The sequence below is a fragment of the Indicator indicator genome, chromosome 14 (genome assembly GCF_027791375.1).
Source record: "Indicator indicator isolate 239-I01 chromosome 14, UM_Iind_1.1, whole genome shotgun sequence".
Classification (NCBI taxonomy): domain Eukaryota; kingdom Metazoa; phylum Chordata; class Aves; order Piciformes; family Indicatoridae; genus Indicator; species Indicator indicator.
In genome coordinates this window covers 3,970,119-4,092,014 of record NC_072023.1, presented here as the reverse complement: position 1 = coordinate 4,092,014, position 121,896 = coordinate 3,970,119, and the positions used below count along the sequence as shown (strand labels likewise).

The 121,896-nt window shown below is 40.6% G+C and overlaps 4 protein-coding genes and 4 non-coding genes across 19 annotated transcripts; 2 read left to right on the top strand and 6 right to left on the bottom strand.

Annotated features, from left to right (window-relative positions):
- Window positions 1–747: 747 nt before the first annotated feature.
- APAF1 (apoptotic peptidase activating factor 1) lies at window positions 748–29,884 on the bottom strand. 5 transcript variants are annotated; one of them, XM_054386790.1, is made up of 26 exons: window positions 29,747–29,884; window positions 28,854–29,043; window positions 27,438–27,635; window positions 25,679–25,862; window positions 24,462–24,574; window positions 23,814–23,945; window positions 23,212–23,450; window positions 22,285–22,452; window positions 20,834–20,965; window positions 19,368–19,481; window positions 18,610–18,788; window positions 18,005–18,131; window positions 15,225–15,350; window positions 14,500–14,628; window positions 12,051–12,176; window positions 10,837–10,998; window positions 10,438–10,566; window positions 8,860–8,985; window positions 7,787–7,906; window positions 6,844–6,969; window positions 6,386–6,511; window positions 4,170–4,289; window positions 3,749–3,874; window positions 2,804–2,929; window positions 1,537–1,683; window positions 748–1,035 (listed from the first exon to the last, which is right to left on the bottom strand). In XM_054386790.1, the coding sequence occupies exons 1-26, from the start codon at window positions 29,882–29,884 to the stop codon at window positions 892–894; spliced, it is 3,747 nt and encodes a 1,248-aa protein (XP_054242765.1). In that variant the 3' UTR covers window positions 748–891. The 5 variants fall into 5 exon arrangements, with proteins under 5 accessions (XP_054242765.1, XP_054242767.1, XP_054242768.1 ...); XM_054386792.1 differs by having other exon boundaries at window positions 28,893–29,043; XM_054386793.1 differs by lacking the exon at window positions 10,438–10,566.
- A 1,961-nt stretch (window positions 29,885–31,845) lies between these two features.
- IKBIP (IKBKB interacting protein) lies at window positions 31,846–38,144 on the top strand. Of its 2 annotated transcripts, none has more exons than XM_054386876.1 (3): window positions 31,846–32,039; window positions 32,804–32,921; window positions 34,036–34,863. In XM_054386876.1, the coding sequence occupies exons 1-3, from the start codon at window positions 31,846–31,848 to the stop codon at window positions 34,861–34,863; spliced, it is 1,140 nt and encodes a 379-aa protein (XP_054242851.1). The 2 variants fall into 2 exon arrangements, with proteins under 2 accessions (XP_054242851.1, XP_054242852.1); XM_054386877.1 differs by lacking the exon at window positions 34,036–34,863 and adding an exon at window positions 37,380–38,144 and having other exon boundaries at window positions 31,996–32,039.
- Window positions 38,145–39,512: 1,368 nt separating this feature from the next.
- On the bottom strand, window positions 39,513–51,921 carry SLC25A3 (solute carrier family 25 member 3). 2 transcript variants are annotated; one of them, XM_054386495.1, is made up of 8 exons: window positions 51,867–51,921; window positions 51,562–51,715; window positions 47,869–47,990; window positions 44,882–45,061; window positions 44,590–44,771; window positions 43,119–43,291; window positions 42,487–42,597; window positions 39,513–42,361 (listed from the first exon to the last, which is right to left on the bottom strand). In XM_054386495.1, the coding sequence occupies exons 2-8, from the start codon at window positions 51,707–51,709 to the stop codon at window positions 42,201–42,203; spliced, it is 1,077 nt and encodes a 358-aa protein (XP_054242470.1). In that variant the 5' UTR covers window positions 51,710–51,715; window positions 51,867–51,921; the 3' UTR covers window positions 39,513–42,200. The 2 variants fall into 2 exon arrangements, with proteins under 2 accessions (XP_054242470.1, XP_054242471.1); XM_054386496.1 differs by lacking the exon at window positions 47,869–47,990 and adding an exon at window positions 47,583–47,704.
- LOC128971561 (small nucleolar RNA SNORA53) lies at window positions 44,185–44,419 on the bottom strand. Its single transcript, XR_008489242.1, has one exon. It is a non-coding gene; the product is annotated as a small nucleolar RNA SNORA53 (small nucleolar RNA).
- Window positions 51,922–57,018: 5,097 nt separating the features above from the next.
- On the bottom strand, window positions 57,019–78,546 carry TMPO (thymopoietin). 6 transcript variants are annotated; one of them, XM_054387144.1, is made up of 11 exons: window positions 78,297–78,546; window positions 77,844–77,875; window positions 75,153–75,168; window positions 70,231–70,357; window positions 68,270–68,428; window positions 66,611–66,711; window positions 61,802–61,921; window positions 61,604–61,699; window positions 60,945–61,055; window positions 59,597–59,688; window positions 57,019–58,729 (listed from the first exon to the last, which is right to left on the bottom strand). In XM_054387144.1, the coding sequence occupies exons 1-11, from the start codon at window positions 78,504–78,506 to the stop codon at window positions 58,438–58,440; spliced, it is 1,356 nt and encodes a 451-aa protein (XP_054243119.1). In that variant the 5' UTR covers window positions 78,507–78,546; the 3' UTR covers window positions 57,019–58,437. The 6 variants fall into 6 exon arrangements, with proteins under 6 accessions (XP_054243119.1, XP_054243120.1, XP_054243118.1 ...); XM_054387145.1 differs by lacking the exon at window positions 61,802–61,921; XM_054387143.1 differs by lacking the exons at window positions 75,153–75,168; window positions 77,844–77,875 and having other exon boundaries at window positions 78,267–78,546.
- Window positions 78,547–84,777: 6,231 nt separating this feature from the next.
- On the bottom strand, window positions 84,778–84,849 carry TRNAW-CCA (transfer RNA tryptophan (anticodon CCA)). The gene has a single exon. It is a non-coding gene; the product is annotated as a tRNA-Trp (tRNA).
- Window positions 84,850–85,304: 455 nt separating this feature from the next.
- TRNAD-GUC (transfer RNA aspartic acid (anticodon GUC)) lies at window positions 85,305–85,376 on the top strand. The gene has a single exon. It is a non-coding gene; the product is annotated as a tRNA-Asp (tRNA).
- Window positions 85,377–85,506: 130 nt separating this feature from the next.
- Window positions 85,507–85,578, bottom strand: TRNAD-GUC (transfer RNA aspartic acid (anticodon GUC)). Its single transcript has one exon. It is a non-coding gene; the product is annotated as a tRNA-Asp (tRNA).
- Between the last annotated feature and the right edge of the window lie 36,318 nt (window positions 85,579–121,896).

Here is a 121,896-nt window from a genome sequence, read left to right as displayed (position 1 = left end):
AGTAACTAAAATTCTCCTCTCCTATATATTTTTCAATATATACCTTTGAAAACATCTCCCTTCTCACTTTAGCTGCTTAGCTGCATTCATCCTTTGACTGGAAATGTGGCACAAGCTCTTCCAATTCCCTAGCAGTATCCTTTGGGATGTTGCCTTGAGAAAACAAAGACTCAAGGTGTTCCCATCAATAGGCACAGCTTGTGTGTTACAGTGCATTTCATCTCCACAAGGTTAGAAGCATAAAGGTTCTTACCACTGCTGCTGTAAACTGAATAGCTACTTGATTTGTTTTGAGTATCAAGCACCAAGATAGTTTTATTTTTCAAATCATAGAATGGCTTAGATTTGAAGGGACCTTAGAGATCATCTACTCCAACCTCCCTGCCAGGGGCTGGGACACTTCTTAACTAGACTTTATTGCTCAGGGCCTCCTGATTCTTGGTTGCTCAAGGGTGTCCCTGATTCTTTCCATTCTGTAAGAAAATGAATCACAGTTAAAATTTTTTTTTTTTTTTTGCATCTCAGTTGTGTTTAGGGCTAGAGAGCATTTAGCCATTAGCCTTTGCAATTTCCAACTATTATATTCCTATTATTTCTTTACTGCTATCAATATTAATTTCAACTAATTTAAACAAATCTTAATGTAATTTCCTTACAAAATCAGAAGCCATTTAAGATGCAAATCAAGACTTAAAGTTTATAATAATGCTTATTATAAACAAGTTCAAGTAGGAAACCATGCACAAATGTACACAAACATACAAAAAACCATCATGAATAAAACAATGAAATAAAATTCACAGCTTCGTGAGTGTCAGACAAAGGTTGAGCAGAATTTTGTTTCCAGCTTAAAAACAGAATGAATTCTCTTTGCAGCGTTCAGCACCTTAATCACAAGTGCTGCAACACATAAAGAATACCAAGATTATCAACAGTCACATACACTTCAAAATCAGGCGACACATGGATTGACTTGAGGTTTGTGCCATTGGTGTAGAAGGTTTGTAAGGATTCTCCAGTAGTTACATTCCACCACTGTGGAAAAAAATAACGTTTTCTGTTAGCTGGCTTAGCAGACCAAGGGCAGGTGACTGCTTTTCCTGAAGAATCATAGAATGGTTTGGGTTGGAAGAGATCTTAAACGATCATCCACATTACAACCTCCCCACCATGGGCAGGGAGACCTTCCGCTAGCCCAGCTTGCTCAAGGCCTCACGCAACCTGCTCCTGAACACCTCCTAAGGAGCAATTCCAAGGAGGAATTTCTTCCTAATACCCAGTTTAAATCTCTCTTCCAGCTTCAATCCATTCCCTTTCATCCTATCTCCACAAGCCCTTGTAAAAAGTCTCCCCCCAGCTTTCTTGTAGGCTCCCTTCAGGTACTCTTCCATCTTTGTTGGTGGATAAATGATCCAGAGCAGGGCCAGTGGGTACCATTCACACAGGAAGTTCAACAGTACGTAGCTGGAAGCACCTCCTCAGAGTATTGCCATTTGATTAGGTATGTGAAGGATACTTTATAATTTCAAGGCTTACCTTAAGATAGCCTCCAGCTGACACAAGCATGTTACTGTCAGGAGAAAATGAGAGGTCTGTTACCCAACCACCATGTGTTGGTTCTCCTTCATCGCCAGTAACTGGAGAGCAGAAGTGAAGTAGTGCACCTGTTTGAATGTCCCAAATCTGAAAGAGAGGAAAGATTATGTATGTAAGTTCTCTCAAGTAAGGGAAGCTGAAATTTTGGGGTTTTTTCTAGATTAAAGAAAACAAAAACCTTGTAAATAAGCATTCTGACACTTCAAGTAGAATAACCTTAACAATAAATTCTCCTCTTAGAGCTCTATCATATATGGAGGACTTAACACATGCACTTCACTACAGAATTATGAGCAAATCAAGTGAAGCAGTTCCTCAGCACTCATGAAACATAAACCCATCAATATGGTTACAAACTGCTGTCTCATGTGGCTAACTGCAGCTCCTCAATGTTCACCACAATGCTAACAAATTAAGACAAGAAGAACACAAACTGTGAGAATTCTTCTTCACCAGTACAGGTTAGGGGGTGAGCTGCTGGAAAGCAGCTTCATGGAGAATTACCTTCGAGTCCTGGTGGACAGTAAGTTAACCATGGCACAGCAATGTGCCCTTGTGGCCAGAAAGGCCAATGGTATCCTGGGGTGCATTAAGAAGAATGTGGCCAGCAGGTCAAGGGAAGTTCTCCCCCAGCACATTCTGCTGTAGTGAGGCCACAGCTGGAGTATTGTGTCCAGTTCTGGGTGTCCCAGTCCAAGAAGGACCAGGAATATGCTTGAAAGCATCCAACAGAGGGCTACAAGGATGATGAAGGGACTGGAACCTCTGTCTTACAAGGAAAGGCTGAGAGACCTGTGGCTGTTTAGCCTGGAGAGGACTGAGAAGAGATCTTATTAATGTTCGTAAGTATCCGAGGGATGGGTGTCAAGAAGAATGGGCCAGACTCTTTTCCATGTCCTGTGATAGGACAGGGGGCAACAAATACAAACTGGAACACATGAAGTTCTGCCTCAACATGAGGAGAAACTTCTTTCCTGTGAGGGTACTGGAGCAGGCTGCCCAGAGAGGTTGTGGAGTCTCCTTCTCTAGAGACTTTAAGACCCAGCTGGCTGTATTCCTGTGTGACCTGCCCTGGGTGATCCTGCTTTGGCAGGAGGGTTAGACTTAATGATCTCCAAAGGTCCCTTTCAACCCCTCCCATTCTATGATTCTGTCTTAAACTACTGTCAAGTGAGTTACAAAACCAACAGCAAGCTTAAAGCAGTACCCTTATTTCTCCTTTGTCATCTCCAGTGGCCATTAATTTGTTATTAGGAGAGAAAGCACAGCACCGCACACAGGCTTCATGTCCTTTCAGCTCATGAAGAACAGAAGAGCTTTCAAAGCTCCAGATCTAAATGGGAAAACATCACAGAAGAGTGAAAAAGGCAAGTTCAAAACCAATGATGACTTCTTTCTAAAAAGGAATTAACATTCAAATGTACCTAAGCCTTTTGATATATATGCATACCTGTGTGTACATTTAGGTATTATAGCCTGGTTTTCTTTTTAGTATCTTAAGACAAACAGCATCCTGGCCAGGATCAAAAAGCGTCCAGCAGGAGTAGCAAAGTGATGGTGCCCCTGCACCAGCTTGAGTACAGTGTTCAGTTTTGGGCACCTCACTATAGGAAAGACATTGAGGTGCTGGAGCATGTCCAGAAAAGAGCAATGAAGCTGGTGAGGGGTTCAGAATGCATCATATGAGGAGTGGCTGAGGCAGCTGGAGTTGTTTAGTCAAGGCTGAGGGGAAATCTTATTGCTCTCTACAACTCTGTGAAAGGAGGTTATAATGAGGCTGGTGTTGGTGTCTTCTCCCAAGTGACAGGACAAGAGGAAATGGACTTAAATTGTGCAGGGAAGGTTTAGATTGGACATTAGGAAAAATTTTTTTTACTGATAGAGTGGTCAGGCATTGGAACAGGCTGCTCAGGGAGGTGGTGGAGTGACCACCCCTGGAGATGTTCAAGAAACGTGTAGATGTGGCACTTCAGGATATAGTTTAGTGGTCATGGTATTGGGTTAGGGTTGGACTCAGTGATCTTAAAGGTCTTTTCCAACCTTAATGATTCTATGATTATGTGATCACTAGTTACCCCAGAATTTAAAAAACAAACAAAAAAAAACTCCTCCATATTTCAGGACAAATATCTTTGTACAGAAACTAACCAACCTTTGCAGTTTTGTCAGCAGAAGTAGATGAAAATTTACTACCATCAGGTGAAACAGCACAGGAAAGAACAGCACCTCCATGGCAAGCAAAATCTTTTTCTGTGTTTCCAGTAGTGATATTCCAAACCTACCAAGCAGACAGGAAAAGCGATTTATTTTTGCAGCTCTGTAAAAACTTTAACCACAATATATAACAGATAAAACATGGCCAACGTTTTGTTATGCTTACTGGGGTAGACAAAATACAACAAAAATGCAAATCTTGCAAAACTTGCAAAAATGCAAAATTGTGTCTTAAAAGTCAGCTTATGCCTTAAGATCAATAAAATAAGGGTCAAGAGCAAGTGCAGGGAATACAAAGTGTTAGAAGAGAGAATAAAATGTATTGTAAGTGATTTGTCAGTTCACAGCCTTTTATTTACCTTAACAGTTCCATCAAATGACCAGGAAAGAAGTTTTGAATTTTCCAGAAGTCTAAAATCCTTGATTGCTTCTTTGTGTCCTCTTAGAAACACACATTCATTAGACTGCCAATTCCATACCTAATAAAAAGATGGAATATGTTTATAATTACTTTTATTTTTCCATTAAAAAAGACCTGCTTCATTTTTTTTAAACCACAGGAACAATAAGAAGTTCTTCATGAGATGACAACTAATTATATTGAATATATTCCTAGCAGAGAGAGAATACTTAGGATGTTGTAGTATTTAACAGTCAATCTATGAGAACTCTCAAAGTGAATCCGATGATTAAAATTCACTGATAATTTAAAAAGAAAAAAAGCAAAACTATGATAATTTTTTAGTCACCTCAGAAGTTTTGGGGTTTAAAGCTTTGATTATTCCAGCAAATCGACTTCCATTATGTCTTTAATAGAGAAATGAAACTTTCTTTCCTGTGTTTAAAGTGTATTTTTAATGAAGTGCCATTTTGCTTTCTATTTCTTATAACAAAATGACACTTCTGTTTTTCATTCCACTATTCACTGAGAACTGAAGAAGTGTTGTTTTATTTTACAGAAGCCATCAAGTACCGATTTAATTGAAATGACAACGATTTCATAGTTTTCAAGCTAATAGCTTTTCAGCAGCAAGGAAAACAGAAAGCAGAGGTGTTCAGATGACAATCCTGGCACTGTCCACTAGAGGGAGCTGAGGACGCAGAAGAAAAGCTGGACCTGACAGATGAATCCGAGAGCCCTCATAAACTGGTGAGGGTCTGTGTACTGCTTCACAAAGTGAAGCCGTGGCACACAAAGTACCTTCAGATCTAAACAGACAGCAAGGTGGGATGCTGCATAGGTTACATCTATATCAGAAAACGGATGCTGGAAAAGATCTGTTGAGCAAAACAGTGCTGAGGACCAGCACTCAGAGGTGCTTTGGAGGTTTGACATCAAATCAGCTCAAGTTTAGTTGTGTGGACTGAACGCTCACCAATAGCTGGAACACGGAGGTAGTTGAGGCCCAATTCTTGGACATGTTCAGAGCCTTGTCGAGCATGACCCTGAATAACATTATCTAGGGGAGGATGGCCCTGCTCACTGCAGTGGGGGGGTGGACTAGATGACCTTTGGAACTCTCTTCCAACCGAAACCATTCTATGATCCTATGCTGTATGCCTCCAACTGCTCTGCACTGCAAACGAAAGCACAGTGAACACCAATGACCAGGACTTTCACTTCAAAAGTGCATCCCTGAGGTGAGCTAGAATTCCAACACAGGCACACCAGAACACTTCTCCAGAGCCAATCTACCCTGCAGAGAGACAGAGCTTATTAATCTGAAACTACAGTACTGGAACCATTCTGTTTCTATCTAGTATCTGTATTCAGCACGCTACTAGGTGGACAACAGCCCCTCTGTTCAGGCTGAAGAAGAGAAGGCTCCAAGGAGACCTTATAGCAGCCTTCCAGTACCTGAAGAGGCCTTCAGGAAAGCTGGGAAGGGACTTTTAAAAGGGCATGTGGTGATTGGACAAGGGACAATGGTACTAAACTAGAGCAGGGCAGATTTAGATCAGACATTAGGAAGAGTTCTTTGTTATGAGGATAGTGAGACACTGGAATGGGCTGCACAGAGAAGTTGTGGCTACCTCATCCCTGGAAGTGTTTAAGACCAGGCTGGATGAGGCTTTGAGAAACTTGCTCTAGTGGAAGGTGTCCCTGTCCATGTCAGGGGAATTGAAACTAGATGATCTTTCAGGTCCCTTCCAACTCAGGCCATTCTCTGATTCAATGACACACCAGTCCACTCAAGAGACAGGTCTCATTCCTTCAGACAGCTTAAGCATGCCCACTGGCAGTCCTACCATACATAGCCAGTTCTGGATTGCATCCCAAACCTTTCACATAGGGAACCAAAACTGCTGAGTTACCTTGTCTGAAAAGTGATGTTCCCTTCAGTCATCTTAAAGGAGCTAGTGCCTCCTATCATCAACAGCACTAAACCCAGAAATTGTATAATATTTGTTACCACTTAAGGTATAAATTGAGGCTACAGTTTCTACAGTGCCTTGCCCCCAGAAGGAGCAATACAGAATAGTCATTTACTGAGTTTGTATTATCAGTTTTGTAAATCATCTTTTTAAATACATTTTAAGCAAGTTACAAATCTTTTTAAAATATCATCCAAACCTGCATAACTGAGTCATGGGCACTTGAAATGAGAGTCTGGCAATCAGGTGTAAATTGACAATGCTGCACAGATATCCTGTAGGCCTCCTGGGACTTCAGAACTCTCCCATCCACCAACTGTAATACCTTTACAATAAAGAATGCAATGATTATACTTATTTTACAGGACTTGAGGAAAAGGAAGAAAAGAAGATGCAAGCTCTTCTTAATATCAGACCATAACAACCGAAAATTCATATTAGCTTAGTCCTTGGTAAAATGAAGTTCAGAACTACATTATTAGCACTACCTTTAAATTCTTCTCATTTAGGCATCACTTAGAAATGTAAAAGTAAAAACTTTAAAAGTATTATATTGAAGAATATTATTGTACAAAGTCACTCAAATGATATTGCTTCAGCAAGGACCAAGAAGGGTGCTTTCCTATTACTTTTAAAACCAAATTTAGGATTTAATACCTTTATTGTTCCATTTTCTTGTCCAAAAGCTGCAAATTTAAGATCCTCACTTAAGCAACAGCAGGAAATGGGGGATTCTTGAGCTGATGTCTGCATGATTACACTGTCTGTATTTCCATTGATAAGCTGCAAGGCAGGAAGTTAATTACATTTTTGCAATATTTTTAAATGTTAACTTCAGTTTCAAACTTTGAATTATCAATTACTTCCATAAACCTTTGAGGGCTTGAGGATCAGTGTAAGTGTCTTCATAGAATGGTCTCTGAAGAGGGCAAGTTTGCAGAAGAAAACTCATCTTTGTATCAAAAGGCTTTTAAAGTTTGACTACAGAAAACAGTAACTCAAAATGCTACTCCCAGATTTCAAAAGCCATTTAAGTGAGCAATTTACCTTGTCAGACAGATTACACATCTCATGCCAAATGGAGCATAAAATACTTTAAGTACATGCTGTAAGTATGACTTCCACCCCCTAAGACTGATTCTCTGAAATCTCTGTACAATGTTGCCCTCATATCAATTATCCAGGGAATAAAAGAAAATAATAATAATAATTTAAAAAAAAATCTTTAGAATATGATGATTTACAAGCAAAGTTTAAGTTTTGAAAGTTACCAGTGTGAAGTGTTTAAAAAACAGGCTGCAGATCAAAAGGTGACAAGGACCCCACTTCTGAGAGAGTCATGAGGAGAAAACAGTTTTGTTCCTCCACATCCAGATCAGTGTGGAAATTTCCCCTCAAACTTGACATTTTTTACTTCCTAAACTAGACAGAGTTTCTAGAGATAAAAATGTTATCATACATTTTTACATACATACATATATATATATCTGCTGCTACAGATTCAACTGCTGAAAGCCAGAAACAAGCAGGTTTTTTAGTGCTTTCTCCTACTGACATCTGCAGGTAACATTCAACTGCACTGATGACAAATGCAGCTTACTTGTAAATGCTTCTGGTTGTAAATTGCTAAAATCATCACTTCATCATTGTGAAACACAACATCCAGTTCACTTTTTAGCACAGCATCAGAAGACTTGCACACCTTCTTTGTTTCCCAAATCTGTTGAAGAACAGAGTATTGCATTAGTTTTATTAAAGGACAAAATATAAAGCTTCTTAAGAGAGCAAAGCCTTATAAACTTGCAAGTAACACTGGTTTAAAAAAAAAAAAACAAACAAACTATCAAATTATGCTTCTGCTATTTTTATTTACTGGGGAATTTGTTACTGTAAGTGATTCCAACAGATGAAACAGAACTCCATTTTTTCAGGCTGATCAGTAGACTCCCCTGTGTTTAGAGTCATAGCTATAAAGCCCACAATTTTCTAATCTGAAAAAGGAGTGTTTCAATCCAGTTACCAAAAAAAAAAAAAACAACCAAGGACAGATTTCTATACTTCAAATATATATATATCTATACACACAAATAAATACACACACACGCATATAGATAGATAGATATACACACACACACACACACACACATTGTCTGTACATTTAAAATTTCAAGAATATAAATGCTAATTTGGGAGGATAGAAAAAGTTTCTTTGGTAAACTGTAGTTGTACTTTCACAGGGTTTAATGAGGCATTAATTTAATACTAGTATTATTATAGAAATCTGTCCTAAATATTAACATGCAAAAAATAGCTGACAAAATAATATCAAGTCTGCTATGATCCTCAAAAATCTTCACAATTCCTGATTCAGCTAAAATCTAAAGCAGAAACAAAGTTAGAATTACTCTTGAAAGCCAACTGGACTTCAAGAAGTCATCTTGATATACAGTAAATTTAGATTAGCAATAAGCAAAAAGTTTAAAAGCCAGCTCATTTTACTGTGTAACTAAGTTATTTTATAACAAATATTTATTGGCTATAACAGATGGAAATACTACATAAAAATTTTTGATATGTATTTAATTTTATAAGAAACAATTGCTTAAGTTAATATTTTAATAATAAATTCATGCAAATCCATGCTTTTCAAAGAAAAAAAAGATGTCATCTTACACGTATTGTCTGATCATCAGAAGATGTCAGAAATAAAGATCCATCCAGGGAAAATGTTACACAATGAACCCAGCTCATGTGTCCTCTGCAGTATGCCACTTTTGATAGAGATTTAATATTCCATAGCTGCCAAAAAAATGTGAAATAAGAACTCAGATGGATTTAGATTGCATTTACAGGCAAAACAAGAAGCAGTATACTTAATATTTATTTCTTCTAGTATTTTCTTGCTTCCCATTCCCAAATCAGATGTAACAGGTATGCCAGATGATCACATTCTGATGGTCAGGGAAATTGATTCAGCAGCTCTTTGACTGCTATAATTTTAGAAGAAGTAATTTTTTAAAAATGGAAAATAAAACAAAAATCACAATACAAAAAAAAAAAATCCAAGTTCAACTTCACCACACAGATTGCAAAACCAAGATCTGAAGCAACAACAAAGGCCAAGCCTGATATTTGTATATGGCCATGCTAGTCCCAAAGTTACTCCGTTTCATTCCTTTTTATTTTCCTTCCTTTTTCCACATTCTGTAGCATCACAGAATTTTAGAATGGCTTAGGTTGGAAGGGACCTCAGATATCATCTAGTCCAACCTCCCTGCTATGGGAAGGGACACCTCTCAACTAGACTGGGTTGCTCAAGGCCTCATCCATCCTGACCTGGAACACCCCAAGGGAGGAGGCATCCACAGCCTCCCTGGGCAGCCTATTCCAGAGTCTCACCACTCATACTGAAAAACTCCTTCCTCAGATCCAGTCTAAGCCTACTCTCCCTCAGCTTCAAACCATTCCCCCTTGTCCTATTGCTAGACACCCTTATGAAAAGTCCCTCTCCACCTTTCTTGTAGGATGCCTTCAGGTTTTGGAAGGCAACTAGAAGGTCCCCCTGGAGCTTCCTCTAGGCTGAGGAGGATAGAGGATTTGCTGTCCTTTGAGTTAAGCAGTACTCCTGAGAGCAACAACAGTAACTTTCAATAAATAGAGTAGACCAGGCTTTTTATATAAATGGGAATTCTGTTGTCCAAAATGAACATAGCTTTAACATTCTATTTCCCAGTTTGCATTTTACATTTGAGAAGGGAATGCAAATTTAAAATGAAGAGGCATATTGAAAGTCTGTTAAAGTAGCTACATTTGTTTTGCAACTGCATACAAGAAACTATTAGAAAGGAAGGCTCCAGAGAGTCCTTACAGTGGCCTTCAAGAAGGGGCCTACAAGGAAGCCACGAAGGGACTTTTTGCAGGGGCTTGTAGTGATAGGATGAAAGGGAATGGATTGGAGATCGAGGAGGGTAGATTCTGACTGGAGATTAGGAAGAAATTCTTTACATGAGGGTGATGAGACACTGGAACAGGTTGCCCAGGAAGCTTGTGGATGCCTCCTCCCTGGAGGTGTTCAAGACCAGGTTGGATGAGCCCTTGAGCAACTTGGGCTAGTGGGAGGTGTCCCTGCCCATGGCAGGGGGGTTAGAACTGGATGATCTTTAAAGTCCCTTCCAACCCAAACCATTCTATGAATCAAAGAATATTTAAGTAGTCTTTCCCAGTATACTGCTGGCAAAGTGGATCACTTACCTCAACAGAACAGTGAGACAAAGCAACTGCTACTAACTCATCACCAGGACAGAAGTCACAGTATTGGATTGTGCTGTGGTGGTTTGCAATGACTTGTGACAACAAATCACATGTTTTAACATCAAAAAGCTGTGAATACAGAATTACAACAGTTAGCATCCAGACTGAATGACTTCAGTATAGACAAACAGGTTCTATGCTCAACAGCATTCTTGAATTAGGAAGGTTTTTCTCTCAGTACTTAAGTTTGGTGCTCACATATTTTTACTTTACACACACTTGAAACCATGCACTTTACATCTGAAACATCTTAGTGGCCTGGAATTTTGTCTTGAATCATCATTTCTACCTACATTGTAATATACCACCCCCAGAAAATTATTTAAGTGAGGTACTTACCAAAAGCTTATTTTTGGCTGCCACCAAAATCACATCACCATTTCTTGACCAAGAGCAACATTTTACTAAAACCTCCACATCATCTGGTTGCTCATCTGCATTTTTGAAGAAATCTTTTACCTCAATACTCTTCTGTTCGTTTCCCGAGCGAGTGTCCCAGACCTGCAATAAAACAGTGGAAATACACAAAACCTCCTTTTACCACTGTGGATACAGAATACAATAGGGGAGAGCTAACTCCCAGGCTTCTTTCTTTCCCACTTCTAGGAAAGAAGAGTGGCATGAGGTAGAACAGAAAAAAGCCTTTGCTGCTTTCCCTGATCAAGCTTTAAAATATTTCCAAGCCTGGGTGGCTTAGACAAAAAGCAAAAACCAAAACCAAACAGACAAACAATAAGCCTCACAGAAAAAAAAAAAAAAAAAAAAAAGATTATACTGTAGCAGAACCCTCTCCCTGGACTTTCCTCTCATATCATTCCACCTCAAATTGCTTTCTTAACTTTTACTTAACAAAAAAATACAAACAAAAATAGTACCTGCACTGCAACTCTATTAGAAGTCCATGCTCCATGAGAAATGTGGTATGCATCTAGCTGTACACCTTAATTTCACTGAGGGATATACTAAAAATCATGGAATCAGAGAATGGGCTGGGTTGGAAGGGACCTCCAAAGGTCAGCTAGTCCAAACCCCCTGCAGTCAGTAGGGACATCCTCCACTAGATCTACTGATGATTCATTTTCAGAGATGACAGAACTTTCAATTAACCTAAAGCCTTATTACTTTAAAAAACAAAACCCCTCCCAAACAAATAAGAAACCAAAACAAGCAAAACCCCCAAACAAACAAAAAAAGCACAATAAGAAACCCAACCCCACCAAAAAAAAAAAAAAAACCACAAAACCCAACTTCCCCCAAATTGGATTCCCCTTCATGTTTTCTTAACAGGTACATAAGATGGTGACAATCAAAGGATTCAAAAGGAGAGCTGCAAGGATTTCTTTACAACTACAGACACCCAACCTTTATTTTTTTCCTGGCACTGGATAAGCCACTTCAAAACCTTGCATTAAAAATGGGTCCAATAATGAACTATTTGAGGATTGAATTCATTAAAGGCGATCACAAAGGCACAAAGTTTTCTTCTGTATAATTTGCATTTAGTACAAGAAAGCCATCATCAAAACAAGCAATTAAAGACAGACATGGTGTACCTTCACTGTTCCATCTGTCGAGCAGCTAGCAACATATTCATCATTTGGTGAAAATCTGCAGTGATTGACAGAATTTTGATGCCCTATCATTGTGTTTCTGCAACGGTTTTCGTTCAAAACCCAAAGCTGCATGAGAAATAAACAAAGATATTGTCATGCTCATTAATTACTCAGACAGACAGTACAATCTCTTTTCCAAAATCACACACTAGCAACCAAAACCTCTATTTATTTTTTTTTTCTTAGTTTTACCCACATGCTCACAGTCTTGATGCCATGCCCTGGGCTACCCCACAATATCTCTGTCTGCTAATGCACATGAAAATTGATAACATCATTCTGTACAGTGCAGACAAGGCCCTTGAACAGGACCCCCTCACCTCAGACTGAGGAAGAAGCTTCCTCTTGCCTCTTTCCCTTTCCCTTAGAATTTTGTAGTTCACACATAATTAGAGAATCTCTCAGCTTAGTCTTGGACAGCCTGAATATCATCTTGCCACATCCATCCAAACAAAGTTAAAAGAACATTCCATATGTTTTTTTGTTTACTCCTCTCCATCCCTCTCACACACAGAGTTTTCCAAGCCTATAGCCCACACTCCATTTTCAAATCTCTTCCCTTTCTCCTATAGAAAAATAAAATAAAAATCATGTATTTGAATATTGAAGTAAGAGCTCCAAACAGAGCAGTCACTTGTAGGGTGTTCCTTGTAAAAAACCAGGCCCTTGCAAGTATTGTGCATGCTTCAGTTCAGCTATTCATTACTCATGGAAGTGTCTAACACTGTTTAAAATATTAACAGCACTTACAGTATAAACAATTTAAACAAGTCCCTTCTAAATCTACCTGTTCCAAGGTGTCGGTCTCAGACAGCAAATGGATCTCCTGAGACATCCAGAAGGTCAGCAAGAAAGCCTCTTGTTCCCACCTTGACACCAGATCATAATTGCATCCTACCTCCAGTTTACACAAAGAACTCTTCAGATGAGACTCTGCATTACAATTAAAACACCTCACATCCTGCTAGCTACAGCTACAAGTGACAGATGTCCCCCTCCACTAACAATCTCACTCTTTGCTCTCTACTTCCAACAGCTCTCTTGCACTGGAGCTGGGCAATTGAGCCCTACAGGGAACCAAATGAGCAGAAAATCTATGCCACCAAGCAAGTTTTGCTGAGTTGGCTCCTTGCAGAATACCACTGCAGTGTAAGATCAGCATATGCACTGCAACAGGGGCAGGAATATCCAGCCAGGGCATCTCCAGTGCCAGTTAACTGTATGATTTGCTTACTTGTCCTGTGAAATTGCACTCCTAATTGCCACAGTCTAGGTCTTACTGGATTCTTCTGGTTTCCCCCTTCCCTCAGATGCAGACTTCAGTTACCTGGTTTCTGTTCTTTCTGCCTGTACCTACTGCCTCCCAAGACAAACCTCTTACTGTGATTATTGCTATTTTATTTGCTCTTATTTATTTTATTCACATTTCTATACTATGCTCAATTTAGTAAAACATAATGCTGCCTTTTTTTCCTTCATATTTTCAGCATCCAGGTTTTTTACAGTATTAATGTTTTCAATCAAATTTTTGCCTTCATTTGTCTTATGCTGTTTTTAACCAGGTATTTCACTGCAATACTCTCTCATTCCCATAACAAGCCAGTCTTGTGAAAGCCCTCACCTTCATGCCCTACACCAGTAGGGGACATGAACATTTTTCACTGAGCATGAACACTTCTGTTCTGCCTTGCTGTAATCTGATTACAGAGTTGTAGTTAGCACTCTTAATCTGTTGCCATCTCTCATTAAAAAAAAAACCAAACACTTTAATTTAAAGTATTTAAAGATCACAGAATCACAGAATGCACTGGGCTGGAAGGAGCCCTCAATGGTCATCCAAACCCCATTCACTGAGCAGGGAATATCTCCAACTAGATCATAGAATCAACCAGGTTGGAAGAGACCTCCAAGATCACCCAGTCCAATCCATCACCCAGTCCTATCCAATCAACCAGACCATGGCACTAAGTGCCCCATCCAGGCTTCTCTTGAACATCTCCAGGGTCGGCAACTCCACCACCTCCCTGGGCAGCACATCCCAACGGGCAATCACCCTCTCTGTGAAGAACTTCCTCCTAACATCCAGCCTGTACCTCCCCTGGCACAGCTTGAGACTGTGTCCTCTTCTTCTGCTGCTGGTTGCCTGGGAGAAGAGACCACCCCCCACCTGGCTACAACCTCCCCTCAGGTAGTTGTACACAGCAATGAGGTCAGGCTGTTCAGGGCCACATTAAGTTTGATCTTGAATGTCTCCAGGGATGGGGCCTCAACTACATCTTTGTACAACCTGTTCCAGTATTTCACCACTCTCATTGTAAAGAGCTGCGATACTTATACATCAATAATCCCATTATGCATGAGAATAATCCTAATTTTTTTTTCCACTTACTTTGATGAAAGTGTCATTTGAGCAGGTGGCTAAAAGATACTGACCACTTCTGTTATTGAACTGGCAGCAATTCACCTGCTCCACATGTTCATACACACTTCTGCACTGGCCTGTTCTTGAATTCCAGATCTAGAAAGAATTGAAGAATGAAAAAGACTTTAAAGTACTTTATTTAAAAAAAAAAAAAATCTGTAAACTGTGCTGAAATATAAAGCCCTAAAGCAATTCTTAACACCTCAGAAACGTTTTGAAGATAAATTAGAAGTAAGATTTTCTGAGGGGCAAGGTCATAATTCAGATCAGAATACAATAAATATTAGAATTTCACTAAAGTTTTGCTACAATAGTGAGGAATTGAAAATTCCAAATAATTCACATGTAACAACAACAAGAAAGCTAAATTCATCTGATGCTATGGATAGGATCAGATTTACACATGATGTCCTAATAAAAGCAATCACCTGAAAATACAAGTAAAATCATTGGTAATTCTGTAAGCATGTTGTTAAATGTAAGCATCTTTTCTGTAACTTAACAAGTGGGGCTTTTCTGTCTGTCTGTTTCTTAAATATTGAATTATCCACATAAATAAGACAGCTGAAAAACCATTTAGGCTTAAGAATCTGCTCTGTCCAAGCTGGTTAAAGCTGAAATTGAAAGCATTCTTTTGCAACACTAAAATTAAAAAAAAAAAAAAAATAATTGCCTGCTCTGCATTTCCTTACCTTCACTTTTTTATCAGCTGAACAAGTTGCTACAAGCTCACCATCTGCAGAGAAAGAGCAACAAAGTATTTCATCATCATGGGCACTTATCTCCAGCAGTCTCTCTCCACTTTCTGCTTTAAACACCTAAAACAATAAACAATAAAAGCTTTTAATTCTCCTACAATTTAAAAATACACAATATAAGTCTGTTTTCTCTATAAAATCTCTCTTGATGTAATCTTTATGTAAAAGAGGTTGACTTTTGAAAGCATTTGTTATGTCAGGGAAATTAACTGAGTAATTTTAAGAAATATTCAACTGAAGCTTCCATTTTGGAAGGATGATAGAAAGTGTCAGGGAGGGAGAGAAACAGTGAAAACTGCTTTTAAAAAGAGATTTCTGTATGCAGTGTGTGTTTCATTGATGATTTGGTTTTGCACCTTTAAGTCTAAATCCACGTCCTTTTTCAGGAGCTTTTAATAATAACTGCAAAATACTGCACCTGTTAACCAAGTCTGAACTATTCTTAAAACTACAAATTCCACACCTATATATAAATATATATTTATAGATATATATTATATATAAACATTTATTACACGTTTATATATTTTATATATATGACATCTTTCTGTGGAAACTAAGATTTTGAGCAGCAATTGATAATTTGGGGAACAAAGAAGGAAAAAGAATTAGTGAAAAGCCATGCAGGATGACAAGTCTCAGTCTTGAGCTTGTCATAGGCAATAAAAGGAGAGCTGGGGGAAAAGGGTCACATATTTAATCAATTTCCCCAAATTCTGAGATTTAACTTTACAATGAGGGAGGAAGAATCAAGTTTCCCTTTACTCCCTAGGTTATATACTCTTACTTATTAAAGCAAAACACAAAGCATTCTTCACACCAGGATACTGCAGTTGTGAATTCTCCATTTTTTAACGTTTTCATTGAATGGGAATATTAATAACAATGAAGTGATTGGTATTTGTTCAAGTAAGAATGTAAACTGAAGTAACAGGAAATCTGTATTTACAATAAATTCTGCAGAATGTCTGTTCTTAATCTAGTAATCGTCATTTATTTTATTTTACAGAAACAGTGGAAGTAGCTTTGAGAAGTTAAAAGCTCAAGCCACTGTTAAAAAATAATATGATTAAGTTCAAAGTTAATGACAAGACAATAACAGCTAATTTTCCTATTACTTCTTCAGTGAGAGTTTAGTTCAAATGCAATTGCAATCCACAGATTTTGCTTTTTTGGGTAGAAAATGAAGAGAAAAATAAGCAATCAGCACTCTCAATAATGAGGCCATTAAAGTACAGAAGCCCAGCACAGTAGCTTAGCACAGCAAGAGTCCATCCACCAGGCATCTCCTTCAGTGGATGCCATGATCATCATATTGGAGAAGCCAGCAAATAAAATAAAAATAAACCAAAACCACAGTAACACATTAAGTAGCCAGATGAACAGCAACTAAGCATCACTAATGTTATTACTTTAGTACTCGACTTATCAAGCATCCAAAACAATACCAGAGGCTTGCAGAAAAGTTGTTCCTTTCCCTTACCTTTGGCTGTCTGGAATATGGATACTGGATACTTTACCAGGTTACTGGCTGGCTGATTGCTAGTTTTCTTGAGAGCTGGCTGGCTCCCCTCCAGGCAGACTGCTGGCAGATTTATGTTAGTCACTTCCCTCTCTGTCTCCCTGAGTCCACTTCCTAAGAATTTTGAGCCCAGTCTGGTCCTCAGTGTCAGGGGTTCATTTTTTTCTCCCCAGATTCATTCCTTTTGCACAAGACAATTTACTAACTAAGCACCAAAGTAACATCATGTCCATTACCATCCCACAGAAATAGTAAAGCTGTAACTAAACCATGTCACTTACTCTATGACTGGAAATAACTTTTTTCAAGCAAATACTGAATATGCTTGGGTGAATTACTGTGGCTGTAAGCTTTTCATTATCATTGAAAGGTATCTTTAGGCTGGACATCAGAATGAAGTTCTTTACAAAGAGAGTGGTAAAATACTGGAACAGGTCACCCACGAATGTGGTTGAGGCCCCATCTCTGGAAACATTCAAGATCAGACTCAATGTGGCCCTGGGCAGTCTGGTCTGGTTAGAGGTGTCCCTGCTCACTGCAGGGGGGTTGGCCAAGATGACCTTTGAGGGTTCCTTCCAAGCCAATGCAATAATCTGTGAATCATGTTCAAATTTGTGTTTTATTAACGACTTCCACCTTCACTCTTTAAATCCACGTCCTTTCTCAGTACTTTTTAATAGGAACTGCAAAACACTCTATTAACCCTATCTAAACTATTCTTAAAACTACAAATTCCACATTTACATATACATACATAGGATATCCTTCTGTGGAACATAAGAACTTGAGCAGTAGCGAGAGCATAACCCTGAAGTCACACAGTTTATCTTTCAAACCAGAAGATAACAATTAGCAATTCTAAGCATGCAACTTGACGTTTGTGTAATCACAGGATAGTAGGAGTTGGAAAGGACCTCAAAAGATCATCTAGTCCAACTCCCTTGCCAGAGCAGAACCACCTAGAGTAGGACACACAGGAACACATGCAGGTAGATTTTGATTGTCTCCAGAGAAGGAGACTCCACAACCTCTCTGAGCAAATAACAATACATTCTCTTCAATCATTTGTCTCCAACTTGTTCTAAATGCTTAATATCTCCACATAACAGCAATAGAAATGTGATGGGACTGTTAGCAAATGTTATCAAGCTGGCACACAGCACCTCTCTTCACTCATGCATAGGTACCTTACCTGAAGTGTTTTGTCAGCTCCACAGGATGCTATTCTTTGTCTGTCTTTAGAAAAGCAGGCATGGTAAACTGCGTCTCTGTGTGGACGAACAACCAGCCGGTAGAGGTTCTTCAAGGACTTTTTATTTCTACAGGGTAACACAGTTGATTGGAGGTGAGTAGGATTTCTTAGTGCCTTTTTATTGTTAAAAATTCTCTATTAAAAGATAACTTGTTTTTTTACACTTCCTGAACTGAATTTTTTCCCAATGTTGAAGTAGAACTTTCTATGTTCCAGTTTGTACCCATTGCCCCTTGTCCTGTCACAGGACACCACTGAAAAGAGACTGGCCCCTTCCTCTTGACACCCACCTTTTCAGATGTTTGTAAATATTAATAAGCCATAATAATTGAGAATACTTTATTTATTTCTATCTAATTATTTCTAAATTGTGGTCTTATATATCCAAGAGCTCCTTCCCATGAGTACTTGAAAATTGTTTCACTTTCTTCCTCCGGCAAAACAGAAGAGTTCTTGAAAAGGTCCCTTGTACCAGCCACACATTGTATTTAGTTGTACAGTATCTCCAGGTTCAAGGGATCAACAGCCTGACTGCAGCTACTTACATCCACTCCAAATAAAACGTTCCTGTTTCTCTTTGAGCATGGAGCTTGGCTTGTTGATACACCTCTGATGTCTCTGGTTGGCAAAGACCCAGCTGTATAATGTCAGGAAATGGCTCCCGTCCAAGCAGGTGCCCATTTAAAGACAGGAACTCCTGGAAGTTCTCACGTACTGTGCTATCCTATGTACAGAGCAGAAAGGATCTGATAACAAAATAGATTTATTTCCTATGTGCCCTTTGCTGTTTTAGTTTTCCATACAGCTAATATTTGCACGGAAGCACTTGGTTCTATTTTTCTGTGTTGTTTCATTAGCAAGTACATACAATAGACTGAAATGTTTCATTTTCCTAATCAGGAAGGCATATTATCCTTATTTTTCAAATAAAGGGTATTGGCAACAGTGCTTTACTCAATAAGCAGTCACTGAAATACTGCAAGGCTACTCCAAGTGGCCAACAAATTTCTACACCTCCTCAAAAGCGGAGTACAATATTTACACACCATTAGGTATTGAGTTCCTTAGCCATTGAGTTCCATGATCAATTGCTTGGCATACACTGAATTTACAACCAACACTGAAAACAGTTTCTTTCATTTTTTTCACTTTTCTCCAAGATAATTATTAACTTAGCACTGGTTTTATGTTTCAGTTTTTTAAGCTTTCTATCTATCTCCCATACATACATCTAACAAAACACAATTACAAAGTAGAAAAGCTTATTTGGAACAGATTGATCATTTACCTGTTAGTATCATACCTTTTGATCCAGGATTGAACTATATTCTACATATTCATGAATCAGATGAGCAGGCCCTACCAGTTCTGTTTTAGCTTTAATCCAGTCTAAAGAAAACATAAGATCACGGAGTTCCTACAAGAAATACAAATTTAAGTTCAAAGAGTTAAGTTTCATAACAGAACCTACCTGAAGGGCAAAAAAGTAAAGCACAGGAAATACCTCAGGTGTTTTACATGCTTTGGTATAATTGTCTCTGGTTAAAAACTTAGGCAATTTGCTGTTTCCAGCATTTTACTTGGTCAGGTGTGAAAATTCAGAGTATGGAAAGCTAAGCTTGTGATTTAAATGCAAAAGATTGCTCTTTGATACAGCCACTCAGAGAAGGGATGGTGGTACAAAGTACATCTTGACTTTTGTAACCTGCTTTAAGATACATCTATAAAAGGTTCTTCTAGTCCAGCCTTGCAAAGATCACTCTGCTAATAGTGATCAGTTGTTCTTCCTAGCAGATGCTGAATTTGAATGAAAGAATCATAGAATGGTTTGGGTTGGAAGGGACCTCCAACAGTCACCTAGTCCAACCCCCCTAGGTGCATTTCACTTAAAAATTAAAGTTATTTTAAATACACTGAAATTAAAGAGACTGAGATAATAAGTACAATACAAACCCCACCCCAGATTTGCATTCCACAGTAATTATGAAAGTTCCTAAGCACACAAAAGTGTATTTTATATCATGAGTCAGCCAAATGAATCATCTCAAAAGAGGTTTTGAGTTCATGTGAAATAAAGCAATTAGCAACCAGGACTAAATGCAATTCAAGGCAAGAACTCTTAACACACTGAAGTGAAACTGCTGAAGCATTCATTTTCCTGCATGGTTTGCATTTTATTCTATCTCAGTACCTAAAGAACAGTAGGTGACAAAAATGACAGCAAGTTTTCAAAGGTGCCAAGGCAATCTTGGGAACAAGAGATTGCTCATCTAACTTTTGATGGATTTTTTTTTTTGTGGCTGTTGAACTCTAGTGATGCAGACTATGAACTTTTAATCACAAATAAGTATGACATAAGAAAAAAAACTCTAACAATACCTCTGCAGAAAAAAAAAATAATCAAATTCTCTGAAGAAAACAATTTAATTGTATTATCATGCAATAAAGCAAGCCTGGGGCTTCATAAAGTTTAGAGATGATTTCTTCTCAAAGCTTCTTAAAAAGGAAAACAAAACAAAAAAAACCCAAACCACACAAGTTATTATGATACAAAAATAAGACATCTTCTCAAGAACAGCCAAGACATAAAGGGTACAAATAAAGTCATTTTCAGAACAGGCAGTGATTATCAGTAGAGCCCCAAAGGACTCTATGTTGAGTGTTTATCCATCTACACAAAGGTCTGGGAGGAAAGTGAGAAAAGTCAGGAGAAAGGCAAGGGTAAAGGTGGCTCAAGAAAAGAGAGAGAGGACATCAATCAGAACTCACCTTCTGCATATTGGCACCAGCCATGTGATAGGCTAGAAAGTTGTACCAGTACATGCAATCCTCTTGAGATGGAACAGGTGTATTAAGTTTGTAGTATTTCTTGTACTGATTTACTATGTTTTTATGTAGCTCCTGGAAAGGGGAACAAAACACACTTTCAGGTAATATGCCAAGGTATGGAGTAGTGTCAGTATCAAGGAATTGTAATTACTGTTAAGATTATAGTGTATATATACATTATTATTTCTCAATCACAATACAGCAATAACTGAAATGAAAAAAGCTTACCTTCCAAAACTGTACACTTAACCTAATTTATTGCTTAAGACTTCTCCAGAAACATTTTCTGGATATTAAGAACAGAAAAGCAAGCTGTCAGCTTTCCTTCTTAGGTAGAAAAGAGCTATCAAATCACTCTTCACATTAAATATGGATAGCCAACAACAAAAATAAAAAAAAAAAAAGATGCTGACATATGTAGATCTACAGACAGTCTAAAAACTTGTCTTTTCTTCATGTCTACTTTTTGTCCTGTCCTTCATAACTGAATAATTTATTGGGCCAAACTCCTAGGTCTTCTCCCTGTAAGTACTACCTTAGACTGAAAAGCAAAAGAAAGGAGTTAAAAGTACTTCCTCGATCAAAGAGGAAACTTCCTATTCCAGTAGGATCTTGATGCCTTTGACCTCATAAGTGGAACATTCCATCTCGTGCTGGAGACATCTTTGATAAAGAAACAATGGATATGAAGTCTACTCTCAGATTAGCTCCAAACTGTGCTCCCAATTACTCCACATTGGGCTTCCCAAATCCAGAGACAGGGATCTACTGAAGAGACCCCAATAGAGAGCTACAAGGATGATTAAGAGACTTGAGCATCTCTCCCATGAAGAATGACTGAGGCTGTTTAGTCTGGAGAGAACGCTGAGAGGGGATCTTATTAATGTCTATAAATATCTGATGGGTGGGTGTCAAGATGAAGGTGCCAGGCTCTTCTTAGTGCCCACAGATAAGACAAGGAACAACTGGTATAAGCTGGATCACAGGAGGTTCCACTTCAACATGAGGAGAAGCTTCTTTCCTGTGAGGGTGCTGGAACGCTGGAACAGGCTGCCCAAGAAGGTCGAGGAGTCTCCTTCTCTGGAGACTTTCCAAATCTGTCTGGACACATTCCTGTGTGGCCTGCCCTAGGTGATCCTGCTTTGGCAGGGGGGTTGGTGTAGATGATCTCTAGAGGTCCCTTCCAACCCCTATTATTCTGTGATTCTATCATGGAATCATGCCACAGCTTCAAGTTGAAAATGTTTTTAATCAGTCAGCATAAAGTTTACCTGCATTGTGGACCTACTCTATGAAACATCTTTGATACCATTTAACAGAGGAACATTTTCTGAAGAATGCCCAGCTTGGGAGAGTCAAGTTAAAATCAAGTCAATTAGTCCATAGCCTACCTGAAGCTGGTTGCAATTCTTCTCGGTAAGGAAGTCAAGCTGAAGATCATGTAAATAATAATGGAATGACTTCCCATTACGATCACAGAACAACAGTGACTTGTTAACAAATTCCTGCAGGATATCTTCAACTTCTTCAGTTTCCATATCCCAAAGAATACAGAGAACCTAAGAAAGTACATTAAGACAGGAAAGAATCAGAATTAAGAGGTACTGACTTGTATAAATATCATAAAGGCTACTAAATGGGGGACAACAAAACACATGCTAACAAATACTGACATATTACAAATGGTAATAAGCCCATTAAGTTCTCAGTTCTTCCATGACAAACTACAGACAAGACAAACAAGACATCTCATCTTTTGCCTATCTGTGCTGATTTATGGTGAGCAAGTCTTTTTCTTAAAGGAGACAAATTTCACCTAACAGTTTGCAAGCCTTCAGAGAGCTCAATTACAATCTAATTAAAGAGATATATAAGAAGTGTACATTAAGCTTAAACATTATTAGGTTGGACGTAAGGAGAACATTCTTCACAATGAGGATGGTGACATACTGAAACAGGTTGCCCAGAGATGTAGTTGAGGCCCCAACCCTGGAGACATTCAAGGTCAAACTTGATGGGGCCTCGAGCAACCTGGTCTAGTTGGAGATGCTCCTGCTTTCTGCAGGGGGGTTGGACAAGATGACCATTGAGGGTCCCTTCCAACCCAAAGTATTCTGTGATCATGACTATATTTTTTTCACTTAGTTTTTTTAGTTTCCCTAGTGACAATAAAAGTCATGAGACAATAAGGGGTCCAACAGCATAAGTAATACAAAACAATTACACAGTTCATGAATTCTTTTGTTTGTATGAGATTTGCAAGGTAACAATTGTTAGTGTTTTTATCTCACTAAAATCTGCAAGAGTTCTGTTATTACCTTAGTAGGTACTTTAACATCTTTTGGGAGGACAGAGAGGTCTTTATAGTAGTCTTTGTAATTGTCATTCAGTTGCTCAACACTTATGGACATTGCCTCATCAAGGGCTTCATAATCATAAGAAGATGATTTCCTTATTCTTTTAAACTGCTTATTCTGCAGCTGTCTGAGATAGTATTCCCAGCGACTAGGGAAGTCTCGTAGTAATGCACCTATCAAGGATATCACAAGAGGAGAACCTGTAGGAAAAGATTCATTTCATTTTAGAGCCTTTTGAAGAACACAGTCCTTTTGTCAAGTAGTTGTGATGAAATTCTTGAGGTGTGGAGGACAAACAAAACCATGTAGACACCTGCAAACTCACCAAGTTTAACGGTAATGAGGGGGCAGGAGGAAAATATGCTGAAGAAAGCTGCTTGAAAATCAAGATGAGACACTTCAGAACAACCATCCAATCAACAAAAAACATTTAACAAGCATTTGTGTTCTACTTAAGGCATAGAGTATTAAAGACTATTCCCTCCTCTATTTGTAAGTCAAACTCTAGAAGACAAAAAATTACATTCAGCGGTAAATGGTATGTTAAGGACCAGCAAGTATACCTTTACATTCCCTTACAAGGAGGTTAGCTTGTTCTGGCAGTTCTGATATTTTCATATTCACAAACAGGGATAAGATCTCCAGTCCTTTCTCATGTGCTAGTCCACTTTCCACATGAACCTCATATTTATTGCCTAGACATAAAAACATGGCAAAAAAAATAACAGAGAATGTAAAAAATCCTCTGGAAATTGAGAGTACCATCAAGCAAAATCTGGAGCAAAGTCCTGGCTCATGATATTCTGCATAGCAATTTATATGCTTAGTAGCAAGGAGAATGTATACTTATCAGAAGCAAGTTTGCATTAGAGAAACAACAAAATTAAGCTATAATCTCATAATTAGAAATGCATTATGACTGCCTAATAGTGAAATCAGTCTACCAGCAGCAGTGTCAGAGGTTAATTTATCCTCTTGAGAACCACTGCACAGCTCAGCATAGACATAAAACTTGCAGGGTAACATACAACATTTATTTTACAAAGAACATATAAAGTCTTACAGAGCAGAATTCCAAAACTTTGCCACTTGTGGACAAATTGATAGAAATAGATTGTTTTCTGTCTTTCAGGTTGCTTTAAAAGCCCCCAGGAACAAATTGCATAGATAAACACACACAGTCTGGTGCAGGAGAGGAAACTGATCCTTACCAGCCACAGCATCTGTTACACTCCTATCCCTGCTGGTAATAAGAACCTGACATTGATTATCAAATGCTTTTAATACCCAGGAATCCCAAATGTCATCCAGGATCAAAAGAGACCTAGAGCAAGAAGAAATATTGCAGATTTTAGATCAACTATCAGTGCTAAAATACAATATTGCATTTTAGCAATGAAAGCATATTTTCAGAATTTACAATGTATAATTTTTAATATGCAAAATATCTTGAGAGGACATTAAACACTGCCAGAACCTATCCAGAACAAGCATACAATGTGTCCCTTTAGTTACTCTATTAATAAAAAGTAAAGAAACAGTTACACCATGTATATTATACACAGTCATTCAAGATCATGAACTCCAATCATTAACCCTACTACGAAGTCCACTACTAAGCCCTATCGTCAAGCACCACATCTCTTTTAAACACCTCCAGGGATGGTGACTCAACCACCTCACTGGGCAGCCTGTTGCAATGCATCTATCTTTCAGCTTTTGTACACTTACCTGGACTTATTCTGTTATCATCTATAAGTCACAAGATCATAGGATATTAGGGGTTGAACCTCCCCGCCACAGCAGGACCATAGAACCCAGCACAGGTCACACAGGAACTCATCAAGACAGGTCTTGAAAGTCTCCAGAGAAGGAGACTCCACACCCTCTCTCTGGGGAGCCTGTTCCAGTGCTCTGTGACCCTTACAGTAAAGAAGTTTTTCCTCATGTTGAGGTGAAACTTCCTATGCTGTAGTTTATATACCCACTGCCCCTTCTCCTATCACAGAGTGCAAGTGAGCAGAGGCTGTCCCTTCCTTCTTGACAGCCAGCCCTCAGATATTTATATACACTTATTAGATTCCCCTCTCAGTCTTCTCTCCCAACTAAAAAGTCCCAGGTCTGTCAGCCTTTCCTCATAAGGCAGTGCTCCTGCCCTTTAGTTAGAAAATTTTAATACACATTCTGACACAAGAATTAAAATTCCAGAAGTCTTGTTAGCTTCACCTAATTTTGTACAGGAAAACAGCAAAACTAGAAGCGTTAGGAAGTAGGGAGTTGGTTTTTTAGTTTTTGTTTGTTTGTTTTTTTAAATATACATCACAGATACATGCAACCACACTATAGACACCTTTAGATAATCAGACCAAAGTTACTCTGCAGTAACTTTATCAATAACAAAACCAGTGTTCCATCTCATTGACATTACCTGGGATACTTCCGTAGCATCAGCAGACGCAGACGATCTTTAGCCTCCTCAATGTTAAGTGGTGGCCTTTGTGAAAGAGTAGAGTCATGTTCTAATCTACTGCAGAGATTCTGAAGTTTTATTAGGAGCCCTGCTTTGTCCTGCTTTCCAACAGAGATCCAGTGAACTCCTCCTGGAAAGCAATCTAACAAGAAAAGCAATCTCAATCATGTTCGACATTTAAAATCAGAAATAATTAGTAGCAGTTTACAATAGCAATCAGTAACTCAATTTCAATTAAAATATAAAACTCTGAAAGTCTATTGCAAGCCAACCTTGAAACTCTACCATTAACTCACAATGGTTCTACAAGAACACTATTTTTCCTTTAAAAAGGTATAGGCTCTGTAGAGCAAGTTCCCAGAGAGAATTCACACTGCCACCAATTGTTATCCCTCCTGTCTACATTGCCTTCCTGCCTGTCCCTTGACAACCCCTTCTGCAACCACGTTCCTTGCTAATCTGACTTAGTATTTACTTTTTTAACCATGTACTACTGCAGGATTTCAGAGTTTGGGATGAGAAAAGTATCCCCAAACAGCGAAGAAGGAGGCATCTGGAAGAGTCAGCTGTAGCAGAAGATGCTGTAGTCTCAATTCCTGTGAGGTGATTCTCCCCCCCTCTACTCTGCTCTGGTGAGACCCCACTTGCAGTACTGCAACCAGTTCTGGTGCCTCCAACACAAGAAGGACATTGATCTGTTGGAGTGGGGACAGAGGAGGGCCACGAAGATCGGAGGGCTGGAGCACCTCCCCTGCAGGGACAGGTTGAGAGAGTTGGGGCTGTTCAGCCTGCAGAAGAGAAGGCTTCAGAGAGACCTTAAAGTGGCATTCCAGTACCCGATGAAGGGGGCCTAGAATAAAGCTGGAGAGGGACTTTTTATAAGGGCTTGTACTAACAGGAAAGGGAATGGATTGAAGCTTGAGAAGGGCAGATTTAGACTGGATATTAGATGGACATTCTTTACAGTGAGGGCAGTGAGCCTCTGGAACAGGTTGCCCAGGGAGGTTGTGGATGCCCCCTCCTCAGAGGTGTTCAAGGCCAGGTTAGATGAGGCCTTGAGCAACCTGGGCTGGTGGGAGGTGTCCCTGCCCAGAGCAGGGGCATTGGAACTAGATGACCTTTATGGTCCTTTCCAACCCAAATCATTCTATGATTCTATGTTTTCTAATGTCCAAGTCTCACTTTCCCCTTCAAGTGTGACCTATGCAGGGGGAAAAAAAACCCCAACAACTTAAATAAACATTTAATGTTTTCATTTATGATCTGCTCTAAGGTAGCAGTTATACTAGTGCAATCACTCCACAAATGTCTGCCATTATTAAAATAGATGCAAAAGTTAGAACAAGAATTTTTTAATCTCCCATAGCAAGGGCAAGATGCTGAGGACTTAACAAGCAGTGCCCCAAAGGAATATAAATCAGATATGATTGTTTTGCAATTTAGTTAAGGATGCATCTGCTCTCATAAACTAAAGCAGACTGCAAGTGAGAAGCTATTCAGAAGGTTTTCCCATAAATTAATTAAATAGTGGTCCCAGAGCACTAGATATATATGGTTATGCAAGCTGTAAGTTGCAAGCATATGTTCCAGAAGCACCTAAGGCATTTAGAACCTAAATCCTAAATTACTTTCAAGATGACAAGACACTTTGCCATCTATGTCCAACACATGTATACCTGTAGTAATTTTTATAAATTATAAATACTTATAAAAGTACCTTCCAAAAGCTGATGATCCCTTAAAGCTTCTGCTGTTAAAACAGTCTTCCCACAGCCTGCCATTCCATAAACTGTGACCCAGCCTGGATCACTTCCCAAGCAGTAGAGCTTCTTTTTAATAGCCTCTACCAGCTTTGGCCGAGTGACGAACACAACTGGTCTCTGGGGCACACCTCCTTCGCAGAGAACTGTCTTCACTGAAGTTAAAAACCAAGACACATGCAAATAAAAGGTCAGTTCTAAATGGGATGCTTCTTCAAGCAATGCTCCACCCCAAACAATTAGTGGGTTTGCCCCCACCCCCCAACACTTGCGTCGCATACAAAGGTTCTAAAAACTACTGGTCTCACAACATCAGATACTGAAAAATTACTGCTTTCTAGACATAAAGTGCTTGGCAGGTAGCAAGCCTCACATCTACAATCATGTTACAATTAATAACTGCATGAGGCATGCTAGTTTTATCAAATCCTAGAATTGAAAAGATAGTTAACAGTAGAAACTGTGGCAAACATAGGAGCTCAACATTGTTACACCAAGTGGCTTATGGAGTCACTTTCTCAGCCAGAGTTCCTGCTCCACGGATGCAGCAGCGAAGAAAGTTGGCTGTGTAAGGCTTTTACTTTGTAGTTAACATCACAGCACTGCGGTCCAAGGAAGATTTCCTTTGATTTCAGCTAAGGTAGCATGACTAGCAACAGAGCAAGCCAAGTACAGCAGGAAACGTGCAATTTATCTGTCCTCTGCTGCACTTACACAGTGCCATATCAGCACTAATAAGCTTGATTACTCAGGTAATCAAAATTCCACACATCTATGAGACCATTAAATATGTTAGTTAGTCACATGCAGTTTGAGTCACAGGCAGTAAGAAAGTTCTTCCCATTAGAAGCTACCAATTTATTTCAAGTCAATCAAAGATGACACTGCTGACAATGTAGGTAAAACTTAGGAACTTAAGTAGGGTAACTAAATGATCTGGTGGAGAAAATTAAGCAGCTAGATCAATTACTGGAACGTAGGTTGAGAGATTACTCTTCCAGATAGATGTCAGAATTTTGGAGGCTACAACTTTTATATTAGGTTCAGCTTCTTTTACATATACAAATAAGTGTCTGTCTTTCATGTACAACAAAATAATAATAATTTAGTGAAAATCTTGAAAGCTTCAGGTTTCCTCTGTTTTAAAATAAACACTAGTTAATATGAACAGTTGCAAGATGACCTACAAAAGTTATTTTATATTAAATATATGAAACACAGAAATCCCGACTACTACACTACCAGAACAGGTGAATGCACCAATTCCTCCTTTTTTCATTAGGAGAGGCATTACAGATAGTCACTTAATAAGGAATAAAAAAAGACAACTTGTCTGTACTTCCAAGCCCTGGGATTCCTGTAGTTGCACTGACCATGTGAAGTCATTCCATCCATTGAACTCTTTCTGTTACCAGAGGAGACTGCAGGGATGCCATCCTGAAGAAGAGCAGCAAGATCCCTGTAGCCTTCATGAAGCAGTGCATTATAAAAGGATCTATAGGAGTTATTATCTTTTGTAAGAATAATGTTTATTAGCATAGCTGCTCGCTCCTCCTGTGTACTCTAGAAAAAAACATTGAAAAACATCATAGAATTATAGAACCGTTGAGGTTGGAAGAGACCCTTGAGATCATCAAGTTCAGCTGCTCACCTAGAGCTCACAATCCCACCACTGCTGCTGAACTACTACCACTCAACCACAGCCCTCTGCACCACATCCATGCATCTTTTAAATGCCACCAGAGATGGTGACTCCACCACATTCCTGGACAGCCTGTTCCAATGCCTGACAGCCCTTTCTATGAAGCAATTTTTCCTAATATCCAACCTGAACCTCCCCTGGCACAACTTGAGTCTGTTTCCTGTCGTTCTGCCACTTACTGCATGTGAGAAGAGGCTGACCCCCACCTTACTACAACCTCCTTTGAGGCAGACATAGAAGGTAATGGAGGCCTCCCCTCAGCCTCCTCTTCTGAAGGCTAAACAACCCCAGTTCCCTCACCTGTTCCTCCTAAAACTTGAGGCCCATCACCAAAACTAAGAGATCTTAGAAATCATCTGATCTATCACGTACAGACTGGGTATAGTCACAGAAACAGCCTTCAACTTGACCAAGCCCTTAACCTTACAAAGTGCAATAAAAATCTGTGTGCCAAACATACAACTTGGTGAATCCAAGAATGAGACAGAAATTCCTACTTTTAAAATGGATGACAGGACATGTGAGTAGACTAGGAAGATAAATAGCAGTGAGAGATGGCTCTACCTGTTGTTTCACTCTCTCCTCCTCCTGCAGTGTTAGCACTTCGTCAGAAATCATCCGATCCATAATGTAAGCAGTCTTGATGTCTCTTTGCAAAGCTTGGCGATTCATAAGTAAATAATTTCTGCTTTTGACATCCATATTTTCTTCAGTGTGAATAAGGCGAGGGGAGGGGGGAAAGACAAAAGTCACCTCAGGACCATAACATAATTTACAAGAAAACCCGAAAGTTTCAAAATAGCTTCTGCATTCGTCATTTTGAAATCAGAAACAGTATTTTGAAATCAGAAAAAGCAGCAGAGCAGCTGCGTTTGCGGAAAACAGTGACTCTTCAGGCGGGTTCACACGGCAAACAGCACAACAGCTGCCTGGGGATAAGCCTGTGATGGAATGCCTCTTCCGCTGACACCATTTCCTATCTTCGCCAAAAATATGTGGCTAGGAAAGACTTTCACCCCTTCTTTACCCCTCTGCACCTCTTAGGAAAGGGGATGCGAAAGCTTCCCAGTCGAACAAAGTCCACGCTGAGTAATAACAATAAAGCCACACGAGAAGGAAATAGAAAAAGAAAGCACCCACAGCCATATATAACAAAGGCTTACCTCACACCCAGGCACGCCTCGCCGCAGCCGCAGGGAGAGCGAAACAGAAACTGGAGCGTTCAGAGCAGCTCTCCGCCCTCCACACCCGCCCGGCCGGGCCGGGCCGGGCCGAGGGCCCTCTGCCCGGCTACCTCCACAGCAGAGAGCTCCGGAGCCGGGGGCTGGAGTCAGCCTCAGGGGCGCCCAGCGCAGCTACCCAGGCACAGCCCTTTCGTCTGGTCCTGTCCTGCCGCCACCGCTGCCCACCTGGCGCGCACCGCAGAGCTGTCAGCAGCCGCCGGCTACATGTAGTCACCTCGCCTTACGAGGAAGTCCCTGCCCCGCACGGAGCAGCGGCGCGCCGCCAACACTTCCTCCTTCCGGGCACGGACCTAAAGAAAGCCCGGTCCGGTCCGGTCCGTCCCGCCCCCCGCCACCCCGCCCAGCAACAGCCCGGCCCCGACCTTGCGCCGCACGGAACAAAGCCCCGCGCTCCCGTGCCGAGCCACGGAGGCCGGGCTGCGCGTACCGGCCCCACTCGCCTGCCTCGGCGGTGGCGGCGGGAGCGCGCCTGACGTGGCACTGGGGGCGCGGCCGCCAACGGCTGACAACGGGCGAGGCGCCAGGTGCTGGCCCGGCACGGAGGTGGAGCTGCGGGGTGTGGGGACCGGCGGGGCAGGCCGGCCTGCCCTTCCCGCCCTCGCCGCGTTGCAGCTGGGGCTGTAAGAAGCGTCGAGGGTACCGGAGGTGCACCGGTGGAGAGGGAAAGGTGGCCCGAAGTGGCAGGGTCGCGGGAGGATGGGTTGTTGCCAGGGCTGGGTGGCGTCCCGCAGGCCTACCCCGAGGGCGGGGGGGAGCTTCTGAGCTTGGGGGGGTTCCTGGGAGCCCCGAGGGCAGAGTGGAAGTGCCCCGGAGGGGGAGGAACGAGTCAGTCGCGTTTTGGTGTCCCGGACCGAACGCAGGCAGGCCCGGGGTGGCGGCTGAGGGAAGAGGGGGGTCGGGAGGAATGGGATGCTCGGAAGGGTCTCTAGGGAGCTGCGGCTCGTTCCTCTGCACTGCACGGGGCTGCCATCTGAAGTTGTCCTTCTAAAGCTGAGTCGCATTACACTACTTCGCTAGCTACCCATCAGATATTTTTTTTATTGTAACCTCATTCTACGTGCTCTCAAGCCCAAAAGTGTTCTGAAAGTTACAGAACCAGCATTTTTGCTTTTCTTTTCTTTGCGTTTCTTTTTTTTTTTTTTGTTTGTTTGAGAGCAAGAGGTGAGATTTTTTTCCCTACATCCTTCAAACTCGGAGCATGCAACTCAAGTGGCAGTAATGCATAATAACCACGAAAGCAGTGCTCTGTAGTATAGAAAAAACATTCACAAAGTCTTATGACACTTCCCAAAAGTTGAAATAATGTCTAACTAAAAGGCAAAAGGTGTATTTAAGGATGTGTAGAAGTAGCTAGACCTTTTTGGTTTTGCCTTCTTTTTTTTTCCTCCTAGTTGTCTCTTCTGCTTTTTAAAACCCAAAATGTCTGAAATTAAGCAGAGGAAGAAAGGTGTTTCTTCACCCAAGACCAATGAAGGTTCACAGAAGGTTGAGAAGCATAATAATTTTGGGAAGATGGCAAGTCCCAGGACCAGCAATAATCGGAACATGTTTTGGATGGACTCAAGGACAAGCCTGAGTGTAATTTCCCTTGTTCTTTGCCTGGTGCTGACCTGGTAGGTAACTCTCTAAAGTGGATTTTAGTGTTTTCTTTTGTAATCTATCCTGTATTCAGTTACAGGCAATATGAATAGTTACATTTGAATATAGTGTTTGGGTTAAGTGACTATAGAAACTTGTTAAAACTAGAAGGATCAAGAAGATTAGAGCAGTATCCAGAAGTGTGCAATGAGGGATTATAGAAGCTGGATTTCTTCTGTCATGTTGAAAGATTGAAAGGTGTCTTGCTCATGAATTGTAAATATCTGCTCTGGAGACTAATGTAACTGAAAAGCAACTTAATTCATAAGTTCATAGAATAGTTTGGGTTGGCAGGGACACCTTCTACTAGTCCAGGTTGCTCAAGGCCTCATCCAGCCTGGCTTTGAACATCTCCAGGGAGGGGGCATCCACAGCCTCCCTGGGTAACCTGTTCCAGTGTCTCACCACCCTCACTGTAAAGAATTTTTTCCTAATACCCAGTTCAAATCTCTTCTCTTCCAGCTTCAATCCATTCCCTCTCATCCTATCACTACAAGCATTTGTAAAATGTCCCTCTCTAGTTTTTTTTGTAGGCCCCTTCAGATACTGGAAGGCTGCTCTAAGGTTACCCAGAGCCTTCTGCAGGCTGAACAGCCCCAGCCTGTCCCCATAGAGGAGGTGCTCCATGGTCCTCCTCTGTGAGCACAAATCCTTGCAGTAACAAATTGCTGTGAATCAGGCACTGGAACACTTAGATGTGCTAATTAGGCACTTATATTTACTGTTTATTTCTTTGCAGGTTCCTATTTCAGCAGTCAAATCAATTTGCTGATATGGAAAAAAAGTACAATTTCTTACAGCAAGAAGCTGAAAAATTCCTGGATGTGGAAAACAGAGTTAACTTAATTTCTAAAAAGGTAATCATTGACATCTTGATTGGATAATCTCACGTGGATGTGTGCTGTTGTTTTATGTTGTTTCTATTTAGCTAACTGATGGTTTTAAAACACATTTTGAGAATGTGTTCTACTTGGCCTGTGGATAGCAGGACCTTTTGGGGAGGATATTTCATGTCACTAAGTGTGTCTAATCCATACCATTGGTCAAGTATGTGAACATAGTGGCTCTATCTCACTGTTAGTTTTAAGGCACTAAACTATTTTTAAAAACTTACTTAAGGACAAACTTCATTTTGCAAATAGTGGTCTGTCTATAATTCAAATAGAGATTGATTTGAAGACAATTCACAGGCAGTTTTATGTGGTAGACTTGCTCAAATATTGTGAATCATAGAATGGTCTGGGTTGGAAGGGGCCTCCAAAGGTCATCTAGTCCAACCCCCTTTGGGGTCAGCAGGGACATCCTCTACTAGATCAGGTTGCCCAGAGCCCTGTTGAGCCTCATCTTGAATATCTCCAGCGGTGGGGCCCAAACCACCTCCTTGGGAACCTGTTCCAGTGTTCCACTATCCTCATGGTAAAGAATGAAAGGCATAATGAAATGATGGCAGTATTTTTTCATTGGTATTTTTTAAATTTCTTATCCACGTGTAGCATTATTAGGCAGGAAACTTGGGCTGGCTGTAAAATTATCCCCTGTATCTTACAAATAATGATGGGAAGTGCAGCAGGGCTTCTGCTAGTGATGTTTAGCAGTGCTCTCATAATGATGTCATTTAGAAATGATGTAATTTAGATATTTATATCCTACACTGCAGATTGCAGAGTGTTGCATGAGATTTGTGTAGTGTGGTATGTTTTGGGGGAAAAAAACAACATGGAAGAGAAGGTGACTGACAACAAAGAAAACTGCATCTGTCCCATAGAAATTCACAACCACCAACCTCTTTTCTGTGACTTTTTCATGCTGGGTTAATCAACAATGTTTTCAAGAAAACAGTTTATGTAGGAACCTTACTTATTACAAAGTGGCTTCTAAAGGACTTTATTCTCTATTAAATGAATGCAAATGGTTTTCTATTTTTACTTTTGTTAAGTCGACATTGGACGTTGTTTTGTGTTATAAATGCAGCTTGAGTCTTCAGAAAGTATCCTACAAGAAGCTGCCTCATCCATCTCTGTGATGACTGAATTTGAGCAGGAAATCTCTTCTCTTCATAACATCATAAATGATATACAGAACAATGAAAAAACTCTCTCTCTAAAGATGCAGAGCATTAATGAGAAGTTCCAAAACGTTACCAGTTCCTGGAGAAGAAGTTTGGATGAATTGAACACAAACACTAGCAGTTTAAAGTCTGAAGCAAAGTCCATACATACAGAAGTTACTTCCCAAATTAATGAAGTTGACCAAAGAATTAAATCCCTTTCAGAAAGAGTAAGAGATTTGGAAGACAGTACAGCCAGAAATATTAAAACACTGAAAAGGCAAGAAGATGATGAATTCTCTAGAGTTGAACAAAAGCTGGACTCACAAGCAAAGGCAGTTGAAAAGCTAGAAGAAGAACAGAACAGTCTGGTAGCTAAGAACACAGACCTGAATCAGAAACTTGTGAACTATGAACCTAAAATTGAGGAGTGCAAGACCTATTTGCCAACAATTGAAAATGCTGTTCACTCTATTCTTAGGTTATCAAGCGAAATGCTAAGTATGGAGAAAAAAATAGAGGACTTGACAACACAGCTATATGCTGTAGAAAATGACATGTTGAAAAGTCTTTCTGATACAGCAGAGATGCAAAAGCTTCTTGACAGCATACAGGAAAATAACAGTGTGCTGAAAGTGCAAAATGAAATAGTGGCTTTAGAAGTAGTGCATGACACAGAAGTATCTTCAGAAGCAAAAGAAATCACTCCAGAAAGCTGTAACTCAGAAAATGAGCAGGATGAGGATAAGTGAATTTGGAGTCAGGGTTTTCATCGATGAAAGAGCACTTTATAACATAAACAGTGTCACTTCAACATATGTTAAGGGTAGCTGAAATATTGTCACTAATTTAAAGAGGCATTGCATCAGGCTGACAGACTTCTAGTAAACAGACTAGAGAGCAAGACGTGTTAAAGGAGCATTTTCTTCAGGATTGTTTTCAGCTTGTTTGTTAAAAGTTCAGTTTAATTGAAAAGGGATTTGAAGCAAAGTGTTTAGGTTAAAGGGAAAAAAGTCAAAAAGAGCAGATTACAATTTTATATTTCATTTTCACTAGTTGGTTTTTCACACTGTTACTTTTTGTATTATATTCCATGGATTTGTAAGACAACAGTTTCAGTTCTTATCTCTAGGCATGTCACATGTTATATATTACAGTGGTTTTGTGCTTGTGGTACGAGGTCAGAGCTGTTACTGTGATCTCAACATACTTTGTGCAGGAAAGCACTGAGTGTATTTGTAGTAGCTGAAGCTTGGATACAGCAGCAGGACAGAAAAGAGTAAATTACTGAGAACCTCCTTTTGTTAGCAGTATTCACAGGCACAGGGTTTCATAGCTGGTGTTATCTTTTTGTTTCTTTGACCCAGTGCAGATAGCTTCCTTAAACCCCATTCCCAGCCTTTTCAAACTTCCTAAAACCACTGCCATACTCTCGTTCTGCCACTGAGGTTGTTTGACTATGTACAGATTTAAGTCCTTATTAACAGATAGTCCTGTTAGATTCTTCCATCTTTTAATTTGCCAGCTAGATGCGATCAGTCACTGTCTTAGTTTAGTTTGGTTGGTTCGTTATGGAGCTGTTAGAAACGAGTCTTAAGCTTTTCTTAGGTAGAATGTTCTCTGTTAGGGATTGCATGACATGTCTGGTAGGTATTGTGTTGCATTTCAAAGGGGGGGGGAAAAACCCTGTGTCACTCATTGTTTCCTAAAATTTGGTGAGCTTAATAGCTGAAGAGGGAATTAATGAAAGCCATGGAGTAATGTATATGGAAGCAGGGAATATCTAATTTATGCATACTTAACACAGGATCTACTTAACACAGGAAGTAGAACTACTTAATAGGTATGGGAGCTGTTCACTCAAATTTGATCTCAGGACTACCATTAATTTATGCCTACAGCCTTAAGTCTTGATAATTTCCAACTCCTGAAGTCAGGAAAGGAGATTTAATATAGCCCCATGACACTACGACATGATCAGGCTTAAATAATTTTTTTCTGGGTTTGTAAAGTCATTTATTTATAGTCTCTTGAAGGGGTAGCACAGTTCTTAAACCACCTTTTCTCGGTGTTATAAAGCCTTTCAGTTTCATCTATTTATGTATATGTTTGTATCTGTTTCCAGTCATATGCAATAAAATACATACTGTGGTTATACAGTGTGCCCTGTCCTAGTGCATATTCTATTACAAAAGGAATTACTCTTCCAGAAAAGGTATGGAATAAGTACTTCAGTTTTCAGTGTTCCACTAAGACATTCTGTTTTTATGGAAATGTCTTTAAAATACTTTTTTTTTCCACAAGTGTATTCCCGTGTGTTTCTACTTCATTTATTTTTGGGGAAGGGTGGTATGCTCCCCCACTTAATGTCTTTCATCAACCTCAGCCCTACTGAAAGCTGAATTTATGTGACATTGTTTTTAAGGAAACAGTTCTGTACCTCTAAGGAATGATCAACACTATCAGAAAGTTGAAAATATTTGTTTGGTGATATTTTTACTTCTAGTGGAACAAAAAAGGAGTAGTATGAAACTAATTGCAGCCTCTTGGGATGTGTTTCAGCTTGCCCATTCAGTGACTTTTTTTGCTCTCCCAAGTTCTACACTGACTTTATGGGGATTTAACTGGATAGTATCACTCAAATATTTATTTTTCCTTCTTCCTCTCAAACTTGAAAGCCAAGAAGCAATCATAAAACAAAAACAGGCTGTTTCAGTCATGTTTCTTCTGTGCTTTGGTGGCCATTTAAACAGAAGGGAACCATACCCAAATCTTTTGTTTGGGTTTTTTTCCCTTCTGTGAATGCCATGTTCAAAATACACGTTGTGATCACCAAAATAAAATAACAGTCCATGATTTTTGGATAAGAGAATTTTAATGTGGGCATCCTTTCTAAAATGTTTCTACAGGTCTCTTTCTGGATCACACAGATACAAAATTCCCTGTAAAGCAGATCTCATTTGGTGACTTGGGTTTTCAGAGATGCTGTGAAGTCATATAGCACCCTCCTGTATTTTCTGTCCTTACAGAAAATGTAACGTTTGAATTCAGCCTGAAATGAAACAATTTGAATTGAATTTTTCCTGAAAGGGAAAAAAAAAAAAATATTTGGTTGTGTTTCAACAGAAGTTTATTTCCTAAAGACAGGATTTGTGCTCAATTTCAGTATCAGAATTGTTAAGGTATTTCAACTAGAATACAGTTTTGATTTTGCTGTGTGTTGTTAAGCTAGAGATCTGGTCAAATACTTTTATTTGTATCCCTCCAGTGTGAACATACTTGGAACTTCATGGAACAGCTGGAAGATCCTCAAATAATTTCTGACATTAAACATCTAGGGGAAGATATTTATACGGCAAAAACGTCAACTAGCAGCATCATTAAAAAGCAAGAAGAGCTGCAGAAGAATTTAACAACCCTTTTTGGTGCCATTTCAAGTGCTGAAGAAAATGCAGCTTCTGTAGCTAGAAACATAACTTTGACAATTGTGACAGTCAAAACCGACATCAGGCGCATGTCAGGCCTGGTCTCAGATATGGCTGTGTTGGCAGAATCCTTGCAAACAGTAGAGGATAAAGTAGAAAAAGGTGAAAAGATGACAGTAAAAAATATAGGTGACCTGCTTTCCAGTAGTATTGACCGAAGTACCAAACTACAGAGCTTGGCATCCAGTAATGCAAGAGAAATTGAGCAAATGGAGACAGCACTATCTGAGATCAGGAGTGATTTTAACAAGCACTCAGATAGGCTTTTGAATCTGGAAGGTGACAGAGCAAAAGTTCTGAAGACAGTTACATTTGCAAACGATTTAAAACCCAAGATGTACAAACTTCAAAAGGATTTTGCTACCTTGGAGCCATTAATAAATGACCTGACACTGAGAATAGGAAAGTTAGTGGACAATGTATTGCAACAGGAGAAGGAAATTGCTTTGCTCACTGAGAAACTGACCAATCTAACAAGAGTTCAGAGTGAGGCCAAAGATATGGAGGATGGAATAACCAAGGTTTCAGACATGAACTGATTGCTGTGAAATGCCACTGCTGAAAGAATAACAGTTTGAGGAGTGTTAACTCCATGTGTAGTACTAAGAAGACAGACAATATTTAAAAGCTTCCTTTAGAAGCACACTGAAACTTGAGATTTGTCCTCTCCCTTGGAAAAGGACAGAAAAAGTCTTAGCTGGTGTCAAGAGACAAGCTATGGTGTGAGCAAAAACATTTCTGCACAGATTTGTCTTCCTGAAGGGTGCTAGGTTTTATAAATGGCTTCTTTTGTACAATAAAACAGCATTCAAGCATAAAAATGTTCTTACCTTTGGTTTGCTTTCATGAAGGAAGCAGGACCCCAGTCTGAGATCTTCAGCTTCCCTGCTCCAAAGGAAGGAAATAAAATTGTGGTTTACAAACAGTTAAACAAGAGCACTGTTACAGCTTTAAAACACAGAACCCTCTGGGGGTGCAATGCCTTCAAAGACCTGCTGATGACCGTTCAGTAGTCCTAGGTGTCGCTCATTCATTGCTGCTTAGCCTGTAAAATACTACAGGGAGCAGCAGAGAAGTTACTTACGTCCCAAAAAACTTTAGACTGATGAGAGCCACTGGCAGTTAGGGAGCAAGAGCTGTGTTTAGAACTGGCCAAGTTGTGGCAGGGGAACCTTGAGGGTGATTGGGATTCAATAGCATGGCTGAAGAGCACACTAGCTGCTAGGTTAGTGGCTTGTCATTATCCCTGGGCTGGAGTGGAAAAAGCAAAGCCTAAGCAGGGAGAGACCATTCCACCTCAGCTTCATCTGCTTACTAAAACTGAATTCCAGTGTGATAGGAGCAATGAGGAGGTGCTAGAGGTCACGGCTAGGGAGATGCCCCTGCAGTGAGACTGAACTGGCAGAGTTACAAGAGAAATACAGCCAGCTCCCTTGGGAGTCTGGGACCAGCTGGAGGCTCTTTCACCAGGGGAGAGAGGGTGAAGCTTGCCAGGGGTGAGGCCCAGAGGTATTGGGGTCCCAGTGTGTTCCTGACAGTGGAGGATGGGCATGCACACCAGTCACTGACTCAGTGAGCCACATGTTGGACTGGACTCCTTGGAGGTAGGGGGTCTGGTTGGCCATCCCCACTTTGGGTTTGGACCCATTGGCCAGGGCTGTCACACTCTGTGACAAGGCCACGTAGCTACTAAGCTCAGCTATCCCAGGTACTCATATTTGCTATAAAAAGCAGGATATTTATTGTTTTCACTGTGAACTACATAATCTCTATGTAGAGATGTAATGATTTACAACTATTTGTCTCATTACAGCCCATTTTAAAATGATATGTAACAAACATTTCAGCAAGTGCCAGCACATTTGATCCGTGGTACAACCTGATACACAGAGGGTGGAGCTGTTACTCCGTACAGACCACACACCTCAAACCAGCTGCACCAAGAGCAAGGAAGGACATTTTCTCCTTCAGAAAACAATATACACAGCCAGCATACACATATCGTTTCACAAAGCACTTTGGGGTTTAGTGATTGATCTTCACCCAATTGAAAAGGACTTTCCACTGCTCCCATCCCACCTTCTCAGCTTTCAGAAAACACAAGTGCTATAAAGCAGTTACCAATGACAAAGCTGATCTTTTAAATGGTGCAACTAATTTACATCTTTCAAATGCTGCAATACTACAATTTTCCCACTGAAGGGTATTTGCAACATCAGTGGGTAAACCCTTTAAGCAACAGCAATTTTATACATTAAATCCAGGTATCTCAAGCATCCAGACATGGCTGAATATCAACATCAGCAGCTGCAAGGCAATGTTCTTCCCTGCTCAGGTTTTCCACTGAAACACAACACAAGAAGTAGCAGAGTATAGATTTACCTTGATAAAATTATCTGAGCATCTCATTGCTACCCTTGAGCAATGAGGAAATGGGTTTAAGATTCTTATTACTGCCTGCAATTAAAACAGGTGACCCAATTCCTGAGAAAATTGTGCTATTTTGCTCCACAGAATGACAGGAAAGTCTTGAGCTCACCATTGGTTTACTTAACAGATTACCTCACTGCATGGCCCAAATTTCTCTCTCTTCTCCTAGCCTTAAAACTTGACAAAAGTGCATCACTTTCCCAGGAACAGAAACAACTTGAGATGTTCTGCAGCAAAACCTACTGAGTTAAAACAAGTCTTTAAAGAAACTATGATATTCAATACACTGATAGTGTTTTTTCCTAACAAGCTGAAGCACACAGCGAAGTTAAAGCAGCTTCTGAAGTTACCACCAATGGTCCTGGTAACAAGACCACATCATAGTTAATGCTCTTCCAGGAAGCTCTTAGAAGCATGTAATGAATTTCTCAAGGTTCCCAGTCACGATGGGACAATAAAATATAAGGTACTTTTAACATAAAATAGATTTAATTCAACACAAAAGTGCTTTTGTACAAATGTTTTATTTAGGCTTATGGAATTTGACTTTCTTGGATAATGCAGGTAGATACCAACCACTCTAAGAACGTGTTTACCGTGAGAAGTGGAGCAGGATTTTTCTCCCTATTTTGAAAGGCAGCAATTCAAAATAAGTCTCAGATTTGCCTGTTGAGCATCCAAAATCTTGGAAGTTGAGAGGGCTTTCCCAGGGCACCGGAAGCACAATACTGTGTAAAATTGTAGCAGGAACATCAAATTCCAGCAAAGATGCAGGGGTCAGTGTATTTATACTGCTCCAGCAGTGCCTGCTTTGATTGTTCTTTGGACTCTGAAGGACAGAAGAGGAAGGGGTGGTACAACACAGATGAATGGCAAGCTAAATTCAGTATCATCAGCCCACATGCTGTTTAAGGGAGCATATCCAAACAGCTTTGCACAGAAGACACTTTAAGCTCCAGCTCTACTCAGTGAACAAAGTAGTACTGGATGTGGTGAACCCTTTACGTTATTATCAGGCATCTTCTGGATTTTTCTCAAGGTAATTATCAGCTGGGGGCTCTTGAACAGGCAAAACACAGAAGGCAGCATGCACATCTTTCTGTAAAAAGATGAAAATATTCTGGAAAAAACAAATTCATTGCCTTAAAGACAATGACTGTCACCTCTTGCATGCCTAGGAGCCTACATTTCTTCACATGAAGGTCAAAAAGAAAACCCAATTAAAAAAAGTATGGCTTCTTGCACTGCACAAATGCATGGTTCAACCAAAACTCAGGGGTAAACTCATTCAGATGCCATCACCTGCCCCTCCCCACCCAAAAAGAAAAGAAAATTCAAACTACAGAAGTACAAAGTGTAGGGAAAAGCTGGCAAGTTTGTCAAACTCTGCAAGAGGCAAGCCATTTTTATTTTATTGTAAGCTGTAGTAAGCTTCTAGTGGTCAGATGTATTTGAGAATCTTTATTAACATCAGCTTTTCTTTTGTTAAGGTAGCAGCTACTGTTTAATTCCACAGTACAACCAAAAGGACCAAGTTCTTTGGTGTGGCTCAAAGCCAGCAGAAGCAGAAATTAGTCAAGTAAGCCTAAGTTAGTTGAGATGACCAGCCCAAAGCAGAAACAGCTCTATTATGGGTAAGGTTCCTTTAATCTCTACTGAGAGCACCAGTATTATGACCAGGATGCTCTTACCAGTCTTATTTCAGCCACTCTACACTAACAGCTTATTAAAGGCAAATAAAATAGTGGACTCAAAGTGCATAAAATTGCAGTTAAGTTTCTGCAGTTCTGCAAGGACAGGTTCTTGGCACTTCTCTGGAAACAGTGAAAGCCTCTTTTTGTTACTATTCTTTCACAAATTCTCTAGTTCATAAAGTGCAGAATAGATTAATTCTGTTAATATTTTTTTGGGGGGGGTGGGTAGGGAGGAGACTATCTGAGGTATTTGCTGCTGGGATATGAAGCTTACTTACATATGCAGTAGTAAACAGACACTAAGCACTCCGTTTCTCATTTATTTCAGGCAATGACAGTGATAGAATTTAAACCCTCGCATGAGATGAGGGCACAGCCAATAATGACATCATATAGAGTTTGCTTTCTACATAGACAAATATATAAAAGTTTCATGAAACTCATCACTGGGACAGCCAGTATAGTCAGTCCATCAGTTGTCTATTCAGTTAGACCAAGCTTCTTCTTCAGAGATTCTGGCATTTCAGGTGGAGGTGGACGAGGAAGTCTGAAATAAACCTTGACAGAATCATAGATGAACCACTGTAGTGCAGTCAGGGTACCAATCATAATGATACGGGCAAAGAGACCTTTCCATACACCTGTGGAGCAAAACAAAGCAGCAGCAGTGTTAGGAAGCCGGGGAAAAAAAAAAAAAAAAAAAAAAGAAATCCTCCCCAGAACACCACACACATTTGATCCAAAATATACAAAAGAATTGATGTACCTCTGAATCCAAGCCTCTGGAGAACCTGTGAGGCAGAACTGCCTTTTTCTTTGTTCAACACAGACACCACGGAGTCAGCAGGATGTGAAACAATTGCGCAGAAGACACCAGCTGAAAGAGGAATTCAACATTAGTTCTGCAGTGCTTTACCTGTACCATTACTGCATAGACCAAGTACAACCAACTCAAACCACACCTAATAAATTGCACAGAATTTACATCAAGCCTCCCAGTATCCTAAAGGACGGCAGGCAAATAGTTATTATAGGATGTGAATACTAGACAACACCCCTTGGTTTTGCTTTTGGAGCACCTCCTCTGCTAAACCAAAACTCCCAATTCCTTGGATCCTGAAAAGTCACCCTTCTCCCCTTCTTTCAACCTTCTGCAGCCTAGCAAATATGCAAGTTTTTTCACTTCAATCAGCTGCAGTTTTTAAACTTGGGCATTTAACATTAGTAACACACAGTAACAAGAGTATTGTCTTACTACAGGATCCACCATTCTAATTTTCCACTTACAGAATGAATACAGTTTTGTTCCACCTGCACATTTTAAAGTTGCAAGTCAATGCCATCATTCTAGTTACACCTTTCTCCATCAATGAAGTGTAGGACTTAAAGATTCCTTACCAATATAGCCTGCCACAAACGTGACTACCAGCTGTTCTCCTTTTGTACATTCACTTCGTGGCTTGGGAACAACATACTTGTAGAGAGCTTCAACAGTACGTTCAAAGCAGGCAAATTTCATCATCGTGTATGGAATCTGTCTCATCCACAGTGGGGCAACACCTTTATAGAAACTAAACCAGAGCAGAGACAAACTCAGCTTCATTTTCTCCAGTATTTAAGGTATACATTTCTGACTTGAAAAAAAAAGTTAGCTTGTTGCTATCAAGAACACAACTTCTAAACACTGACACTAAGGCTGAATTGTTTCAATACCAACAGAAATGTTAAGATTGAAGTTAGCCCTCAGGAACTAATAAAACAACTACACAAACTAGAATTTACCTGATACCTACTAGCACACAGCTTTTTTGTAGTGACTTTTCAGATTACAATGCATTGCAGCAATGCAGTACTGAAGGCCAAGCACGTCCTGAGCTGTCAAAAGAAGCGTGGACAGCAGAGAAGTGATTCTGACACTCTACTCTGGTGAGACCTCACCTGAACGGAGTATTAAGTCCAGCTCTGTAGCCCTCCACACAAGAAGGCATGGACCTTATGGAGGCTCCAGAGGAGGGCCACAAAGACAGAGGGATGGAACACCTCTCCCAAGAATACAGGCTGAAAGAGTTGGGGCTCTTCAGGCTTGAGAAGGTGCCAGAGAGACCTTATAGCAGCCTTCCAGTATCTGAAGGGGGCCTACAAGGAAGCTGGGGAGGGACTGTTTACAAACGCTTTTAGTGATAGGACAAGAGGCAATGGTTTTAAACTAGGGCAGGGTAGATTTAGATTGGATATTAGGAAGAAGTTCTTCAGCATGAGGGTGGTGAGATGCTGCAACAGGTTGCCTGAGCAGCTGGTGGAGGTCCCATCCCTGGAGACATTCAAGGTCAGGCTTGATGGGGCTCTGAGCAAATTGATCTAATTAGGGATGTCCCTTCTTTTACTGCAGTGGGGTTAGACTAGAGGACTTCTATAGAGCCCTTGAACCCAGTGCATTCTACGATACTACGAGTGCAATAAGGGTGATGTCTGCATACCAGCTAAGTCCTGATAGTGATAAATGACTTGTTACAGCCACGTCTATCAGAACAGAAAGCTAACATGCAGTTATATTACTCTTACATGCCAATGACTCAAGCATCTTTGACTGTACAACCGAAAAGTTGCTGAGTATCTCTGACTGGAACTGCTAGAAACTGAAGTTATCCAGCAGAACTCAGCACAAAGATACCCACAAAGATGGATCTAAGGAGCATGTGGAATTAGTAACAGCCAGTTTATCACAGATTCCCTGATACTATTATCTTGACATACAAAGAACAGAAAGCATCACAAGCTGAAGCCACAATTAGTTTTAGGAAGTTTTTCATTGGGTTAAAATACACGACATCAAGACTCTAAATAAACTCTAAAATTAAGAGGAACTCACGCCCAGATGCCTTCTTCTCCGAACATTTTTGGTACAGCCTGCCGCAGGGTGTTAGCGTACCCAGGCTGCGTCTGAATGCGAACTTTAGCAGCTTCCATTGGAGCCAGAGCAATGTCAGCAAAAAACTCTGCACTGGCAGATGCAGCTAAGTACAGGGAGGTGCGCCACAGGTAAGCATTCTCCTGAAGGGAATGGAGACACACATTGGTTTTGTTAGTGAATCCTGCTTTCGTGATTACTCTTACTGTTAAGCTGCAGATACACAGCCTCACATCAGCCACCTAAGGTTTACCTCTCCCAGCATGTTGCCGTATAGGATTTTGAAAACTTCATAGAAACCAAATTTACAAAGCCCCTGCATGGAATAGCCAATAAAGGTTGGAGCCCATCCTTTAGCCAAGCCACGAACGCCATCTTCTTTGACTGTCACTGAAAATCCATTGAAGATGCTCTTGTATTTTTCTGGATCCACCTAAACAGAGCAGGAAGTTAATTGTTTGATACAGTATCACTTCTCTTCTCACACCCTCATTCCTAAACATAAAAGTATTTAAATTCCTCATACTGCTGTCTTCCTAAGGTTCCCTGAACATACAATGTACTCACCACAGTGTAACTTTAATGGCTGCTTGCCAGCCTCAAACCCCCACTTACTGTAACAGTCAGCATGCTCCTCAATACCCAGGAACCACCCAACTGTGTGAATTTTGCTTTACATTTATTCTCCAAATCAACAATCTGACTTTCCATACTGACAAGATTTCATGAAATCACTGTGACAGGAGCATACTGCTATAATTACATTTATAGTGATTCTTTAAATATGTGACATCTTCTGTCAGCAATCTCAACCCCTCTATGTCACATCTATGTACACTCAGGTGTCATCACAAACCATGCCTCATGATTCACCTGATCCTTAATCAGAAAAGGTTATTTGTCCACTGTTAGTTTCATCCCTCCACACAGTCAGATTAAGACAGATGGAGCTAAGCAAATCAAAGAGCACTCAAAATTGTCTACATTTGTACTTTTGACTTCACAGTACAGGCTACATACAACTCATTTTCTGCACACAAAACTTGGGAGTAAGTTTTCATTTGTAAATTCAAAATTACAAAAAGACCAACATGAGTAAAATTTGTTTCATGTGAAATGAAACCCATTTAACAAAAATCCTTAAACAGGTCATTCTGGTATCACAGTTTTACTTCTGCTATTTGACATCACCCAACGTTTCAGAGAATAAGGAACATAAAACCTACAATCTACTAGAGAATTATTTCACCTACACAAGTCAATTTAAAAGATTCTGCATTTCAGAAAACTGGATGTTCACTTGGGCGCTGTAAAATTAAAAAACTATGTTCATGTCAGAACCATGCTTAATTATCATCTATGTAAAAGCTGACCTCTTCTTAAAAAAGGCATTGAGAGGGCAGGCAATGACTTACTTTCTGAAGAATCCAGAAAGGATTAGTAACATGCTCTGTACTGGATGTGTAAAGAGAAAAATAATGACAGGTTTTACAAGGTCACCTGGAACACACATGGAACCCTCCTCTTGCACCTTCCTGCAGGTGCTGAAGATCAGAAGGGGAAGTTCACCACTCTTAACACATCAGAAGCCCAGGACTAGCAACCCAAGCTGAGCATACTTACCAAGCAGTTGAAGCCTGGGAAGCATGAGGCCTTGCTCCCACTTTTATATGCAGCACTGTGTAGCTTTCAGGCCTTCAGCCTGTTAACCCAGTCTGCAGTCAGGTTAAGAACTGTTTGGGACGCTACACCCTCTTTAGCCATGATCAATCTCCTCATTCTCAAGAAACTCAACCTTAGGTATGGGTAGCCAAGCTACCAATCTTGGACTTTTAAGTCCATAACAATAGGAGAGTCCACTTAAGCTACATTGTCAGAAATAAAACACATACTCAGCTAAGAAGTCTTCTCTACTACTAGACATAGGAAATTCCCAAACAGCTAGCCTGGTCTCAACGCAAATTTTCCAGAAAGCAGCCTGTTACCTCCACCTGATGCACCTCATGTTTGTCTAATGCATTACAGAATTACTAGTCTCAGACCAGAATTTGAGGTGTTCAAGTATGTGAAAAAGCCTCCCTTGTGAAGAATGCTAAATAAAGGCCTTCCAGAACGTCGTAATTTTGAAGAGTATCACATGCAGTAGTCCCCAATGTTATCTAGTAGGCCTGACTAAATTTATAGTTCCCTCCTAATTTCAGGAGTTCTGTCATTGCAAAATTGCCACTTTTGTAATCAGTGTCAGCCTGTGCACTAACTACTGTATTTCCTGAAATCTGGAAGCGTGCTCTATTCTTGAAGCACAGATTTGCCTGAGTAAATCCATTAGTACATTTTCCTCCATGGCTGTTCACTAGATGACTTTAATAAGGAAGTTGGCATTGCAAATTAAGTGCAGTGTTCAATCCAGAATCACTTCAAGAAACGCAGCCACAACCAGCGACAGCCTTGGCAACACCATTTCAAGTTTTACCCATTTAAAGTGGCATCATTAGAAAGTATCCAAACCAGAAGCCATGCACTGATATCCACAACATTATGGATCAAATTACACATGCATGTCACTTCAGGCTAAAAAAACTTAGATCTTCAAAATATGAACGTGGTGGGTTGGAAATCCCTCCCCAACATCAACTGTACCAGACTAGCTCTTTTCTTCAAAAGCCAGACAGCCTAGCAGCCAGAGAGTAACATTGTGCTAGGTGCCTTTTAGCAAATAGTTAAATGTGGCTTAAATACAGTGAAAAAATCATCCAAGTTGTCCTAAATACTTCTGCTTCTCTTGAAGTCTTACAGCAGACTTAATAAAATCACAGCAGACCGATAAATTTTGTTAGTCTTACAGCAGACTTAAAACATCATTCAAGTTTACTGGCACCCAGGAAACTGCTGAAAACTCTCAATATGCTGGCTAGGTAAAGAAAAATGTAAGAAATGTTGAAGTTAATACAAACCTGCATACGACATTTCACTAAATCCAGAGGTACAACAGCAGTGTGTGTCAGGCCACAACTTAGGACCCCACCAACGCCACAGAGAGCGTAAAACTTGAGCGAGCCATATTCACAACTGTATTCTGCAGCAAAAAATAAAGACACACCATGCTTATACATTAGCTCCATGCACTGTTGGACAGTGATGTCCAGGGAATGGTTTATGCCTCCAGTTCATTAGTAGATTAAATATACCACACTGAACATGCTTTGCCAATGCCACAACACACCAGCATGCAGAACAAACCTGCATTCTGCATTTAACCAGGTCTAGGGGAACCAGTGCTGTATGTGTTGTTCCACAGCTAATAATCCCACCAAGGCCACAAAGTATAAAGAATCTGTTTGAGCCATATGCACAGCTGTATTCTAGTTAATTGAAAATAAAAATACATATGTATGGTCAATCATAAAAGGTAACAAAGATTAGAAAGAAACAAAATTGACTAAGTGCTACCTTCTCAAAAGTAAACTGAAACAATCTTCCATGCTGTATTATTTAGCCACAGTGTTACACTCAGAAATTATTCCTTGCTTTAACACCTTTTGGAATGACAAGATTTTATTCTAAGCCTCCAAGATGAGTTTGTTCCTTTAGGACAACAGTGTAAGGGCCAGTTAAGGTTTAGCTCACAGCACCTAAAACCACGGAAATTAATCCCTGAAGCTGCTAGCAGTAGCTATGACCCAAAGTTGTAATGCCCAACATTTTCTTAATTAAGCAAGAATAGCGCTTCTCTAGTAATCTGGAGGCAAAGCTTCTTTCTTTAAACATTCTGTGATAGTACAACTTCTGTATTTAAGCAGAGACCATAAAGTTCTAGGAGATCAGATGCAAAAATGTATTTATGTAAAAACACTTCCAGGTGTTTTTTTTATTCTTTACACACTTTCTTTAATTCTTTCAACTACAGAATCTCAGACTCATACATCTTGTGTTTAATTAAATCACAGACAGAATGTTATTAACCATCACACTCAACACTCATAAACACAGTTCATTAAAGACTACTTGAGATCACATTTAATCAAGGGATACTCCATTTGCACCGTTACATACAGTACTATATAAAAATCCAGCCTCAAAAGAGTGTGCTATTAATTTTCATGAATACCAAAAAGAGTGTGCTATTAATTTTCATGAATACCAATAGAGCAAAATTACTGGAGTCGAAAAATGAGGATCTTGTTTCCCTCTCTGTTTTTGAAGCAGCCACAGGGGGTATAATTACATACAATCAGAAAACACTCAAGTTTACAATTAGCGATAAGAAATAAACATAAGGTAGCAGTCACAGTTATGCTACTACACTCAGCATTTTAAATATATAAGCAAAAGCAAAATTACTATACTTAATAAGCACAGAGAAAACTATATAGAAAATACCCCCTAGGGCAGAAAGGGATAATCTAGGTTCTTTTGCTGTTAGATCTAGTGGCATTGCTTCAACAGAATGGAACATTAAATGAGTTACATCAACTTACTAAAAGCTACCTCCAGAAAAACACTAATCAAGACAGCAAAAACCTATCTTATTCAGAGCTTCTTTGCTCTACCTTTTTGCTTCTGGAATAAATTAATTTATGAACATCAATCAGAACAGCATCCACCAGTTAGACCAGCAGGCTTATCCAGCTCCTAGCTTAGCTACTGTAAGGGAACTTCGTCCTCAAAATGTTCCAGATTTTACATTACGTTTTACATTCACAGTTCTCCTCTTACTCTTCAAAATTAATCACAACAATAAAAATGTAGTTTTTAAACTAAAAATACCAAATCACAAACACCATATTGTCTAAATTTAAAGCAAGAAATCAGTTAACAGTCAGCATAATGCATAACCTATGAGAACTTAATTGAGATACTGTTCCTAATATGCTGTAAATTGAGATACTGTAAATATGCTGGTCCAAGATTTACACGTCCCTCTACAATAGGTAGCTCTTTTATGCTAGCAGATTTGCAGTATGTAGTAACTTGCCAAAAGAATTGCTTAAACAAACACAAGGCTTTCTACGCAGGTAAATCGAAGAACAGACTCTAGGTGTTTATTACAGGACAGCTCTGTCTAGCTTTATCTGTGGCCTGCAGTACTGCAGTAGTTACCATGCTGCCCAGATACCCAAAGTGCTTGTTCCAACTCTCGTTTTCACAATTTAGTGTTAGCTGAGGAGTATGACAGATGCCTGTAGATGCCATAGAAAATTAGAGTTTTATGTATTGCTTGTTACTGCGTTATTCAAACTGATCTGCCAGCGAGGTGTTCGAAGAACAGTAATTAAGAAAAGCGAGCCAGTATCCATTAGGCTTGAGCTGTTTACAGGTACCCAAGTTCATAGTAGTATTGCAGTATCAGAAAGAAAAAAACATAGCAGATTCCAGACTTCCTATTTCAGAAGTAGTCAAATCTCCTAAAAAACGTTACGTAAGAAGAGAGCTCGCTAAACATGTCTACAAAGGGCAAGGGCGCTCTAACACACCTAGATACTGACTTCAGACAAACACCCTGAAATTGCTCAAATATAGACATTCACCACAAAAACATCACTTCTTTTAGCAGTTACATCATAGCTATTTCATTTCTCTGCTACCTATCTGACAGGTTAACAAGGACAAACTCCAAGAGCTCATCATAAAACACTTTGTTTCTGAGCTGTGTCGTGGTTGATGCCCTGAGCTGGACTCAAAAGGTCTTATGGTATGTACTGACTTTGTGCGACCTTGAATAAGCTCACATATCTTCTGCAGCGGGTTACTCTCCCAACACAAAGGCCAGAGAACCAACTAGATGTGAAATAACCCACACAGCAGAAAATACTACAAACACTATGAAACTCTGGTAACCTTTGACCACATCTGCCTACAAATAGGATGAAGATTAAGCATAATGCTTTAAAGAAATGACTGCACCTACTCAATATATTTAGCAAACCAAAGAGCTATTTAAGGCTTTAGTTAGCTAGCAACAGAATTATGACTGCACTGAAAGGCAGAATTATTTCCCTTGAAAACTTAGTAAAATCCAATACCAGGCTCTGCCTCTCACATGTTCTATGAATGTTTGTGCTGCAGCACTACCATATCTCAATAATTACAGCTCTTCAGAAGATATATCCTGCTCAAAGAACTTACTTTTATTTTTCAAGAAAAACAAAGAGGTGTTTCTAAGACATTCAAAGCTTAAAAGAATTAGATTTCTTTTTCAACACCTACATCTGCTATTAGGAGTCATCAGTGTCTGACCTTTGCAAGTCAAAGTTCTGTGAAAACACACAGGAAGCACTTGCACTGAATCTAAAATGCATCACTTCATCTTAGCAGAGCTACTTCATGTGTACCCTACAACTACAAAAGAAAAAAAAAAACCCAAAAAAAAACCACAAAACCCAAACACGAAAATTAGACCAGTTGCAGGCACCTCTAACACGTCTGGATGTTCAGATGCTCCCCTGCAAATAAACAGGGGAAAGGAAAGCGATAAAGAAAAATGAGGATGGAAGAGGTGCTCTTTCAAATCCATCCAGATTCTCATTCTCTATGGAATAAAGTACAGGCCCAGAGCCTTAGTCCCCGAGGCTGCAGGCCCAGCAGAACCAGAAAAAGCACTCTCTCATCCCCAGGACAGACTCTGTCAGAGGTCACTGTAATTAATTTGAACTAGAAGTCCCCCGTTTCTTCTGCTGCTACTCAGCACACCCCGCACGGGGAAGCGGAAGACGCTGCCAGCGCCTCCCCCGCCCGTGCCCTTCCTCGTCCTCCAAGCGGGCGCATAGGCCCAGCGCCTGCTCCTCCTCGGCCCGGCCGAGCCCAGCGGAGCGTTAACCTTCCCTCTGTCACCTCGAAGGGCACAGGCCCTCTTGAGCTGGACCAGCGGGGACACCGCTGCCCCCAGCGCCCACAGGTCTCGCCTCTGTGTCGACCCCTCCCTTCCGCTCTCACCTTCAGCGGCGGATGCGGCCGCCAAGCTCCGCCGCGTGGTGGGCGCCTCCGCTGTCTCTGCGCGTTTCCTCATCCCATCCTGAACCAGCTGGAAGTGCGGCGCGTAGAAAGGGTTGAGCCGGGCGAGCGGCACGACCGATGAAAACATGGCGACCTGAGTAGGGCGAGAAGAACGGAGAGGCGTGGGACCGGGAGGCCCGCCACAGGCTCGATTGGAGGGCCCTGCGCACCACCAAAGCGGCCCGTCGCTCCGGAGCGAGAAGCGGGTCCTGCCAGGCGGGCACCCCCGCGTCGCCCCGACTCACCTCCTAAGATGGCGGCAGCGCTGCACCGCTGCTCGGGCGGCAGCTAGGAGAAGAGGCTGACCGCGGGCCCGGCGCCGTCACTTTGTCCTTCGCCGACGCGCGGGGCGGAGCCGCAGCCCAACAAGCTGCAGGGTGATTGGCGGAGGCGCGCTGCGAACCGGCGCCATGGCGCACACGTAACGGGAGCTAACGCCCTGCCGCCCTCACGCCAGCGCGGTGCGCCCCCGAGCTGGGGGAGAGCGCGGGCACCGCTTGGCCCGGGGATCGCGGCGGCCCGTGCGGCGAGGTGGGGTCTTGGCTGGTAGGGGTCCTGTGCAGAGGCCCGTGTGAGTGGGCAGCCTGCGTTCCACGGCTGCCCGTCGGCTCACGGTCCAGTCGGTGGCTGTCCTTGTTCGTGTAGAGGTCAGGCTGGCAGCCCAGCTGCCACAGGCCTGAGGAAGTTGGTAAATTCTGAGGGCCACTGACAGGAAGACCCTTTCTTCTTGGACAGTCAGAGGTTTATCAGTACGCTCTGCCGGTGATAAACACTGCACCTTCCTCCTTTTTGCCCTTCTCTAGGTGCTTGTCAGTCATCCCACGCGTTTCCCCCAGCCTTCAGGAAGCCTTCTTGGAGCCCTAGGTAATGTCAAACCAGATAACCCAGGCTCTGCCCTTACAGGCACCTCACCCTTGGGACAGGAGCCTGCCCTTGAGTCATGCTCTGCAGCAGTCTGAATCACACCCAGTTTTAAAGATGAGTTTAAATCCTCAGTATCACCTGATTCCAGCTCTGTTCACCTGCACTTGTGTCTGCCTTAACAAGAGTTCACTCCTTTCACTGGGCTCCCATCACAGCACAGCAAAAGACCAACTGATGACAGAAGGTGGGCACCAAACACCTTGTCTGCAGCCTCTACTGTTGAATTTCACCTTCTGAGGTCGAGCTTGTAAAGCATCTTGACATGGCCTATGCCACAACACCTGCAGCTGCTTAAAGAATTACTAGTTACTGGTTTGTTCAAAGTAGAATGTTATTTAGCACAGCAGCCATGCTTGGCTTTAACTACTGAAACTCAAGTGTGATTTCCCATTTTAGTGGATTTACAGAGTACAAAACTGGCACAGTACAGTTCAGCTCCAGCTGTGACTCCCGGGCATGGAGCCATAAAGCAACTGATAGCACACTGGCACTGCCACACAAGAAACACCCCCTCGGTCGGTGCAGCCGCTTTGTATCCAAGTTCCCCACGGGATGACCTGCCTCACCAACCTCAAGGCTTGGCTCTCTTTGCTGTATTTCACAACCAAGGTGATTCAGACAGATACAGATGAAAGTGATACATGCCTAATAGCACTGTCCTAGAATTCAAGGTTGACTAAATCCCTCTCAAGTAAACCAGACTCCAGCTGCCAAGGAGAAAAAGGTTATCTGAAACTTACATTCCTCAAATGCTTTTGTTTAGCAACCAGCTGAGAGCCTGAAGGGCTGCACACTTTGCCACCAGCGATGAAGTCAGGACAGAATTGTTCATTTTGCCATTGTTTTGCTCTGCTCACCTCTGAAAAACTGTTGGTAGCAATGTTTTATATAAAAGCAAAACACTGAAGTTTTTAATTAGCTAATCACCTCTAGATATTATTGAGACTTGGTGTCTTCTCTTGAAATAACATTGAAAATTCTGCAAGAATTGCTATTTTCTGGTGATTTTTAACATACAGAAAAACTTTGCACCTTCCATGTGACCATATTTACCTATATGCATCTAATGGCAATTTGTTTGCACAACTAGTACTGACACTTAGGAGGAATTAGTACTGACACTTAGGAGGAATTAGTTTCTTTGGTTTCAGCTGATAATTAACTTCCAACAAGCTGTACTATTAACCAGTACTATTAAACAGCAATCTACCAGAACCCTATGAAAATAACAGAAATAATACATAGTCCCACTTAGTGTGTATCATTTTACATAGCAAATCTCTAACTTTTCCCAGATGTGGAAAAGAAAACCCACAAAACCAAAACCAGCCTGTAATTAGAGCCATCTAAGATTAATCTGATTTCTGACACATGAAGATAGTAATAGAGGAAGCCTTGAAAGGTATTACCTTTTAGCATCCTCTGTCAGATTCAGAGTAAGAAGAGCTATTGTAAAATAAATCTATCTTTTCAGTATTTTTTCAAATTTTGGGAGTTTAGGAAAACACCCTTTTGGCAACTCCATAGTTTTCTTAATTGCAACTCAACATCAGTTATTAACACTCAGCATGACCCTCCCAACCCCAAGCAGCATAAAAAAAAAAAAAAAAAAAAAATCAAGAAACTGTAGACTAGCTCCTGTCTTACAATGACTTGTCAGAGTTTTAACATTTTGGTGAAGCCTTTAAGTAAAATCAACACTTTTACAAGCTTGTTCTCCAGGTGACTTAGTTTTCAAAAACATACAATGAGACAGTGAAACAACCTTCCACACCTTTGATGATCAGATCAGCATAAGTAGCATCGGCTGTAAGCATGTATTTTACATAGTCATTGTATCAATGCCAGGACTACTAGATAGTGACAACAGTGACAACTGGTTTTTCAGTTCTCAAGGTCTAAGTGGGTTTCACAGTACAAGGGAAGCCTTAACACTGCAGCATCTCCTTCAACAGGATACAAACTAGCTAGCTTGAAATGACAGCAATCACATCCTCTGAATGCAGTAGAAATCTCTCCTATTCTCACTAGTCACTGCCATAAATTTCCTTATCCTATACCCTTCTAAAAATCTAAATTTTCCCCAGACATTACAGGTTTCCCCCCCCATAAAGCACCACAGTTTTTTCCTATATAACAAGAAGACAACGCAGATAAAATTTTTAGCCACAAATTACCAATATGGACACAGAATTTCAAAGTGAGAGGTGGACAGAAAAACTGAGGAATTATTCTTATATATATATATATATATATAGTACTTATAGGTGCACATGCTGCCTTAGGACTATTTTACAAGTTGAATTAACTTGTAAAAGCAAAAGCCATGGGAAAATTTTAAACAAAGATTGGTAAATTTACCTATCATACAGTAAAAATCTGTATTAACAAAGAGTACAGTGAAACACCTATGCTTATAAATAAAAGATTTGAAATTACACATCATAACCTATCCCTGTACCTATTTTGATCAGTCAGATTAAATTTGAATTTTTTTTAATTTTTTTTTTTTATCAGCCTAATATGCAACTTCAGCCGTATCAGAAGCAAGGCAAACATACCTTGCACAAGGTATGCCACACAATTTTGCAAGCTTCATTTGCAATTATACATTTTCTTATGTTGAACAGTCTGCTCTTGGGGCCTTTAAAGACATTATTTCTGTACTCAGCTGTTCTAATTTAACTCTGCACAAACTAGTTAATGCTGTTAAAATATATTTTGTCCACTGAACCATCTGAGAAGGCAATTAGTAACTGAAGATATTCATAAGAGACTTCAAGTCGTCTCACAAGAAACAAATCAAAGCACACAGATCAAGACTAAGAGGGACCTTAAAGCATTCTGTAGAGCAGTACTGAGCATACTGCTGGCAAGTGAACTAGAAGAAAATGTTTCTTCACATTGTTTCCTACTTAAGTTCAAATCAAGGTTTCAAAACACATACAGAACTTGAGAGTTTCTTGCTCAGACACTCATAGTCTCACCACAAATCAGATGCCACAGAATTAAGTCTCAACACTGCAAGTGACACCCTTTAGTAATTTGTAGCCTGGTACCAGACTCCTGAGATCAGGTGCCTGGTAGAAAATTAGCACACAATTTAAAAGACAAAGTACAAGCTGTGTTAGAAAGCTCTAATTCAGACAAGCAAATCTGAATCTGCTGCTTTCAGCACAGCATTATGACTAATCATGAAAAGAAAACCCACCATACCCACAAAAACACTGTGATGCCCATTAACTTACACAGGCCTTCTTCCAGGCTTTGCAGCCCTTGCCCTAAAGAGGACTTAAGCATTATTTACTAAGTCAGAACTCAACTAATTTTTGCAACTGGAATTTGGATACTAGGAGGAGTCCATAAAATTGCTCTATTTGGTGATTGGTTCTGAAAGCTTAACCTCTGTCTAGAAGCCAAGATAAACCAATGGCACAAATGGCACAAAGACCAGTTCTTATTGCTTCAGCACTTTGCATCGAAGTATAGCATTGCTCAGTGTAACTTACACAGCAGCATTTCAGAGATTTTATGCACAGGCAACTAATCAGTTAATAAGCACTATTACTACATGTGTTACTCTTAGAATAACAGGAATGTTGGTAAATCCATATTTGGGGCTGGGAGAGGAAGGAACAGAGGGAATATAGCAGCCAAGGAAGAGGTCACCCTCAGGGTTCTCTCACACCATTAAGTGCCTCAAATGTACAAAGCTCTTTCGTTCCTTGAAGATGCATTGTCTTCCAACTATAACAGAGCTGCAAGGTTACTTTGAGGACTTATGTAGAAAAGTCTTTACCTTCTGTGAAGTAACACTGAAGTTGAGGAAATTCTCCAAAACAGAGCATAAATGAAAGAATGATATTTAATTGCATTGCAGTTCAGTTTGGGGTTTGTTGCTTTTGGGTTCTGGACTTTTTTTTTTTTTTTTATGATGCTAATAGCATCCCTGAAGAAGGTCAACTGAAAGTATTTCATGTAACTAGAAAAGAAAGATATATTTCATGTTAAAACATAGCAAAGTAGGGTGAAAAATAATTAAGTGAAGCAGAAGTTCCTTAAACACTGAAAAGCAAATGAAGACTTGCTTTCCCCCCCCCCCCCCGCCACATAAGTTAAAGGCTAAAGGATTATGATGCAAAAGTATTACTACAGCACTAGCATGATGAATATTCCTCCCCCGAGTGCTGAACTGATCCAGTTTTACTACCATCAGATTTTAGGTTTGTTTGGTTTTATTTTTTAAACATGGAAGATTGTAGCAGCATAAAATGACACCACTGATGGATCAGCTGTCTTGTTTTTGCTGCTTTTCAGCAATGCATTTATTTTGATAAGGAAAATCCACACACATTAAAATCATGTTTATTTTTCTGCTTTTTGACACCAAAGGTGAATGTCTTATGTTACAATTTTCTATAGGATGGACACAAGTTTAGCTATTTAGATTACTCAAAAAAAAAAAAACCCAGAAGATTAAGAAAAACATTAATCGTAACAGGAAAAAAAAAACTATTGCTTTGCTACAAATCACCATGTCTGTCCCAAAGTTCACAGGAAGTAAAGTTTTCCCATAACTATAGTCTACACAATAAATTGTACCTAGAGTAAAAAGATATTGGCTATTAACTAATGCTTTCAGCTTTTTATAAGTAGCACTTCAAGAATAAGTAGTATGACTTATTGCAATTTTGTATCAAGCAGTAAGACTGAACATTTGTATGCTGCAGATTTAAGCACAACAAAATGTATACATTCACTTTAGAAAATTGTTGCTTATCACTCTTCATTGGTAGTAGTGAAGTCAGCTGCCTGCTCTACTAAGTTACACAATATAGAGTGTTTCAGCATGCTTCCACTGAGAAAAATAGTCACCTGTATATAAGTAGTAAATCTCACCTTAGAAGATGAAACTGTAGCAGAAAATGCAGTAATGCCCTCTTCATACAAGAATAAAACTTCATATGGAATTTTCACGTTTTGAGAATACTTCTCTACATGAATATTCAAAGATGATCACAGAAAGCTGTGTTGGAAAGACCTCGCTTGTTTAAAAAATAAAAAAGACCACTGCTAAAGTAGAATTTAGACTTCAGGTAACAACCTTGAACAAAAAAAAAAAGTATTTTAGTAGCAAATTATACTGACGCAATTTTTATTTTCCACGCATATGACTAATAAATAAGTTCCTCTAAGACACCTCTTGCCAATTAGATTTGTATTCAGCTCCTACACACACTGTAAGCACTAAAATGAAGGAATACATTTAAATGATGTTACGCTTAAAGAGTTCCTAATAAGATACAAAGACTTTTACAGAAATGCAAACAGGTTTACAGTTACATTTACTAAAATGTTACAGTAATCTACAGAAAAGGCTGCTGTTGTACTCTCCCTCAGAGATCAAATTCAGTTACATTGTTACTGGAAAAAATGCATACAAAAATGCATTTCCCTTTATCACCTGTGTTAAGATTCTCCTCCACAATACTCTATAGAGATAAAAGTACAACATCTTTTCTGTACAAAGGAATAGCTTTAAAAACACAGCTTCACATTTTACTACATTTTTGCCCTTCTCAGCTTCCAAGTTCTTGCAAAAACAAATATACAGTTTCTCAAAAATGAATTTTAAGGATGTCCACATTAAAAAAATAAAGCCTACAAAAAGTTCAAAGATCTAAAAAATGTTACTCCTATGGCAAAGTGATCTCCTACTAGTCCAAAGTCCAGAAAGTTAACGATGTCCATTTATTATCTGTCTTCGTTTATCCTATTTATCAGGTTCCAATCACATTATTTGTAAGAAGTCCTTGAGCCGATGAGAGGGCAGAACAGTTCTCTACAATTAAAAACAGGAGATCAAATGGGGTGTGCCTTTCAGAAAGATACTCATTTGGCACCACCCTGAGAGACAATATTCAGGTATTTAGAGAAAGGATTTCCTTGATTAGTTTCCATAGACTGATAAACCAAAAACAAGAAGACTGAAATAATAACAAAGAGAAAAACTTTTATCCACAGGGGAATGGAGCGTTCTTTTTTTGTTGGTGGTTTCTCAGGCTTGATGTCAGTCGAGGTACCATATTTGGGAAGATACTTAGAGAAACTTTCTTCTATATTGAAGTCACTGTGCTCTAGAGGCCGGCTAGCAGCTCCTTTGATTGGTCTACGGCAGCTAGCACTGTTGAAGAAAAATTAAAATATTGCTTATTAAGAAGAGCAATCTAAGCTATACAAGGAAAGTTTTAGTATAATTAAAGAAGTAAAAATTATTTCTAGTGAATGCAATACCAGAAAGTATGTCTCAAACTCTACGTGTCCATTATTGCTATTATTAAGGTTAATCGTTCAGTGTTCCAACAAACACCCTGAAAAAAAAAAAAATCCTCAAATGCCACTTCACTCTATCCACATAATCAATGGATCATAACTGGCACTAAAACCTTAGGAAGTGTCTATCTGCATTTTTAATAATCACTTACGCAGCCTCACTGGGATTTCTAAACCCTGGCTATTAAAACATCCACTGATGGCTAAGCCAATATACAGAGCCAGGAGAGTTAAGAAACCCACGCATATTTTCGAGTCCTTATAAACAAGAAGTACACATGCATTATTTTTATTTAAACTGTGGTATACATTTAACTAGATTGGTAAACCTCCAAACAGGAGAACACAGCTGAGTGGTGAGCAGGTAACACCATAAAGGTATTAACTGGTACCATCTATTCTTCTTGTTGTAAGACTTTATGCAATCAGTCTAAATTGAAGCTATAACAAACATGTTGGAATCACAGGAGTTGATTTTACAACTTAACGTAACACAGAGAAGCCCTTTCCAGAAGCTCCAGTAGTAATTCCTACTGTAGTACTACTCTGTTCTCCCACCCGAAATCAAAACAAAGACCTAGGTGGTCATCTCAGCTATCACTGAGACAGAGTGCAGAAACTGTCCTCAGAAGTCTACCAATATAATAAAAAAAACATTTCTCATCTTAAATAGGTTTACAAGAAATAAGAAACAAACCCCCATAAACTTTAGGAATACCTAATTCCTGTAGGTGTTGATACTTCATAAGGAAACATTTCCTTAAGAATATCCCTTTCTGCTCTTCGTTCTTCTGTAGTTCTGTCAAGCACCTAGGAAACAAAAAACAGTTACAGGCCTAACAAAGTACAAGCTAAAAAGCTCCTGCATAGCTCATCTCAGTGACCATACCCACGTGCGATTTTTGTTCTTAAATGAGTCACCCAGTGACATTCAATAAATTTACTTATTGAGTTTCAGAAGTTGGTTTAACCTTTGTTAGTGGCAGCTTTCTGGTAACTTTTGACGTCTTAAACCATTTAGTGCCCTCCTCGGGTTCCTTTAAGACAAAGATTATGTTGTATAAATACAATACACCTGCCAGCCAATGATGTAGGTTATAAAAAAAAAAAAATTAACCACCACCTCTATCATGGCTGTGTTGAGCAGATCACCGGATTGGTTGGGGCCAACATGATTTAAAAAGCACTCATGTGGGTAATCTATCTCTTCTTGCTGTAACAAACAATGCCACAGTACAGTAAGACACCAATTGAAAAAAAACTGTATCACAATTTGAAATAGAACATCAAGTTTTCCCACAACATTCTGTTTGACAGCTAAGTCTACATTTCTGTCAAGTAATAAAACAAAAAGCAGCCCATTTCATAAATCTCAGACCCACTGCTAGAATACACTGCAGAAGTGTTAATACCAGTTTCATCTACAGTAACTACATGAAGCAATGAACTCCATTTTATTTCAGCCAGATATTATCTTGTAATGTGAAATTCCACAATATTACATCAGTACTATTATATATACTTTCAAGTGTCTTAGACAATTCTCCAAGAGATATATAAGCTTGACAGCTTGAATAAGTTAACAGTAGAAGAATTATTTTCTTTCTTGATAATTGTCAGGAATCTGCAGACTCAGGCTTTTGGTCTAAACTGATCCTACTGTTTGATTCCCTAAATCAAAGAACGTTGTGGTTTTTCAGGATAGGATGATTTGCAAGATCAAAAGGTAGATAATCTGGTTCTGCTCTATCTCTGAGCTATTAAAAAATTAAAAGAAAAAACATTTAAATTTTGTTAAGAAAAATAGCAGCACAAGGAGAAATAACACATCAAAACATATTTGTATCAGGAACAAAAGGAAGAAAAAAGCAGATCTACACACATACAAGGGGAAGATAAAAACAGGTTTTTGTTCTCTGCTTTATACCACACAACAGCAGTTTATTTTGACTAGTGCAGCCTGGGCAATCATATACTCCACCCCTTCTGTACTAAGCAGTAGGCACATACACACAAGATCTTGTTCACAGAGTAGGCAAGAGGAATCTAAGTTTTAAATAATTTACTTCAGCTGTCATCAGTGGTTTCTTTGGTGTTCTTCTGGGCATGTCTGAGAGTTCACTGATTGACAGTGTAGGAGCTGCATGCTTGAAATTTCCAGGCACCCTATTGACAACCTGCCAAGATTCAAAATTGTTCAAACTCAGAATCAGCCAAAATTAAAAAGGGGGGGTAAAGTGGCAGAACCAAACAATAAAAATCTTTATGTGCATTGAATATATGCATGTTAGGAGTTAAGAAGCTTATGTAACAAATACTCTGAATTAAGTACTGGAAACATTGGTTATCATTCCAAGTAGTTTCTTTTAAGCCATTTAGAAACAAAAGCTATTTAGTTCATAAGAAAAGCCAAACTTAAAAGCAGGTAGTCTGCATATAGTTAAATAAATTAAGAAAAAAAATCTAAGCTTTTCAAGTGGTTCTTTCCAACCCTCCCCCACAAAAGACATCAGATGGGACATAAGTATCTACCTAATCCCATCTCAAAGTGAACAGTGTTAGGCACCAATACAGATACTGAAACTGTGGTTTCAAAGATTACCGAATAGTCTCATTTTCCTTAAAGCAGTCTAACTGTTCAAAACAGAATTATTCTGTCAATAAAAATATATTACAGGAGAATAGCACTTGCATGATTTATTAAACATTTACTAAGCATATTTACTAGAGTCTCGTTGCTTGCAGTCAATATAGTTTCAGCTATGGGAGTACTCTCTGATATTACAGCATCATCTACAGGCAACTGTGCTGTAGGTTCCACCTGTTTGTTTAAAACAAACAAAAGAAAACAATTGAATAAAATAGCCACTGAGACCCTAACAGGGAGAAAAATGCTTGTCTATTATAATAAGCCTCTCATCACCCTTTTCCTTGGTGTTCTTCTTGACACTCTTGTAGACTCCCTAGAAACTGCCTGCAGAGGTCCACTTTTTGAAGATCCACTTGTCCAGACAGTCTCAGTGACTCCATCTTGAGAATAGGTCTATTCAAGTATCAAACACATGATCAAACACATGAAAGCCAGCTCTCAACATTGGATACCCACAACCAAAAGCCAGAATAGCAAGCACACTCCAGAAGCAGTATCCACCATCTAAAAACAATAATGTGGATCATGATACATTCAATAAAGAATAGCTAGAGCAGCAGTGCTGAACACAAGGTCTACATTGGAGCACTGTTGTTCAAATACAAAAACCAGACTAGATCATGTCCAATGTGTGAAAACCGTCAATTTGCACACTGTAACACAGTGAGCTCACTCAGGCTACAAGCAATCCCACCAAGTCATGGACAGCAAATATGCCAGCTTTCAGGCCCATTACATGAACTGCCTACACACACAAGAAAAAAAAAAAATCTGAGAACGAGCAGAGAGCATCACCTTGTTCTGCACCTACGTAAGAGTCTACTCGAGCAGAGATAAAGTAGAGACACATCCACCCGCATTTCAGAAGAAACTAATCTTCAGCCACAGGGGCCAGGGGGAGATATTTCATAATCTTAAAGAGTTTCCACATAAAAACAAAACTCAGAGAAGTCTCACATAACAGGAGCTTTAAACAATCAAGCCTGACAGATCTTTACAAATCTTCAGGCATTTAAGTGCCAGACTTTTATAGGTATTAAAAAATGCGTATCATTCCCTATGCCTTACTCCAAGTTTTACACTCAAATAGAAAATTCTTCTCAAAACTAATTCCAAACAGACCTGGAGAGAAAGGGAAATGAAGGTCTGCTTCTTCCAGATTATATATTTTTTTTCCTTTTTATTTGGCTAAGTTTAGAAATAAAAATTAAAGTTACTCCAGTGAAACTAAGAGCTGAGCAGCTTCACGATTCTGAAGGGAAGTTCTGTATTACAGTTGCTATATATCCAGCAGAGGGAGCACAAGTGTTTTGCTTTGCTCCAAAGTCACTGAAATACTTTGAAGAGCAAATTATGTATTTACACATAGACCACAAATCCAGATTCATATGTTCCAGGCAGAATTGCAGGTTTCAGCCTAAGTCTCCAAAATTATTTTTAATTTAAACAGACTTCAGATTAAAAAAAAAAAAATTAAAAATCTCCCAGCCCCTCACTATACCATCACCAGACATGGGCTTTTCTTTCTTAACTTAAAAGTCTTCTCTCCACCTCACCCCCATACACTTTCTATTTGAGAGACGTTCCTTAGAAACACCAATTTCAGAGTGGTTCCACAGTCAAACACACTTCACTCACGAAAGCAGTCAGGCAATTCCACCATCTCACTAATGGAGAGCTGCCGTACTTCAGGTTTGTTGGACTGGGAACTAGTTTTCTTCGAATGAAAAGTTAGAAGTACCTCAATAAATAACCCTGCCTCCCATTAGTTCTTCAGATGCTTGTCAGTCATGTGCTTTAAGTATTACATTTCAAGATTTTTCTTGCATGAAAATTCCAAGAATAATTTTTAAAAAAGAGAATAGAATCTACAGCTTGACTCACCCAGACTTCAGCAGAGAGTTTCAGCAGACTTCAGGAGACCAAATTTCAAAAAATTCTTGTCTATAATTTCAGTTACCCTCACTGTCAACTCAATGAGCAGAGGTTGTCTGCTTATCTCTCAGGTATCTGGACTAAATAAACCCTACTGAAATGCAATACTCCAATATCCTGAATATAACTACAGAAAGCTACAATGGTGTGGTACAGAAGCGCTATTCAGCATGTGATTTTAAACTGACATATTACTCGCCAGCAGGGAAATTACAGATGATTAATTTACCTCAGCTATCACTTCCCAAGTTTTTTATTGGGTGCATGCCACATGAAATTTGTATGCTGCAATGCTGTGTGTTTTATTACTAAGAAGTCCTGATATATAGGTAGTCAAAAAGCACAGGGAAAAGTAGGGGAACACAGCACATACAGAACAGTACAACAGTACAAAGTCTCGAGGAGAACGTCAAGTTCTATGTTGCTAGGACTCCCTAACATCTAAGTTGGTTAGCCTGCATCCTTCTGTCTGATGTTTACTATAAGGCCTTAAGCTCAGCTTTGAACTCTTATCTTCACCTGTTCAGAAGGGAGTGTTCAAATTTGAGGGGGGGAGGGGGTTTGTTTGTTTGTTTTCTTCTTTTTTTTCACCCGAGCTTTTCCAGGTCACTATGAGGAGGCAGTTAAGCACAAATAGCTGACCTCGAATTCATCTGGCCCTTTACTGCTAACTGATGAGATCCATAAGCTTGCTCAAGCACCCCATCCAATTTCTTTAGCACCAGACTGCTTAACCTATTTGCATTCTTAAGAGAACAGCAAGATCCATCCATGCCAAATGGACTAAAACTAGGGCTGCACAAGACCGAGTGACTACAATTCTGCTCCTACCACACCACCAACCAACTCAGCCCCACCACTCTTCAAAGCCTTAGAGTCTTTGAGCCAATGCCACATGGTGCAGAACAATCACATAATTCTGCAGAATGAGTATGGCCACTTTGACTTATCAGCTGCAAAACAAAGATCTAATTTCACAAGAAAGAAAGATGATGACAGCATCTTCCCCATTTTCTACTTTTATTCTCAGCAAAAGATATGACTCAACATTTGTTAGCCAAAAACATGAAGTTATTCTTGGCTTCAAGCAGCCCTAAAATTTTGTTGGTGAGTTGTTTGGGGGTTTGCTTTTATTCTTTGGGGAACTTTGTCTGTTTCTTTTGGTTTGGAGCTTTTTTTGGTCTTTTTTTTCTGTTAACTGGGGTTTTTTGTTTGTTTCTTTTGTTTTTCAAACACAACACTCAAGAGTTGAAAGATAAGATGTTTAATAAGCTTGAGTTAAGAGTTGCTGAAGAATTTGGCATTATTTTGAAATTAGATCATTTTTGGATTATCAAATGATGTTCCTGGTAATTAAAACACACAAGTTGCAAAACACTGCATCTTTGCTGCACATGTAAAAGATTAAGACAAAACACAGCAATGACCTAATGTTATTACAGTGAAATGGGATTGGGATGATGAAAAATTGCATAAGCATTCAATACTTGAAAATGCCACAAAAATACACCACTGTATCTCTTCTGTTTTATTCTGTAAGCACATTCCTGAAGACTAGGAAGCTTTGTTTGTTGAAAGTTAAATCAAATACCTCTATTACACTGAGGCTAGACAGGGAATTCTAGGTGAACAGAGATTTAGTACAAAGTAACCCTTAAAATACAAGTGCCTCAAGATTCAAACGGCATTCAAAGGAGAGAATGTTTTGATAGTGTATGTGCGTACAAGTAAAGAGGAAGCATCTGACATTTATCACAGTGAGAAAAGTCACTGATCTGCTCAAATACATCAAATTGTTAACAGGTCAGATTTTGGGTCACTGAATGTAACTGTAGAACAACTCCACTACTTATTGGTCAGATAAGTAACACTGTAAAGATTCAAAGTAACCTAAGTTGGGGAACAGGGTATTAATGACACTGTCACATCACAAGGACAGATCAGCCTCCAGCTACTGAATTCGGTATTCAGCCAGCAGTTTGAAAACTTGGTGATTCTGTAAAATTCTTCTTTCACCAAGACAACAGAACATTATTTCTAAGTAAAAGTGGTGCACACAGCATGGTTTAAACTTGCTGTTTATTATGCTTATTCTTATGAGAAGTTTTCAACAAATTAGTGTCTACTCTAGCACTGCTGCTACAGGCACAGCTGAGGAAAAAAATGTAATATAGATAGTCAGTGCATGTGTGTAGACACATACACACACTTCTACACATAACTGCTGGAGCAGGTCCAGATGAGGGCCACCAAGATGATCAGAGGGCTGGAGCACCTCTCCTATGAAGACAGGCTAAGAGAGTTGGGGCTGTTCAGCCCAGAGAAGAGAAAACCACCTTGTAACTACACTTCAACATCCAAAAGGAAGGCTGGGGAGGGACTGTTTAGAAGGGCTTGTAACAATAGGCAATGGGCAATAGTTTTAAACTGGAGCAGGGTAGATTTAGCTTGGACATAAGCAGGAAGTTCTTTACAAGGAGAGTGGCAAAATACTGGAAAAGGTTTCCAAGGGATGTGGTTGAGGCCTCGACCCTAGAGACATTCAAGATCATACTTGATGTGGCCCTGGGCAGCCTGATGTCCTTGCTCACTGCAGGAGCATTGGACAAGGTGATCTTTGAGGATTCCTTCCAATGTGATGCAATCTGTGAATCTCTGTGATTTATATGTAGTGCATAGCAATCGCTTATCAGATGCATTTAAAATTCTGAAGCGTATCTATGGATATCAAACCAGAGAGAAATTCTGGGGGGCAGGGAGCAGCAACCCTGCTCCTTTGATGGAATCAAGTTGTTTACAAACATCCAACAGAGTATCTGACTTAGTCAGATTTCCAAAAACTAAACATGTTAAGTTTTCCTATTAACCTGATGGGCCTTTCCTCTAAGAGGTACTATAGCAGATGGCAAGTCATGCAAACAGCTTTTAGTAGAGTAGAATTTTTAATGTTATCAGACACACTAAAACCAGCACTTATAAGTTAACTCATGAAATTTTCATGCTGTATTAGAACAGGCTTTCTGAAAGAACTTTTATAAAGCAGCACAGCCCACTTAGTCAAATATTATGTTGAAACTAGTAAGGTGTTTAGTAAGCACGTCACCTGCAGTTAGTACCTGTTCCCAGATGCCACCAAATTAAACATACCTGGTTGTGTTCAACCACTCTTCTTTGTTTGAGTGCTACTGGAGTCTTTGTCCTGGTTTTCAGTGGTTCTCTCTTCTCAAGCCTCAGCTCGGTCTCCAGGTCTGTAACCAGTTATATTAAAACTAGTTTCTATAATACTACTGGGTTTCATACTAGTTTAAATCAAGTGGATTTTAATTTAAAAAATTAAGATGCAACATAACTCAGTTATGAGTTACCATTTCCTTAAGAAGTTCTGAGAAACAGGTAAGTTTCTCCACTGAATGTTGAAGAATAAAAGATTTTTAAAGAACAACCTTAAAAATTACTTTAAAACACTGACCCAAGTATTTGTTTTGTCCTGAAAATGCCACATTTCAGATAATCTTTGACCCAGCCAGCAGTTCCATTCAGAAACTGGTATCAAGTCACAAGTACTTTAACCAATGTACCATTATACTATCAATCACAGTAAAGCTAGGTTTTCAACAATGTTTAAGCTGTTAGTTTCATTTCTTTTGAAACAGTTCCTGTTATAAAATTCCTTTTTGATGCAGAAGAAAGGCTAACAGTTAACAGTCCTCTTACTAGTAAGGATGTATTATTTCCAGCCCTTTTCCAAACTTCTAAAAGCACTGCATCAATATATTTTTAAATTAGTATATTTATAGGCTTTTTTTTTGGCAGGGGGTAGTGTTTGGGGTGGTTTTGTTTGTTTTTTTCCAATCAGTATTTGAACAGTTGGGTAATTAGGTGAAGCACATAAAGGGATAGTTGTAAGTTGTGACTGGGCTCTTGGCTGTCCCAAAAATCAAGTATTTTAACATCCCTCCTCACTATGAAACTGCAAGATATTAAAGTTCAAAAATAAGCCCAAATAGGCAAAGGAAATCCATTGTGTTCCTAGTTGTATTTCAATCCTTTCTGTCCATAGAATTTCCTGTCAAAAGAGAACAAACCCAAAACCAAAAAAAAAACAAAACCCTAAATGCCCCCCCAAAAGCCCAAAAAATAACCCAACAAAAAAATCCCCACCCCCAAACCACACAAAATAAGCATCTTCTAACACTTCATTCAAGACACTCTAAAGCCTACACTGTTTTTCCCTTTGTAGTATATGTAATGGTGTAATTTAGGTTCAAATTTCCTGATCCCTACACTTTGTTACAATACCAGGTTAATATCCACAAAAAAAAAAACACATGCAAGAACAATCAACCCACCCCAAACTAAGTCCATGCTGAACAGAGCATAAATGAGAGTAGAATTCATGCACAAGACATTTAGAAAAGCAGTTTAATAACCAAAGATTCATACACTATTCCATAGTAAGTATATGCACACCCTGAGACAAAATTGCACTTGCACTTAAAGACAAAGTGCAAAGAACACTGGAACGCTCAACATGAAGTTCTACCTATCAGATTTACATGGTCCAGATCTGGGGAAAATGGACAAACAGGAACAGTTCAGTAGCAAAAGTGTTTCCAAGTGCCTGTTCCGTTTTTCTAGGATCACTGAGCTGGTGTTGTGTGATAAAGCACGACTTGCATGGTCTGCAAGAGTATCTTAAAGCCTTCCCTAACAGCAAGGTCACACCCTCCTTAGTGATTCCTTAGACTCAAGTATTACTGATGTACAAGTTGAATAGTTTGCATGCAAGTTTCATGTAAGTCTTACCATCTTCATTGTCACTGTACTGGTCAGAATCGTTACTTCCATTTTGTCTGGTGTTCTCAGCAGTAGAAGAAACCTCTGGGAGAGGTATAGGTGCCTTCAGTTCTGGACCTTGCTCCATCAGTTTCAACAGCTTTTTCTCATAAAGTTTCCTAGTGGTAGCTGTAAAAAGAAATTAAATAACCATGAAATAAGTTTTTGCCTTTCCAGACTTGATAGAACTTGGCTGTTAAGATACTCCTCAAGTACCTCTGAAGGTAAGGGGTTTTTTATTTTTAATATGACCCAAAGCATATGCTTCTAGATATACAAGTATACCTTTAAGGCTTCTAACTTCTTGGTTTAAGAGAATTCTTAAGATAAATTTAGACTTATTAGGATACTTAAAGTTAGAAGCATGTATATATGGAAAGGGAATCAGAACTATTTCAGTTGGAAAAGACCTCTAAGATCATTGAGTCCCTCTACCTGCTTCTTAGATGTTTTGTTTCATATGTTGTAATACACAAGCTGTTAGGACCTCATAAAAGAATTAGTAAGATTGATATTGCAGTGGCAAGTTTCCATGAAGACTCCACTATTATCCTCTTAATCCCTTTACACTGGTATTAACACCCAGTCTCCCTTAATTTATCCCTTGCCCTGTTGGCAAATTCAGTCCAATAAACATCAGAAGTGGTGTAAGGAAGCAGCAACAAAACAATGTCCTGTTTACCACACCTATCTGTCAGGTTGGCTTGCCTGATCTTAGAGGACTGCGGTTTATAATTGAAGTCCAGCACATACGTGCATGTCAGGGCTGTGCTGGCCAAAAACTGCAAAGGTGACTGATGCATGAGCTGCTGAAACGTCCGCCTTATCTTAAGTATTTTAGGGTTAAAATTACCCTGAAAAATAAGAGGCACTCTCTCAGGAAACAGAATTAATAAAACTCTAATTACTAAGGCTTTCACTTAGACCAAATTTGAACATTTTTTCAATAGACTGCATAGGTACTTTAATTTTGCACAAGACTTGAGCACTATCCAAGAGAACAGGTTGAATGGGAAGGTGTTCAGAAACAGCCAAGAAGAAATATTATGCGTAAGACTTTGAACACACAGAGGGCTCCAGGCTCCACCCACTGAGGATTTCAAGAACATTCCACAGAAGGCTAAGCAAAGCATAGGCAACTATCTTTTCTTGAAGAGCTGTGAAATCTAAGTCTCTTGCCATTAAGCTAGTGCACAATCCTAAAGGCAAGGATCTTGGACCCCACATCACAGATGAATGCCCAAGGCAGGACATTAAGCTGGGGTCAGGACATCTCCTGAACTAGGTTAAAATGCAGGATAGAATGCTAGGTTCAGAAAAAAAAAGAAAAAAAGAAAAAAATTAAAAGGAAAATATTACTGCACAACACAGCGAGTGGGAAATGCTCTAGGGAAGGGGAAGTTCCATGTTCTCATTCTGCTCTCAATGCTCTTAGCTTATTATGTAAGACGTATTTTCTATTTAAGCAAGCACCAGATCTCAACCTCTGTATCAGAAGACCTAATTACCCCAGTGCTGAACTTTAACTACTGGTCACACAGCTTCAAAACAGAAGCTGTAACATCTCCAACTAGTCTAGAACACAAGAGGAACAAATTCCAGACTTGACTACACTGCAGTGCTTCAAGTCTTGGTCTTTTTCAACGTAAGTGATTCTACAACTCTATTTATCAGTAGACTTGGCAGCACTAGGTTAACAACTGGACTTGACGATCATAAAGATCTTTTCCAACCTAAGCAATTCTATGATTCTGTAAGGCCTCTTAATGTAAATAATACACTGAAAACATCTTAAGTAGGAAGTAGGACTGCAACAGCAGTGGTACTAAACTTAATAAGCAACTGTATCAGAGAAGCTTAGCGCACTGGGAACTAAGATTTAGTTAGAAATTTGTTGAACAGATGAGTATTTGCTAGTTCAGTTGACCTACCTACAATCGGGCCAGGATTTAGTCCATACTTCATAAGCTGTTCTTGAAGATCTTCATTACTCATCTCCGTTACATCTAGGTCATCCTTCTCCTCTGGTCTGGGTTTGTCAGTCTTCTTTGTGGCTTTCTGTTGAGTGTGCAAGGGAGAAAACAAGAGAGAGTGTTTCCAGTTAATATAGAACATACCTTTTTCTTCCAAGGGAATAAAGATGTGATTCCTTAACACACAAACCCAGAAAAACTCTCCACCATCACCACTAAAGTGTATCTGAAATACTTCAAACATTTACATCTACAAGCTTCTTGCTCATATAAAGGAATCTATTACAAGCCTCTTCTACAGTAAAAAATAGAATTAAAAGAATAATCATATTCATTATTCTGATACTGTGATTTAATTTGAAGTTTGAATATACAGCAGGAAAGGATTTCTTTCCTACGACTGAAGAGGTAAGCTTCAAGCTGTGCCACCACCACTACAGTAAGCTACAGATACCTATGTTCCATTGGCATTTCTTTGCATTATTCCTAGTAGGTCAACACTTTCTTACTCTATCATTATGGAAAATGTTCTCCAATATCTACACTTTCTTGAACAAGTTCCCCAAATGCCATTCCTGCTTACCTTGGTGTTCTCTGTAAGATTCCATCATGTTACAAAGTGAGAGCCGGAAAGGCAAAAACAGAAACACCCTCACATTTTCAAAATCCTGCCTGTCTGCTTAGGCCTCTGCTACTCTAACAAACCCCAAACCCAACTCTGGCAATACTTAAACAGTTGGCAGCACACCAACACCATATGCAGATGATTATCAAAATAATCTGCTAAAATGCTACTCCTAAATTAGCAGTTTCTGCAATATCCAAACAGAATGATCATAACATTTATTCAACTTAAGAAGCCTTTGTTACTACAATAGACATTTCAACCTCCAAGGTCTGCAAGAAAGTGAAAAGGTAAGACAGAGCTGGGGGATGAGGGGAAACAAACCTCTTTAGGATCTTCTTGCTCTCAACTAAGAAAGACTTTGACAACCTCTTTGGTTGCTCAGAGAGGCTATTTGTGCTCACCAAAGTAAAGTGGTACAGCTGACCACTATGCACATAAACATTCTTGCAATACTATGCCCAGACCAATTAATCCTTCTGTGAAGATCATCCAGAACTAGTAAGTAGCATTAAAAACAAAAGAAACAAACTCAACAAGGAACAACAAAGCCCACAAAGAACAACAACAAAAACTCACACAAACCAAAACAACAAAAGAAACCAAACACTGCAGCACAACCTTTCTAGTCATTGCCATTTTCTAGAAAATGAAAGATTGAAGAGGATCTGCTTATTTCACTTGAGAATAGATTGTTCACACCAAAAAGATGGCAATTTGGTAGCAGTTTCCATCTGGCTCAGTTTCAGACTAACTAGGACCCAATCCTTCAAAAAGGTACTGAAGTGAGTTATAAGCATGGTACCCCCACACAGCATTCCCAATTCCAGAGTCACAGGAGAAAAACCAAAACCACCCAAACAAACCAATCCCACCATCAACAGGCACATAAGAGACGTTCATCTTCTCAGGGTGTTACCTCTCAACAGCAAAAAGCTTTCACCTTCTTTCACTAACAAAAGCAGAAAATGCAAGTGATGAGAATTCAGACCTGGAAGCTATCCCTTACCTCATGTCTGCCATTCCTGCTGAACAGAAACCCAACAGCGCCAAACCAGTTTATCAGACAAACTTTAAAGGTACCTTCACTAGTTCTAGCATTACTCCACAAAAGACAAACACCATCTTGGAGAAGCCATTAAATATCACAGACAACTATGGGACATTATCAGAAGCATTTTCAAACCCCAAGTTAAATGGCACCTACATTAGGATATTCAAGGACTTTAATCCCAAACAGGTGCAGTTTCATCACTAGAAGCAGAAAGGCTCAGGGTTGCTTTACTGATTCTCTGAACGAGGTTAAGACAGGCTAAAAAACCCCAAATCATGACAACAGGATGCCCTTTAATTTTCTAGTTTGTACAGTGTCTTCTCTGGTAACAAATAACTGTATTTCTCTTAGAGGAGGGAAAAATAAGGAACCTCATGTGCCAAGTCTCAGTAACAGACTTACGCTGTGAAATACAGGTCTCTATTCCCTTTGCATTTTTTATCATATACCAGCACTTCCTGCAGTAGAATTTACAGTCCCCCAAACAACAAAGCAAAGCAATGAAACCACCCTCAACCAACAAAAATCCACACCAAAACTAGAAAAAACAACTACCTACAAAGTCCTGATTAACTTTTTATCCTCAAACACATGGAGACAGTATTTACCAAAAACTACAGGACAGACAAAATAAACAAAGAGAGGAAATTATGCAGCAGCGATTCAAAGACACCGATACATGTAACTTTAAGAATTCTTTACCTTTTAACCTTAGCTATTAAGTGCCAGGCTTAGAATTACCAAACCTATGTGCAGTAACAGTCCTACGTTGTAAGATTAAGGACTACTCAAACCTCCTGCTCAGTAAATGTCATGTTACTCAGTGAAGGAAATGTACCCACTCTGAAAACAGATGAATGCTGCATAATGAAGAGTTGATTACAGAAAACCTAAGTGAAAGAATAAATATTCACAATAACCACCTCCCCCTCCCCCCCCCAAAAAAAAAAAAAAAAAAAATCAAGAAACCAAGCTAACAGATGGTCTCCTGGCTCAATCATCTGAATGCTGACCTGGAGATCTGGCTTGTGTATGTGTCTCTGCTGAACAACTGACATGCTCTGCTAAACAAAAATTACTTCAACAGAATTTCATTTAAATATAGCAATTATTACACTAGCTAGACTCCTTCATAAGTCTAGAACTGCATGAAGTCTAAAACGTAAAGAACAGTATGGCAGGACTCTGGAATTACTTAGTCACCTCAATCCCCTGCTGTCCACAGCTGTCATTCAGCCAGCAGATAAGCACCATTTAAAAGGCCACAAAGGTGTTAATCTGTATTCTGGGTCACATTTGTACAGCACATCATAATTAGGAGACAGAGCCACACGGGAAACTGAACAGACATCTTCCTTCACTGGGTGGCATATATGCTTTACATTCTCTCACCTGAGCGTGCAGTTTCACCTTCCACACTCCTAATCTTCAAAACCTGCCATTTTTATTATTACCTTCCCTTTTCCAATAGGGAAGGGGTTGAAACCACTCAGTTACCTCAACCATACACCATTCTGGTCATAAAGAGCTGAAGCTAGCTCTTAATTTACTTGGCTATTTGATTAAAACAAACAAATAAATAATCCTATCTCTACCTGATAGGTCTCTTCTATAATCTTTCAAACAGGCCCTTCAAGTCCAGGTGCTCTCATTATGCCTTCATTAAGAAAAGTGAGGAGGAGTTATCTGACAGATCTTTTTCAAATCATCACTTTAAAGATCAAAAATAACACTGTACTTTATAAAAGATTCTTCCAGGATATAAAATGCACTGATAAGCAAAGTCATAAAAATTACACATTCCGAGCTCTGAACAGCTCCTGTTTGGCAGCAGCGTCAAGATGATATTTTTGGTATGTGCTTTAAAGCAAGTAAAAATGCCATTTCATAAATATTTTTGCTTTGAGCTATCTGTCCTGATATTCAGCCTATAACAACCAGGCCCAGGAGCATCCAGATGCAGATGGCTCCCCACCATCATGCCCTGCAGCAGAAAGGCAGGTCTGACATACCAAATACTAAACACGCTATAGACAAAAAGTTATTCAAAAACATTAGCAGAGCTGGAGAAGATGGCTCCTCCAGACAATACTATCATACTGAAGCCCAGACAATGAAAAAAGCTTTCCTGTGCCTGGCAAGAGCATATAGCCAAAGTAAGATACTCCCCCTCCAAAAAAACAACTAAATCAAACCTCAAAAAAACCCACCAAAACCAAAAACCAAACAAATATGAGAAGTATCTAAGTAGCAGCCACATTTTAAATGATACTTTCAATTATTTCATATGAAAGCTCTTTTAATTTTTGGTCTAACATTTAATCCTACTTTGATTTAGTGAATTTTAAGTATTTGGCAGCATTTCAAATCATCTTCTACAAAGCAGACTGCACTTTAAATAACAGGAGAGGTTCTGCTACATTACAAAAATAATGCTGATTTCACCGAGGGGAAGTCAGATCTTACTACAGTACAATAGATTTTCAACTTTAGGTGCCAAAAAATACTAACTGCCTAAAGAGCTTGCTGTTACAAAGCATGATGGTTTAAGGTTAAGAGAACAAAATCTCTGTACATTTTGATCTGCTTACACATGCATGTTGATAATCTATATCTTCATGACTATATCTGAATAAAAAAATTAAAACTCAGGTCAAAATAAATCCACATGAATATAAATGAAACAGGAGCAGCACTGTAGATGCATGACACTTGTCTCACAATACATTAACTTTTCATCACTAACATATTAAAGCTTTTATTTGTTCTGAGGTATAGGTTGGTTGTAGTATTGATAGAGCAATACTGGAAGAGCAATGGAGTTAAAATATGTAACTTGCAGGAGAATTAAAACTATGGGTTTTGTCTCATTGCTGCATACCTTTTATCAGTAGTAAATGTGCACCTAACTGCAGTATCAAGGGCCCACAACTTAGAGGAAACAACACTAAAGGGACGATCGAGACAGTTTAAAATTACAAATGCCTGCAGCAATGCCAAAACATTACCTGTCAGTATCAAGAAATCTGGTTTAGCTTTACTGGCTTTTCAATGGCCGCAACGTGGATATTCAGAGCACTGCTTTGAACTTGTTTCTAATTTTTTCCACTTAAAAACCCTGCTCTACCCCCTTCATCATCCACGAGTCTGCTGACAGACCTAGTAAGGTGCTGGTTCAGACATAACCGGAGCAGTCGGTACCTTCCCTAACTGAGCCCTGAGCCCTCACCCCTCCCCCGCTGCAGCGAGAGCTGAGGCAGCGACCGCTCTGCACGAGGCGGCCCCAGAGCGCCCCCTGGCGGTCCGGCCCCGCGCACTGCCAAGCCTGGCGGCTACGGGAGGGAGGGGGGCAGAATATCCCTCCTGACTGACCTTTCAGGAACACCCTTACTCAGGCATCGTAGGCCCATTACAATCAACTTTTCACACGGGAAGTCATAGTAAGCAATATTTCATACATCTTTCATAGCCTATGCCCACGAAATACGGATAGACTACTTTCTAGCTGTGATCCCAATCCCTAGAGAACTTGAGTAACAGGATTGCTCTCTCAAGGTACCGGGACTTCAGCAGGCAGACGCGCATGAAATTAAGCACTCACGACCGTAGTGCTTTTACTACTGAGTAAGCACAAACTTCAGAGATTACTTCTCCACTTGTGCCACTCTTCTCTATTCAGAACTACCCATTTCTTTCCTCCCAGAATGATTCTGACCCTTTTCTACCTCTCCCTCTATGCAGCCAGTATTCAGTAACTCACGCCAAGAACGAGAGTGAATCTTCGCTCCCACAGTACTTTAGCTTTTTGATTGTTTGGGTGGTTTGTTTGTTTTTAGGTTGTTTGAATGTGGCTTTTTGTTTGATTTTTGTGTGTGTGTTTTTGTTTTGGGGGAGTTCTTTGTTTGTTTTTAAAGAACTATACAACTTTAAACCATAAACAAGAAAAAAAAAAAAAAGGGGGGAAGAAAGCACCAAAAAACAAAGAGCAGAAAGCAGTGCAACAGAACCATCCGAAACACAAACCTGACTGCTCTTTCAAATGTTTTTACAAGTTAATACTAGCCTAGTTGCACGTTAATACTAAATGACTCAGTCGTCTTTTGCAATTTTCAAGTTAAGCAGTATTCAAATTTTAAGTGATACAGAGAACACGGAATAGAGCAGTTCATGTGTTTTAATCCCACAGAAGTTACCTTTGTAATATAATCAAGTATTTTGGTGTTCTAGAAACATAGTAAGTAGCTATTGCCTTAAAAGTTTGAAAGAGCTTGTTTAGACCCTTCCAATGTACATAAACCAATACTACAATTTCTAAGATCTGCAACATACATAAAAATGGACCTACTAAAACATTACAATTTTGTTACTCAGATCTCAGCCTACTACCAGAAAACAGCCACAATATTATATGAGTGCATGCTATAAAATACTTGTATTTCTCTGTGGGCCCAGTGTAAATTGCTTTCTGGTCCTTTTAAACACACACAGAAAAGCAACACCTCAAAACTTTTTATATTCCATTCATTTTGCCTCTCCCTTCTACCTGTTTTTGAGGGACAGTCTCTCTAGAGATCTGTATGCAACTCTTTCGGGAGCAGAGCTGATAGAAGGCATTAACTGGGACAACAGCTACTCAAGCTACAAACAGTTTCAGGACTACCTAAGCTGTAGAATACAAGAATACATCAAGCAAGCCTTTGTGGTTTTGGAGGGGTTTTGGAGAAGAATGTGGGAGAGCAACAGACCCAAATCCAAGCAACCATTACTACAATATTTGCTGAAGTTTTGGAAGTTAATAGCACTATAGGGCTCTGATATTAACACACGGTACTAGCAGAAACAGCGCAGAGCCTTCCAGACATTGTTAAGAGAAGTGTGGGAGCACCACCCATTCTGTAAACATCGTAAAACTCACCCATAATTGTTTAAACTTAAGTACTGTGGAAGGAAAAGGACAAATCAGATCCAGGAACTTCAGCAATTACGAGACTTTGCTTCTCCCACAAGCATGCAACACGTCAGATTCAAGTTCATTTTACTTAAAAGCACCTGATGAACACTACAGGCAGAATGCTACAGGCAGACCACTAAGTCAGTGAAGCATCTAGTTCACTGTAAAGTTTCTCCAGGGAGTGCCAGTCAAGCATTTAGAAATATCTGCCTCTTTGAATTGCACTTTTCAATTTATTAATTCGAGAACTGCTTTTCTAGATTCTTTAAAACGTTAAAGTATGAAAGACCTTCAAAAGAGTTAATTTATTTGTATGTTCTTTACAAGGGAGCTCTGAAAAAATGGTATTTCAGATACAATTAAATACTTATAATATCACACGTTGTAACTCGGGTAGCTGGCAATCATTATACAAGTCTTTATAGACGTCAAAACAGCTTGGAATTATGGATTAAAGGGTCGCTTTCTCAAGATATGCAAATTTGTGGACACTTACTACAAACTGAAACGGAAATCACATTTTCCCAAAAGTTAAAGTTCTAGACGGCATGAGCTCCCCCCTCTTTCCTTACATCGAAGTTTGTCTAAGAAAGCAAGTAACAGTGGACCGACCGAACACACAGCAGTACTTTGGTATGAAACATACACTAAGAGCTACCAGAGACAGCTATATTAACCAGACCTTCTTTACAGTCCACTTTATTAAACAAAATAAGCAAGTTGTTCCTTAACCTCATCCTTGCATCTGGAGGAATTTACACAAAGCAGCGTTGCTTCAGTACAACTGAGACAGCTGATGGGACTCTGCAAAGTAAGCTGCAGAATCGTACTGTTTCTCTTGCTTTGCTTCTTCAACACTCTTTTACTTCTGAGACCGTCCCCCAAATCACAGTAAAGGCTTCCCAATTAACAGTTTGGGGGCTGTCTCACACTCCATGCACTGCCCCTCCCCGGCTGGCGCGGCCCCGCTGCTCTGAAGCCGCCACTGCCGAGAAGCAGACACACGGGACGCGACCTGGAGGTGAAGCCGGTGAATGCCCGGCACCGACCCCCGCACCGGCTCGCCTCTCGGTGGGAGACGGCCACTCTGCTCAAGGCGGCAGGGATCACCCCCACCGGGCACGATCGCGCCCTCAGCCGACCCAGGCTGCTCCTCAAGTAAGGCGGAGGGGAGCCGTTCCCGGTCCTACGCGTGAGGACGCGCGGAGAGCAGCGGCGCTTCACTACGGTCTTCCAGCCGCGGCCGACAGGCGGGGTGGGACAGACACATTCGGGCGGGAAAACGGGCCTGAGGCCGCCGGAAAGCCGAGGGAGGGCAGGCGAGGGCCAGGATCTTAGGGCGAAAGAGGAGCGGCGGTACTCACCCGCCCGGAGGCAGCGCCGCGGTTCCTGACGCTGAGAGGAGTCTGCTCCCGCTCCTCGTCGCTGGAGAAATCGGGCTGCGCGGGGGCGGGCGGGTTGCGGGCGGTGAGGTGCTGCAGGTAGAGCTGCACATACACGTCCTTGCGCTGTTCGCCGCCCGGCAGGCTCACATTGTTGGCGATGAGCTCGCTCTTCAGCTTCTCTTTGGTCAGCACTGACGGATCCGCCAGGAACTCGGGCATCGCCGCCGGCCGCCGCCCTCCCAGGAGAGGCACCAACAAAGCGCGGGAAGAAGGGGCGGGGGAGGAAGAGGAGTCGCCTGCCCCGCGCTAGGGACCCAGCTCCACAGCAGGCGGGAGCGCACAACGAGCGCTTCTCCCAGCCAGCAATAAACCGCGCCCCGATTGGCAGAGGGAAGAACGAAGCAACCCCACTATTGGCTGTCGGTGGGAAAGGGGAGAGGCGCGCGGGACCAACTAGCGTTAGTGCTTTGCGCGAGGGATAGTAACGCAGTTTAAATTCTGCTCAGGCGGGAGAGGTGTGGGGGGTGGTGTTTTTGTGGGATGCAGGTGCCGCCTTTGAACGCCAGTGCCCTGCCCCCTCTCTCCACGCTGGGCGCCTCGCCACTAGTGCTCCTCCCTTTAACGCTATCGCTGAGGTCTTCCGCAGGTCTGCTCGCCGCCCTTTCCGGCGATAAGGAAGCGGCGGGCATTTTCCCTTTGGCGGGAGGACGGGTGCGAGCTGTGGGGGAGGCTGTTAGATTGATCCCTATAACCTGTTGTGCCCCCTATAACCTGCTGTGACTTCTGCCACCGGTTCTATCGCCGCCGCTGCTCCCCTGGCGCGATCAGCCCGCAGGGCTTGCCGCCGGCGTTTCTGAAGTTCGCTGAAGCGGTGGCCTCGCCACGAAGGAGCTCTGTCTCGGTCACCTGAGCTGCTGATATCGCTTCCCCAGTGCTTCACTTCACCTAATGCCTTAGTTGTCAGGCTTCAGAAGAAAGCCACCTGGCAAACTGGGAGCTGATATGTTCGTATAATTGCTGCCGTTGCGATGACTTGCATGTTTAAAGAAGAAAAAAAAAGTAATAATTTTTTCTATAAGTACTGCAAAATCTGAAAAGCTCATAGTCGTTTAATTGAGATAACTTCAAAAATTTCACAAGTGTGTCCCTGCCAGGAAAGTAAGACTGAGTTTAAGACTGCATGATCTTTAATCAAGCGAGTTACATCTTCCTGCTTGCTTGCACCAGTATACATTTTCCTGTATTTTATGATGGGAATGGTTTTTAAGATGGGGTCATCAATCATGGACATGAGACAGCATTGTTAGTATTTGCACCCACTCCTCTTCATGCGCCAAAAAGAGTGTTAAATTGCTGTTGAGGAAAGGGATTTCCTCTGTTTGGGTTTGCTCCCTCATGAAATGCGGTGCCTGTCATTCCTGTTTACCACAATATCAGCTGATGCTGAAGGTGCTGAGGGTTATTTTTGTGGATGGTAATTTCCAAGCAAATCAAGGACCCACCCACAAGAATCCTGATGCTTCCAACTGAGGAATTGGTGTAACAAAGTAATTAACACAAGGGAGAAGCTTAGCTTGGGGAATTTAATTTAATGCCAGTAGTGATTTCAGGTGGTATCATCTGCAGATCATTGTCATTTATATCTGAAGATGTTTGTTTCTTGGTGTTGCATGTATTTCACCTGCTTAGATTGTTAGACTGTGAGGCTGAATGGTGGGCAGAAACATTCTCCTTCCATTGACAGCATACTTAAACAGCAAATACACCAGTGTGGATTGACTGCTACCACTTACTTTTAAGCCTGAATAGAACACATATGTGGTTCTATTTATTTTTTCCTCTACTCCACACTGGTGAGACCCCACGTGGAGTACTGCATTCAGTTCTGGAGCCCCTGTTACAAGGAAGATATGGACATGGTGGAACATGTCCAGAGAAGCAGTGTATGAGGCAACTGAATATGGGAAATTTTAACCAAATTTAACGGTGGAAATACAACCTAAAAAGTTAGTGCAGCCACCATCTAATATCCCCATGGACAATAATGGCTACTATACTTTAGTCCTGAAGCTTGTTTTCTGACACTGTACCTTAGAGGAGAGCAGCTGCCATTTGCAACTCTTTGTTCTGTTCAGAATATGCCATACAGTTGGTGTTGGCCTTCCTTGTGAGTGACCCTTTAGAGTAGAAGGAACAAAAGCTGTAGAGCTTGAAGGCAGTTCACATCTTTCAATCTAAGTATATTGCGGGTTAGTCTCTTTTTAGTGTGCTAAAAGTAGCCTTAAAATGCAACAGCAATGTGGTATGAATAAATCACTACAGTTGCACTCCCATTTCAACTTTGTAACAAAGGGATGCATTAACTGGATTTGTCTTGGATCTGTATTTTATCAGGCAAAACTGACATAAGAGCATAAAGAAAAAAAACTCTGCATCATATGCTTTGGCTATTTGATCAAAATCCAATCCATCCCTTGCATGGACACTGGGATTTTTAATTGGCTTACCTTCAGCTGCTTCCAAAGTGACAAAAGCTAAAAAGCATCCTATAACTCTTCAGTGTCACTCTGTATCAGAGCAGTTGATTTCTCTGGAAAGCCAAGCCCATACAAAATCCTGAACATAAAACTGTCCTTTATTCCCTGGTGTATATTTTTTAATTGTCACTCCTTGGGGAACAACAGGTGTTCTCCAGGTAAATAAAAGTAATACAGGAAAGCATCACAATGTACACATGCACATACACATGATAATCACTGGAACCTGCAAGTATCACCATAATTACACCTTAATACAGCTGAGGATCTGCACCTTTATTTTTTTTGTTTGAAGGAAAGAAAGCATAAAGTCAAAGAGGATAAAGGAATGAGTTAAAATATGAATGACCTCAAAAGATCTTTCTAATGTTTTCATAGAGAAAAAAAAACAAAACAAAACAAAACTCCAAAACATGAGGTGGTCATATGCCTGTTAGAAGATTTGTCTTAAACTCTTGTTTTGCCATATCTTCTGTGAAACATTCCAGTACTTAAATGTTTGTCCCTAACACCAAGTTCTGGTTTTCAAAGACCAGAATACCTGCCCCTACCTGAGAAACAGGTAGTCACATTTTACCTCTTGTCACTATAAATGGTGATAAAAGGAAAGTTATGCAAAATAGCTTCAGTGGTTGAAAAGCTGCTGTCAGCTTGCCTAAAAATGTGAAATATGCTGAAAGCAGAAGCCAAAAATCCTTCCTTTTGCAGACCCTCCTAAATGTCTGGAATTTATTAGGTTTCCTGAGTGTGAGAAAGAGATTTTCAGTCATCCAGGGGGTTTTGACATGAAAACACTTGTTGCCTTCTAAACTATCTCAGATTTCAAGCTTTGAGTTTCCCCAGGTTTATGAGTCCTAGCCTAAAGCCACCCATAACAATGAGCCAGGTAATTTATGTTGCACTACATTGAAAAAATACATTTTCTCTGTGTGTGCACCACAGTATCCTAAATATAGATGCCCAATTTGCATTCACATGTAGCCTTTAGCTCATAATACATAATAAAATCATGAAGGCTATACATTCAGTCTTGGCAAAGGCATTTAAGGAAGTACAGACATGCCTTATCTTAGACTGAGCTGATACGGAAATCTTTTTCACTAATGCGAAAAAAAAAACCAAACCAAAAACCCTACGTGAAGTATTAATTCAGTCTTGGGACACAGGAAATTTAACAGTGAAAATAATACTCCCTCTGAGAAAGGCCATAGAAACTGGAAAGCATGACTATAAATAAAATAAGCAGTTGCCATTTCAGTAGTTGAGAGAGAGGTTTTACTAGGAATTTGGCCTTGAAAAAAGAATCTACTTACCCTTTGTAATAATGCATATTTCGCTGGCATTCTTTAAAACATAGCAGGGCAAAAGGATTGGAACTAGATGGTTGTTTAAGCTTCCTTCCAACCCAAACCATTCTATGATTCTAATCATTATGGCATAGCATAACTGTACTTTCCAGAATCACTCATTTCTTTGCCACATTCTTGATTAAATTAGAAAGATTAGATGGCTTTTTAATAACTGTAGCTTTCTTAGTGGAAACATTGTGTTGTAAGCATAATCCAAGTAGAAATGGCAAAGCAATAAGGAAAAAACATGCCTTACTTCGATGGAGCAGAAGCAACTCCTACTGAATTTGTCAGTGGATGTAGTTTTACCCAGGGAGCTGGCCATGCACCACCCTTGCACTGACACCTGCTGGGGAAGGCTGCTGCATTTGTGTTGTCTGATGTGGTGGACAGATGTGGGTGGTTGTCCTGGTTGTGGGGCAGCTAGCACTGTAGGTGGTCTGTATGTCTGTCCCCAGGCAGGGAAAAAAATGTGTACAACTGCAGGGTTTAACTGTTTTAAAATTTCTTGCTGCTGAGATTGTGATAGAGAAAGGCCTGTACCAACAAGAACTGCAAACACAACTATCAGCTCCTATAGGGCTGACAGTACACCAACAGAAATGTATCCTCCTCAGTTCACTGACAGAAATGAAGAGGACAATTTACAGGGCAGTTTCCCCCCAGTGAATGACTTCCAAACAAGAACTATTTAGACGTTTATTTTTATCTTACATAGAGATTGTGCAGAAGTTATATTTAGCATACGTAAGGTACTACTTCAGCTCCCACCTTATGTGGATTTAAGTATTGTCTGTATTTGGCTAGTAACAATTTGATAAGAAGTAACATTTTGTGTCAAGAGGTCAGTCAGGTTACAAAATGAAATATTTAAAAGTTAGGAAAGGACAAAAGTGCAAGCACACATGTACCATAGAAATGCTGGTGACAACTACCCATCAGCCTTGAGATTAGTGAGGTCAACTCAACAAAACAGCTGTGAGATTGAAAAGAATTATTACCCCCAAAAGGAAATTGAGAAGGAGAGTTTGCACATATCTAAGGCACATTTAATTCTTTAAATTAGTTTTCGAACATCACTAGATTATTTTGATTTAGGGACAGTAGGCTCTCTCTCAAAAAAAAAAAGAAAAACAAACAACAACAAAAAAACCCACCTGACAACAAATGTAACCAAACCATTGGCAGTTGTGGTTGTTGTTGAAAGGAATGCTGTTGAAAGACTCTGTGTGACATCCTAGGCCATACATTCCTGAGGCTTTCCTTGTGTTGGATCTAGTAGTTGTGCCACCAGATCTGCATGCTGAGCCAGCAGCTGCAGAATTGCAAGATGTAATCCAAGTGGAAGGGGAAAAACATGCAGGCAGGGATGGATGGCGCAGAGCAAGACTCACTGTTTTGTAATGGCTTACACTCAAGTTACATTAGATGTGTTAGTGTGAAACCACAGTCTGAAAGCTTTGACTCCTATTAATAGATCTTCTACATTGTCACTAGATGAACCCCACACTGCAAGCCAGAGATGTTGTCTGCAACACTCTGGCATGCTTAGAGCAGTGCACCTGCTTTGGCAGCAGTACTGGAATGCAAGCAGATTGCCACCACTTCTTAAATCCAGCACTCTAATAGATGGTAACGTAGAGACATAAGCTTTTTGTGGGGCAAGTGGAACATCTAACAGATTATGCCTCCAATAAAAAAACACATCCATCTAACAGATTATTCACTAAAAAAAGACTAACCACATAAATGGAAGTCCTGCCAGCATGGCATGTGAGGCAATGCTATTCAGACCTGGTAAAATCTGAGTCAGCTGCAATACTGTGACTAGTTCTGGGCACTTAGAAATGCAACTCATTTAGAAAGATTCCAGAGGCAAATAATAATATTAAACATAAATAATCAGAGGCCCAGCAAACACAGTCTAATGCTCTAGGACAGCTATGGAGAAGCATAACAAGTTTCAAATAGCGAAGAAGTAACTATAAACAGGAACGGAATAAACTGTTCTATGGTGCAATAGCATGAGGGCAGGATTTAAGTTACAGCAAAAGACATATCAGGGTTAAACCACATGTAGTTGCTTTAGCTGCTTTCTAACAGTAAAGATAGCAGAGCACTGGAACAGAGCTCTTAAGGAAGATGAAGAACTTCTGTATTTGAAAGGTTTTAAGGGTATATGTAATAAATATCAGTCTATAAACCCAAATGTATTTATCTTTAAAAAACAAACAAACAAACAAAACTCCAAAACCCCACATCATAATTTGATGACTTTGCTGAGTCTGGTTTCTAAAACTTAATTACTGCCATGGTTTACAATACTAATGATCAATTCTTATAAGCTAATTGTAATTGTATCTCTGGCATATTTCTGTTCCTCAAATTTGGCCCCTTGACAAACTCTTCAGTTTGCCTCCCAATTGCATTTCATAAAGTGTCAAAACTTCCAGTCCATCCAGACCACTTAAGTATTACTTCGAGGGCTCTCTGTCTCATACCTGGATCAAAATTATGTTTTAAGGGTGGGGAAATTAATGCTCCTCCGTTTCCTCCGGGGTGAAGCTGCTCGCAGTCAACAAGAGTGAGTGAAAAAAAACGAAATGACCCCGACGTGATTCGAACACGCAGCCTTCTGATCTGGAGTCAGACGCGCTACCGTTGCGCCACGAGGTCCTGCTGAGTAGCGATCCTCGAAGCCTTAGAACTCACGCCCATGGGTAGCGCTACGTGGAGCCTTAGAACTCACGCCCAAGGGCTGCGGGGTGCTCTTCCCCTCATGGCTGAGGAACACGATCGGGGAGTTGTATGTGTACGCGGTGCGGGCGACGACCTTTCTCACCCGCCAAAGCAACCAACCGCACCCCTCTCGCCGCCCCTCTCCTCTGCCACCACTTCGTTTCTTGCCTTCCCGCGCACGTACATTAATTCTCCCCACCCACACACCCACTACTGACTCGTGCCAGGACGGGCCTCCCCCGACATTGCCTTCATAAGCACAGCTGTGGGTCCCAGTTCCCGCTGCCTAGAGATCGCTCTTTCTGTCAATACTCACATGTTAGCACTGCCCACCAACAAGAAGTGTGTGTAGGTGCATAAAAGAGCTCCGCGAAAACCCTGGGTAAGGCAGTTCCTCGTTAGTATAGTGGTGAGTATCCCCGCCTGTCACGCGGGAGACCGGGGTTCGATTCCCCGACGGGGAGGCCGCAACACGCGTTTTTTCTATCTTCCCGCACCACCGGAAGGGCGATGCGATCGGGGCTCGTAATTTTTGACCCTGGCTGCCAACGGCCGTACCGCGAAGAAAACAAAAAAACGCGTGAGAATGCGGGTCTCCCCGTCGGGGAATCGAACCCCGGTCTCCCGCGTGACAGGCGGGGATACTCACCACTATACTAACGAGGAGTCAGAAGGCGTTCGCCCCCACACCCAGCAGCTCCGTGGAGCTCAAGGGAGAGGCAGGCCGGAGCCCGGGAAGCCTTTTGTAGGGCACCGCAGCTCTCCACGCCCTACTTCCTTCCCTCCTCCCTTTGGCCTCAGGGAGGCTACGGCTGGGCGAGAGCCCTCGGGTGAGCCGAGTACAGTGTGTACCAGAGGCCCGGCGAAGGGACTGGGCTGTGCCGGCCCCTGCTGGTGTCCAGCACGGGGAGACGAGGGGGAGAAGGCGGAGGGAGGGAAAAGGATCGCTCATGACTAGAGTTTGTCTGTGTTCTCTTGTCTCCCCTACGGTTGGGGGGTCTTGCCAGACCCTTGAAAAATGCAGCGCAAGGAAACCGCCCGGCTGCAGCGGTGAGGGGCAAAACAGCAGCTCGGATGTCTGTGCGTTTGTATTTTTGCATCTCCTTCACACAGTTTCTTTTTACGGCAACCTGAGAAACCCTGGAGTCAGCAATGCTTGGGGTGAAGGGACTCGAGCACCTGCTCCTTACCTACCTAAAAAGGGAACGAGAGAAATGGAAACCATTCACTTCGAGGTTAGAGTAAAAGGCAGAGGAATGCATCCTGGCCATATGGCTTGATACTGACTTGGTCAGCAGCAGCATGGTTCTAAGCTTGCCTCACGGTGACCTTCGACAGGAAGCTATTTTTAATTTGCTAGCTGGTTAGATGAAGAATTAACATCATATAATAAACAAGCAACTGGAATAAATGGTGCTCTCTTTTGATGGCCTCTTCCACTGTTAATATTTCTTTGGCTAAAAGGACCCCAGCTTAGCTATTTCAGGCAAACATAGCTAAAGATCAAACAGCAATCTCTATGTAGACATCACACTGTAAGTGACCTAAAAGTTGCCCTACTCATTTTAGCATTTGAATATGTTATTGGATGCAAAAGATTCAAATTTTGTCCTGACAAGTGAAAAATAGCAAATGAAATCTCATAATAATTTCATTATTTAGAGATAGCCTGATGACATGAACTGGTAGGGCTGTGATCAGATGATAGGCTTTAAACCCCCTGGAGCAGGAGCAAAACCAGTGTTGCTAGGCTGGTCTAAATTTGCTGCATGGGTTCAAATTTTAAATATGTTGATAGTGAATTTTATGTTGATAGACTTTCTGAGGGTCCACACATTCATTACCTGTTCCCATTTTGTGACACCACTTACTCTTAGCTAGTATAGACCCTTTTGCCACCCCTTTCCAGGTGCCTCTGTTCCTCAGCCCCTGCAGTCCCACAGCTTGTCTAAGCAGTGGTGCTTGGTGCAGTCAGCTCTCCCTCAGCTGCTACCCTTTGCCTTGGAATTGATTTTGTGTGAGGTTCCTCCACAGACTTCTCCTTGGGCTGTCTTCTTATGAAACTGCTATCTCCCGAACAGCTACTGGGTTTACAAAACTATAAATGAGGGAATATTAATGAAGAAATGAATTTAACTACCTTAGGAAGCTGATTGTTGCAAACTTCTATGTACTCCGATGCCCACTCAATAGAGACATCAGGCAAGAGTGGGCCAGGTGATTACAAGGGGGAAATGACATCAAAACCAAACCTCAGTCTGGGGAGGATGTGCTACTAAATCCAAAACCTCTGCTGGAGGTATGGAATTAGAAACACACAAAAGATGCTGCAGAAGACTTGAAAAAGAGTGGTGTGGTCCCACATCAGGACTCATTAATGCCTTGGACCTTGGATAGCTCTTGCTGCTCTCTAAAGTTTGACAGACTGTAATGCTGAAAAGAAGATCCTGGATTGGCATCTTTTGCTTCTGACACAATTTTCAGTGGCTGGACAAGCAATAGAAAGGAAGTAGATAAGTTTTTAGATTTAGCAGATGGAATAAGGAAGATGAGACAAAATAAAACTCTTAGAGAAATTAATTGCTGTTTCCAATGCTATTCACGACAGAGAAAAGCAAATGTGCACATTCCCTGGAGGTTATTCAAGATGTGATAGATGGTTGGCCATCTTGACCAGTTTTAAAAGCCTGAAACTTAAAAAAAACACCCAGATACAGAAATGAATCACAGGGCACTTTAAATTTGAAACAAGAGGTGTTCAAAAAACCCTGGAGGTGTTCAAAAAAAGATTGGAACCATGGTTTAGTTGTCATGAGGTGTTAGGTATTAGGTAATAGGTTGGACTTGATGATCTCTGAGATCTTTTCCAACCTGGTTGATTCTGTGATTCTGTGATAGGGGGACTTGAGCATCTCCCCTATGTAGAGAGACTGAGATCCCTGGGGCTGTTTAGTCTGGAGAAGAGAAGACTGAGAGGGGATCTGATCAATGTCTGTAAATATCTGAGGGGTGGGTGTCAAGTGGAGGGGGACAGGCTCTTTTGGGTGGTTCACAGTGATAAGACAAGGAACAATGGGTTCAAACTAGAACAGAGAAAATTTCACCTCAACATGAGGAGAAACTTCTTTACAGTGAGGGTGACAGAGCACTGGAACAGGCTGCCCAGGGAAGTTGTGGAGTCTCCTTCTCTGGAGACTTTCCAAACCCACCTGGATGCATTCCTGTGCAGACTACCCTAAGTGATCCTGCTCTGGCAGGGGGGTTGGACCTGATGATCTCTTGAGGTCCCTTCCAACCTCTGATATACTGTGAGACTGTGAGACTGTGATATTTGAAATCAATTGAATAGCCAAAAGCACAAATGAGGAACTGTTGAGAATTATGTGATTAGAGCAGAAGTGCTTGAAGTACTTAAAAAAAAAAAAGATACTACTATGTATCTGCAATACATTGCCTGACAATCACCAAGTTATTCTTCATTCTAGTGAAATCAAAAGCAGCAAGAGGAAAAATACCAAATGTATTGCTAGGTAGAGTCGGATCCAGAGAACACTGGACATGCTGCAGCTTTCTCCCACCTGACAAGGATGGGAGATGGTAATGTGCAATCACTGGTTTGGAGATGACAGTTTAAAGAGATGAGAAAATTGCTGTGGGGCAAAATGTGAAGGGAAACATCATGGTGACAATGTGATGCAAAATAATGCATCTGTTCCTAGGGAAAAAATTGTGAGTCTATAAGCAAGTATATAGGACAAAGAGCAATGGTTTTAAACTAGGGAAGAGCAGATTCAGACTGGACATTAGGAAGAAGCTCTTTACTGTGAAAGTGGTGGAACACCAGAACAGGTTGCTCAGGGAGGTAGTAGAGGCCCTATCCCTGGAGACATTCAAGGTCAGGCTTGATGGAGCCCTGAGCTAACTTTTCCAGCTGAGGATGTCCCTGCTTAGTGCAGGGGGGTTGGACTAGATGACCTTTGGAGGTCTCTTCCAACCTAGAGCAATGATTCTGTGGTTTTTTTTTTTTCATTTACATTAGTGCTCCTCATTATGTGTGATTGGGACAAGGTGGTTTTTACTTCAAAAGGCACAAACAGCATGCTTCAGGACAATAATCTTTATTTCTTTTCTGTCTGTTTTGCAAGATAATGATCTTGTTGGTTTTGTTGTTGTTGGATTTTTTTTTTTTGGGGGGGGGGTTGGGGGGAGAAATAGGAGGAAAGAACTAATTTCAAGTTTGGAATTGCATCAGCTCCCTCTGGTGGCATTCTGAGATCCTCTACTTCATAGCCCGATGAAATTACTCATTCAAAATTAGCTCAAGAGCAGAAATTTAAGGTTATTACTTTGTGTAATTGTTCTGTTAAAAATAGGAGAAAGAAATAATCATGTCTTTTAAATCTGATACAGCTTACATAAAATCAGCTCATTAAATGAAATTCTAGCAATTTGGGGTCAAAATGGCTGGAGAAAGCATAGTTTCTCTGAAGGGAATTAATGGATAGTATTTTGCTAGTATGTTTTTGAAAAGGAGTTACAATCATTCCCCAGCTATAAGGCTCACCTTGGCAGCAAAAATCAATAATTCTTTTACAGAAAGTTTTAATAGAGTTTCTAGTTTAAAATTAAGGCACCTGGCAGCTCTTGCCACTTACATTCTGAGAGTGCTTGCCAGAGCTGAACCAGATGTGTAGTTCATGCCTGGTTTTGTCATTTGTTATTAATAACGAATACAGAAAAGAAAGAGAGGCTAAAAAGGAGCAGGAAATGGGGAAGAAGTTAGATCATTTCCCCTGCTTATGCATGTGGGAAGGACCCAGACTTGGGGGATTCTGCAAAAGATAAAACTAACCCTTTCACTTAGACTGGAGTAACTTATTTGCCTATTCTCAGTGTAGCAAGACTGACCAAGAGGAAGAAAAGTATTAAAGTTAAGTTAAAATATTATTAAAGTCCCCTGTGTCTGCAGTGTGAAGTCCTCATTAAATATGGTAGGTTTACAAAATTATTGAATGCTCCTGCTCATTCTTTTACTTAAGAATAACTGACAGTTCAAGGGCTACTGCCTGGAACCAGAGAGAGACAGAGAGACTCTATTTTGGTCAGTTTGGCTCTGCTGTTATGAACATGCTCAGGTTTGTCCCCATCATAAGGACACAGAGCTGTTGGAGTGAGTTCAGAGGAGTGCCACGAAGATGATCCAAGGGCTGGAGCACCTCTGCTATGAGGATAAGCTGAAGGAGCTGGGGTTGTTCAGCCTGGAGAAGACTCTGGGGGGACCTTAGATCTGCCTTTCAATACCTGAAGGGATCCTACAGGAAGGCTGGTGAGGGACTTCTCATAAGGATGTATGGTGATAGAACATGGGAGAATGGTTTTAAGCTGAGGGAGAGAAGGTTCAGACTGGATTTTAGGAAGAAGTTCTTCAATATGAGGGTGGTGGGACTCCAGAATAGGCTGCCGAAGGAGGTTGTGGATGTCTCCTCCCTGGAGGTGTTCAAGGCCAGGTTGGATGAGGCATTGAGCAGCCAAGTCTAGTTAGGAGGAGTCCCTGCCCATGGCAGCGAGGTTGGAGGAGATGATCTCTGAAGTCCCTTCCAACCTAAGCCATTCTATGATTCTATGATAACAGGAGTCCCACAATTCATTTACCTAAACCCCCTGACACCAGAACTGGATGTGTGCATTCTTATCATGCGCTACATCCTGTAACTGTGGGGTGTAGCAATTTCTTTTCTCTTTATTTGAAAGTGAAAGAACAACTGTATTCTGAAATGGGCACTACAGGGGCAGCCAATCCCCTGCTCTATTAACTAGAGACATGCCTTTAGGAGAGGCTTAGATCTAGAACAGAGTTTGCTTACAATTTAGGGGGACCAGAATAGCATTGCAGTTCTGCTGACCGGATGCAGAATTTCAGCTGAGATATTCAGGAGGAGGATGTTGTGGATAGATACATATCTCAGATTCCAATACCTTTGTGTTTCAGGATGCATTCAGAATGTGGGTGTTGCCTTCTGCTGGTTCCATATTTAAATTTCCTCTGTGGTAAAACAATTACTTAGAGACTTTGGTGAGTGAAATAATTTAATGATTTTTGGCTTTCACATAGACAAGGTAGTGAAAACTATAGAGAAGAAAATGTACACAGAACTAGTGGAAAAGAGGATATGAAATTTGGAAGGCTGCAACTAGAGTTTCTGCTTCATGTGTACAAACAATGCAGCCAAGGGATTGTCATTGTGCAGTGTGCTTTCTCCCTTTGCCAGGTCACTTTCTGAAAGGAAAAACCTCATGAAGTTATGAATCCAGAATGGCAGTTTCATGGCTGGTCCAAAATGGTACAAAGAGAGGATGGGGATGAGTGATGGTATCAGAGCAGCCCAAAAACAGCAGCCATGCACATAATCAAAAGTTTACTGGTTAAAACCTCAGCAGCTCAGCAGGCTCTTGTGGGAGCTCTCTGGGAGCTGGGGGTGTTTAGCCTGGAGAAGAGGAGGCTCAGGGGAGACCTTATTGCTGTCTACAACTACCTGAAGGGAGGTTGCAGCCAGGTGGGGATTGGTCTCTTCTCCCAGGCAACCCAGAACAAGAGGACACAGTCTCAAGCTGTGCAGGGGGAAGTTTAGGCTTGATCTTAGTAAGAAGTTCTTCATAGAAAGAGAGATTGTCCATTGGAATGGGCTGCCCAGGGAGATGGTGGGGTCACAGTCCCTGCAGGTTTAAGAAGAGTCTGGATGAGGCACTAAGTGCCATGGTCTAGTTGATTAGACAGTGTTGGGTGATTGGCTGGACTTGATGATCTTGGAGGTCTCTTCCAACCTGGATGATTCTGTGATTCTGTGATTGTGCCTACATTGATTTTCTCAGTCAGAACAAACCCATTTCTCTCACCCCTTCTTCATCTGGCAGGTATTCCAGTCCTCTGATCATTCTCATGGTGCTTTTCTGGACACTTTCCAGCCTGTCTGCACCTTTTTTATATACTGGAGACCAAAACTGAATGCAGTACTCCAGGTGTGGTCTGACAAGTGCTGAGTAAAGTGGGACAATGACTTCTTTATCGATGATGATGATGATGCACTTGTTGATGCAAGCCAGCATCCTGTTGGCTTTCTTCGTCACTGCAAAGATGATATTTCTCCTTCCAAATAACTGCTAAGCATGGTAGAGTCCTGCTTTCCTGGAAATGGCTGTACACTTGCCTGCTGATGGGAAGTGGTGAATGGACTCCTTGGTTTCCTTTGTTTACTTGTCAGACTTTTGCTTTGTCTTTATCCCAACCCATGAGTTTTCTCACTTTTCTGATTATTTCCCCTGTCCCACTGTGAGGGAGTGAGGGAGCATCTGTGTGGTGCTTAGTTGCCAGCTGGGGTTAAACCATGACACAGCAGAGAGACAGAGACAGCATTTTGGTGTTAGCCTAGCAGAGTATTATCCTGGGCTGCCTAGAGTGTCCAAAGTCAGGTGGGGTAAAGGTAAGGCTGTTTGAGTGGGAAACTGTTATTCCTGCTTGTTTCATATAGCCCTCCTTGCCCCAAGAATTTAGTCCTTTAAGAATTCATTATTTCAGCAACACAGAAATACTATCTACCTTGACCCATTTTTTTTTCCTTCATTAAGTTTCTCTACAGGAAGCTGGTCATACACAAAAGCCTTAATTTATATTCTTGGTATATTATTAGTAAAGAAATGGTTACACTGGGAGTGAAGATTGGTTCATATTGAAATGTGTTTCATTAGGTAATTTAATTGATAGGTTTGGTCCTGCCATAAGGCAGCTCTCAGGAAAAGGGAGTATTTTAACTTAATATACTATGTATAACACCTTCCAAGCCTCCATGGTAATTGCTAATCATTATGTCTGAAGCAATGGTCTTTTGGCAGAAACTTAATGACTGTTACTCCACTGGGCAAGCCAAGGCTCTGGTATTCACTTACTGAGTTATTGTCTTAATTCTTTGTGTCTGGATGATCACAGAGAATGTAATTAATAATAGATTGGAAATGAAGGGTAAGAGAACCTATTCATCAAAGACCTTATCCAAAGGATATACAAACTCTGGCTTGCTGGACTGATTGTTTCATGCAAGTGATAGTGTAATTTGTACAGCAGATGCATGATAGCAGCTACTGGAGAGTCACTGACCTGCATTGTTCATAGAAAGATGTTATGCATCTTACTATCTTTGCAAATTGCAAAAGGAAATGTACAGAGTACAAATACATTTTCATAGAGGAGACTGCTCTCAAGCAGCTGAAGATGTGCAATAACTTAATTTCATTATATAAATTTCTATTCCTTGCTTTAAATGCAGATAACTGCAAGAGAGAAAAAGTAGTAGAAGGTACATGAGAAGAAAGACTCTAAAAAGTCTTGGAAGTATATGTATTACAAAAAGTTCTATCATTCATCTAACTATGGTTCCCAGATTATTCTTAAGGGGAGAGATTTTTCATCATCTTTAAAGTGCCTTAAAATAGTTGACCTTTTATGCATCCACTGTTTGCTTTCCTGCAGCCTGCAATGGGAGAGGATTTTTTTTGCTGTTCTGCAAACATCATAATTTTCTCCTAGACATAGCCATTTATGAAGAACTTGCAGGAAGAGTACAGCTTACAGGAGGAGAGGTTTGGAGATGGTGTGGGAAAGTCCAACAGCTGGCGCGTACCCCATTTACATTTCTTTAAGTAGTTCTATAAACCACTTCTCATTTTCTCAGAGACCAAATATGTTAAGCTCCATGTCGACGTGAGATGTGACACAGAAGGTGGCATGTGATGGAGAGCTCAAGGATATAATCCTTTGGCATGGGGCATGTGCTGGGTGATGGATTGTTTTACAGAGAGATGAGGTGCTGCATTGTTTCATTTAAAACCATCCCCTCTTGGCCTGTGGCAACAGGCCCTGCTGAAAAGATTGTCCCCATCGTTCTTATAGGGCCCCTTGAACTACATACCCACACCTTTCCCAGCAGTATCTTCCCTTAGTTGTTTCCAACTCTGTCCTCAGATTATGTTTCTGGAGTTGTAGAGGGGACAGACTGCATCCTCATCATGCTTACAGGCCACACCAGGTCAAGGGGGCTGTTCTGACAGACTGCAGGGATGACCCAACAGGAACTTTTTGAACCTCAGCAAGGACAAGTGTGAAATCCCGCACCTGGGACAGACAAACCACTGGCAGCAATACAAGCTGGGGACTGACAGGCTAGGAGGAACTCTGTGCAACAAGGACTTGACGATTGAAGAATCTTATGATTAGCAAAATGGAGGTGGAAGTAGCAGCATGGGACAAAGTATTTTGGAACAGAGTCCATAAACGTTCATGTGAGCAAGGACTGACAGGCAGCCCTGATTAGTTGTAATGGGCCTTTGTGTTCTACAAGATCAAAACAGTAAAGTGCTCCATTATGGCAATTATCTATCAAAGGGTGAAAGCACAATAGATAAAGTTGATAAAATACTTCTGTGTTCATTAGTCTCATTATGTTGCAAATGTGTTATAGGGCACTATATGCTAATGCTGTACCTGCCAGACAGAAAATGTTAATGGAAATGACAGAAAGACAAATTACAAAGAAGCCAATCCATGTTCAGCCATTACAAATCCAAGTACATGCTCAGCCTACAAATATTTATCAGTAAGTCTGTGGTCAGCTTACAAAACACTTTGATCTAAATGATGAGGGGATTGGGGTCATGCAACATCTTTCTTGTGACATGATAGATCAATAATATTTACTCAGATGGAAGACTGAACTTAGGGAAAGAGATGGTTCTTCATTTGACCTTGAAGATTATTGGAAGGCAAATAAATGATCAAGCATTGTTAAACACTTTGGCGAAGAGCTTTTGTAGTCAAGATTTGTAAACTGAAAGACCCAAATAACTTGGATTGAACTAAACTGCAGCTTTTTAACAAGGAAACTTAATCTTGTCACCTGTGAACAGAGATATGGATACCTATTTTCTATCAGAAATATGTCTTAAGGTTTTGTATTTAATTATTTTATACATATTATATATTTTTAATGTAACAATTTATTAAAGTAATTACTTTGAGTTCTGGCAAGGGAAAAGCCTTTAACTCATCAGGTACCAGTGGATTCAGACATGGTTTAAGAATGTCACCATTCCCTTGTGTGGCTTAGACAGGATTTCAACATTCATCCACATCTGGGCAGAACAGAAGGTATGTATAGGTTTAATACCATGGAATACTTTCCCTCCATAGTGGTACTAGTTCAGAAGCTGGAGGGACAGGAGCACCATTCTCCAGTTCTTTGTCAAATCCTTCCAGGCAACTCTTTCCAAAGCTCCAAAGAGTCCTTCAACACTTACAATCAGAAGATCTAAGCATTCTAATTATAACCACTGACATGGATGATGATAAGGAGAAAATGAGTTCTCAGTGTGTTCCTTCTGGTTTTTATTCACCTGCAGTGAGCATCAGTGAGACAACAGGCTCCTTTTGATTGCATATGGCACCACTGCCTCAAAATACTAGGAAAAAAGTTATATGGATAGTTGATTTGTATAGCCAATTTGTTCTAAATCTGGTGCTCATTTCTAGATTAAAGCTTCAGAACACAGATCTGCATGTGCAAACTCTCTGGAGTTACTACATTTATGTCAAGAATCAAGCCTATGCAATGCTGCTGCTCAGGAAAAATTACATAGGAACTGGAGAGGAATAAAAATGCAACAGGATAAAAGTGGATAACTACAGGAGAAAAATGAAGATGTAAATAGGAATTGGTTGTGTTTGAGATTAGGGGAATGGGGCTCTACAGCTAACTCCAGCTGGTGTGGAGGAAGAGAAAAATAGGACAAATAAAAACGTGTAGGAAAGAAGCATCGCCAATTAAGTTTTAATATGATTTGGGCAAGAAAGTAGCAATGTTTACTAGGAATCTAATTAAAGTGGAGTATATTAACTGGCAGGGGCAAAGATATGTGAGGGGAGAGTTCTTAAATAGCTAGCACATATATTTGCTGCTCTCAACAATGTTATTTTCTCCAAAGAGAATTTCAAAAGATGACACTGTAATTCCAACAGCCCTCTTACTTCCTGGAGCAGATTTTCAGCCCCTTTTTTTTTTGAATCTCTGAATGCTTTAATAGCTTAAAAAGTGTTGCAGAGGGATAGTTAAATTGTTCAGTAGTTACACTTGCAGAACATAGTTAGGAGAGATTTGCAAGCAGGGAGAAAGATAAATTTCTGAATAAAGAAAGAAAAAAATAGCAACAGAGATCAAAGTATGCTTCAGGCTAAGCTGTTCTTTATGACTGCAGCAGGTGCAGCAAGTGAAGTACCTTTGCTGTGCAGTGAGGATAAGATAGGTTACTATACCAGTCCCAAAGGGCTTTGGTGTAGGAGTGTCACCTAAGCAGCTCACAGTGCTTTGCTGTAGCTGACAGAAGGTAGTCTTGTGACACACTTGATGGTGATATTCCATTTATTTTGAAATTCAAAACAATGTAAAATGTTGGATGATTGGGATGCACCCGGCAGAGTAGACTTTTGAGCATTATCCAGACAGAAAATGCCAGCACTTGGACATGGAATCATAGAATGGTCTGCGTTGGAAGGGACCTCCAAAGGTCATCCAGTCCAAACCCCTCTGCAGTAAGCAGGGGCATCATCAGCTAGACCAGGTTGCCCAGAGCCCTGTCACTAGTGTAGCCAATTAGCTGCACAACTCATGGTTATGGGATCAGAGCACTTCACAGAAATGTTTCAGAGTTTATAAATCTATATTCTAGCCACTCTCCTAGCAGCACTCTCTCTATGGTCACAGTCACAGGACCATATATGCCTAACCCACAGTTTTTGAGCCAGTATGGCTTAGCAGTAATGGTGAAATTATGAACTCTAGGTGAGCAGTTGGACTTGATCTCAACAGTCTCTTCCAACCTCAATAGTTCTATGATTCTATGATGCCAGAACAGTTTCACATAGTCTCATCATTGCCATCTCTGGGAGCCAAGTGGCTGTTCTCCCTGTTCTCTGCAGGGCATGGAGGGAATCATGATGCTCTTGATGCGTTTTCTCTGCCTTACATTCATGATGTTAAGAATAGCAGCCAGGTAGTATGAATTTTACACTTTCCAGGTGTATTTCTAAGGCAAATAGCTTGTCACTGTTTCCCATGAAAAATGCTTAAAGAAGGCATAGGAAAAAAACATTTTAGTTAAAATGGGGGAGGGAGATAACTGTGATTTTGAGAGTTCACTTTTAGGGGTCAAAATAGTGAGATAAAAGCATTTTGAATGCAATTTGTGAAGGGAACCCAAGGCAAAGCACATTCTTTGGAAAACAAGGCAAAACGCTAGCTTATTGCTCAGGACAGGTTGTTAATTGTTTTAAATGTGACTGCAATGGATTCTTTGTTATTAGCAGAGACACATGCAATCACTTCCACCCAGGACATAATTAACAGGAATAAAAAACTATATGACCAAAAGCTAGTCACATTCTGCTGTATTGTATTATCCCTCTTGGAAGGCATAGGATGCAGTAATATCAACAGGTATTAAGGTAGGGCTTAATCTCAAGCCTCAGGTGCTGTCAGTGTCTTCACTGCTCTATAAATCATCCTTTCTCCTTAGTGCAGCTTGGTTGGGCATTAAGGATGTGTTTATATGTAAGCTTCAAGGTCAGCACTTGCTGATGAAATTAACTAATCTACATCTCACAAAGCTGAAGGTAGTTGTTTATTCTTAAGTAGAACTGTTCTGGTTTTAATTTTTTTTTTTTTCATCTGAAAGTGCTGATTTATCAAAACTGAGATGTTTTGTGGGAAGTTGTTTTAGCAAAACTCGAACAGAGCTGTTAGCTGAGGAGGCATGTACAAGAACCTGCCGGTGTGACTAAGCAAGGGGCAAAGGCAAGTTGAGAGCATGTAGCCCTGCCTGGAGCCAGGCATGTGGTTCCTTGCAAGCTCAGCTTCTCTGTTCTCAATATTTTAAGTATCTCACCTCAGGGCTGCCAGGAGCCAGCAATGGGGAAACTCTCAGTGCTCAGCTCTCAGCTCCCCAGCCACTCCAAGCAATGGTGTAGCAAAGCTTGGGGAACATGAGGGATTTTTGTGGAAAGGTAAAAACAAAAAGAGATTAAAACTTTTGAAAAATGTGATTTCAGATTTTTTTTCTGTGACAACTTGAGGTTTTAGTCTGAAAGCGAAGGGGCCTTTCTACATTGCCTCAGTGGAATATTTCCTGTCTCTAGACAGCAATATCTGCAAATGTATGTGTACAGTGTTAGCTTCCATTTTCCTAAGCCATCTCCACAGGGCTTCTTAAACCTTACCCATTTCAAACACAGAAGTACAGGATCTGAGAGACACAGCAGCAGTCACCAAGGGAAAATGCTAAGACAGCAGCATGATATGAACTAGCCAAACAGAAATTCCACATTGCAGTTACACTGCTTTGTGCAAAGAGTCTAAGGAAGCACACTTTAGTAGATGCCATTCTCAGGAGTTTTGGGGTACATACACAGCCCTGGTTCACTCTCTCCAGCTCTATATTGCTGCATTTAAGACTTGGCTTTTTTTCACATCCTTGCATTTGCCTTTGAACAAAGCACAAACAGAGCATCTGCTCTGTTCCCTTGAAGGGTGACTCTAAAGATCTAGGGTCAGAAGCTGTGAAATAACCACTCTCAATTCTCTGAACAAGCTTGCTATTGAACTGACTCCTTTGTTCTTACCCAGGGAGAGTACTCATCTCCCTAATTTGCTTGGCAGCCGAACCACAACCTCCTACTATTCAACATACTCTGAAACTATAAAGCGTTGGTTTGAATAGTGAAGGAGTTATATAAAAGAAGAGAAACACTGACAAAGGCAATGTAAGTACTTGTCTACGTAACCACACTAGTATAATTACACTGTTAACATAATACTTGTATAACTCCCCCAGCATGAATGTCTTTCTCTCTCTTTTTTTCTTTTTCCCCTGCAGCTCTATACCTCTTTTAAAACAATATGATGATGGCTAGACTTCAGTATTCTGTTTGCTAGGACTTGAAACATTCAGTAGCTAGCTGCTCTGATCAGTAAAGAATGAAAATTTGATTGGTACAGGATGGATCAGTGCCTCCTCTCAGAGCTGTCCTCCTATCTCTACAAGCACTTTCCACAGTGTTCAGCTCAATCTTCTGTCTTGGTGTTTGTTATAAATACGCTAGCCAAAAAAAAAAAATGTCTTTTACATAAAATTGTCTAGTTCAGATGTCATCCATTTGGGGCTTGGACTCACTGGACCATAACCAAAAATATCTGCCATATTTTCCTCCATCTACTTGTATCTGCCAGTGGGGACAGAAAAAATCTGGTTGCTGAGTTCAAAAGCCAACCAGTGTTAACTCAAACCTGGAATTTAAAACAGGTGGTGACCTGCATGGACACTGACCTTCAACACACTGTCATTGCTTTCCTTGTCAGCATTATGCTGCGGTTGTGATATGACCCAATGTAGAGAATGGTTGTGTTTCCTCTGCTTTGTGCTATCCTCCCTGCCTGTCATATGTTGTCTCTGCTTTTGCACTGACATTTTCATTTCTGTGGCTAGGGCCAGCACTGTTGGTCAGGGGGGAGGAACTGGAAGGAGGGCAGCACGCACAGCGGCTAGCAACTTCATCAGCAAACTCTGGGTAGGAATGGAAATCGGAGTTAATTAATAATATGAGGCACATTTTGCCAAAACATTAGCACTGCAAACACACTGTTTTCCCTCTAACACTTTATTCTTTTGACTATAAAGCCTTTCATTTTCCTGATTAACTATTCCAATCCGTGCAGTGCTGTTCAAGAGCGGGACAGCACCCGGGGTGCTCCGAGGAGCGTGCAGCACCCTGGGATCTATGCTTGCAACCCCACAGCTAGAGGCTACCCACGTTTTCAGCATACGAAAACCTAAACTGGACCACAGTGGGGAGAAAGAAAAAAGATATCATTACAAGTGGTAAACCGAAGGGGTTAATCTAGCTCCAAGACAATTCTGAGAGCTGCCCGCCTCCCTGCGGCAGCCCCTTTCAGGCCGGCGTCGCCGGGCTTGTGCTGGGTTCGGGAGGACATCTTGTGGTCAGTATGGAAAACTCGCCCTCTGCCAGCCGGCTGCCGGCCCTCGGCTTCCTCCAGGGAGCCAAGCGCTCGCTGAGGCCCCACCTGGCAGTTTTGAACCCCCCCAAATCTGCTCAGCCGTGTTTTAAAGAAAGGAGCGGCTGCCCTCGACCTGCCGCCGGTGCCCGTTCAATGGAGTGCGGCAGACAGGGGAGGTGATTCCGCCCCTCTGCTATGCCATTGTGAGACCCACCTGGAGTACAGTGTCCAATTCTGCTGCCCCCAGCATGAGCGACGTGGAGCGGCTGGGGTGGGTCTAGAGGAGGGCCATGGATATGATCAGGGCACTGGAGCACATCCCCTGTGGGGACAGGTTGAGCGAGTTGGGGCTGTTCAGCCTGGGGAGAAGAAGGTTGCAGGGAGACCTTATAGAGGCATTTCAATACCTGAAAGGGGCTACAAGAAAGCCAGGAAGGGGCTTTTTACAAGAGCTTGTACTGACAGGACAAGAGGGAATGGACTGAAGCTTGAGGAGGGCAGATTTAGACTGGAGATTAGAAAGAAATTGTTTACAATGAGAGTGGTGAGACACTGGAACAGGTTGCCCAGGGAGGTTGTGGATGCCTCCTCCCTGGGGTGTTCAGGGCCAGGTTGTATGACCAGCCTGCACTAGAGGAAGGTGTCCCTGCCCATGGCAGGGGGATTGGAACTAGATGATCTTTAAGGTCCCTCCCAACCTAAACCAATCAATGGGGGAAAAAAAGGAACAAATGTAGAGCTTTGTGTTATATCTCAGTTTAATTCTCTGTGTGCAGTAAGCAGATGCATACTTGACTGTTTTAATCACTGCAGCTGAACACTTCTTTTGATACATCAGCTCACTATAATAGAGATTAATCTGTTGGGGGGATGCCACATTAAGTAATTTGTTTTCCAAAGGTATTTCATCTAAACTTTTACCTCACAATCCTCTCTGGAGTTCTTTGCTGCAAATCCTAAGGCTGGGCAGACATCCACTGTCCTGTGCACACCTTTTATTTCAGTGAGTGCTGCCATCTAACCGCTTCCTTGCACTGTCCTGTGCCACCTCCTCTATTAACACGATGTGAAAACATTGACCATCTCATTTCCATATTCTTACACAATGAGGTCCCAAGGCTACAGGCACTGCCACAGCAGGGTAGAAGTAATTACAGTAATTACCAGTAATATACTTAGTGGCCATGAGTTTTGCTGACACGATGTGTCCTCAGCAGCATGCCCAGCTCCTGCTGCACTGCGCAGCTGAGAATTGTGTACAGAAATCAGAAGCCAGTCTTCTGCTGGAGGTTTCTGCTGCCTAAGAGACCACCTTGAAATCTTCATCCTTGAAGCTTTAAATAACTTGAATATTCTTTAGAATTCTGTACAGATGCAGCCTAGATGCTGAAAAAGTAGGAACCATTATTAATCTGTCTGGAAAAATATGTTCAACCTACTTCCATCCAGGATTCAGTTTCAGTAAGTAGAGCTAGCTTAAGGGAGACAAACAATGTTTGCCTGATACTGGGTATGCATAACAGGAAGATAGGCAATTTTGTTTCAGGTTCTATTTCCTGCTTCTTTTTTGTTTTTAAATATTACATTCACTTTCTACTCTTAAAACTCCTCATATGATACTGAAAAGTAACATTTTCTTGGTGTCTCATTGATATTTGATTATTAATTTTTGAGTTGGGTTTCTCAGATTAGAATCCTTCTGCTTATTTTGCAGGTAGAAAGACTATCCCACTAACAAACTCTTTGACCTTATTTTAGCTCTAGTCTTTTATGTTTACCATTCAATAGGTGCCCCAAAACCTCCATGATCAGGAACAGTTTAAACTCCAGGCCTATTTTTAGTTTCTTCTTCCAGAGTCTGTATTTTAAACCATTTTGTTCCAGTCTGCACTATTTGCTTCTAGAGCAGCTTGTATACATTTCTTTCCTCAGGGTGATATATTGTATATTTCATTATGAGATAAAAATAAGAGTAATCTGCAAGTGATCTTTTGTCCAGGCAAGAAGGGCAACCATAGAAGACAGACAAGCAAATGTGAAACCAGATCAAACTGCAATGAAACAAAAATTCTTCCAGTTGCAGAGAGCAGTGGCTTCTCTGACAGTCTATTATTGCCCACCTTGTTAACATACAGAGCATATCCATCAATATCCACATACCCAACACGTATCTAATCACATTTGAAACAGAAAATAGACTTATTTTGCACAGGGATGTCCTTGATGTCTCTTTAGGTGTATCTTGTATCCCACTAAGTTTGGAAATGGCTTTCTTTGTGTCTTTAACATCTAAATGAAAAACCACATTTTTGACAGTGCTGCCTCAGGTATTCTATAACAGATTCTGTGTAATTTGTAATATATTTGGCCTGTGAATCTAAACTGGACAGCATTCAAATGTCTACAGTATGTGATTGTATGTGGTTTGTGCTTTCACAAGGAAAATGGTGTTTCATACCATGCTGCTGATCCCTTACAGGTAGGGAAATAACTACGCTGATTTAGCTCACTGTTAATCTGATTCCCATAATATCCATCCTGCAGCTTTTTCCACCTCTTACCACTATAACAGCACAAGAGTTGAAAGTAATATTGATGGGGTGGCAGACATAGCTGTTGTAGTTGGTTTAGAAGCATTGCCTGAGGCTGCCTTGCCCATCCAACATGGGAGTTGCTGTAGCCATTGCATTAGTGGGCACAGTGTAGCACAGGGTATGGTAGGCTCTGGCTCCCCATCTGACATGGTTAATAGCCTGATACATCAATCTGCACACTTGTAGTAAAACAATAGGCATAGTTTAAGCTCTTATACAAGAGTCTGAAGTGCAGTGGCTGAGAGCCATCACACAGCTGCTGTGGGCAGTATCTGGTCTGTGGGCAAGAATCTCTCAGAAAGGTGTGGGACTGAGATCTGTGAGAATGAACTCCCCATCTCTTGTGAGTCAGAGCCCTCTGACGTATTTGAACCTGCACAATGGTTTTCCAGAAAGTGTTTGTCACTGCTTCTGATCCCAGAGTACTGCCTGCATGGGAACAGATGCCTGAAGTGGACTACTGACCAGGCTCTTCTCATCCCATAGTGATGTTAATGATGTGTCATCAGAACTGTCTGAGTCTGTTTTGCAACAAATCTCTGCACTTTAATAAATGTGTTTCATTTTTCTGTATTAAAAAAAAAAAAGAAGAAGAAAGCTTTTTATATCAAAGCTTGCAGCCTATTCCCCCACAATGTAAATGAATCACTTCGGTATTCCTTTTTTTAGATGAATCCAGCAGTTGTGATAATGACATTTTGGAAAGTGTCTGCTGCCTAATGCTGTGTAATTATTAGTAATAGTGATTGACCCATAAAATAAAATACTTGCAATTCTTAATACACATTCTAACTGGAAGCAGTGATGGTCTTTGTGCAGAGCATGCATATCAGGAAGTGTTTGAGTCTTGTTTCATGGGGCATGAGATTCTTCTCTGGCTGCACTGGAATTTCATTTGCTATCAGCTGCAGAGAATTCATTCCATGATCAAAACAAGAGCCAGAGCCCAAAGCATGCTACAGAAAATTCAAAGTAGAACAGTATTATGTGTGGACACTTACTGTCTATTCTAGACAGTGAATGAAAGGAAGTCACAAGGGACAGAGATAGTGTTGGAAATCCTCTGCTTATACCAGGGATGTTCTCTGTGATAAAGTGAAATGCAGTTCTGGATAGTTTTTCCTCTTGTAGGACCTTAGGCCAGTGCAACGCAGTCCAAAAATACATTGGTTTTTTGTTCTGTTTTGATTTGTTTTTAATTTGAGCATCTGCTGGTTGATATAATTTTAAAAGGCATTGCACATTAACTGTAATTTGGTATCTACAGGGCTTAACAACAGTCATATTTTAAAAGCAACCTGTTCTACTCAGGAGTACAATAAAGTGTGCTTTCAAGAGCTGATAGATGCATTGAGTTACAAACCCTTTCCTGGGCTGTGACATTGTCTTGCATTAGCATGTTCAGTTGTGACCTACTGAGCATGCAGGAGACCCAGCCCCTTGTTTGCAGGCAGATGTTGATATTTGAAAGCCCCAAGCACTTGAGGAACATTATTGGCAGAAGAAAGAATGTTGGATGTGTGTTGTGATTTTGTTTTTTTCCTTTTTTGCTGTTAGAAGTACACTGAAAGGAAGCTAATGCAGTGATATAAAGTGTTGCACCTCTAACATTACTGCTGTTTCTCCTCTTCATGCTTCTGGGGACCCTTCCTTAGTGAGGGGCCCTAATCCTGGAGAGCTCCACTCCAAGCCTTGGTCCTGTTTTGCTGGGACACTTGCTGAACAGCAGAGTCTCTACAGGTGAAAACAGTGCCTGCAGTTGTAATTGGTGATTGGGTATCAACTGGGGAACCAGGTTAAGTGGAGAAACTCAGCATCTAAAGTCAACAAAGTAAATTTCAGTAGCAGTAAATGCAGAAAAGGATAATAAAGCAAAATTAAGCACAAAATGGCCAATGCCTGGCCAGATAGCAGAGGTGCAGAACAGGATGTGAGGTTCAGATTGGTTCACAAACTGAAAAAAAAAAAATCAGTCAGATACTGTTGCATAGAAAATCCAGCTCCCTCTGGGATGTATTAGCAAGAGTGTCACTGAACTGAGCAGCATTTACTCTTTGCATGACATCATTTGGAGAGGTCAAAGCACCATACATTCCCCAAAAGAGGAATGAGGATAGTCAGAGGTATTTAAAAAACATTATCTGTGACAAATGAAAGAGGAAAGGATTTGTTGCCTTCAGAAAAGATATAATTGTGACTGGGGAGAGGTAATAGTGATAACCTTTCAACCCTGTAAAATTTGAAAGGCTTTAATAAAGAGGACAGTGATCAATCATTCTCTCTGCTCATCAGCACAGATCAAGGAAAAGAGCACAGTTTCAGCTGACACTACTTAGGCTAAATATTAGGAAAAAAATCCAGCTACAAAGGTGTTCTGGAACAGCCTATCAAGTGGTGTTGTATCTTCCCCAACACAAGAAGGACATGGACTTCTTGGAGTGAGTCCAGAGAAGGGCCATAAGGATGATGAGAGTTCTGGAGCACTTCCCCTATGAGGACAGGCTGAGAGAGCTGGGGTTGTTCAACATGGAGAAGGCTCCAGGGAGACTATAGTGGTTTTCCTATACCTGAAGGGGGCCCACAGGAAAGCTGGAGGGAGAAGGACTGTTTAGAAGGGCTTGTAGTGATAGGATGAGAGGCAATGGTTTTAAACTGAAGCAGGGTAGATTTGTATTAGACATAAGGAGGAAGTTCTTTACAATGAGAATGGTGAAATACTGGAACAGATTGCCCAAGGATGTGGTTGAGGCCCCATCCCTGGAGACCTTCAAGATCAGACTTGATGTGGTATTGGGCAGCCTGATGTAGTTGGAGGTGTCCCTGCTCACTGCAGAGGGATTGGACAAGATGACCTTTGAGGGTGCCTTCCAACCCAATGCAATCTGTGAATTCTTAGAAATCTACAATCCCATCTACACTTAGGAACTTTCTGAACAATTAATTTACAGCTCTTTGGCTTTTAACCTCCCCTTCCAACCTGCAACTGGTTGCAAAATTTGGGCTAGACAGAATGCTGCTGTAGCAATCCCAGTGGGAAAACTCAACACCACTGCAGAGTTGCACATAACTCTGTTTGAATTAATACACTCTTAAAAAGGTTCTGAGCACAGGGCAGAAAAATATGCAGCACTGTTTTGGTGGCACATAATATATGTGGGAATAATTTATATGTAGTGCCAAACAGACTCTCAAACCTGTTATTACTCCCTGCTCTTTTGGCTGAAAGAGGTTTAGATACATATTCTGGAAATGGCAAGAAAGTCTTGGTGCTGCAGGGGCTCTGTGCAGGTGAAAGATGATTTTTAAAAAGTCATTGTGACCTGTCACAATGGGGATCCCAGGGCAAGTAAACTCCATAATCTTTGACTGACTCTTTAAAAGATATCTGTAGAAACTGAAACACTATTTCATGCATGAAAGGTTTCCTACATTTTGGATTTAGAGAGTCCGATTGCTGAAATGCTGCTTTCATACAGCCTTCTTTTCTAAAAATTGGTTTTCCCAAAATGATCCCAAACTTTCTGAAATAACCTGACAAATCCTAATTCCTGCAGAACTTTTTTTTGCTCAGTTTTGGTGTTATCATTGCTAAACATACCTCTAGGCTGGTATTAAGTGGCAAACTTTTGATGTACTTCTAATAACTTTAACACCTGCCCTTCCTTTTTTTTTTTTTTTTCCTCCACAGCAGAGTAAATCCCACTAAAAAAAAAATATTTATAGTGATCATCATTTCAGATGCCTTTACAATAAATCCAGAGGACTTAAGAAAAAGTGTTGATCTTTCCTGTGGGCCTCCATCACTGCAGTGAATCTAACTGCAGTAAGTCACAGCTCCCAAAGGGGCTTTGATTATACAGATTCAAATGTAGAAGGAGCAAAGATAAGCCCAGGAGCTAAAAAGCACTGAATCCTGCCTTAAAATTAGCAATCACAAAAGCTGTATCTATTTAGAACTTTGATTTGACTAAGTCTCTCGAAGCTCAGATCAATCATAGGCACAGTAACAAAGCCAATCACCTTAATGTCTAAGTGAGGTTGGTTATCCCAGTCTCATTGTTCCCTGCATTAGTCTAGAGATAGGGTAGGATCAAACTCTCTTGTTAAACTCTCACTCATTCCTCCCTTTGTAGCCACAAATGACAGACAAGGGATAGGAAGAGATATGTCTTGCAGTCCACAACAGCATATCAATATCCCCATCTGCATAGCACACAACAAGAGTCACCTTGCAGATGGATTAGTGTGGCAGCTCCCTGTTGCAGCTAGGTAGTACAATGAGTTACATAAAAGTTAATTAGCAAAGCAAAGAAAGCAGAGAGCCTAGAAAGGCTCTGATGATTTGTTTAAACACTATAATCCTCTGATGTTCTGCAGATTTACAGCAAGGCTCATGGATTCATCTTATTTATGGCAGAGTGTAGGGGATGGGTGACTGCTTGGTGAATTGGACTCTTTAGATGCATGGCTGAGTGATCTATAAGGCACAGTTGTGAGACAGGGTAATACTTCATGAATCATCTGAGAGCTACTTGTTATTTAGTGTCCTTTTGGTTTATTCCATGAAGATAACATTTAATAGTACTGTCAGACTGCTCCTGAGTTTGGCTAGCCAGGGCAGATCTCCAAAAGGAAAAACTTGAAGGAGTTTGGGAGTACAGACCTATTTCAAAGCTTTTAATTTCTTTACTTCCTGAGCTTTGCAATCCTATTCGTTTGACAAAATAAACTACAACTTTGTACTAACCCTTTTATCTTTAGTAATAAGTGTGACCTTTAACTTAGCTGCCATATACAATCCAGCTTGATACCACAGACAAAGCAAATATTTACCCTCAAAGGTCTTGTGTCCTTTGGGATGTGTACCATCCACTCCATGCAGCAACTCTACAGTGCTGAGGAGCAAGATTTACTCTTATGCCACAAGGACTGCTTTAGAGTTTGGCAGATGATTGCTGTACTTCTGGGCATCACTTTCCCTTAATGGAGATCAGGAGTTCATTATCATGGCATTCCAGACATAGCAATGTGATGATTCTCTGTGTAGGCCGAGAAAACAGATCAACCTGGTGGAAGTCAGATGAGTGTGGTGATAAGAAGAAAGTAGAACCAGGTGGTTTATAGACCTAGGAGAGGAACAGAGCCTCTTAATTTCCACCTAATGTGGGCCATGACTCAAAGGAACTGAGTCATAATAATAACTAATACAGCTAGTCTCAATCTCATTTCCTGTGGATTAACACTTCCATTGCAGAGATGTGGCTACTGCTGCTGCTGCTTTTATTAATAACCAGCAGTATTCTCCACAGAAATTAAGCCCTCCGTTGGATTTCTGCAGCTGTGGCTCTAATCCCCTCTGGCCATCTGAAAATCCCAGGGTAGCTCTATAGAGGGGCAGAGGATTTATTAGATACTAAGACCAACTGTAGTTCCTCCAGAGCAGTGCTGAGTGTGGGTGACATGGTGGCAGAAGGAAAGTCACTATCTATCTACTCATGCTCAAGATGTTCTTTGGTAAAGCAGAAGAGTTATTTCCCTGGAGCTTTTGAAAGTTTCAATGCCCTGTAAGAGGGAAAAATCAGTGGTGGATCTTTCAGGAAGAAGGAAACTCTAGGGCACCCAAGGCATAGGGCTGGCAGGATGGGATAAAGGGGAATAAGCAGCTAGAAAAAAAAGATGTTTCATTGTGATTTCAGGATCTGGGCTGCATGGCCTTTGACTGGCCGTTTGGGGCATTCACCTCTCAATTGCAAACTCCTCTTTTGAGGGATACACCATAGATGCAGAAGTGAAAATTCTCTTCTGAGACCTAAATGTCAGCACAACACATTGCCATAAGAAATGGATGTATGCTTAACAAGGGCACAACTCAGGAGGTGACAGACCCTCAGTATGTGAACTTTCTCTCTAGAACTGTGATGCTTATGCAGAGACCACTGTGGTTTCATAAAAGAGAAGAGCAGGAGTGCCCTGATCCATACCTGTTTTGTCTTCCAAAAATGCTTTTTTATGGCAGGGTTGGCAATGGTACGAGCAGCCACTGGATGGCAATGTTTCACACACAATTTCTATCTCAGCGGTTCAATAAGACTTGGAGTGCAGGTGCTCATCTGAATAAAACTTTCATCCAAATCCTGGTCTAACACTTATTTCAATTCCATGTTTATGTCGCTGACAAAAATTGAACTGACAGTTATATTATGGAGAGGCTACTGGCTCTGCATCGCTAAGGTCAAAACTTGTTTTCCATTATAAACTCAATTTTGGCCTCACCTCTGAAACTCACAGTAAAGACCATTCCTCTTTCACATATTAGGCCCAAAAAGAGAGGTTTTTTTGTTCACACTTCAGAGAATTTAGGCAAGATGTCCATTTGGTTCAGGTCTGTGGACACCTGGGTGTTAAAGTATGTTTTAACCTTTTTTTTTTTGGCCACACTTTGCAGTATCTCCTCTGTGAAACTTCCCATGAAATTCAAAACTCTGAGGACATTGCTGGACTTCATTCCAGAAGAAGATTTTTCACGATGAGAATAGTGAGACATTGGAATCATCTCCCAGGATATGTAGTGGATTCCCCTACATGGGTGAGTTTTAGGACAGCTTGACAGGGTGCTGGCCCATCTCATTTCAACTACACTATCACCTAGAAAGGTTGGACCAGATAAGCCTTGGGGTCCCTTCCAACCTGGCATTCTGTGGCCACATGCTGGGGCTGAAAAGCTTACCAGGAAAAATGAGAAGTGAAATTCCTCTGGCTGAACTCACCCTTCTTTCCTTACGTTTGCTTACAGAGGAAATTCACCCAACATTTCAGAAATCTTAGTGACAAGTAACACAGAGACAGGTGCAGGTGTTCTCAGGAAGCAAGTTTTTTTTACATTCATCTGTCAGTATTCGTGCTGGGATCACTCACACCTGGATTCAGCAAGGAAACAAACAGCCCTAAATTGGGTGGCTTGGGTGGCAAATTACAGCTGACCAACATAGCTCAAAAAGAGAACACTGAATGCTTAGTGAACTAAGGTGACATATCCACCCACCTTTTTTATTTTTCTCCTCCCCAACCCCCCTTTAAAAAAGAAAATGTAGCATCTAGGAGTCAATATGAAATATGAAAGTTGGAGAATTCTGATCGAAAATCCTGATCATTTTGAGTATTTATTGTGACAAAGCAAAACACTACCGATCATTGATGATGTTTACCACAAAAGCCTCCTTTCTGTATACCTGCTCTTGTTGTCTATTGCTGGCCAGCATGTACCTGAGAGCTATGCCATATGCCAAGCAAGAAAAAGGAAAATCACTGCTCACAAATCTGTGTTTCTTGTTTCAGTGCAGGTTTCAGTAGTAATTGTGGAGATTAGGTTTGCAGTACGTTCTTCCCAGTTTAATATGGTGTTTACTGGATCTGAGCAAACTGCCTCCTTTGGAGGAGGATTGACTCTTGAGATATTTCTTGATGCTGCAATCATGCAGGAATGGATACACTTTCTACTGTCACTGGCTTTGAGCAACAAGCTTTTCATACCTGCCCTCAGAGAATTTGGAATTGGTCTGCATGGGACAAACCCAATCTCATATTAGCAAAGCTTTTGAAACCTCTGTTTTCCTTCTAAAGACTGCAGAGCATGCTCTAGCAGATTTTGTTCAGCAGGTAAAAAAAAGGTACGTGGAGAGAAGGACTGAAAGCCTGGTATTGCTGTGGAAAAGAGCTAAGGTTACAACTGCACCTGAAGATTGTTTCCACTTCCAAGCCTTCTCAGTTTAGTCTCATAGTGTGTTCCCCAACTTTGTAATGGCTTTCCTAGAGAATTAAAGTGCTCTTCTATTTTATGTCTCTGATACTGACAGCCACTCTCACACTGTACACAAGCCTGTTGCTGGGAAGGACAGAATTTCTTCCTTTTTTTTTTTTTCCCCCTCCCTTGCTGCTGAAGGTGATTCTGTCTTTGATCAAGCCATTTTGAACTTGGCACTTCGACTTTTATTTTTCGGTCACCAGCAATGGCATGCCACAAAAGTACATGAGACAAAACTGAGGTACAGCCAGGCACTAAGTCAGAAAGTAAATTAAACTTATGTTGCCTAGACCTTGCTGAGAAAATGATGTAACCTAGCCCTAGCAGCAGCACAGTGATAGCACTTGCGTCACTGAAATTCATTAATAAGGTCACCATTTCTCTAAGGAACTATTGCTTCAGGTGTTAGTTCTCAGAGAGTGAATATTTGTTTTCCTTAGTGCTTTCATCAGTTTGCATATATTTAACTCAATTATTTCAAAAGGGAAATATTTTAAAAATAGTTACAAGCCCTCACACAATGAAAGCAGATTTTTAAAACCCTGAACAATTTACCCAAATATGTTTTACAGGAGGTTTTTTTTTTTTTTTTTTTTTTTTTTTTTTGTTACCAAGCATCTGTTGGCAGCCTAGGAGCTTAGGTTCTTGGCTGATGCACTACGTTAGTCATACAGAAAGGGTAAATCTCAACAGCACTCAACAGCAGTTTGCATAACCGGCTCAAAATACCCAGGGCTTGACTTTTTAAGTGTATGATTTTACTGACATGAGTGAGTTCAAGCCATAGGTCTAATATGCAGCTGCAGCTCTGGGTGCAGATCAGGCCCTAGGAAATTCACGTTGCATATTTTGTGTACGTGGAACATGCAAATGGTGATCACCTGGAGTACAGCGTCCAAGAAGGACATTGAACTGCTGGAGCAGGTCCAGAGGAGGCCACAAAAATATTAGAGGGCTGGGAGAAGAGAAGGCTCTGGGGAGAACTTATAGCAACCTTCCAGTACCTGAAGTCCAGGTCTACAAGAAAGCTGGGAAGAGACTTTTTACAAGGGCTTGTAGTGGTAGAATCATAGAATTGTCAGGGTTGGAAGGGACTTCAGGGATCATCTAGTTCCAACCCCCCTGCCATGGGTAGGGACACCTCACACTAGATCAGGTTGCTCAGAGCCCCATCCAGCCTGGCCTTAAAAACTTCCAGGGATGGGGAAGAATCAGAGTTGGAATCCTCAAACCTATAAATTGAATTGAAAAAATTCAATTTTACACTTTAGTTAACCTCTCACTGCAGTGATCAAGACTTTCCCTGAGTAACGAGTGTAAGGTTTTCACCACTATTTGTGGTAAAGCAACCAAACTAGTAACTTTCTCCCATCATCAAAGAATACATTTCTCAAATACCCTGCCTGGGGAAGCACACAATCAGCTATCAGCAAGAAATGAAATTAAAGAAATGTAGAGAACAATGAAGAACAATACTTGCACAAGGAAAACTTGGGGGTGACATTAGGACAGAAAGGAGGGGGGCACTTAAAAATAACATCTCTGGAAAACATTTCTACCCATCTGTGAAAAGCTTCTGGATACAAGCATGGCTTTTCCTCCGGAATTACAATAATTAAAACAACTTTGGGGAATTAATGTCCCAGTATAAATATTCAAAGAGACAGCAGGCATTTTCTTAAAGAGAAACCTTCTTTAGTACATCAAGCACAGAAGTGGTCCAGAGATACTGTGAAACAGTATATAAAATGAAACAGAAATTTTCCAGTTTCAGGTAAAATATTTGGATACTTTCCCCACATCAGATTTGTTAGTTTTCTCTTTAGGGGTAATAGTTGTCAAATCCAAAAGCTCTTCAAATAATGGGAAAAAGAGGAGGAAGAACAAGTCTGCATAGAAGGACACAGAAAATCAAGGATACTGTTTAGTGCTGTGTATGCCTGTAGGGCTAGGTGGACAGAAGGACTGCCAGGATGGAGTCTCAACTCTTCCAGGTTCTAACAGTTACTCTGTGCCTGAGGCTTTGAGGGAAGCTTCAAGCAATGTGATAATTAGGGAACAACAGACCTTTTAGACAAATGTCATCCTTTGCTTCATCAACTGATGGCTCCTCACCTCTGCACAAAGATTGAGATTAGAAGACAGTTATCTTCTTTAGTGGAGGGCTGGTATTTCCCCTCCAGACTGCTTTAGGAAAAAGATGATTCCCTCTTCAAAGTGTGATGCCTCTGGGTGTCAGGGATGTTGACATCAGTGTTTTCTACAAAGGCCTTTTAATGGAGAGCTGACTGAAGGGAAGTGCCACTAGTGAATGCCAGCCCAGCCCCCTTGCTTTGAGGCTGAGCAAGGGCTGGAAGCAGGATTCCAGACCTATGGTTCTCAAATCTGGGAAACAGTGGTTCCTGCTCCCCCTGGCCTGCCCCACACCATCCCATGCATGATGCCACCCACCACAAGGCACTGTTCCATCTTTTCTTTTCTTAGCTCAGAAGCAGAGGCATGACAGAAATAGTCCCTTCCCTGCTCTGTGACAGTAGTGAGAGAAACAAGAAGACCACCTCACAAGGAGATTGTGAGGACAAAAATCCTTGTAAACAAAGGAATAAGAGAGTGGAATGTGAAACCTTGTGCCCACTGAGGTCAGAGACAAATTTCCCTGGACATCCAATAAGTCCAGTCCTTCTGCACCACGATCGGGAGGCACAGAGAGCCAGCAGCTTGAAAGTGTTCACAAGGAAAATGGATTTTAGTTTTCGTAGTTGCACTGCAAATAAAAGGTGGGAAGTATCAAATATTTTATGCCCTGGCAGAAGCTTGCTTTTCCCCAGGGGAAAGAAAAAAGAGAAGGATTCCTTAGAAAACTTAAATGGAGAGGATGTCTTTGGGTTTTATAAGCCAAAGACCAATTGTTTGGAGGATAAAAGGAATATTTTTATTTTTTTGCTTATTTTGTCAGCATCAATCATGTGTTTTAATAGAAAATAAAAGCCTTCACAGCTATTTTGTGTACCTTTGTTTCCTAGCAAAATATTTTTGCCCACTTCTTTTCACATGCTTGCAAGTGTCTCCATTAAACTCTGCTTTATTTTGCCATTTCCTGCTTTTATTATATTGGTCCCCACTCAGTTTTGCAAAAATGGACCCTACAGAAATGTATCTTTGGCAGAGAACCTCTGTCAGATTTATAAAGGGAAGGTGGCTCAAGCAGTTTCTCTCTAAAGTATCAGAGATTCAAATGCTAAAAGGTTATGTCCCCTCTCTCACTGCTGCTTTCCAGCTTACACCTTTGATTTTGGATTCACATCCAGTTTTGAGAGCAGACAAGATTTCTGGTTGCTATTCTTATTTTGCTGTATCTCCAGCAGTGGTCTAATCTCTAGCTGTGATACCACATATTTTTTAATTTATCCCTTAAATTTTAATCCAATAAACCCCTTCTCTTAAACACCCAGAGGAATTGTACTGTTTTCTTAGCTTCATTTGACAACATCTTGAAAAAACCTTTAGCTATAAATGTACAAAGCAAGCCTGATTTCCACTTTAATTCCAGGCTCAACAGAAGAAAGACTGCATACCTGTTTTACTGATATATGGGAGAGACTTGAAGGAGGTAACCATTTCAGAAGCTGATTCTGCAGCCTCAGCAACTTCGAAAGTATGTAGGAGGTTTAAAAATCACCAACTTCAGCATTTTCAGAATCTAAAAAATTGTTGTGAAAGTGAAAAAACATCTTTCAGTCAGGAGCTACAGGGAACAGCATCCGTTACATTATGACTTATGAATGATGATAAGAAAGAACAAGCACAGAGCTTCATATATTTGGGAAGGCTTTCTTTTGGATCTGAGGAACTATTTCTCATATGAAAGAAGGGAAAATTACTATACAGAATCATAGAATGCATTGGGTTGGAAAGGACCTTTAAAGATCATCTAGTTGAACTCCTCTGCAGTAATCAGGGACTTATCACTAGGCAGAAGGTGTGGTTCAGCCTCTTCTGCCTAGTAATAAGTGACAGAACAAGAGGAAACAACCTCAAGTTGCACCAGGGGAGGTTTGGGTTGAGCATTAGGAACAATTTCTTCCCTGAGAGATTTGAAAAGCCCTGAAACAGGCTGATCCCTGGAGGGACTGAAAAGCTGTCTAGATGTGGTGCTAAGGGACATGGTGTGATGGTTTGAAACTGTCTTTTTAATTTTTCCTTGCAAAGTTCAGAACAGAGAAAGTGAAAGAATGTAAATAAGTCACTATTGGGTGTAAGAAAGCAAAATAACGATTGTTCTAAACACTTCCATTGGATAGATAGAAATGTTTAAGAACTATTACCCAAAACAAAGTAGGCATTCGGCACATTCTGCGTTCTGCAGTGGAGGCAGTTGCTGGGCTGTCTGGCTGCTGTTTCTTCTTCTCTTCTGGCTGAAGATAACACACTGACCTTGGCAGCTAAGTTAACAACTTTCTGCTCTAACTAAACTCTGCTTCTCTGTCCAAGGGGGTCTGGGGGGGAGGCTCCTGGGAGAGGGAGGCCCCTTTGGGAGGGTCCCCTTGGAGGGAAGCAAAGGGAGATCGGTTGTGCTTTTCTGTTGATTGTATATATTTGTGAATGTTGTGAATTTTGTGTATTTGTACATATTCATTGCATTTCATCTGCTTGTAAATACAGCTTTTCATTTGCTTCCAGACTGAGCTAGCCTGGTTATTGTCGGTGGGGGGGGAATTTCAGCTCACACCGACACACATGGTTTAGTGGTGACCTGGCAATGCTGGGTTAATGTTGGACTTGAAGGTCCTAAAGTTTTTCTTCCAGTCACAACAATTCCCCATCTAGCTCAGGTTGCTCAAAGGATGATGGTTGGACTCAATTTTAAAGGTATTTTCCAACTGAAACAATTCTTTGATTCTTGTCCATAATTCTACTGCTAGTTTCAGGCAAATAACTTTTATTTCAATGGGTTGTGAAATGAAGATGATACTTTGATTTTTATGATCCCTGTATGGTTCCTGTGACATCCTTGTCCAAGAGACAGGCCACAATCTTTTGAATCTACTTTTCTGTGAGGTGCCACATGCTGCATAAACAAAACACCTTCACTGATCAGCTCACATTTTTACCTCTCACTGTCCTGTTCATACTGAGAAGATCAAAATGCTAGAATAATTTTCCTTTTCCATTCCCAGCTTTAGCCTGTCTGAGGAGTGGTGTGAGCCAAAGCATCGAGAGGCAAAATCCTCCACTGATTGATCTTACTCTCTCTAAAGAATTTGCATCTTGGATCTTAATAGCAATTCAATCCTTTTGTACAAAATTTTGCTGAGTATGGATTTGGCAATGGCTCTGTTGAAGCCACTGGGGATTACCTGGATCAATCTCTAGGGCAACTTGTGGACCTGTTGGGATTGTTAGGGAAATTTAATTTTAAGATATAATTTAAAACCTGAGATTATTTTAGTCAGGAAAAAGACAGTCATTGAGGCCAGACCTTTACTACACCTTGCCTTTTGTATTCCTGCATTTCTGAGTTTTGCATTCCAACTATGCTCTTTATTGCCACTGTTACTTCTATTATTTGCATTAATTTGTATGCTGGAATCTGAGAAGGGGGATCAATGGCTGACTCACTGCTCCACTAAGATATAGCCTTTATATCAGCTTGTCTGGAGTTTGGTGGGTCTGGGGAAGGTCGATCATCACACCTTTGCAGATCTTGTTAGCAGCTTTGTAAGAGCCTCAGAGGAGAGAGAAATGGTTTTAAGATATTTCTCATGAGAAAATGAACAGGTCACTGGGACTACAGTCAGAGCTGAGGCTTTTCAAAGACACTTCACTCCTCAGACAAGCATGTGGTCCATGCTGGCTTTGCAAGACAACCCTTTGATGCCTGTTATTAATATGTCTCTTTTCCAGCAAAGGGTTGGAACAGCATTCACCTGCCAACATTGGAGAGAGGATAGATGAAAACCATAGACTTCACCTTCTCCTTTCATCAACCTTTTCTTTATTTTATTTATTATTATTCATTCAAAGCTACCAGCTGAAATGCAGCCTTAGACTCTGGAGCCTGTTGGATTGCTTTGCCAAGGGACACTCTTGTTTGCATAATGGGACCAGCTGGTCATAGCAGGTTATGTGATGGCAGCAGCTGCCTCTTTTCAAACAGCTTTAGTGGCTCCTAGCCCCTGCCAATTGCAAGGTTGAGACACAGGGTCCTTTGAGAGCTCAGTCTTTATTAAGCAACGTGAAGAGACCTTGTTGTTTCAAAAATTTGGAGCAAGTGAGAAGGGTGATTGACTACTTCATGGCTAGCTCTACCAACTTTCTGTTGATCCAGAGAGAGATCAGTGAACAAAAGAGAGAAAAGGAGCTCTGCTTTTCGTATGTTTTTAACAGTTAAGAATTTTTCCCCAAAATCTTTTTTGTGTCGCATTAGCTCACAAGGAGGTATTGCAAACATTTACTACTTTCCTGCCTGGTGTTAATTATGTAAGTCACATGCATTGCCTCTGTTCACGAATTGAGTGACTTGGGTAATCAACCATGTCAAGGAAAATTATAACAATCAAACTTAAACGTGATTTATTTGTTTGTTTTCTGAGTATCTCAGAATTTAAAGGTGAAAATCAATGTTTTGAACGTCGGCGGAAGTGAAGCTCGACTGCATGAATATTTACTGCCAGCAAAGATGTCAGCTTGGCAAATCATATGAATCAAATTTGGGATTGCTTGTTGTTACTGTTACTAATAACTGGTTTTGTGACAGTACTACTTAATATTCTTCCAGTGTTCAAAATCCAGTGAAAACATACAAATAAATGATAGTCTGAACTTCAAAAAAAAGTTACAATAGAAGCATAAACCACAGGGGGTTTACTGGCTTTGGAAGAAATCTTTGCAGAATTTCTCTCTTTTCTCCCTGTCTCTTTTCTCTCTCACACACAAACACACTTTTTTCCCCAATTAAAAGAACCACTATGGAAAAAAAAAATTGATTTAATGTTACCACTGTATATATTCCCCAAGATAGGGCTGCATAAAGCTTTTAGTTTCTCTGACTTCTACAAGGGCTTTGTTTTAGACAAAAAAGAGAAATCTAATCATACTTATCACATTTCTGTGATGTCAAAAGATTCAGTTATATTCCTGATACACTTCTATGATTCATTCTGCAGAGGGATCTGCTGCAATAAAATGTCCTCTCTCTCGGAGCCAGAATGGAAATCTATTATCTCTAATAATGGTTTTGGGGCTTTATATAACTAAGAGGATTGGGTAAATAGCCCTAAACCTGTTCTGTCTGCACTGACACCCTTAACTATACAACTTTTTAGAATTATTTAAAACCTTCCAGCTGGAATAATCATTCAAAATGGAAGCTTTGACCACTGAACTTTCTAGCAAGATTGCTTATTGAAAGTTCATTTTAAAAGGAAATTTTCGTAATCTAATAAATTCATAAGTAAAACAAATACTGAGTTTAAAAGAGATGAGCTTTTAAAGTGGGAGCACTGGTCTAAAAGTTCTAGTATGAAATCATGGCTCAAGGAAACTATATGCTCAATCCAAAGAGTTAGAATATGACATTTCAAATGGTGAATCCCTTCTATGGATTTTTCAAGCATAAACTTCAGACAGGGAATTATTTTAGAGGAAGTATTTAATATAGTATTTGAAACAACACCTATGTTAAAGAAATCCATAGTCAAAGGAAAGGGAAAGAATTCTCTTTACCTTCTCCACTTACAAGAAGAGTTTGGTACTCAGAGGCAGGATCAGGCTCAGAATTATCAGCAAAATGAAAAAAAAAAAGCTTTGATAGCCTTTGCAAAAATGCTCATTCCTACCTGCTTGCAGTACCCTCCATTTAAGCCAGGTTTGTTTCCATCCATGCAAGGATGGATTTAAAATTTATTTATTTAACCTGGTAGTTGAAGATTCTCATAATACAGGCACACACTAACAGCAGTGTCAGTAAAGAGTGAAGTTCATAACCCCTAGCAAGATTAAAGTAATGAACCGTATAAAATCAGAGTGAGATGATTCAGAGCCTGGTCAAAAGCCAAACGAAATCAATGACAGATCATCTGCAGGCTTCATTGGGGTGGGATTGAAACCAGGCCATCTAATCTCAAGTCTGATCCTCAGTTTGCCTGTAGTTTTGGGCAAGTTATTTATACTTTAGAGTCTCTGTTTCTTTCTGGAACGGTTGCAAGGCTGCAGTCAGAAAACTCTCAAAGCTTGAAATGAAAATGTGAGCAATTCCAGAAATATGAACCAGGACCACAAAAATATGGTCTTTTAATCTTAATTGAAAGCAAGTAGCAGCAAGATGATGACATGTATAAGGTGTACTGTAAGTGCACTTGTACTTCCAACTTATAAATTCAATTAGAAAGAGAAATATTGCAGGAGTGCAGATGAAATATGTAAGAGCATTGAAGGAAAGCAATAAACCACCCAAACCGCCCGAATGCCTGCCAGATGAAAACTTTCCCCCACATCCACAGAAACCCCACAGGTACTGAATATATTGGCAAAACAAAAGGCAAAGCATATTTCAAAGCAAGCAGGTGCTTGCAAAAATAAAACCATTCAGGGAATCTCAATGAATAATAATACTACGACTACTTATCACTTACATAATGAAGGGAACGTTTTTGCCAAGGGCTCAGTGCTACTGCACCTTAGCAAAATTGTGACTGAAGAAAAAGGAGCATTGTCAACATGCATATCAAAAGGTTATTTGATTTCATATTAAGATATTAAAAGTTTCCTTTTCTGAATCTGAATCATCCATATTTCTGGCTCTACAAGAGTGCTCTACTAGCAGCTAATTAATCCTTCTGGTTGTTTAAATATCTATCTATCTATCTAAATGCACTTTTTTGCATAATTTACCCTTTTTTTACAAATAAGGAATAATTTGCTCAAATGGATTAAGCCAAAAGAACATTTTCAGTAAATTGGGACGATTCTTAAAAAGGTATTTTACAATTGTACTGATATTGGGCAAAGCATTGCTCTGCACTTAAGAGAAAATTCTGTTATCCAGGACTGTTCCCATATCCTGAAATGACAATTTTCTTTATTTTTTTCTGCATCCCTAAACCACATCTTTTCAGGTGTGCTTTTAGGTGCTTTCACTGTCTTTTGGTTGCTACAAGAAAAACCATTCTTAGGCCAGTAAGCACATTTTTGAAGGGAGGTTTTTTGCCAAGCATTTCCATGCAGGCAAAATTAGATCTCCCTTTGTCTGCTACGTGCAGTCCTTTAAAAATTCAAAGCTATTTTTATACAGATCAATTCTCCCTATGTATTGATAACCGGTATTTTACAAATTAATTACAAAATTAATTTAAAAATACTCTTCTTCCCCCCCCCCAATATATATTAAAAAAGGTAGTGTGAGATAGGTCTCTAAGGCTACTCTGATGTCAGCTAAAGCCACTGTGCTACTTCACTAACATTCTCTGACAGCTACAATAAAAACAGCAAATAAAAAGTTTGTACAACATTAACATTGAGATATTTTTTAAGGAATGGGATTCTTTATATGTTAATGTAGTCCTGAAAAACATGACTTATTTATTTGAATTTCACAAGAAGAGAGGCTGGTTTAACCATGATAATGTTGTATAACCCAAAAGGATCCCATCTGACAGCTGCTGAACAGCATACATAAAGGATGGGATGTGGGAGCAGTCAGGCTCATGATAACCTAAATTAATGCCCCCCTCCCTTAGAAATTTTACTGTAGAAATCAAGACTTAGTGTGCCTGAAAATAATTACCTTCTCCTCACTAGAGATAGTCCTTCTGTACTGGGATAATGCTCTGTGGACAATGGCTACAGGACAGCTTTTGTCATACTCCTCATGCAATCTGTATTTGGCTGACAAACAAAGAATTTCAAAGGCAAAAGTTCAGGTTTTTACAAGTGCTAGCTGCAACCCCAAAAGGTGAAATCCACTTCTCATACGTGTCAAGATACTCTGTTCTCCCTCCATATATGAGCCATCTCAGAAGGTGGGTAGCAGAGAATAATGACTACAAGAGCAGTGATATGGCTTTGAGATGAGACTTTTGCTGTGAGAACACTCAGTTCATTTAAACAGAAAAGGACTCATTATCCTTCCATCTGTGACAAAACTTTAAAGGCTAATTTCATTTCAGTCCTTTTGTCTGCCTGTGGAAAACTAACCATTCTAATTCCTGTTTGCTCTCATTTGCCTGAACAGGGTAATTTCAGCCTCTCTGTTTCCTGATTTTAACAACAATTAGACCTTTGGGCATTGCTGAAGTGGCCTGGATTTTTCCAGCTGAACCTTCATACTTGAAGGGCTGCAGAAGCCTACAAAAAGAAACACTGTGCAGCATCATCCCACAGGTGGGGGATTTCTTAACTTACTGCTGACAACATAGGTCTCAAAAGCCTACTACGGGACCAGAAGTGGCCTGCAGGCACACACCCAGGCTCTTTGCCTCCCATGTGTTCCATAAACCTTCTCCAATACTTACAGCAAACTTCAGTAGAAAGAGCAGAAGCGTCAGAAGCTGCTCTTTGCCCCAGGAAGGGAATGGGACACTGCCTTGCAATTTTCCAAACCCAAGAAGTTTGTCAAGAGAGAATGCCTCAGTGTTCCTGAAAGAGGTCTGTCCCTTGCAGTGCCAAGGGAAGTAATGTAAAAAATATGTCATATTTTATCCCTGTGCCACTTTGTCTCACCCTGATTTTGGACAGACACACTCCCCCTATCTTTTCAAGTGCTGAAATATTTTGGTAATCTCATCTGGCTCCCAACAGACACAACAACTGCATGTCTTAGCAGGCAGACTTGGGACCGAGCAAGTGAAGATGCTGAATGGAGCTCTTACTAAGGAGAGGAGCTGATGTCATGTTCTCACTGGGGTGTGGGAGTGAGATCAGGTACAAGCTTTGCCACCTTAGACTCTCTCTGGCCTCAAGTCGTATTTTCACAAACGCTTAGTAACTGGCACTGGGACCTGTTTTTTCAGATGTGCTTCCAGTTGAGCACTGAATTAAGCAGGTAGATTTCAAAAAAAGCTCCAACTTTTCAGCTGGATTCTTCTGAAATTCCAGCTGCATTTGTGGGTAGTGAGTATTTGGAGATCTTGCTCTGAGAGCTTTTGAAAAATGCCTCTGATTCTTGCTGTTGAATAAGAATTACTGCTGAGTTTCATTTTTGCATGTCTAAGGAACAGTACAGGCAGTATTGCCTGAATAGAACAATATTGCCTGAAATCTTTCCTTTCTCATCATACTGATGTCTTGACTTAAAGGCAGTATGAAAGTTGGTCTATCAGTGGTTTATTCATCCATTAAGGCAATCCAAATCTAAGATGATCTGCTCAGATAGGATCTGAGCCGTGAGCTCAAAGCCTCTTGGGAACTTCTGTGCCATTTTTTCATTCTGTTCTGTAAACACATGCATGAGAAGGCTCCTGGAGGAGTAACTTGATAGCTA

Excerpts from the sequence above, each read along its gene's own strand:
- SLC25A3 (XM_054386495.1), bottom strand. The coding sequence starts at position 51,709 with ATGTTTTCATCGGTCGTGCCGCTCGCCCGGCTCAACCCTTTCTACGCG. Across the intron at positions 44,772-44,881 it reads ACGGCAACATGCTGGGAGAG|GAGAATGCTTACCTGTGGCG; the intron begins GTAAACCTTAGG and ends CATTCCCTTCAG. Across the intron at positions 43,292-44,589 it reads GGAGAAGAAGGCATCTGGGC|TTTCTATAAAGGTGTTGCCC; the intron begins GTGAGTTCCTCT and ends GCTCTGGTTTAG.
- APAF1 (XM_054386790.1), bottom strand. The coding sequence starts at position 29,884 with ATGGATGTCAAAAGCAGAAATTATTTACTTATGAATCGCCAAGCTTTG. Across the intron at positions 4,290-6,385 it reads CCCATGACTCAGTTATGCAG|GTATGGAATTGGCAGTCTAA; the intron begins GTTTGGATGATA and ends TCTTTTTATTAG. Across the intron at positions 2,930-3,748 it reads CTGCTGACAAAACTGCAAAG|ATCTGGAGCTTTGAAAGCTC; the intron begins GTTGGTTAGTTT and ends TTTCCCATTTAG.
- TMPO (XM_054387144.1), bottom strand. The coding sequence starts at position 78,506 with ATGCCCGAGTTCCTGGCGGATCCGTCAGTGCTGACCAAAGAGAAGCTG. Across the intron at positions 61,922-66,610 it reads GAGTGGTTGAACACAACCAG|ACCTATTCTCAAGATGGAGT; the intron begins GTATGTTTAATT and ends ATACTTGAATAG. Across the intron at positions 61,056-61,603 it reads CTGCAAGCAACGAGACTCTA|GTTGTCAATAGGGTGCCTGG; the intron begins GTAAATATGCTT and ends GAATCTTGGCAG.
- IKBIP (XM_054386876.1), top strand. The coding sequence starts at position 31,846 with ATGTCTGAAATTAAGCAGAGGAAGAAAGGTGTTTCTTCACCCAAGACC. Across the intron at positions 32,040-32,803 it reads CTTTGCCTGGTGCTGACCTG|GTTCCTATTTCAGCAGTCAA; the intron begins GTAGGTAACTCT and ends ATTTCTTTGCAG. Across the intron at positions 32,922-34,035 it reads TTAACTTAATTTCTAAAAAG|CTTGAGTCTTCAGAAAGTAT; the intron begins GTAATCATTGAC and ends TTATAAATGCAG.